We start from the raw sequence: 126,236 nt of genomic DNA, 5'->3' as shown, positions 1-126,236 counted from the left end.
CAAGTTGTTAAAGCTCTGATTTCTCTTCCTCGTCCTGGGATCCCAGCTGTTTCTGGCAGACCACGTGGAGAGGATGGCTGCGCATGACGGTCCCTGCCAGAGACAATCCACGCAGACTTATGGGGCATAAGTAGCAAGAGCACCATCGATGCTCACATTCAGCCGTGGAACCGTATGCCAGTATGTCGACTTTCCCAAAGGGTCCTGCTCCACAAGGTCACTTGGCTTTCCTTCCCCACTGTTAGACTTATCAGCTGAATTCAGGTGCTTGTTCTCCCTTGGGGAACTTGGACCAAGAAGTCAACCTTGCCTTGAATCAATAACTGCAGTCTCAGCCACCAACCAGCAGCAAGGTTGGGGCTAGCCTGGGCAAACAGCAAAGGCAGGGTTGTTGACCTTTATCCCCTGACTCTCCCCTCAGGATCGGTGCCCACGGATGTCCTGCAGGTGCTCCCAGTATCAGCAGGGACTCAGGCAAAGGACCCCTCTCCTTTTGCCCCTCCACGAGCCATCAGGCTCAGCTCCAGTCCTCAACAGTGTGGTCAGCCCTGTGACCAGCTGTGGGGCTGGTCCAAATCAGGCTGAGGCAGGGGCCAGGAGCTAGGGGGGTGGGCTCTGCACTGAAGTGTCCAGTCTATGCAAAGACTCCACCAAGCAGCAAGATCCTCATTCTTTTTATTTTTAAAAAATGTCAGTTCACATTTCATATTTAAGCAACATTAATTTCCAGTAGACAAATTCACTAGCCATTAAACATTCCACAAAAATATTACAGGTAAGGTGTTAACCAGATGTACATGAGACTTTCTTTTTTTAAAGCAAGAGTTAAAAAAAAAAATAGTAGTTGATTGTCCACAGGTTCTCTAGAAGTGGTATCCAACTTCTTGCATGGTAAGATGCATTTGGGCTTTTCTTTCAGACATACCCATCATTCCCCAGATGTCTTCCTATAAGTCCATTCATTAACCAACAAATACTTACTGAGTGCATATTTTTAACATAAACTGTTCTAGGTGCTGCTGATTAGAGGTAAGCATACAAAGCAGACCAGGTTCTCGTTGCCCTGGGCTTACGGCTTCATCACATAAATACAGCCCCGTACACACTAACAATACCTGGCCACTGCCCAAGAGTGCAGACACTTTCAGAAGGGAAATACTTAGTCAAAGATTCGGGTCTTTAAAAACGCATCCCAGACACTAACTTCAGAACTAGACTGCCATTCGTGTCACAGGTTTTGCTGTTTGGAGGATGAGTGGTCCAGAAAGAAGTACAACTCTCTGATTTTAAAACAGAATGTTTGATCGGATATAAAAACCTTAGAAGGGCGGGGGTTGTAGCTCAGTGGCAGAGCACTTGCTGAGCGCACGTGAGGCACTGGGTTTGATCCTCAGCACCACAAAAAATAAATAAAGGTATTACATCCATCTGCAGCTAAAAAAAAAACTTAGAAGGGATATATTTTTGAAAAGCTTGGAGAATGAAAAGAAATATGTTTTATAATACACAATAGCACTGTCAAAGCACCTGCACCCTCCATAAAAATAGAGCCAGGGGTGGTGGCGCAGGCCTGTGATCCCAGCAGCTCAGGAGGCTGAGGCAGGAGGATCACGGGTTTGAAGCCAGCCTCAGCAACTTAGCAAGGCCCTAAGCAATGTTCTGAGACCCTGTCTCAATTTTTAAAAAAGCTGCTCAGTGGATAAGCACCTTTGGGTTCCATTCCTGCTTTAAAAAAAAAAAAAAAAAAAAAAAAAAAAAAATCGTAGAAAATAACTGAGTACACCAGCGCCTTCTCTGCTTGCCTGGCTTCTTCAGGAATTTCTCAGGGTCGGTTTCCTCTTTGCATGCCCTGGTTTCCTTGTATTTGTTCTCAGACCCTTTGTTATTTCTTTGCTCTCTTCCTTCTCTTCCGGTGGCCCGGACCCAGTAGGGCGTGACAGCGGACTACAGGGACATAGGTCTGTGGTTTTTCTTTCCCCTTTTGCTTGAAGGAGGATTGGGCTTTTTCAGATGTTGCATCCACCCCCCTCAGTCACTCTCACTTCTTTGCCAGCAAAATCAAACACCTGGGTGATTTAAAAGACTTTTTTTTTTTTTTTTTTTTTTTTTTTTTTTTGGTTGTAGATGGACATAACACCTTTGTTTTTTATTTATTTATTTTCGTGTGGTGCTGAGGATGGAACCCAGTGCCTCAGGAGTAGGCGCGCTCTGCGCCCCTCCCCCGCCCCCCGGGGGATTCTAACTTGGGTTTCTCTGACTTCTCTGTTTTGGCCAAGTTCCTTGGGCTTGTCTCTCCCGCCTCCCCGCCTGCCTTCACCCGAGCGCTCCAGGCAATTCCGACTGCTCCCTGGTCCTCCAGGACGCTGGGCCAGCGCTCGTCCTCCTCCTCTTCCCTGCATCCTCTGACCCTTCTTCCATCTCTTCCTAAAGTTCCTTCCTCCAGATTTGGGCTTGGCCTCGGCTCCTTCCTCCTCCAACAAGAGGCCACTTGGTGTTCCCTTCCTGGCCTAATGCCGAGCCTTGCTTTTCCCCTTGCGTTTTCCGCGCCTGCCCATTGCCTTCCACCTCGCTTTCCAGGTTCGTCTACCTCACCTTCCCCCACACTCTCCCCAAGGCGAAGGGGGTCTCCGTCCTCCACTGAGGTGGAGAGGTCTTCCTGGTCCAGTTCTTCCTCGGCGCTGCCACCCAGTGTTGGATATGGGAAATCAGAAAGCCCCAGTGGTGTGGCCTGGGAAGAGGGAGTGAGAGGAGAGCAGCAACCTGATGGCTTCTCCGTCCCCAGTGCACTCTTTTCCAGTGACAGAACAATCCCCAGCAAGGAAGCCAAAGCATTGATCCTTTCCCAGGGACAGTACGATGGGACCCTGAAGGGAAAGATATAAATGCTGAACGTGGACCCCAGACCCTCCGTGCTTCTCCAAGTAAAAACAATGCCCAGTTAAAACAGATTTACAAATTCTCACAACCCATTTCCTGAGCATCCAAACTGATGGCTGACCCTAGACTCCCCCATCTCGCCCAATGAAACAGACCCAAACTGACAAGCTCATTAATTAAGTCACCTCTCTGTATAACCTAAATAAGCATTGGCTCCCCCTTGGGCCGATGGCTCATTTCCACCAGGAAAGTGGGTCCATCATAGGTATGATTCCCAATCCTGAATAAAGGCTTTGGCTGGTCCGTGAAGTTTGCATCCAGCCGGGTCCTTTTGTGCTAACACTCTGGGTCAGCAGCCCACAGGATGCCAGCAGCTGCCCCCATAGGAAGAGCTCCAGGGAGTGATTCAGAGAGCTGCAGTGGTGGCCTGGGCAGCCTCCGCCAGGTCCTCACTTCCAAAGCCACTTATTTCAGCTTTAGAGACCCTGGTCTCAGCATCCACAGCCATGCTGCCCTCTGACCGGGCCTGTGGGGCTAGCTGCCGCCTTTTGGTGACAATTCTCCCCCCAGCTGCCTGGGCAGTGAGCAGCAGCCCAGGCCCAATTGGATCAGCTTGTTTCAATCTTCCTTCCCTTCCCTCCCCCTCCTCTCCCTCTCTCTCCTTCCTGGATGCCAGGAGCTGAACAGCTTTCCTCTGCCACACCCTCCTTCAGCCATGATGTTCCGTCTCACCTCAGGCTCAAAGAGCCAGAGCCGGCCAACCACAGACTCAAAACTGCTTTCAAGATTGGGAAGCACTGCCGAAGAGCGAGGGAGAGGGCAGCTGTAGAGGGTCTTGCTGAATTGGCCAGGTTGGCCTCTAACTTGAGATCCTCCCACCATGCCTGGCCGTCCAGAATCAAGTTTACATAGATCCTGAACAGTGTTATGAGAGTCCAATCAGTATTTGTCACCTTTATTTTAAAACTAGCATTTGCAAGCACCAAAGTTATCAACATGGATTGGTTTGACCAAAAACCAATGATACTTACAACCAAATTTTGCAACCAAAAAAAAAAATCCTACTTTGGGTTCCATTTAAAGATAGGACTGTGAAGACCTTCATAACTGGTCAACCCCCTGGATGACAAAAGTCTCTGCTGGATCCCAGAGAGTCTTCTCATATCCTGGGACCAAGTCCACCGAGTCCTTTTCCTTCCTATTCTGGGAAGTCATGCCGTCGTCATAATGGCACCCTCTCTGCCGCTGCTGCCAGGCCTGGTGTGTCACTATGCCCCACTCAGCTGTTAACCCACTGCTGCCTCGTGGGCGTTGCCAGCCTCCCCAGTCAGAGACAGCAGACTCAGCAGGCAGCATGAGCATCAGCACATTTGCTTGGTTCCTCTGGACTTCCAAGTCCCGTGGGGGCTTCTCCAGACATCTGTGGGGTCTGGAGAGGATGAGGAGTTCCAGAATCATCTGAAGGATTCTGGCAAGAAGGACTCCCACTCAGACTTGGCCTGGACACTTGCTAGAGTGGCTTTAGTGAAATTGCTGCAGGTGGGAGATGTTGTCTCCAAGAACCAAAAGGGCTGGAGGCTGCAGAGCCAGCACGCCGGCCTAGCTACGCACCAAAATGTCTTCTTGAACCACAGCCCAGATAGTCCTCAAGATGCTGATGTGGATGACAGGGCCTTTATGTCTTCGTTCAGGCCCATCTGCCCTTAGTTAGCCAAGACTGGGTGGCAGGCAGTGCATATAACCAGGGGAGGTCATTCACAAAAAGTCATTCTTTCCAAAGACAATACACAAATGGCTAAAAACACATGAAATTATGCTCAACATCACTAGCCATTAGGGAAAGGCAAATCAAAAAGTACACTGAGGTTGTACAGGTGCATGTCTGCAATCTCAGCAGCTCGGGAGGCTGAGGCAGGAGGATCACAAGTTCAAAACCAGCCTCAGACCCTAAGCAACCTAGTGAGACCCTGTCTCTAAATAAGAAATTTATAAAGGGCTGTGGATCTGGCTCAGTGGTTAAGCACTCCTGGGTTCAATCCCTGGACCCAAAAAAAGGTACACTGAGATGCCATTTCACATCTTCTGGGATAGCTACGATTTTCTTTTAAAAAATTAAAAATAACAAGTGATTGGCAGGGATGTAAAGAAATATGAACCCTCACATATTGCTAGTGAGAATGTAAAACGGTCCAGTGTCTGTGTTAAGAAAGATTGGAAGTTCCTCAAAAAAGTGAAACCTAGACTTGCCATATATCTGATCCAGTAATTCCACTTCCAGGTATCTACCTGAAGCACTGAAAACAGGTGTTCAATCAAAAACTTGTACCCAAATGTTCACAGCATTAATCACAGTGATCAAAAGATGGGCACCCAAAAGTCCATCAATGGGTGAATGGATAAACTGGCACATCGACACAATAGAGCATTATTCAGTCACAAAGCTGACTGAAGTTTTGATACATACTGAAATGTGTGTAAATCTTGAAAACATTATACTAATGAAATAAGATGCTGAGGCCATATATTTTTATTCTATTTAGATGAAATGTCCAAGTAGGCAAGGTTGGGTGCAGTGGTGCATGCCTATAATTCCTATGACTGGAGGTTGAGGCAGGTGGATTGCAAGTTTGAGACCAGCCTCAGCAACTTAGTGAGGCTGTAAGCAACTTAATGAGACTCTGTCTCAATAAAATATAAAAAGAACTGGATGTGGCTCAGTGCTAATTGCCCCGGGTTTAATCCCTAGTACCGCCCGCAAAAAAAGTGTCAAAGCAGTAAATGTTATATTTTGTGTATTTTGCAAAAATAAAAAATAGAATCTAGAGAGAAAAATTGCCTCTATTTATAGACAGCACGATCATGTACACAGAAAAGCCCAAAGAATATGCAAAAATAATACTAGAATTAAGTGAATTTAGAAAAAATATAGGACAAAAGGTCAATATAAAATATCAGCAGCATTTTTGTATACTAACAATAGGAAATTAGGAATTAAAAATTTGCAATCAGTACCATGTACAATAACATTGTATAGGGATAAATCTAACAAAATATGCACAAGATTTACATGCTGAAAACCAGAAACATTCATAACAAAAGTCAAAGTCAACTGAATTGAGATATACAATGTTCCTTAATCAGATGATTCAATTCTAGTAAACTGTCAATCTCCCCAAATTGATTTTTAGATTCACCCAATTCCAAGCAAAGTTCCATGAGGTTTTTGGAAAAAATGACAATAGTGTTCCAAAATTTATCTAAAAAAATCAAAGAAGTAGAACAGCTAAAAGCAAAAAACTTTGAAAAACAAGAACAAAGTTGGAGAACACACTCTACCTGATTTTAAGATTTGGCATAAGCTATAGCAATCAAAACAGTATGGTAATGATAAACAGACACACACAAGTATTGCACTAAATGGAGTATACAGAAATAAACTCAGGCATACACAATTACCTTTTGACAAAGATGCCACAATAATTCAATGGAAGAAAAAAATAATCTTTTCAGCCATTGGTCCTAGAATAATTGGACTATCTTTATGAAAAAGAAAAGAGAAAAAGAAGGAGAAGGAGAGGGGGGAGGAGGAAGAGGAGCAGGATGAGAAGGAGGAAGGAAGGAAGAAGGAAGGAAGGAAGGAAGGAAGGAAGGAAGGAAGGAAGGAAGGAAGGAAGGAAGGAAGGAAGGAAGGAAGGAAGGAAGGAAGGAAGGAAGGAAGGAAGGAAGGAAGGAAGGAAGGAAGGAAGGAAGGAAGGAAGGAAGGAAGGAAGGAAGGAAGGAAGGAAGGAAGGAAGGAAGGAAGGAAGGAAGGAAGGAAGGAAGGAAGGAAGGAAGGAAGGAAGGAAGGAAGGAAGGAAGGAAGGAAGGAAGGAAGGAAGGAAGGAAGGAAGGAAGGAAGGAAGGAAGGAAGGAAGGAAGGAAGGAAGGAAGGAAGGAAGGAAGGAAGGAAGGAAGGAAGGAAGGAAGGAACCTTGACCCCTATATTGCTTCATAAAGAAAAATCAACTCAAAATAAATTGCAGGCCTAAATGTAAAGCCTAAAACTCTAAAACTTCCAGGAGAAAATCTTTGTCATCTTGGGTTAGTCAAAGATTCTCAGATAGATCACCAAATGGCTTGTACTTGATCCTTTTCCACCTGTATGTCCCCTCAATGAGTTGATTTCATCTGTACCCTTAGCCCTAGTGCTACATATCCTGACCCCTTTGCATGACAGTGGTGACCTCAAAGCAAAATTACTAGGTACTGTGCTTGTAGAAGCAAGATGGAGTTTAACTGGACCATTATGGAGGTGAAACCAATGGTTCCCTCCTAGTGGGCTGATGGTGACAAGAAAGGCCAGCAAGTACTGAGTTCTAGGAACCGGGTGGGCAACATAACCATGGTCTGCTCATTTAGGGTACTCTGGAAAGGTCAGTGAGAGGGTGGGACAGCTGTGATGTCCACTAACCTGGAATCTAGCAAGATTCCCCCCAACCAAGGTGCTCTAGATCTTGGACGTGGGGAATCACAGGTGGACATCAACAGAATATGTGAGCCCCAAATCCCCCAAGCAAGTAAGTCATTTGAAAAAGAGGTGCATTTTACACACAAAGGAAAGCAGGTAGTGAGGCTGCAAATCATCATGGAGGCAAGGAGGCAGGAGGATGGCAGGAAGGTCAAGATTGCATATGCTTTTGGACTGAAGACTGAGGGACTGATAATATTAAAAGCGTAAGTGCAGCTGGAGGAGATGAGGTCACAAGAATGGCTCAAAAGAACACCCAAGCAAGGGGGCTACAGCTCAAATCCCGAATGAACCACCTCAGAAAAGAAACTACAGAGAGTTTTTCAAGATGGCAGAATAGAGGAGGTCAAGTTCCTGGCTGCTCCATAGTGTGAAACCAAGAAAGCAGACAGGCACCTTCTCTGCAAGGTGGGTCAACAACGACAACAACAAAAAGTGCGAGACTTTACTGGAATTTAAAACTGGACATTCAAAGTAGACCAGGGACACAGGAGGAGGTTGGATATAATAAAATAAGGAAAATATCCCCAGAGGTATAGCCACTGCTGTTACTGGGCCAGAAGCACCAGCCAGAGTGGTCCCTCTGTGAGCACAGTACAGGGATAAGGGAATCAAAGGAAGCTGCATTTGGGGAGGAACGAGGTAGTCTGTGTACAGTGTTCAGAGATTAAGGACTTTGCCTGGCAGACCTGAAAGATGCACTGCATGACATCCATGTGCAGAGAAAGAAGCCACCATCCCTCCAGGTGGCTGCAAGGACAAAGGGAGGAACCACTTAGCAGCTGCTGCGTGGGGACTGGCACCTGAAGGTGCCAGGACCCAAGTCCTGGCAAACCTGAGTTTGGCCTGAAATACAGCCCAGTAAACACACACTGCATGACACAGTGTGCTTGAGTGACCAGGAGAAAATCAAACATGGAGAGAGGGTCACACAGGGGACAACTGGTCATGGAAACCCACCCAACTTCACCTTTGCACCTCCAATCTGAATGCTTGCAGGACCTGCTGGGAGAGATGCATTGGTCGGAACTTGGAAGGGACAGTTTTGGAGAGATCGGAGACTGAAACCAAGACCAGGAATTGTGGGGTCTGCAGGTGATGTAGGGGACTAAGAATTGGCTCCTCCTCCACATGAGTGGAACCCAAGGGAGATCTCTGGGGTCCAGTCTTCCAGCAAGGAGCAGCAAGTACTGGGCCCTCGAGGTGTGCTGAGTTAGACTCTCCAGACCAAATGGCATTCAGCAAAGAGCCTGGAGCCCACCCAAGCCTAACTCCACCTCTAGGAATTCTGCCTTGGGAATTGCCTCTCTCACTCCAGCAATCCAGAGGGCAGAGCATCGCGCTCTAGAGAACCCACCTAACACTGCTGAGAAGAGAAGCTGAGAACATTTTGAACTCCAACAAAAAGAATTCTTTAACATTTCATCAGGATTTTTTTTTCTATTCTTTTCCCTTTTTTAAAAAATTATTTTTCTCTATTTAATTGTGACCTTGATGGTACACGGACATTTATATATTTTCATATTTGTTTTTTTCTCACTTCTAGAGTTTTTGAAGCCAGTCATTTTTCATGGATTAGTTTTTTGTAAAATATTTTTAATTTTTAAAAAAATCTTTATATTTTTTCTCCTGTTTTATTGATTCTCTCTTTTCTTCTGCTAACAACCAATCTCTATTGTACTCTTTTACTCTTCCTTTAATCTTTTACTTCTGTCTTCTCTCCTCTTCATAATCATCACATCCTATAACACTTCTGTTCTCTCCCTGTCCACCATTTGAAATTGTAAACTCTTTTGCAAATGTACTGTTTTTATTATAGGCATAACTGATTATATCATTTCTGCCTATTGCAATAATTAGCATTGAAGACATCATAGTAGGAACTATTTGGTTTAATGCTGTATATTGTTTGCATTGGTTGTTGTTGTTATTTGTCTCCCCCTAAGCAGTGAGGTACTGGAAACCTTCAGGGACACTACAAGTCTACAGGGTAGAAACTCTGTTGCCTCAGATCCATACTGTTAGATGGGTAGACACACAAACAACATGAAAAAGCAAGGGAAAAAATCACACTAAAGAAACCAAGATACTTCAATAACAATCCATCGACACCACAGTGGAAGAAATATCAGAGAAGTAGTTTAGAATGTACATAGTTAAACTGATCTGTGAAGTAAAGGATGGTATAAGAAATGAAATCAGAGAGAAAACACAAGAAGTGAAAGATCACTTCAATAAAGAGGCAGAGATCCTGAAAAAAGTCAAGCAGAAATCCTCGAAAGGAAGGAAACAATAAACCAAATTAAAAATTCAATAGAAAGCATCACCAACAGACTAGACCACTTGGAATACAGAACCGCAGGCAATGATGACAAAATATATAATCTTGAAAACAGAGTTGACCACAGAGAGATGGTAAGAAACCATGAACAGAACCTCCAAGAATTATGGGATAACATGAAAAAAACAAATTTAAGATTTATCAGGATAGATGAAGGCACAGAGATACAAAGGAATACACAATCTTTCCAATGAAATAATACCAGAAAATTTCCCAAATTTAAATAATGAAATGAAAAATCAAATGCAAGGGGCTTCAGGACCCCAAATGTACAAAATTACAACTGACCCACACCAAGGCACATTATAATGAAAATCCCTAGCATACAGAATAAGCATAGAATTTCAAAGGCTGCAAGAGAAAAATATCAGATTACATGTAAGGGGAAACCAATTCCAATCTCCACTGACTTCTCAACCCAGCCCCTCAAAGCTAGACGGTCCTGGAATAATATATACCAAGCTCTAAAAGAAAACAGATGCCAACCCAAGAATTCTATGTCCAGCAAAATTAAGCTTCAGATTTGAAGATGAAAAAAATCTTCCATGGTAAACAAGAGTTAAAAGAATTCACAACTAGAAAGCCTGCACTACAGAATATTCTCAACAAAATATTCCACGAAGATGAAATTTTAAAAACCACGTGAAAATCAGCAAAGGGAGGAACTACACTAAAGCAATAGTCAACAAAAGGAGAAACTAATTCAAATTAAAAACTAGAAATAGGGCTGGGGAGATAGCTCAGCTGGTAGAGTGTTTGCCTTGCAAGCACAAGGCCCTGAGTTCGATCCCCAGTACCACAAAAAAAAAAAAAAAAAAAAACTAGAAATAAACCAAAATGACCAGGAATACAAATCCTATCTCAATAATAACCTTGAACACTAATGGCCTAAAAGCATCAATCAAAAGACATAGATGGCAGATTGGATTAAAAAAAACAAGACCCAACAATCTGCTTTCTCCAAGGGACTCACCTCATAGGCAAAGATATCCACAGACTGGAGGTGAAAGGATGGGAAAGAACATATCACTTATGGATCGTGTAAACAAACAGGGGTTTCCATCCTTGTATCAGATAAAGTGGGCTTCAAGCCAAAGTTAATCAGAAAGGACAAAGAAGGACATTTCCTACTGCTTACGGGAATACACATCAACAAGACATAACAATCATAGATATTTATGCCTCAAACAATGGAGCATCTACTTATATCAAACAAACCCTTCTCAGTTTCAAGAATCAAATAGACCACAACACAATAATACTGGGTGACTTTAGCACTGTCATCGCTGGATAGCTCCTCCAAAAACTAAAGAAGCTAGAGAAGTAAAAAATACAATTGATCACTTAGACTTTATAGACATATAGAATATTCCATCCATCAATGACTGAATACACTTTCTCCTCAGCAGCACAAGGATCCTTCTCTAGTACAGACCATGTTATATAAGCTGTCACATATGTTGACATGAAATCATATTATTACCTTGACATACTTTTAGTAGCTTTAGTTATTTTGGTAGCTCTCTTTCCACTGATATTAATTTTTGTATTCTTGCTTTTTTCTTGATTAGATTTGTTTGATTTTATCAACTTTTAGCTGTATCATTTCTTCTCTATTTCATATATGTCTGCTCCTACTCTTATTTTTCCTTCCTATTACCTAATTTGAAAATAATTTGAAGATTAATCTTGCTTATTCTGTTACATGTACTTTAAGTTATAAATGTTCATCTGAGTATTGTTTCATCCCGGAGATTCTGATATTCTAAGTTTTATTATCACTTATTTCAAAGCACTTTTTCTTTACTTTTCTTTTTCTTTCTTCCTTGACCTGTGAGATATTTATAAGTGTGCCATTTAATTTTGAAGTAGTTGCCACTTGGGAGTGGGTTCTACATAACTTAAGGTGATTGTTTTCTTTTTCTTTTCTTTTCTTTTTTCTTTTTCTTTCTTTCTTTCTTTTTTTTTTTTTTTTTTTTTTTTTTTTTTTTTTTTTGGTATTGGGAATTGAATGCAGGGGCACTCGACCACTGAGTCACATCCCCAGCCCTATTTTGTATTTTATTTAGAGACAGGGTCTCACTGAGTTGCTTAGTGTCTTGCTTTTGCTGAGACTGGCTTTGAACTCTTCATCCTCCTGCCTCAGCCTCCCAAGCCACTGGGATCACAGGTGTGCACCACCGCATCTGGCTAAGGTGATTGAATTTTAATGTAATAAATCATGTGAGAAACACAGTCTGCAGATTTCAAATTTTAAAAAAAGTAATGGTAATGCTTTTTATATTGATTGCATTGGTTACATACATGTCAAAACTGATCAAACTGCATACTTCAAACATGTGCATTTTATTGTACTTCAATTTTACTTCAATAAAGCTATAAAGAAAAAAGAGAAGGAAAGCAACTACAGCTGGGAACCAAGGGCACTTGCCTGTAATGCCAGTGAGTAAAGAGGCTGAGGCAGGAGCATTGCAAGTTCAGGGTCAGCCTCAGCAATTTAGCAAGACCCTGTCTCAAAACAAAAAAACAAAAAGGGCTGGGGATGTAGCACCCTGGGTTCAAGCCCCAGTACCAACCCCCGGCCAAAAGAAAAAAAAGAAAAGAAAGGAAACCAACCACCTGACTCTTTCCGGTGCCGACAGTCCTTCCCCAAGACCTGCAAGTTCTTGCAGGACACACAGTGGACTGGATTAAGATGTGACACCTGTCCACTCCTGCAGCTTTCCTGTGTATTTCTCGCTGGTAGAGAAGGAAAGTTCCAGGGGCTTTCCCTTGGTCCTTACTATCATAATACCCCTCACTCAACAGGCAAAGAGAAAAATGAGGGATTTTTCCAGTTGCCAAGAATACCTCCAGGAATCTCCATACTGCTTTCTATAGTGGTTGCACCCATCTGTAGTCCTACAATTAATTGCAAACCCAGAAAATAAATTATGGGGTGGGTTTTGGATTTGTGGAACTCATTAGGCCCAAATACGAGGGCCCACATCTTTTAAATGTTTTTATTTGTTCTAATTAGTTATACATGACAGTAGAATTTATTTTTAAATAATTTTTAGATGTTGATGGACCTTTATTTTATTCATTTATTTATATGTGGTGCTGAGAATCAAAACCAGTGTCTCACACAAGCTAGGCAAGCGCTCTACCACTGAGCTACAACCCCAGTCACAGTAGAATGCATTTTGACACATCATACATAAATGGAGCATAACTTCTCATTCATCTGGTTGTACATGATGTAGTTACACAGGTCATATAATCACATAGGCACATAGAGTAATAATGTCTGATTCATTCTACTACCATTCCTACCGCAGGCTCCCTCCCCTAACTCCCCTCTGTTTAGTCCAAAATACCTCTATTCTTATTGTGAATTAGCATCCACATATCAGAGAAAACATTTGGCCTTTGGTTCTTCGGGATTGGTTTATTTTGCTTAGTATAATATTTTCCAGTTCCATTCATTTACCTGCAAATGCCTTAATTTCATTCTTCTTTAAGGCTGAGTAATATTCCATTGTGTATAGGTACCATATATTCTTTATCCATTCATTTGTTGAAGAGCATCTAGGTTGGTTCCATAGCTTACCTATTGTGAATTGAGCTGCTATAAACATTGAAGTGGCTGTGTCACTGTAGTATGCTGATTTTAAGTGCTAGGGTATAAACCTAGGAGAGGAATGACTGGGTCAAATGGTGGTTCCATTTCAAGTTTTCAGAGGAATCTCCATACTGCTTTCCATAGTGGTTGCACCAATTTGCAGTCCTACCAGCAATGTACGAGTGTGCCTTTTTCCCCACATCCTCGTCAACATTTATTATTGCTTGTTATTCTTGATGACTGTCATTCTGAGTGGAGTGAGATGGAATTTCAGTGTAGGTTTGATTTGCATTTCTCTAATTGCTAGAGACATTGAACATTTTTTCATATATTTGTTGACTAATTTTATTTCTTCTTCTGTGAAGTGTCTGTTCAGTTCCTTTATTAGGGCCCAAATTTTACTTATCACCTGATGACCCACCAAAATATCTCACTTTATAAGTTACAATGGCATTTGGGCCCAAATGGAATTGTCAATTCAAAGCAAATTCAGACTCTACTAATTCCTGAAAAATCTGAGCATTGGGCCTTCCCCAATACAGTTACTTTGTAAATGGAAAAAAGTCCCACTTGAAGGAAGATTCAAAATATAAACTTATAGAAGTATTTAATATCTTAACAGACTCCTTTTCAATTTAGGGACTTTTGGTCTCCAAATTGGTTTATGTGTGGAATTTGTGCAAGAGGTTGCGAGTCTACATTTTGATGACTCGTATCAGAGTTATCCCCACGAGACTGGAGTTTTTCTGTTATACAGATATTCCAACAGAGATAAATGAATACAAGGGTCTCAGATCAATTAAATGGGTCTCAGAAAACTATGGAAGGAGTGAAAAGGAACAGTTACCCAGGACTGCAGGCAGAATCAGGCAGCCGTGTAGAGCAGAAACCCACCTAGAGAAGGGCTGGCCGGCTGGGGCTGCTGTGGCCAAAGGCAGACAAAGAAACTGGAAATGACAAAAAATAGAAGTTGACACCTGGAAGTGACTAATGTGGTCTAATGTTGTGGGGCAACATTCAGGAACCAGAATTAATAGGAAAGAGCAAATCCCTTCTTCCTCAGGGGCCAGCCCACCTCTTTTCTCTCTCTCCCTCTCCAGCATCCCTTTGGGGAAAGCCTAGTAGGAGCCCAGTGGCAAAGAAGAGGGTGGCCTGCAGTCTCAGCCCCAGAGTCACACAGCCTTGTAGACGAAGGTGGATTTGGACTTCAGAGGGTAGTTTAAACCTCACGAGGACCGAATTCCAGTGACTTTGCAGCATTTGACATTCCTAAACACAAAGTGCATCACAAAGGCTTTGGATCCAGGTTGCCCACGTTTCTAGTCCAACTCAGGAACATTCGAGTTGTGTGATTTCATGGGAGCCACTTACCTTGTGTGCCTGTTTCCTGTGCAAAGTGGAGATGACACCTTCTGTGGCTACCATGAGGCTTCTCTGGTTTAGTGCACGTGAAGCGCTCTCGATGCCAGACAGACAGCACTGTGTCGACCAGCATTGCTGCTGTTGCTGCTATTCCCGCCGTCCTCATTACCATGATTACTACTACTTGGGTTGGTGAGAACTGATTCAGCATTTTCCAGAGAAGTCTGATTGTCACGCAACACTTGGCAACATTTCAAAGCTACGCTGTACCCAAAGAGGCAGAGAGTTGGACTCCCTCCAATTTGGAGGAAGGATGTTTTGGTTTTGATTTTTGCATGTTGGTTGTTGATGGCTTTCTTGCTATTTAACTAATAATTGCTGTCACCTCAGCCTTGTCATTACCAGTTTAGTTTGTTTTGGGTCATTTAGTAAAATTGCATGTATAATGATGCATATTTGCCTCAACCCCATGCGTGCGTGGCCTGCAATTTCCCACTAATTAGACTTTTTAAAGACACATATGCATTTATCTACTCAAATTTGCATCATCTGTTCGCCTATTGCCAAAGCAGATGTACACAGCACCCACTCACCCCTCCAGAGAATATAATTCACTTATTACCACTGAGTTATTTTTCCACTAGAAAGTAGAAACTAGGAGCGGCCCAGATGGGTTCTCATCCTCTGCAGTGAGGGCCATCAAAATAGCATAGACAAAAGGTGCTGGGCCTGAGTCAGGCACGAATAGTGGTGCTAACAGAGGGAGAGACTCTCAGATATTTGAAACACAGCAGTAAATCCACCGAGGACCACACACCCACCAGCCTAGTTCCAGGCACCACCTCAGAAAGGTCTTGACACCCACCAGTTTCTCCAAGTCAAAAATCCACATACTATTCATCTCAAATGGCTTTATTTCCCCAGTATGGGGAAGCTGTGAATAGGGGCTGTGGTCCCTGTAGTTCCAGGGGTCCTCCAGCCTCCCCCTGCTGAGGCAGGCCCTCAGAAAGTCTGGTCCTAGTTTGATCCTCCCAGAGCGGGACTGGTCCTGGGAGGAGCCTGGCCTGCTGTGGTTTGTATAGATGACGCTCCAGAAGGTGGTCCCAACAGCTGCCCAGGTGTAGTTCAGGAGCACGGGGCCCACCTCAAAGACAAGGCCGTTAGGTGCACAAGTTGAGGCCAGCTGGGCCTCACTCTAGGAGCAAAACTCCCTGTGGGGCTACTCACTGAAGTCCACCAGCAGCACTCAATCTGGAGGGAAGAGAGAAGAGCAGGTGATACAAACCCTGCAGAAGTACAGGAACAGAGGCCAAAAATGCACTGACAGGTCCTACACACCAACCTTTGGGCCCAGGCAGGGTTGGGGGCGGTGGCCCCCCTGGTGGCAGCAAGGCAGACCGGCTCAGGGCCTCAGCCACCCAATCCAGTACACGACTACAGTGTTGGACCTGGGGAACAGGAAAGGATCAAGATAGGAGAGGGGAGCTCGGGTGCCCCAACCCGGCCACAGTCCCCCAGCTAGGCCCCAGGTCCTCACCTCCTGCTCCAGTCCTTTCAGACGTCGCTCATACTCCCGGATCTGTCCCAGTTGCTTCAAAGCTGTGTCCACTCTAGGAAGGGAGGCCTTTGGGCAGGTGGCAACCAAACCCAGAGACCCCGCCCTCATGCTCCACCTCTGTCGAGGCTCTTCGCAGGCCCCGCCCTGTCTCCACCCAGATATGAGACCCGCCCCAGGCTAGAAGCCCCGCCCCACTCAGCCCCGCCCTCACTTCTGTGAAGTGCGCTTTAGACGCTCGGAATCGCTATCCCGCTTGTCCCGAGCTCGTGCCAGAAGGAAATTTTCCTTGTGCACAGACTCCCACGTCAGCAGCCTCCGCTCGGCTTCCTTGGAGAGGTAGACACCTGGAGGGCGGAGTACGGATGAGGCAAGGGGCCACACCCCTCCCCACCCCCCACACCCCCGGCCCCTCAGCCAGTTCCCTAGAACCCGCCCCTGGGTGTCCCTGGAGCACGCCCCGCCCTCACACCTGAGCCACGCCCACAAACCCTAAGCATCCCCCGCCTTTCCATGTTGAACTTTCCCTAAATCCCGCCCCCGTAAGACAAGCGCTGTTCTCACGGAAATGCTCGAGGACTGGGGACGAGGGCAAGTTGGCCCCACGACGCCTGCACAGTCGGCTGATGAGGAGGCGCACGTGGGAGATGACGATAAGGGGCGGGGCCAGTGCAGGCCTAGAGTGGAATTCCCGGATGAGGCTATATCGCTGCGCCTTCCAGTAGAGGTCGCTGTTGCCCTGTACTTTGCCAAATGTGTAGCTGCAGAGGCCAGAGGTTAAGGGTTACTGGGGTCATGGTCCAGTCAGGGACAAGGGATCAAGATTAGATGTCAGGCAATATCAGTTCAACATCCAAGGCAGCAGGTAGATGTCAAGGTCAATAAAGTCCGACTACTACAAGATGTGATTAGAAAAGTCAAGTTAGAAGGGTCAGATGTCAAAATTCAAGTTGGAGACGTCATAAATTAGGGGAGATGTTGGAGAAAGGACTGGAACCGGACTCAGAAGTCAGCCTGGATAAAAGTAACTAAAATTAGAAACAAAGTGTGAACAGCACTATCCACATTGAAGAAATAAAAAGCAATGCAAGAGAATGTACGTTAAATTATATAATTTCAATGAAATGTACAAATTCCTAGACACATACAAGTTACCTAAACTGACTCAAAAAGAAGCAGAAAATCTCAAAAGTAAAGAGATTGAATTACTAATCAAAATTTGCTGTTGGGCACAGTGGCCCATGCCCATAATCCCAGCAGTTCAGGAGGCTGAGGCAGGAGAATTGCAGGTTTAAAGTCAGCCTCAGTAATTTAGTGAGGCTCTAAGCAATTTAGTGAAACCCTATCATAATATAAAAAAATTAAAAGGGTTGGGGATGTTGCTCCGTGGTTAAGCACTTCTGGGTTCAATCCCCAGTATCAAAAAAGAAAAAAGAAAAAAATTTTCCAGTAAGGCATAGTGATGCTCACCTGAAATTCCAGCCGACTCTGGAGGCTGCAGAAGAAACTCAAATTCAAAGCCAATATAAGGGATTAAGCAACACCATTTAAAAAAAATTTTTTTTAAAGCAATTGTATCACCTTGTGATATTATAGCCATTTAGTTTATGAAAGTACACTCCACGCTTTGACACTCACACAATGGAGAAATCACCTAACAACACATTTCTCAGAACATATCCCCACTATTAAGTGACACACGATGAATCCTGAGAAAGCTCCTAGAGCTAATAAATGAATCAAGTCAAGTTTCAAGGTACAAGAATGCACAAAAATCAGTTATGTTTATTATACCTGCAATGAATAATCTCAAATGAATATTAAGAAAGCAATTCCATTTATAATAGCAGCTAAAAAAATAAAGCACCTAACAAGAAAGTTAAAAGGTGAAAGACCTGCATACCAAAATTACAAAATATTGCTGAAAAAAAATTTTAAGAGACCTAAATAAATGGGAAGGCACCCTGCATTCATGAGTAGGAATACTTGATACTGTTAATGTATCAGTGCTACCCAAAGCAATCTGCAGATTCAGTGCAATCACTATGCAAATTCCAACTTTTGCTGGTGAGATGGCGCACACCTGCAATCCCAGCAGCTTGGGAGGCTGAGGCAGGAGGATGAAGAGTTCAAAGCCAGCCTCAGCAAAAGCAAGGCACTAAGCAACTCAGTGAGATCCTGTCTCTAAATAAAATACAAAATGGGGCTGGGAATGTAGCTCAGTGGTCAAGTGTCCCTGAGTTCAATGGTTGAAAAAAAAAGAAAAAAGAAAAAGAAAAAGAAAAGAAAGAAAGAAAATTCCAACTTTTTTGTAGACCCAGAAAAATCCAATCCTCAAGGTCATTTGGATAGCCAAAATAATCTTACAAAAAAATAAAATCAGAATATTCACCTTCTCAATTTCAAAATATGCCATGAAGCTACAGTAATCCTAACTGTGTGATATTGGCATAAAGACAGTCATAGAGATCAGGGGACTAAAAGTCCATAAATAAACCCACAAATCAATGATTGTTATAGGTGAATGTAGTTCTCTAAAAAAGATATGGTCAAGTCCTAACCCCTACTACCTCAGAATATGACTTTATTTGGAAATAGGGTCTTTGCAGAGGTGATCAAGTTACAATGAGGTCATTAGGTGGTACCTAATCTAATACAATTGTCATTATAAAATGGGGAAATCTGGACTCAGACTCATGGAGAAAATGAAGCAGAGGTTTCGATGATGCATCTACAAGCCAAACACAGCCAACAAACCACCAAAAGCCAGGGGAGAGGTGTGGCATGGATTCTTCCTCCCAGTGCTCAGAAGGAGCCAACTCTGCCCACACCTTCTTATTTTGGACTCCTAGCTTCAAGAACTCTGAGACAATAAATTTCCATTATTTAAAGATACCTAGGTCTTTACCTCAACATTGTAAAAGCTGTCTATGCTAAGCCCAAGGCCAACGTCATTCTAAATGGATGAAATTGAAAGCATTCCCTCTAAAAACTGGAAAAATACAGGGATGCCCACTTTCACCACTTCTATTCAACATCATCCTTCAAACTCTAGCCAGAGCAATCAGACAGAAGAAAGAAATTAAAGGGATACAAATAGGAAAAGAAGAACTCAAACTCTATTTGCCAACAAAATGATTCTATATTTAGAAGATCCAAAAATTCTACCAGAAAACTTCTGAAACTCACAAATGAATTCAGTAAAGTAGTAGGATATAAAATCAATACCCATAAATCCAATGCACTTCTGTACATCAGTGATGAATCCACTCTAAGAGAAGTTAGGAAAACTACCCCAATCACAATAGCCTCAAAAAAATAAAATACTTGGGAATCAATCTAACAAAAGAGGTGAAAGACTTCTATGATGAAAACTACTGAACACTAAAGAAAGAAAAAAAAAATTTTTTTTGGGTGCTGGGGATCGAACCCAGGGCTTTGTGGTTGCAAAGCAAGCACTCTACCAACTGAGCTATCTCCCCAGCCCCTAAAGAAAGAAATTGAAGGAGATCTTAGAGGATAGAAAGATCTCCCATACTCTTGAATAGGCAGAATTAATATTGTCAAAATGACCATGCTACCAAAAGTGTTCTAGAGAGTTAATGCAATTCCTAGTAAAATCCCAATGACATTCTTCATAGAATTAGAAAAAGCAATCGTGAAATTTATTTGGAAAAATAAGAGACCCAGAATAGTCAAAGCAATCCTTAGCAAGAAGAGTGAAGAAGGAGGTATCACAATACCAGACCTTAAACTATACCACAGAATGACAGTAATAAAAACAGCATGGTATTGGTACCAAAACAGACATGTTTACCAGTGGTACAGAATAGAAGACACAGAGGTAAACCCACATAAATATGGTTATCTCATACTAGACAAAGGTGCCAAAAACATTCACTGGAGAAAAGATAGCCTATTCCACAAATGGTGCTGGGAAAACTGGAAATCCATATGTAACAAAATGAAAGTAAACCTCTATCTCTCATGCTGCACAAAAATCAACTCAAAGTAGATTAAAGACAGGCACTAAAATAGAGATCCTGGGCTGGGGAGATAGCTCAGTTGGTAGAGTGCTTGCCTCGCAAGCATAAGGCCATGGGTTCAATCCCCAGTACCAAAATAAATAAATAAATAAATAAAAATAAAAAATAAAATAGAGATCCTGTGCCTAATAGAAGAAAAATTGGGCCCAAATCTTCATCATGTCAGCTTAGGATCTGACTTCCTTAACAAGATTCCTAAAGCACAAGAAGTAAAATTAAGAATCAATAAATGGATGGATTCAAACTAAAAAGCTTCTTCTCAGCAAAGGAAACAATAGTGTGAAGAGAGAGTCTAGAGATAGGAGAAAATCTTTACCACATGCACCTCAGATAGAGCACTAATCTCCAGGATATATAAAGAACTCAAAAAACATAACCAAAAAAACAAATAATCCAATCAATAAATGGGCTAAGGAATGGAACAGACACTTCACAGAAGAAATATAATCAATCAACAAATATATGAAAAAATGTTCAACATCTCTAGCAATTAGAGAAATGCAAATCAAAACTAAGATTTCATCTCACTCTAGTCAGAATGGCAATTATCAAGAATACAAGCAATAATAAGTGTCAGTGAGGATGTGGGGAAACGGGTACACTCATACATTGCTGGCGGGACTGCAGACTGGTGCAACCACTTTGGAAAGCAATATGGAGATTCCTAAGTAAACTTGGAATGGAACCACCATTTGACCCAGCTATCCCACTCCTCAGTTTATACACAAAGGACTTAAAACCAGCATACTACAGCAGCACAGCCACAACAATGTTTACAGCTGCTCAATTCACATTAGCAAAACTATGGAACCAACCTAGGTGCCCTTCAACAGATGAATGGATAAAGAAATTGTGGTACATATACACAATGGAATATTACTCAGCCTCAAAAAAGAATGAAATTATGGCATTTGCAGGTAAATGGATGGAACTCAAGAAGATTATGCTAAGTAAAATAAGCCAATCCCAAGAAAAACAAAGGCCAAATGTTTTCTCTGGTCTACAGTGGCAGGGGGTACAGAGGGTTGGGGAAGAATGAAGGCACTTTGAATTATGTGGAGGAGAGTGAGGGGAGGGTTGGGATGGTGAGGAGGGGAAGGACAGTAGACTCTATATACATGTATGATTACACTACTGGTATGACTCAGCACCATGTACAGCCAGAGTAATGAGAATTTATGCTCCATTTCTGTACAATGTGTGAAAATGCATTCTATTGTCATGTATAACTAATTAGAACAAATAAAAAATTATGAAAATTTTCCAAATAAAGAAATTTATGATTCCTCTCTCAAAAAAATTTTAAAAAAGATACCTGGGTCTGGTTATTTTATTATAACTGCCCAAGGAAACAAATATAATGGCTGACTGATTTTTAACAAGGATGCTAAGTCTAGTCAATGGGGAAGAACAGTCTCTTCAACAAATTGCCCTGGGATGAATAGATTTCCACATGCACAAAGTATGAAGTTGGGCCCTTACCTCACACCAAACACAAAAATTGACTCAAAATGGACCAACACCTTAAATATAAGGGCTAAAACCATAAAACTCTTATAAGAAAACACAGAAGTAAACCTTGCTGACTTTGAACTTGGCAATAGATATGATACCAAAACTACAAGCAACAACAACAAAAAAAAAAAACTGATAAATCAGACTTCATCAAAATTAGCAGATTTTGTGTTTCATAAGATATTATCAGGAAAATGAAAAGACTACAGAATGGGAGAAATTGTTCCCAACTCATAAATAGGAAATAACTTTAATATCTAGAATGTATGATGACCAGCTACAATGCAACAACAGAAGGCAACCAATTTAAAGATGGGCAAATGGGGCCAGGGCTGTGGCTCAGTGGTAGAGTGCTTGCCTGGCATGTGTGAGGCACTGAGTTCGATTCTCAGCACCACATATAAATAAGTAAATAAAATAAAGGTCCACCAACAACTAAAAAAAATTTTGAAAAAATAAAAATGGGCAAATGATGTGAATATACTTTCTTCCCAAAGATGTACAAGTGGCCAACAAAGATGTGGAACGATGCAGCGACCATTAAGGAAATGAAAGTCAAGATCACAATGAGACATCCCTTTACAACCACTGGGACAACTATAGTTTTTTAAAAAAGAAAATAACAAGTGTTGACAAGGATATAAAGAAATTAGAAGCCTCATAGCTGCCAGCAGGAATGTGAAATGGTGCTACTACTATGGAAAGTGGCTGAACAGAATTACAGAGTGATCCAGCAATTCCAACTCTAGATATACACGCAAAAGAAACAAAAACAAGGACTCAAACTGATAGCTGCATGCCAGTGTTTGTTGGAGCATCATTCACAATAGCTGAAAGATGGAAACAACACAAGTTTCCATCACAGATGAATAGGTAAACAAAATGTGCATGTGTGTACAAGGGAATACTCTTCCGCCATGAAAAGGAAGAAACTCTGATGCATGCTACAGCACGTTTCCAAGTTACACCTGGAAAACATTATGCAAAGAGAAATGAGCCAGAACAACAGGATAAATACTGTATAATTCCACTTATATGAAACACCCAGAATAGGTCAGTCCATTCAAAAATTAATTTGAGGTTACCAAGGCTAGGAGGATGGGGAAACACACACTTTCTGCTTGGATGACGAAAATATTTTGGACAGTGGTGATGATTGTAGAACACTGTGAATGTAATTACTATCACTGAATTGTACACTTACAAACGGTAAAAATGTAATTTTATGTATGTTTAACCACAATTTTAAAAATTCACCCCGGGCTCAAGGTGAGAATCAGTCCAAAGTCATGTCGGGGACAGAGTCTGGCTGGGTTTAGAGACAAGCCAGCATCAGATTTGAGGCGGATTATAAAACTAATTAGAGAATCATGAATCAAGACAGGGTCAAGAGTCAGCTGGGTGAGGTCGGGTCAGGGAGCAAGGGGCCTCACCTGAACATGGCGATGAGCAAATTGAGCAGCAGGATGTTAGCCACGAGCAGGAAGATGATGAGGAGCAGCACCACCAGCCAGTTGGCGTAGAGCGAGACGCAGGAGCCGGCCTGGGTGCCGGGCGGGCGCGCCCAGGCGCCCTGCTCCGACGTGCAGTTGATGTGCTCCATGAGGGTCACTGTGAACGGGACGCGCGGATGGGCCAAGGGGAAGGAAGAAGCCGGCGCTCGGGAAGGGAAGGTGGGCGGAGGCCCGGGGCAGCGCGGGGAAGACTCGGAGCGAGGGGGACCGAGACCCTACCGTCCATTTCCTCCTGGGGTATCTGCCCGAAGATCTGCAGGTAGGGTCGGTAGAAGACGCGGCGCAGGATATTCGGGAGGTCACGGTCCCGGGGCCTCAGGAGCCCCTCCGTGGCCACGCCGTAGGCGACCAGCCACACGCCGAGGAAGAAGAGGAAGAAGAAGACGTCCTTCACCTGCGGGCACAAGAGGTACCACCGAGTCTGGCCCCGCCCTTCTCTCTCCTGACTCCGCTCCACCTTTCAGGCCACGCCCCCTCCCCAAAGCCCGCCCTTCCTTCTGAAGCCCGGGCCTCGCCCTCCCTGACCCTCCCCTGGCCCCACCCCTTTTCATCCGGCCACGCCCACCAGACCACGTCCCTCCGTGGCGCTGCCCTCACCATCTTGCTCACGATGACGATCTTGGGGCCCAGCTGTTTGTTCACCGTGAAGATGTGCAACAGGCGCAGCGTGAAGACCATGAAGTCCAGGCACAGGACAGTGCGGCCCAAGTCGTACAGGCCTGGAGTCAGCCTGGGGTGTGGGGAGACGTGTCAGTGGTCACTCGAGGGTCACAGTGTGCCAAGGAAAATGACAGTCTTCCCAACACCCTGCTTCAGACGAAACCGAGGCCTTAACAGGGCAGGACCAGCATCCTCTGTTTCACCAGGAGTTTACTCGAATTTACTCTGTGGCAAGTTGGACCACACGCAAGGCACTGGCACCACTAAAAGGCTGAATGAACAGCTGCTTTAGCAAAAGCCCAACAGTCCCTGTAAGAATCAAGTTGGGAAGACCACTGAAATATCTGTCCAACTCATAAAAGGCAAAATATAGAGAGATCCTGCAAACCAGCAAGCAAAAGACAAGCAACCTAACAGGAAATCAGAAAAAGGGTAACCACATACACTTAATTCACAGAGGTAGTTTAAAACAAACACCAAGGTTTTCTATGGGGAAAATAAAAACTACATCCCTAGTTTGCATCATCATGCACTTAAACTTCGGATAGATTAAACCCACAGTAAAAGGAAAAATTAAAGATTTCAGAAGAAAATATAGAATTGTTACATGAGTTGGGTAGGATAGGGTGTCATACAAAGAAAGTCTTACAGAAAAATCACAATAAGGAGCTGAGTACGGTGGCTCACACCTGTAATCCCACCTACTTGGGAGGCTAAGGCAGAGGACAGTAAGTTTGAGGCCAGCCTAGGCAAAATTTATTGAGGCCCTAACCAACTTAGCAAGATGGCCCTTTCTCAAAATAAAAATTTAAAAGGGTTGGGGATGTGGCTCAGTGGTAAAACGCCCTAAATTCAATCCCCAATACCCCCCACCTAAAGAAAATGTTACAGGTGTAAAGTATCAAGTATTGCCAAGCATGTTCTCAAGGGGCACTCTCCTACCCTGATGGTAGGTGTGTGAATGGGTGAAGCAATTTAGAAGGAAATCGATCCATGTGAAGAATATACTTGGGCTGGGGGTGTAGCTCAGTGGTAAAGCACTTGCCTAGCATGTGTGAGGCAATGGGTTCAATTCTCATTACCAAATATAAATAAACAAAATAAAGATCTATCGACAACTACAAACATATTTTTAAAAAAGAATATCCGTGAACTTTACATCTAGGATGTAAGTTTTTATTATTTTGGAGTAACAAAAAGTAGAAATAACTGAAATGGTCCAGCCAGGGGGAACTGGAAAAATAAAGGATGATTTGTTCATTCAATCCTAGAAGTGACTGGACAATTCTCCTTTGCAAACTGAAATCTTTCCATTTTCCCATGGAATAATTCTCTGGTCACCAGGGAATTGACAGCTTGAAAAAAATGTCAAAAATACCACTGGCATTCCTAGATCATGGTAGCACATGGCCTTAGTTCTTTTTCCTTAGTTCTTTAGTCTCAAAAGACACTTTATATAAAATGCACCTCTTGCTCTCTGTTTGAATAACTTATTCATGTCCGATTGCTTGGCATGGTTCTAACACAGAGGAAGCCTGTGCCTCTCAGCCTGCTGAGGATCTCAAAAGGGAGTGCTGCTTCCCTTGTAAATAACTAGCTACCAGGTTGCCTCAATGCTTTTTGTCTGCTCCCCTCAAAAGGAGGGGGTTCTCTAACAGTTCAGACTCAAGGAAGGAAAGAAAGAGAGAGGGAGGGTGGGAGGGAAGGAGGAAGATGAGGAAGGAGAGGTGGAGGATTAGAGCTAAAGCAGTTAATATCTAATGATAACTTTACACTGTCAAGAATAGAAAATGAGGGGTTGGGGATATAGCTCAGTTGGTAGAGTGCTTGCCTCACAAGCACAAGGCCCTGGGTTCAATCCCTAGCACTACTTAAAAAAAAAAAAAAGTAGAAAATGAGTCTTTGTTGAGAAGCTCTCCAGATGATTTTTAATCTCTTTTTAAAAAAAATTTTTTAGTTGTAAATAGACACAATACCTTTATTTTATTTATTTTTATGTGGTGCTGAGGATTGAACCCAGTGCCTCACATGTGCCAGACAAGCGCTCTACTACTGAGCCACAACCCCAGCCCCTGATTTTTGTCTCTTCAACTTCAACACTTTCATCTTATTGTCTTATAAAAAGAACTAATTTATTCATTAAGTTCTGGCAAAGAGCATCCAGTCTTGTCTGACCTTTAGCCAAAGATGGCTAAAATCCTTTCTTCTGGAATTTGATGTAGATTTACAGAGAATGAGGTATATTTGCAAATACTGACAGAGAAGGAATTTCAGGACATATTGTAGAGAAAAAGAAAAAAAATTGCCAGAAGAATACATTAAATATCATGTCATTTTTACAAAAGATGTTATGTGGGGCTGGGGTTGTGGCTCAGTGGACGAGTGCTTGCCTAGCATGTGTGAGGCACTGCGTTTGATCCTTGGCACCACATATAAATAAATAAAATAAAGGTCCATCAACCACTAAAAAAAATAAATAAAAATTTAAAAAGATGTTATGGATATGGATCATCCATGGAAATGAATAGAAAAAGAACAGGCAGGGCATGCCCCAAACTGTTAACGGAAGTCACCACTGGGAAAGGGCAGAATGCTTCCACCATATGAGGAAAATCTTGTTTCTGTTCTATGTTCCTCTTCATGTGTATAATCTCGTTCAGTGAGGATGTATCTTCCTATTTCTTTGGTAACAGGCTACATTAAAAAGATGGTTTAAGTTGCTGGAAGATGAGACAGAAGTCATGTAAGGAGTTTATAATCTAGTGTGAGGACAGATAGCACAAGCCATGGTCAGAGCACCACTTGGGGGGAGCTTGGGGAAAGACGCAGGGGGGGCCCAGAGGAAAGGAAGCCTTCAGAGACAGGAAGAGCCAGCTGAGGTCTAAAGGAGGTGTAGGAGTTGGCCTGGCAGAGGAGAGGGGGATTTTCAGAGGAGGAACAGCATAGACCAAGACCCAAATGCACCAGGAGTTGTTTTCAAGGACACTTTGACCTGCCCTTGGGGCAGCACAGACTGTGATCTGGATCTATAGAAGAAAGGAACCAACCCTCCACAGCCCCGTCCAAGCCACCGAAGATACTGAGAGTGAACGCCTCGCCATTTGTGGGGGTGTTTGCTTTCCTAGCATATGCCCGCGCTGGATTCCAAGCCCAGCACGCAAAGATAAAAGTTGGGGAGACAGCCCTGCAGAAAGGGGCAGCCACCATGCCGGGCGGGGCCAGTGGGTGACAGCAGGCCCACTGTGCTTTGACTGACCGGGACTGGGTTCATTTTTGAACTCGGAGACACTATCGTGAACTGCTGCCCACCGCGGAGAATCAAAGGGCAGCGCCCTGGAGGGGAGGGTCAGAGGTCGCCCCAGGCCTGGTCACTCACCTGCAGCCCACGCCCAGGAGAAAGCAGGTGAGCGCCACCAGGTCGCACTGGTTCCAGGCGTCGGCGAGGTAGAGGCGCAGGCGGCGGCGCAGAGGGGTCTGGCCGGGCCGGGGGCCCCCGCTGGCCAGGCTGCCCCAGCCGCCGCCCAGGCCCTGGCGCAGCTCCTCGCAGAGCAGCGTGAAGGCCCAGAAGTAGAGCAGCAGCTCGGCGGGTCCTGGCGCCGCCGGCTGGAAGTCGAGCAGCAGCACGTGGGCGAAGAGCAGCAGGAAGAGCAGGTAGCTGACCACGTTACCCAGGAAGGCGGTCACCGGCGCCCCCCAGAAGTGGGACCAGCGGCGCAGGCACCCGTGCCGGGCACAGCCCCCGCCGCAGCCCGAGGGCCTCCGCTGCCGCCGCCCGCCAAGGGGCACCTTCTCAGGGGCGTCCTTCGGCCTGGCCCGGGAGAGAAGAGCAAGGAAGCTCCCACCAGACCTGAGCCCTGGCCTTCCCCCATCCGGGCCCCTCCCCTTGCACACCTGCCCTCCTTCACCTGCTCGCTTGGGATCCTGCATGACCTGAAACTAAATCTGGCCAATGCCACCTTCTTGACCTATGACCCCCCTGTCTAACCTCTGACCTCTGAAATCTCCCTTGATCAAGTCTGAGGCCCTCCCATCTCTGACTTCCTCCACCTTCGAATTCTGACTGCTGACCCCTGTGTGGCTTTGGACTCTGGTCTCCCACTTCACAACCTCTGGTCTTGGATCATCTACCTGACTCCAAAATGACCTGTGACCTCCTGGCCCCCAGACTTTCTGTGATTGGACCCCCAGGTTTAACCACCCATGTCCCTAAATATTAACCCCTGGTCTGCAAATTCCCATAGCAGATTATCTTTCCTATATCTGATGAGCAACCACACAACCATACTAGACCCCTGCATTCTGGCCTTTGGGGTCTGCTCTAATCTCTGACTCTTCTCACCTGAGCTCTGATCCTATATCCCAATTTCATTCTGACTCTTACTCCTGACCCCAAATCAGAAACACCAAAATGAGCAGTACTACTAACAAGCAATTCAAAAGCTAAAAGGAAAACAAATGGAATTGGAGAAATGTCTTTTCTTTAAAAGTTGAGCAGAGGACTGGGGGTGTAGATCAGTGGTAGAGTGCTCCTAGCATGCAGGAAGCCCTGGGTTCCATCTCCAGCACAATGAAGTAATAATAATAATAGTTATTATTAAATATATAATACTTATTATTAAATGTAATAATGATTATTATTTTAAAATAATAGTTATTATTTTTTAAAAATACTGAGCAAAAAGATAATAGTCTAAAAGTGGGCACAACCAAATGTCATTAACTGTTGAATGGATAAATAAAATGAAGTCTGTCCATACAGGGGACTATTATACAACAATAAAAAAGAATAAAGCACTGAAACATGCTATCACATGAAGAAATCTCAAAAACCAGTCATATAGCATATGACTCCACCTCTACCCAACCTTATTCAGTGGTCCAAATGTTTGTCCTAGTTTTCCTCTTCCATCATGATGAACAGTGTGTATTCATTGTATACTGTCTCAGAAAACTATACACACATAGTCACATGTCACTTAACAACAGGGGCACATTCCAAGCAATGCATTATTAGGTTATTTCATCACTGTGCAAGTATCAGAGTGCATGTACACAAACTAAGACAACTCAGGGCTGCCCACACAGTAGGCAAGCACTCTACCACTGAGCTACACCTCCAGACACACAGGGCCTGACTTTAAGTGCCTTCCTGGGTACCACAACACAGTGACTAAGAGCAAGGGTCCTGGTGCTAAAAAAAGTAGGTGGAATTCCTAAATGAACCGATTCTAGGTGATTCCACTTGATATTGAGGAATGGAAGCACCTGTGGCAAGGGGTAAATGACCTCTAGTGATGACTTCCTTGGTGGCAGAGCCAAATCCTGAACTTGGCATTTGAGAAACTTCCTCAGGGTCTTCAGTGGCTCGCTGAATCCTTTATCTACCAAATTCCAGTTGGCACCTATGCCCTTGCTCTTGCCCCCAGCCCCTAGTGGGTCATGAAAGCTATGCGCTTGTGCCCTGAGACTTCCCCGGGTACCCCCACCTCCCACGGTGTTGAATGTCACTCACCCAACAGGCCCTTCCCCGTTAATGCCCCCATCCATGTCTAAGTCTGGGGCCTTCTGTGTGGACTCCTCTTCTGATTTCCTGGCACGAAGAGAAGGACAGGGTAAGAAATGGAGGGCGAGAGGTCTCCAGAAAGACTCCAACTTCTTCACCCAGAAGCGCTGCAGGGAGACAGAGAGTTGGCCTGCTGTAGTCACCCCAGAGGGGCCTTCCCCAGGAACCACAGCCAGAAAAGCAAAGGAATTGCCCCTAGAAAGACTGCACAGAGCACCCCAAAAAGCTCACCTCCAAGAATATTCCCTCCAGGGGAGGAGGGTCCCTTGCCCAGCAAAGGGACACACTGGGTGGACCAAGTAAGAAGGTGGGCAGAAGTGAGCAGGAAGGAGCAGCTGAGCACCCCCATGCCAACCTCCCCCCCGGGGGACTGACCTGAAGGTGAGGAGGTTGGTGTAGATGAGTGGGGGGCAGAAGAAGGCGAGAACCAGGGCCCAGATGGGTGTGGTGCTGTCCATCTCCCCCCACCACTTCTGTGTCAGCAGAGACTGTGGGGCGTGGGGAGGGTTAGGAGCCCGAATCTCCCCACAGGCCCTTCCCTAAGACGCCCCCCAGGGCCTGGGTCACAGCTCCACAGCACACAGCAGGTTCCCAATGTGAGGGTCATAACTGTCCAAGGAGGTGGACATGGGTCCTAGTGGAGATGCCTCGGGTTTTGGCTAGTAGAGATAAGCAGCCAACATTCCCTGAACTAAGCGCTTTACCTAGATGAACTCATCTCACCAGGGCCACCCCAAGAGGATGGTACTAGTATTTGCTCCTTTTCACAAAGGAGGGAAAGAGGTTAAGGAAATGGCCTAAGGAAACTTAATGGGCACATGGTAGACCTGGAACCCAGGCATTTGTTTCACCACCACCCAAAGGATGGGCTCTGGGTCATTACTTGAAAGACCAGTCAAATTACCCAATAGGTGAGGATGGAACTTCCTGTTGGGTGGGTGCAAATTTCCACACCAGGGATGAGAACTTTTGAGCTCCTGTTCGATTTAATTTAAGGATGCTGAGAAAGTTTTCAAAATGTCTGATTGTCAGGGCTGGAGAGACTGTGGGGGGCAGGCAGGGCTTCCCAACGGGGAGAATTTCCTCTAGCAAGGGTGGGATTTCTGAAACCAAGGTTGGTCTAGAGCCCAAACACCAGGTAACTATCCAGCGAGGTCATTCTAATGGCTGTGAACCAGAACTAGGGACCTCACAAGCAAGTGGGAAGAAATTTCTGTCGATGAGCAGGACCGCCTTTGAGGTTACAGGGATTTCCTATGGGAGTGGACAGAGCTGCCTGTGAGAGCAGGAGCTTGTCCCTGGAGCCAAGGGCCTTCCTGTGCTCGCAGTGGGGACGCTGGCTTTCTGTGGTAGCACAGGACTCACCGGAGGCGAGAAGAGCAAGGCTTTCTCAGGGAGGACCTGCTCCCAAGGGCAGGGGCACAACCCTGTAGTCCCCAGAGTCACGCTCACCTGCACCCCATCCTGGGCAAAGAAGGCACGGGCATCAGCCTGCATGGCAAGCTGGAGGCAGGTGGCATCCCCCCACAGGGGACAGCGGCGGAGCAGGAGGCGCGCGGCCCTTTCTTCGCTGCTGCGGTAGCACGCGCCAAAGAGGTCTGGAGGGGGCCCAGGGAGGAGAAAGCCAGACGAGAGGAGTGGGGAGATGCACATCCCCTTCCCACAGCAGCCCGGTCCCAGCTCCCAGGCGCGGTGCCCACTCACCGACGGCCATGCCCTCAAACTTGACCGCCAGGTCCTTTCGCCGCGCAGCCTCCTCCGCCTCAGGTTCCAAGCGAGCCATTACCCGGAGCAGCAAACAGGCCCCCAGGGCTGAGGCCACAGAGTTGCTTCCCTGGAGAGACAGAGAAAGGGGGCAGGGATGGGGTCAAATATGGAGTGAGGTTCAGGAGAGGGGGCAGAGAAAGCCTGTCGTCCAGGGCAGGGACAGAGCCAGAGGTCAGAAATTGACTGGGGTCATCAGGGTCCAAGGATCGCGTAACCCTTCATCTAGACAAACACAGCATGATTTCACTTAGATGGGGCCCTGGAGTGACTGGCCACACTCAGAGACAGACAGCAGAACGGGGGTTGCCAGGACCTAGAGGAATGGGGAGTTTTTAATTCACAGGTACAGAGTTTAATTGGGGAAAGGGAAAAAGTTCTTGAAATAGATCATGGCGGATGGGTACACAATAATGTGAATGCTGCTTATCTATATACTTAAAAACATTAAAACAGGGTTGGGGATATAGCTCAGTTGGTAGAGTGCTTGCCTAGCCAGCAGTAAGGCCCTGGATTCAATCCCCAGCACCACCCAAAAAAAAAAAAAAAAAGAAAGTTAAAACAGTAAAATTTCATGATATATACATATATTTATCATATATATATATATATTTTTGTTTTGTTTTGTTTTTTTGGTTCGTGGTAGTGGGAGTTGAACTAAAGCCCTCTCACACATACTAGGCAAGCACTAGACCCCTGAGCTATATCCCCAGCCCTTTGTAAATTTTATTTTGAGACAGGTTCTTGCTTAAATTGCCCATGCTGGTCTACAGCTTGCAATGTTCCTGTCTCAGCTTCCTGGGTAGCTGGGATGACAGGTGTGCACCACTGCATCTGGCTATATTTTTTTAAAACAGAAAATAACAAGCATTGACAAGGATTAGAGAAAACAGAAGCCCCTGTACATTGCTGGTCTGAACATACAACCATGGAGGAAAAGTCTGGCAGTTCCTCAAAAAGTTAAACACAGTCACTCTGTGCCCCAGCAATGACACTTCTGGCTGTAGACTCCGAAGAGCTGAAAACACGCATTGAAACAAAACTTGTGCATGCATATTCATAGCGACGTTATTCTCAATAACCAAAAAGCAGGATAACCTGAATGGATGTGAGATAGGGATTTAGGGTGAAGAGAGAGATGTTCTGAATTTTAAAGGAAAGGCCCACAAGCCATTAAGATGCAGAAAGCACAGTCGGAGCTCTTAAGCATGTGCCTTGTAAAATGAGGGAAATGCACAAGCAAAGGAAAAACATGCCCCAAATTGTGGAGCCCCACCCTAATGCCACCTCTGGTCCAGCCCCTAGCACTGGCCCTCATAAACATGAACACCCACAAACTGCCCTTTCTCCCCTGGATATGACCCCCATTCTCCCTTCAATGCTTATTCCTTGCTTTCGCCCAAAGGCATCTCTCTTTTGGGATTATCCTCCTTCCCCCTTGAATGTTTATCTACTTCTTTTTTTTTTTTTTTTTCTACTTCTTAAATAACCCTCTGGCTGTGCCTTTGACTGTGCATGCTGAGATTCTTTTCTGTCACATGTGCCAAGAACCCCACTGGTCCTGAGTTGAGTTCCCACTTCTCTCCGGGAACTTCACAGACCCTTCTTCAGAGACATCTCTTCTCCCACAACAGAAGGATGGACAAATAAACATGGTTTATCCACATAAAGAATATTATTTAGCCATAAAAAGTAACAAAGCACTGATAACTGTTATAATGTTGATGAACTTTGAAAAGACTATACTGAGTTGGGTGTGGTGGCACATGCCTATAATCCCAGTGACTTGGAAGGCTGAGTTCAAGGCCTGTCTCAGCAACTTAGCAAGACCCTGTCTCAAAATAAAAATATAAAAAAAGGCCAGGGATGTGGTTCGGTGGTTAAGCAACCCTGGGTTCAATCCCCAGTACCTCCCCAAGGGAAAAAAAGAAAGAAAGAAAGAAAATATTATGCTGAATGAAAGGAGCCAGTCACAAAAGGTCACATAATATATGACTCCATTTATATGAAACAGTCAAAAGAGTCAAATCCACAGAGACAGAAAGCATATCTACAATTGCCAGGGGGTGGGGGAGGAAGGGATGGGAATGTGGAGAGACCCATGAGGGAGTAGGAGGCTTCTATTTGAGGTGTTAAAAAGGTGCAGATCTAGGTAGTGGTGGATGCATAACTTTGTGAGTATACCAAATGTCACTAAATTGCACACTTTTAAATGGCTTAAGTGGTCAATTTTATGTTATGTGAATTTTTATCTCAATGAAAGAAAATTAATTTGAATTTAAGAATTTGTGCCAATGACCTGATGGGTTCAAACAGCCCACTACTGAAAAGGCCACTATCAGGATGTTTCTATGACATAAATTGTCTTTGAACTCCTTGAGCGTCACTGAAATGTCCCAGCGACTCTAGCCCACTGCCCTAGTCAGACCTTCACCACAGCTGCCTGGAGAACACCCCTGCCTTCCTTGCCTCTAGTTTGTCCCCTTCCACTGGCAGCTACAATGACACAGCTACACCACAGGTGGAACTCTGTCTGAATGACTCCCTGTCGCCCACGGGATCAGGTCTGGTCTTCTATAGGCAACAATTTGGAAAGAACAAGATTGAGTTACCAGTGTGAACATGAAAAATTCCCAATATATGTTGTTAATGGAAAAAACAAGTTATGAAGAGTGCATGAGAAAAAGCAGACGAAGCCGTCGGAGTCACGGACCTGAGGCTGAGCACAGAATGTGGGCCGGCGATGTCAGAGGTCAGGGCATCGCACAGGGGTCCTTGGTGTCCCCAAAGCATAAGACAGAGATGTAGGAGAGCAGGATCCCAGATGGGAGCCGACACTTACCTTCTCCCAGAAGTACAAGGCCATCTGGGCTCTGTTTAGCAGCAGCGCCCACAGAAGCAGGTCACTCCAGGGGGGCTGCCCAAAGGCAGTGTCCATCGAGGGTTCCAAGGTGGCCCAGTCCGAGAGCAGACAAAACTGTAATCAAAAGTAGGTGTGGCAAGAACGAACCCTCCAGGACCAAACCACTGGCTCCCTCCTGGGCCCCGCCCCCTGGGGTCGGTTGCCCCGCCTTTTCTCAGGCCACACCCCCTCCCTGATGTAGCCCTGCCCTCCTCGCACCCTCAGCCTCTCCGGGTCCTTACGCTCTCACTGCAGCCCTGGACGGTGTGGAGGTCCCGGACGTCCCTGGCGGGGTACCTCGGTGCGCACGTCTCCCCCAGCAGCGTCCTCAGCAAGTGCCCCACGTTGGGCGGCCGGAGCTCCGCGGTCCCCCCTTTTAGAGCCTGGGCTTTGGTGCCTGACCAGTGGGACGCCTGGTCCAGAAGACTGCGGATGAGGGAGTTGGGGGGCACTGCGCTGTACAGCTGTGTCAGGCGTACCGGGGTCAGGAAGTGGCCCAGGCTAAGGCCGTGGGAGATGAGCAAGCGCACAAACTCAGGCCGGTCATTCAGGAGAGCGTCCATGAGGGACGCCTCCAGGTGGAAGGACTGTGGGGTGGAGTGAATGGGGGAAGAGATTAGCCAGGTGAGCTCAGAGGTTAAGGGCAAGAGATGGGGGTGCCGTGCAGTGAGTGACGGATGGATGGGAACAGAAGAATAACCCCAAAAAGTTGGACAACTAGGGGAAGACAGGACCAGGTGACCAAGAAGTCAGGGAGGGAAACAGTGCACCCCTGCTGCCAGAATCCCTAGCCCTGACCCCTCACCCGCCATTGGATGTCCCCCCGGAAGAGTTCACTCTGGGCAATGTCCACGCGATTCCAAGCCACAGCCAAACGCAGCTCGTCAAGGTAAGCTGAGGCCTCAGAGGTCCCACAGGCTGGAAAGATGAGAGGGAGAGGGGGCAGAAGTGAGGGGAGGGTGGGAACATCAGACCAATGTGCAGTTGGCTGTGTGAGATGCCTGGCAGGAGCTGCTGGACAGACCAGGGCTTTAAGCAGGCTAATAGCGGATGAGGTCCTTGGGCTCAGAGCCAGAGCACAGACCACAGGTTCAGAACCACCAGGAAGAAGGAAAGGGAATTCGTTAAGGTAGGTTATGGACCAGGCAAATGGAGCGACAGAGAGAAATCAGACCATACCAGCCCTTAAAGCTCTACTGGGGAGATACCGCAACACACAGCCATACCAACATGCTCTGGGCCCTGGGTAATGGGCATAGAAAATGCCCAGGGCCCACAGGAGGCCACTGTCTGAGACATGGAGTGGCCTGAGAGCTACCCCTGAAACTGGGTGCCAAGACAGGAATTGTGAGAGACCGCTAGGATTTGGAGGTATGCTTCTACACTGGGGAAGGGACACTCTAGGCTTCCAGAGCAGCTTGGGCAGTGGCCTGGGTGCAGGAAAACAGGATCCGATTACACATGGGAGGCTTCTGATTTCTGAAACTTGCAGTGTCTTGGGAAAGGACAGAAACAATAAAAGCAGACAATGAAGCTGGGAAAAAAAAAATCTGAACAACAGACTGACTCTAGTTTCCTCAGTTTCAAGAAAAGAAAATACGATATTTTACAAGATGTTGCTTTAGAGTCTGCCTTAACCTGGCATCATGTGTCACACGATCCTCCCTGGTTCCTTCGAGCTCATCAAGTCTCATACTGAACTCAGCATCTATCCTCAAATCCATGCTCCCCTGGGCCTACCTAGGCAGTGAGGCCCACTCCCAGGAAATGTGCCTGCCCCTCCCTCCCCCAAATCCCACAGCCCATCAGTCCCCAGGAACATCTTCCACTCCCAGCTCTGTCTTCTCTGCCTCCATGGCCCCCGCTACAGCCCAGGCTTCACCTCCCCTGGCCCACTGCAGGCTCTTGCCTTGATCATGGTCATGTCTCTCCTTTCCAAGTTTGTCCCGCCCCCTCCCTGAGGGTCCTTCTGCACACAGAACTGACTCTAGTTCTCCGTGACCTATCAGGACAAAGTCGTAGCCCCTCAGCCTGGAATCTGCAGTCCCAGGTGGTTGTGACCCCCACCTCCCTGGCCTTGCTCCCAACCTCCTTTCCTGCTACATTCCATCCAGGTGAGCCTCTGCCTCTCCCCAGACATGCCCCACGCTAGGGACCCAGAGTCTGACAGACCTGAGTCTTGAATCATACAAATCCTGACCACTGTCACTAGCTGGATGACCTCGAGCAAGTCACTTCTCTCTCTGAGCCTCAATCCCTTCACCTGAAAATTGGGGGGGACTCTCCTTGGGGCAGGAATGGAGGATAAAGGGCAAGAGTGGATGCCAACTGCTCTCACGCCGCTCCTGGACCATCCAGGACTAAAAGGAACACGGGTTCCCTCCCCCTCCCTTCTCCATGAAACCCCATCCTTTCAACTCCACCACCCGCAGCAGCCTCTTCAGTTTCCCCAGGGGACAGCGATCACTTCTACCTCTGCAGGCCGCAGACACAACCCTGCCCCCTCCACCCACATCTTACAGAGCGGCTGTTTTTTTCCCCCAGGAGACTGCTAAGTTAACTTCTGAAAAGCGAATCCAATTTGTTCACTGACATCCCACATTTAAGGATGTGTCCCCACAAGAAACAGAATCATATTAAGAGTCCCCACTGGGGACCTGACACTGCTCATATGTTGCCTCTGGGGCTCACAATTGCCTGCAAGATATTGTCTCCATTTTTCATAGAGAGAAACTGAGGCTCAGCAAGGGGAAGTCTGTCTGGCTGTCTCTTTCTCTCTCACCACCTTCCACCTCTTCTTCTCCTCTTTTTTTTTTTTTTTTTTTGATACTGGGGACTGAACCCAGGGGTGCTTTGTCACTGAGCCACATCCCCAGCCCTTTTCATTTTTTATTTTGAGACAGAGCCTCACTAAGTGTAGGGTGCCAAGCTAGCTCAGGCATGGGTAAGAGCCGAAGGAGTCATAACCCAGACCCCGGGAGTTGGGTAAAAGCAGGCTTGTGGCGAGCAACCTGCAAACTCGTTTACTGCAGGGGAAACCATACATTTTATAGACTTTTAACCCAATCACAATGTGCCATGGGGGATCAGACCACCAGGCCCCTATACAGGTTCCCTTGGTAACACTAGGTAAATTTGGAGACAGTTGTTTACTTTCCTAAGTGACCAGAGCGGAATGCTTCTCTCCATAGGTATTCCTGATGGGTGTGAATGTGTGAAGGTTTTCCTTACACACTTGAGACATTCACACCTGCTAGCCAAGACTTAGGATTTCTCCCAACAACTAAGTTGCTGAGGCTGGCCTCAAACTTGCAGTCCTCCTGTCTCAGCCTCCCAAGTTGCTGGGATTACAGGCAAGTACCACTGGACCTGGTGGGAAGTCTCTTTATTAAGGTAACATAGCAAGGAAGGGCCAACTGGTACTTAACTGATTCCAAAGTCAAAAGCAACTGCTCTTTCTGCCACACCGTGGTGGACACAACTGAACTGGGGACCTGTGCTGCTGGGGAATTTTTATCTAAGAGAGTATTTTCCCTATAAAATTCTTCTGGAATTAAAAATGTCCCTCCCTACCACATCCCCACAGAGTCCTTTGTATCCTCTTACTAACTTTTCTATCCCACCTCTGCTACTAAGTCCAAACTCTACTGACTCTTCAAGGTCCAGTTTAAATACCACCTCTCCTTGAGATTTCTCTCCTGCTGACAGTGATTCTTCCCTGTTTGGATCTTAAATTTTGCTTAAAGATGTGTCCAGGGCTGGGGATGTGGCGCAGTGACAGTGCGCTTGCCTAGCATGTGAGTGGCCCTGGGTTCTGTCCCTAGCACCACCACCAAAAAAAAAAAAAAAAAAAATGTGCTCAGACAACCCTACTAGGAGAGGATCTGAACTCCTCGAGAGCAGAAGCTGGACCTGCTTTCATCTCGGGAGCCTGGGACGATGTCTGTTGAATGAATAAACGAGCCCCATCCATTATGTTCCCTGCCCTGGTGTTCATGCAGTCTGCTAAGCTGCCACCTCTGGTGAAATACCACGAGTTTCTCACTGAGAAAAAAAAGGGTTCGGCTCACGTCTAGCAAAGCGCTTAACACACACTGGAGGCATGTGGGAAAGGAAGAAGCAGGGGGTGGACGGAGGACAGAAAAATGGCTAGATGGATGGAAAGATGGACGGAGAGAAGAATGAGTGGATGGAACTGTCAATGGACATGTGGACACACAGGTAAAAGGGTGAGAGCATGGATGGATGGATGGGAGGAAGAAAAAGAAGAATGAGGACGAATGGAATGTTGGCTAGATGAACAAATTAAAAGGTCAATATACATATGGCTGGATTGATGGGAAGATGAAAGACCAGATGGGTGGATCCAGCAGAGGAAAGCAGACACTGAAACACAATGAAAGTCCCTGAGGAAACCGTCCAAATAGCACCAGGCAAAGCCCAAAGAAACTGCAGCTATCTGATGTAGTGACCACGCCTGTAATCCCAGCCACTCAGGAGGCTGAGGCAGGAGGTTCGCAAGTTCAAAGCCAGCCTCAGCAACTTAGTGAGGCTCTAAGCAACTCAGCAAGACCCTGACTCAAAATAAAATATAAAAAGGGACTAGAGATGAGGCTCAGTGGTTAAGTGCCCCTGGGTTCAATTTCTGGTTGTCCAGGAAGGAAGGAAGGAAGGGAGGAAGGAAGAGGAGGGGAGAAAAGGAAAAGAAAAGAAGAAACTCTGCAGAGGGAAGGGACATGAGAAGGGGCAAAGGCCTTAGATCAGAGATGATGATAGTGTCCAGGCCAAGAAAGGTGCCCAAGGTTGAGATGAGAGAGGGAGAATCTGGGAGTCCAGGTCTTACCTTTCACAAGGGCCTTCAAAACAATGGTCTCGAATTCTTCAGAGCCATCCTCTGATGAATAGACTGTTAGCAGCTCCTTCCGTGTCATGATCCGCTCCACCTGCATGACACCAGACTCTACATCCCCAGCCCAACCCCTCTTGGGCCCTGTCCACAGAGACACAGGAGCTCATTCCCCTCCAGGACCTAGTAATCCAGTCATACCTGAGCCTGCAGGACCTCAGGGTCCCCTTTGGGGAAGAAACGCTTAATCCGATCATGGGCTTCACCTCTCCTGGCTCCCCCACTCCCTGGAGCCAGGGTGTCTTCCAGGGTCTCTGCCAGGCAGTCTGCAGCACCCCCAGAGCCAGCCACCAAGAGGCAGGGGAGCTGAGCCTGGGTGGCATCCTCTATCCGCTATAGGTCAGAGGGGAGAGAGGGTCAGGGAAGGTAGGATATTCACCCCACCTGGGTTCAGACCTAAGTCCCCCCTTACCTAAGACTCAGGCCCAGGAGCCCCAACTCCACTGCCCCTTCAACACTGCAACTATACCTTCAGCATCTTCTCATCACCATCGATCAGGAGGAGGAGGACAGGGATGTCGATTCCAGTCCCTGGGAGAGGAGAGCCAGGAACTTGGTCAGCTCCCATCAGCCTTTACTGGGGATGGGGGAGAACCCCATTTCCCAGGATTGCCTGAGGCAAACATTAGCTTCTTCCCAACCTTGTGTTCTGAGGTTCATGGGAATTGACAACTCTTTTTGCACTTTGGGAAGGGGCCAGATTTTGAAGACAGTAATGCTTAATTTCCCAAGGAAGGAGAGGCTCGGGAACTGGACTCCTGAGCCCCTGAATGACCTAGGTATTTCTTGTATAGTCAATCTTATAATTGATTGACCACTCGGAAACTAGCTGAGGTGAGAGTTCAAGTAGAAAATGAAGGAAATACAAATACAGAGAACTATTAAAATGCAATATTTATTGAAGTCCAGTAGCAATTTCATGAGGTGGTTTTAACTCTCTCCCCATTAAAATAATAAACTAGACTGCATAAAACTAACTCTCTTCCCATTAAAATAAACTAGACTGCATTACTGCCAATCACACTCCCTCATCCTGGAGTTCTGAGCTAATGTAATGACGTAATAAAGTGAAATAACTAGCCAGGAGCGGAGGTGCACACCCATAATCCCAGCAACTCAGGAGGTTGAAGCAGGAGGCTCCCAAGCAGGATGGTGGTGGCAGGTGGGCGGGTGCCTTGAAGAGGGATAGGACTTTCTAAGACACAAACCACAGGGCAGTGAAAGAGACAAGACACCAAATGACAGAAAAAGGATATAACCGGGGGCCAGGGGGTGAGCTCCTGCCTCCTGTGCTCCTTCCCCAGGATCATGCGCCACAAAAGAAAAGCTCTAACCACATAAAAAGGATAGAATTATTTTTAAATATTTTGTTTTAATTGTGGGTGGGACACAAGACCTTTATTTTATTTTTATGTGGTGCTGAGAATTGAACCCACAGCCTCACGCGTGCTAGGCGAGCGCTCTACCACTGAGCCACAACCCCAGCCTCAGGATAGAATTTTTATAGCACTACACACCCATGTTAAAGTATCTGTGTGTGTGTGTGTGTGTGTGTGTGTGTGTGGTGCTGCAGGCTGAACCTCAGCGTGCTACACAAGCACTCCATCGCTGAAATACAATCCCAGCCCATCTTTTTAAATGTTTACAATATGTATCACAAAGATTCATATAACACAAAGAATTCCCATAAAAAGGATAAGAAAGAACCCAATTTTAAAACATGCAAAGGATGTGAAGAGATAATTCATAATGGAGGAAATCTGTTTGAGTAACAAAATATATATTTTTTAATAGTGGTTAGTGAAATTACAAGATGGAATTAAATACAGGGTACCATTTTTTTTGCCCATCAAACTGGCGAAACTAAAAAGTAAAAAACAACCGGGTGTGGTGACACACTCCTGTTATCCCAGGGACTCAGGAGGCTGGGGCAGGAAGATCACAGGGCCCAGACCAACCTCGGCAACTTAGAGAGATTCTGTCTCAAAAACAGTGGGGGGGCTGGGGGTGGGGCAGGGGGAGTAACTCGGTGGTAGAGTGCCCTGGGTTTAATTCCCAGTACCTCAAGAAAAAGAAAAGTAACAAATAAATAAAAATTAAAGCAAAAATATCCAGAGCCAGTTGAGGCTGGATGGCAAAGGGACACTCATGCTGGGGTTTTTTTGGTGCCTGCTGTGGAATCCAGGGCCTCATGAATGCCAGCGAGTACTCTACCACTGAGCCACACCCCTGACCTCACTCATGCATTCTGGATGAAAGTGAAAATTGCTACAAATTTTTAGTCCCCCAGTCCTATCTGTTAAAATCCACTCCCAGCAATCCCATGCGAATAGAAGTGGGATTGTACAGAAGCTAAAACACCCTTATATAAGGAAGCCCATACAAAGATCTGTCCAGCACTGTTTGTACTGCCAAACACTAGTAAAACCTTAAGTATATGTCAATTGGAAATTTTCTTAAAAATAAGGAATACCATCAATTATTAGAAGCAGCAGCAAGATGGAGAAGTTTGAACCTAAAGAATGTTCATGAAAGGCTGGGTGCAGAACATGCCCATAGTCCTAGTGACTCAGGAGGCTGAGGCAGAACCCAGAGGCGCTTAACACTGAGCCACATCCCCAGCCCTTTTTATTTGTTATTTTGAGACAGGGTCTCTCTAAGTTGCTTAGGGTCTCACTAAGTTGTAGACGCTGGTTTCAAACTTGTGATCCTTCTGTGTCAGCCTCCAGAGACACTGGGATTACAGGCATGCACCACCATGCCCAGCAGGAGGATTGTTAATTGCCAAGCCAGCCTCAGCAATTTAGCGAGACTCTGTCTAAAAATTTTAAAAATAAAAATAAAAGTTGTGGGGTGTAGCTCAGGGGTAAAGTACCCCTGGGTTCAATCCTGCGCACAAAGAACAAGAAATACCATATAGATAGAAATATAATAGCAAAGAATTTATAACAGAGAAAGGTATGAAAGGATTAACTCCAAACTATACAACACTGATCACACCAGTGGAGGAGGAGGGGAACTGGAAAAGGAAGATAATTAACTTTTTATTCATATGCCTTTTTATGATTTGATTTGTTTCAATGAGCACATTAAAGTTGCCATAATACCTTTTGTTGAGTAAAGAAAGCCAATATCAAAAGGTTACCTATATACCTTTTTATGATTTGATTTGTTTTCCCAGACTCATATTAAGGTTTCCATAATACCTTATCTTGAGTAAAGACAACCAGTACCAAAAGGTCACATATCATGGTACAGGTTGAGTTCCCGAATGCAAAATCCAGAAACTAAAATGTCCCAAAATCTGAAACATTGTGAGGGCCTCCATGATGCTCAAAAGGCTTAAATTATGGGGCTGGGGTTGTAGCTCAGTGGTAGAGCACTTGCCTAGCACACGTGAGGCCCTGGGTTCTATCCTGAGCACCGTAAAAAGATAAATAAATAAAATGAAGGTACTGTGTCCATCTACAACTACAAAAAATATATATATTTAAAAAAAAAAAAGGTTTTAGGCTAGGGCTGTGGCTCAGTGGTAGAGCGCTTGCCTAGCATGTGTGAGGCACTGGGTTCAATTCTCAGCTCCACATAAAAATAAACAAATATAATAAAGGTTTGTCAACATCTAAAAAAATACATTTTAAGAAAAAGTTTGAATTATGAATCATTTTGGATTTCAAAATTTTCTGATTGGGGATGTTCCACCAGTAAAATCTATGTGAATATTCAAAAAAAAAAATCTGAAAACCTCCAAAACTGGAAGCATTTCAAGTCCCAAGCATTTCCAATAAGGATTACTAAACCTATCTTCCATTTCTATGACCTTCTCACAAAGACAAGACCGTAGTGATGGAGAACAGATCATGGTTGCCTAGGTTAGACACACAAAGAGAATTCCTTTCCGGTAAGGGAACCGGTCTATGTTCCTTTCGTGGTCATGGGTACACAGATCCATACATGTGCTAACATTCACAAAATTCCACCCAACAGTCACTTTTATTACTGTATGGTAATGGTAATTTTAAAAAATAAGAGTAACACTGAGTACAGAGAGAGAAGTTTTAAGTTAATTTGGGGCTGGGGGTGCAGCTAAGCGGTAGAGCACTGGCCTACCACGTGGGAGGCCGGGGTCCCAGCCCAGTACCACATGCACACACCAAAAAAGTTTACCAAGGTTTGCTGTTTCATTCACTTTGTTGATTTTTCTCCACCATACGTGTGTTCCTATTGTATTGATTTCCGCCCTCCAGTTTATTCTTTCCTAGCCTCCCTCCATTGGAGCTGCTATTCTGGTTCTGGGGGAGAGGAAGTTTATGTTTGTTTTTCTAATTTGGAAGCTGAAATAACTGATTTCCAGCCTTTCCTCTTTCCAGTACCTGCATTTAAAGCTATGAATTTCACTCTCAGGGCTGCTCTTCCTGCATCCTGTCAGTATGCGTATGGCATGCAATCGTTATCGCCCACTTCAAAAAAAAACACATTCCCTGGGCCTGGAAGTGCAACTCAGGGCTAAAGCACTCGCCCAGCATGCACAAGGGCCTGCACTAGTATGGGGATGGTGATGACCTTGAGGGAGACAAGAAAAATTAGGGACTGGTAATATTCTTTTTCTCTTTCTTTCCTTCCTCTCCTGCCCCTTACTGGGGATTGAACCCAGGGGCCTCTCCCACTGATCCACACCTCCAGCCCCTTTTATTTTTTATTTTGAGCAAGGTCCTACTAAATTGCTGAAGCTGGCCTCGAACTTTCCATCCTCCTTCCTCAGCCTCCTGAGTCACTGGGATTACATGTGTGCCACCACACCCAGCAAGATACTTCTAAAACAGAAAAGGAGGGGGGAATGTTGAACCACAGGAAACTTCCCCATTTTTTTAATAAGTTGTAGATGGACACAATGCCTTTATTTTATTTATTTATTTGTATGTGATGCTGAGGATGGAACCCAGTGCCTCACACGTGCCAGGCAAGCGCTCCACCACTGAGCTACAGCCCCAGCCCTCCCCAAACTTTTATCACTGGGATCCTGAGCGTTGGTCATGGGGTCACAGGTCCAAAAAGTCACTCACCTCCCACGCCGGTCTTCTGCTGCGACACATAGGACTCAAAACGCAGGCGGAAGCGGTCCTCGCCGCCCATGCGACCGTGCGTCCCATCGTCCACTAGAAAGAAGGCCGAGTAGTTGTAGTCCAGGGGAAACTCGATCCCGTCCTCAGGGTCGCCGCGCCACCGGTACCTGGCTGGGAACGAGCCCTGGCGGACAAATAGCCAGACCAGTGAACCTTGGGGTGCGGGGCGGGGCGGCGCTGCCCCTCCCCCACCATCCAGGGCGCAGCCCCCCAGCCCTCCTCCATCAGCATCAGGGGTTCAGGCCCCCAGCCTCCAGCCTTTTCAAGACCCGGGGCTGTACCTTGGGGTTGGTGAGGGTGTCTCTATTTCGAACCACACCCCAGGGGGCCACTCCCATGGCCACCACCTTGGTGCCCCCAGTGCTGGCCATCTGGTGGTCCCGCACAGCCACACCAACATGCCGGCCAATGCCTGTGTGCAGCCCCCCAGTGACGATCCAGGCCCCTACACACAGAAAGACACGTAGAGACAGGGAGAAAAACAGAATGTGACACCGTTGCATAAAAATTGGAGGTGGGCAGAATCCAGAGAGGCCAGGAGATGGCAGTGCGCCCACGCCCCGGAGACCGCCACCCCCTTGATCACCTGTGCTCTGGGCAGCCCGCACCAGCCCGCGTCGCAGCAGGTCCTGCAGCCAGGTCTGGAGGACAGGGCCACCTGACCCCCCCAGCACTGACACCACCAGGTTCGGGGCTCGAAAGCCCCATGCACGCGTGACCAGACTATAAACTGTGGCCGGATCTGTACGGTCAGAGAGCCGGAGGAACTGTGGACACACGGGGGAAGGAACATGGGGAGGGGAACAGAGACCCAGAGACAGGAGGACAGAGGCCCAGAAAGACAAGGACAGAGACCAAAAAGAGAGGGACACAAACCCAGACAGTGTAGGACAGATAGACCCAAAGAGAGAAGGACAGAGACCCAGAGACAGAGGACAGAGACTCCATGCCAGGGGACAGAGATGGAGAGAGAGCCAGGGATGGGCAAATGAAGAGTCACAGCCTTCAGCTCGGGCAGCCCCAGACCACAGCTCTGAGAGCCCCCAGTCATGCTCAGAGCCCCTGCCCTGTCCAGGCATGCAGGCAGGCCTCACATTGCTAGGCTTGCGACCGGCACCCACGAAGTCCAGGTCCCCGTAGGCATCAGTGGGCTTCTCTGTGGTGTGCACGTCACTGTCCCACTCAGTCACCACGGCTGCCCCAAATGCATCCTCCACAGCCACTGATGGATGGGCACTCCGAGGACGCCCACACTGGCATAAGTTCCCTCTGGGGGTGTGAAGGTGAGCATGAACCCAGAAGGATCCTGACGGACCCCCGCATCCTGCAGAGGGGGCTGTCTATATTGACCTGTGTCCCCAGAGGCAGTCAGAGCCCACACTGACCCTGACATGGGCTCCAACTGCCTGAGTGAGAGACTCAGGGACAGTGACCTTTTCCCACCAGAAGGAAGTCACAAGTAAACTCAAGTAGGGAGGTTGACAGGGCCCCCCTCTCGCTGTGACCTGAAGGGCCAAAGGGAAAAGCAAAGACAGTCATCAGTGGATGTGCTCATGGCCCCCAGTCCAAATGAATGATGGTCACCATGAAAAGGAAAATTTGAAAAAGGAGAATTTTTTTTTTTTTTAAATAGAAAAATCCAGAGAGTAATTCAGAAACAGCTCATGTGCTCGAGGTTGAGACAGCTGTGTGACTTTGGGCAAGTGGCTGCACTGCTCTGAGCCTAAATTTCCTCCTCAAATGAAAAGACAATAATTGCACAGCCTACTCCATAGAACTATAAGGAGCCAACGAAATAACGCAATGTTTCCTGAAATGAGAATTGCCTCCAGGTCCCAGTTGGAGACGAGGCTGCGTGAACTTCACACAGAGCTTTAAATAACCTTGAATAACAGAGTGAGAAAGTCATTCCTTTTTCTGACTACAGTCAAGGAGAGGGGCTCAGCTGGGGGCCTGAATATCTTTCATTCCTAAACCTTTGGTATTCCTTGTTTTTAATGAGAAAAGCAGGCCTTAGGCCCAGAAAATGGGACTGGCGACAGCGCCCAGTCAGAAGGTAAATACCTTTAATAAGCTGTTCTGTGTCTAGTTTCTGTAGCTTCTTTCCTTCTCTTTGTGACAAATGGAACTGAATTTCCATGTATGGTTACCATATATAAATTTTTTTTCTCCCTAAATAAATGCACAAACTTCCTTTGCTGCTGTGATTGGCACCCGAGTTTCAAAGAGTGAGCAGCCGAGATTTGGGGAATGAGGATTCAACTGAAAACGTTTCTAAATTTCCTTGCTTCAGAAGGTGTTCAGATAGCCTGGGAGACCTTTTTTTGTGTGAACCCAGTGAGTCAATTTGAGGACCAAGTTTACAAAAATGCTAATTCAAATGGTGTGTGAATTTGGCAAAAGCAGTGGAGACACTAAAAAGAAAGGACCAGGGATCCACGCGCAGGACACAGGAACAGACACCCCAGGCCAGTTGCTGACACGGAGAACTCTGTCTCCACTCCTCTGAGTCTAAGTCCAGCAGCCTGCCAGGCCTCATTTACCCACTTCATCCTTTCACTTATTTGAACCCCATCCTAGGCACCCCTTGTTCCTCTGCGGCTGCTGCTTATGAGCTCTTTTTAGCACAACTTGTGTAGGGAATGTTCCAAAACACACGCTGTCTAATGCAGTACCCCTAGCCACATGGGGTTCCTTCCGTGCTTGGGACTCCTTACATTCTAATAAATTAAAATGAGATCAAAGCAAAACTTCAGTGCCCCAGCCAAATTTCAAGTGCTCCTTTGTGGTCAGGGGTTGCCATATTGGAACATTTCTGTAACAGGAAATTAGAGGCTGCTTTTGCCAAAGGCACTAACTCTTCACTTGAGCCTGCAGATGTCCGATGCACAGCTAAAATCAGGATGAAGCTTGGCATCTCTGCTTTCATCTTGTATTTGTCTCCTTAATTGCCTTAAACTTTGGGTCGGATTCCTGCTTAGCTCTGCATGTAGGCGGGTTAACCATTTAAGGATTGTCTGGCAATACAAGGTTTATTAGTCCTAAATTTACCTAACCTGTCTCATTCCCCTTCAAGACAGAGGACTCCAAGATAAGAGTAATTAAGGTATTTAAAAGATTTGCAGGGACAATCAACTGCCATATTTTACAAAGTCCTATTCCAGACCAGAGGAACACCTAGAAGTCTCCAGTTATTGCCCTAAACCTACATTCGCCTTGGATTCCAGGAATAATAGAGACTCCCAGACAAATCATTCCGTGATGAGATCACCCTCCTAAGTGGGAGCAATTACCTCCTGACAGGGCTGAGGCTGCCCTTCTTAAGCAGGAGCAATAATTTCATGGGAACCAGATTGCCCCTAATCATCAAGCTGATAAGGACTTCTCTGGAGTTACCTCGCAGAACCAGAACTGAGATAATGATCAACCAGACCACAGTTTGATCAAGACTGCTTAATTATGCTCACTTCCTCCACGTCCACCCCAGTTCTTCCTCTGTTTAAACCTAAAGCTCACATCAGTGCCCCCAAAACATGACTGAGACTCTGGACCTCACCTGCCTCCCCCATATGGCCAGCCATATTGATTAAAGTTCCTTTCCTGCTTTTCACCATTACTTTTTCTGTTTGATTTTTGTGCAAGTGGCCAGACCTGATTTGTTGGGAACCCAGACTCAGGTCTGTGTCCTAGAACCCCATTAATATTTCTGCCACTGCAGAAAGTTCTGGTGGACGGCGCTAGTAGATATCCCCCATGCCAGCCTTGCTCCTGCCCTCATGACTCAGGATGGCCATGAGACACAATGGCCCCTATTCAGGTCTCATCTGACTGTAATGTAAGTGGCTCTGGCCACAGTTGAAAGACTCTAGTTCTGGAAAACCTTTACTTTGGCAGTAAAGTACGCCCAGCCTCCCCTCTGCTGCTCTGTCCCTGCCACATTCGTGGCCTCTCTTTATCCCCCTGAGTGCAGGTGTCCCCCAGTGCAAGGGCCACACTGGTCTCCCTTCACAGTTCTCAAATTTGATGCTCACAGGATCCAGGCAGGTAAGTCAATAGAAAGACGTTTGGTAGAAAATAGATGGATGTGTTAGAAGCTGTGGTCACTTGAAGCGGCAATGTCTTGAACATTCAGAGAGAGATTGTTGGTTTGGGGGTGCTTTCTGTTTGTTTGCTTTTGGGGTTTTGTTCTTTGTTTGTTTGCTTTTTGGTGCTGGGGAAGGAACTCAGGGGCCTCATGGAAGCTAAGCACACACTCTACTACTGAGCTATATACTCCCAACCCAGACACAGGTTTCTAAACTCTTCCATGCAAAAGAAAAAAGAGAGAGAAAAAATGGCTATAGAATCACCAGTTTGCAACCCCCCTGACTTTATACAATTTATTTATTTATTTTGGGTCCTGGGGATTGAACTCAGGACCTCACACATGCTAGGCCACTGAGCGATGCCCCAGCCCTTTTACACATTTTTTTTTTTTAACCCTGTAACATCTCACCTATTTCCATGGTGTCAATTACCATTGATAGCCAGGACTTCTCAGATCCTTCCGTAGGTCCAAACCTTCTCCTGAGTTCCAGCCCTGGGTCTCTGCACCCCACTCCCCCACAGGAGCAACACTTCCCAAACCTGCTCATCCTCCTGGGTTCCCCATCCTGAGGATGACCCCACTGCGTCCCAGTCACCAGATGGCATGTCCAGGAATGAGCCATCCATCCTCCCCACATCCATTGGCCCCCAGGCTCCATCTCCTGCCCAATCCCCTCCTCTCTGTGTCCTGCACAGCAACCTGGTTTAGGCCTCTCCCTTTCCTCCTCTCAGCCTCCTCCTGCTCATCCTCACATAGTCCCCATGCCAGAGTGGACCCCACCCCTGTGCTTGCTCCCTGATACAAAGGACAAGGTCCCAGCCACTCAGGGTGGCTTCTAAGGCCTGTTGAGGTCTAGTGCCACCCTTCTCTGCAGTCTCCTCTCTGGCGACTCTGGCACTCTGACCTTTGTTTCATTTTGAAGCCACACAACATCAACACTGGGGAGACTTTTCACTCACTGTTCCTACTTTCAGAATGCCTTTCCACGAGGCTTTCTCAAGCCTATCCTCCCCTGTCAAACACCAATTCATCCTTGATGTCCCTTCAGGGGCCCCTCCTCCTCCAGAAATCTTTAGTGATAATCTGTGTCCCCTCCCTACTAGCCAGACCCCTCCTTTAGGCTCCCACAGATCCAGGGACCCATCCTCAGCAACTGTCAACTCCTGGCCTTACAAGAATCACCTTCTATGTCTTTCCACCTGCTGTCAGATTCAAGGTTCCTGAATTTTCTCCAGTCCTCCCTTCAGTAAAACGTTTTTGAGCACTCACACCCAATGAGCATGTATTCTTTTATTTATAATCTGCAAGCTATACCACACGAAGATAATCAGTTCATAACAAAGCACACAGTAATTCGAGAACATGGAAGTTTCCAGTGCCCCAAGACTGTCCTGAGGACAACTAGAAAGTGTGGACCCACTGAGGGACCATCACGGGAGACCAGGAGCTCCTCCAGGACATCAAACACCCTGTCTAGCTCAGGCAGTGTCACCAGCACCCAGCACAGAACCTACACACTATGGTAATTGCTACTTTCAAGTGGGAATTGCAGAGATTTTCCAGTGCTTATTAGGTGCTGGGCACTGTTCCAGAAATATCACAGCATTAACTTGTTTAATTCTCACAATTATCCCAAGAGGCAGGGTAGCTTTTATGCCCATATGACAAACAAGGCCCAGAGAGGTGAAATGATTTGCCCAAAGCCACAGAGCATAAGTCTCAAGTGAAATTTGAAGCTGGCAGGGCCGCCGTTGAATTTTGCGGAATGCACCGCCTCCCTTGGGAACGCTGAGTGCGGTTTACTGGACGGATGAGTGAATGAATGAACGCATGAACGAAACGAGAGATAGTCAAAATAGACGAAGCGACACAGAGACAGTCACACAGAAGAAACATAGGGAAAGAAACAGGAGCGAGCCCTGGAGCGTACACGGACCCTGAGCGGGAGAGCGCAGACTTGGGGTGTCTTCACAGACTCCCAAAACTCCCCAGGGGAGCGCGGGCCGGGAATGCCCTTGGGAGGGTCCGCGGGGCCTCGGACAGGGGAGGGGCGGGGCCTGTCTGCGGTGGGCGGGGCCAGTGCACCCGGTGCTCCCGGGTGGGTCCCCGCGCGCTCCTCACCCGGGATCTGAGAGGTCAACTATGAACGTCGTGCAGATCTTCTTCCTGAAGATCTTAGGGATCCAGCTCTGGAGACCGGAACAAGGAGTGGGACCAGGGACCCAGTTCAGTCTCGAGACACCGAGGCTCTTCCCGGCGCCCCACCGCCGACACCGGAGGCCGGGACCCCAGCGCCACCTCCCCCAGGCTCGCGGGGCTCCCCGCCCGGGTCCTGCCGGTCCCCGGAATCCCGGCTCCCCGCCCTCCCGTCTGACCCCGTAGCCGGGTCTCCAGAGCCTGGTCTCTGGGCACCAGGAGCCCCAGCTCCGCTCCGCGCTCCCCCGCACGCGGCCCGCGCTGTACCTGCTCCTTCTCCGGACCCACCATGCTGCCGCAGCCACGCAACCTCGAAGCCCTCCGGGCTCCCTACATTCCCTCCACGCCCTTCCAGTCCCGCCCTGTACAAACCGGATCCGCCACTTCCCTGCCCAGCCTGGGGCGGGAGTCCCGGAGATACGTCAGCGGGAGGCGGGGAAAGGGAGGCCGGAGGCTGCGATAAAGAGATAGAGGGGGGACAGCGACCCACGGGTGCAGAGGCCCGGGATAGAGGGCGTGGGGTGCGAGACAGGGTATAGATCTGAGCTTCAGGACCAAAGGTGCATGGGAAGGAGGAGGCTCAGAAAGAGGGATGCCAGAGAGGAGGGAGGGGACACATTGATCAGAGAGAGACAGAAGGGAAATAAAGACCAAGAGAGAGGTGGATTGAGACTCACAGAGAGGGCTTCAGACTCAAAGAGAAGGAAAAGGAAAGAGAGAGAGAGAGAGAGAGAGAGAGAGAGAGAGAGAGAGAGAGAGAGAGAGAGAGAGAGAGAGATGTGTGTCAGAGACCCAAAGAGGAGACAGAAAGATAAGGAGAGGGGACAGATTGATGGTGGCATGAGACACAAACACTAGGGTGGTGGGCAGATATCATAAAGGAGGGGGAATAAGGAATTGGGGCAGGGGGCTCATTGACCCAGAAAGAAAGACAAAGTCTTGGGTGGGGGGCAGGCGTTCAGAGTAAGGGGGGACAGCCAAGGGTGAGGGGAAACAGAATCCTGTGTAGGAGGAGCTGGGACCCTGAGAGAACAGGAGACAGAAATGAAGGAGGGGAACCCAAAAAGAGAGATGGAGACCCAAAGAGTTAGGGTAATCATGGCAGGTAAGGAGTGGGAGATACTGGCACACAGAGACAGGCAGGGCTACATATCTGCTGCCAGCTCTTTCTGATGGAGACAGCTGGGGCCTTTGTAACCTGACCCCTAGCACCCTCCTCCCAGCTGTATTTATAGCCCTGGCCTGGTGATGTCCCCTACCCCCAGATCTGAGTTCCAGGGACAGGAGGTCATGGGTATGTGTGCTGGGGACAGGGTTCCTTCACCCCATCCTAAGGCCTTTGTAGTGGCATCCACCTTCTTAACAAAGCAGTCCCTTCCAGCTGGAAATTCACCATAATTACACCCTAACCCTTCCACTGAGAGGTGTCTCCCCTGACATGTCCCTCCTGCCCTCCCCCTGTGGATCTAGGCTTCCCTAACTTGGCCCACTGAAAGTCCAGCCTTTATCCTTGCAGCACCAAGCAAGAACTTGTGGCAGTCTAAGGTCGAGTCCCTTGGTCTCCTATCATCGTCAAGGGAGAGACCCCCTCCACTCACCCCCGACCCAGCAGGTTGGAGGAACAAGAGAGGAGGGGCAGGCAGGGAGTGACCCAGAATAACTCAGGGCTGAGAGTAAATTTAGCCACAGAGAGGGGAGGGGAGAGACCCTATTGGCTGGGCAGTGGGGAGGGAGGACCCAAGAGGGGGGTCCGGGACTCCAGAGACAGCCTCAGAGGGGTGTCCAGGGCCAGAGAAAGGCAGACAGGCAGAGATCAAGAGAGACAAAGTGAAGGAGAGACACAGAGAGAGAGTTAGACCCAGAAGGGGACAGGACCCCTACATTGATCACGTAGCCTCAGAGGCAGCTGGAGCCAGCCCTGAGAGAAAGCCTGCTGCCTAAACGTCCCCATGGGCCACCTTCGGCCATGGTTGCACACTTCTCTCCTCTGGGCCACAGTGGTCAGCCTGCTCCTCCCTCCTGCCATGACCCAGCAGCTGAGAGGGGCTGGGCTGGGCCCCAGCAACTGGAACAACAATGCAAATGTCGCTGGGCCCTCAGAGGACATATCGACTGAGGTTAGCCACCAGATCTACAACCACGGAGGCCATCGAGATGAGAATGAGGATGTTTCCACAGAAAATGGGCATCATCTCCAGAGTCACAGAGCCCATGGAGAGGAGGAGGATGATATCTCCCAGGAATATGGCCTTCCACACAGAGACCACAGTTACCAAGGCCATGAGATAGCAGATGGGCACATCTCTGAGGAGGTCTTCACAGAGCGTGTTGAGCAAGCCTATGGGCACAGAGGTCAGGGCAAGGAAGACGCCCGGGACTCAGCTGAGCATGAGAACCACTTCCCCAGCCACAGGAGCCACAGTCAGGAAGATGAGGATGAGGAGGACATTGTTTCCAGTGAGTATCACCATCGCAGCCCCAGGCACGTGCACCAGGGTCCTGGAGGGGGAGATGACGATGAAGGAGAAGAGAAAGAGGAGGAGGAAGGGGAGGAGGAGGTCTCTTCTGAGTACAGGCATCAGGGCCACAGGCATCAAGACCACGGGAATGAAGAGGAGGAGGACATCTCAGATGAATACCACCATCATATCCCTCACCATGGGCACCAAGGCCACAAAGAGGAAGATGATGACGATGATGAAGATGATGTCTCCACTGAGTATGGACACCAGACACACAGGCACCAAGGCCACGGGAATGAAGAGGAGGAGGACATCTCAGATGAGCATCACCTTCATGTTCCCAGCCATGGACATGGAGACCACAAAGAAGATGATGATATTTCTACTGAGTATGGGCACCAGACCCATAGGTATCATGGACACAGGAATGAAGAAGAGGACATCTCAGGTGAACACCACCATCATGTCACTGGCCATGGGCACCAAGGCCATAGTGACAAGGAAGATGAAGATGAGGATGTGTCCACTGAGCATTGGCACCAAGTTCCCAGACATGACCACCATGGCCGTGGGGATGAGGAGGAGGTCATAGTCAAGTTCAGCCAGCATGTTACAAGGCACCAACCCCAAGGCCACAAGAGTGATGAAGAGGAGGACTTCCCAGAGGAGTATAAAACAGAAGTCCCTGGCCATCACCACCATGGAGTCTCTAAGGAGGAAGATGAGGATATCTCTGCTGAACTTGGCCACCAGGCCCCCAGCCACAGGGAACAAAACCACCAAGATGAAGGGACTGATCGGGGTCACAGAGGGTCTATTCAAAAGGACATTAGTCATCAGTCCCCAGAGCACATGAGGGTCGGGAGGGAAAGTGATTCAGGAGAGGAAGAGGAGAAGGAAGAGGATGACGGCTCCCATGAGGGAGATGACGAAGGCCCAGAGCAGGGAGAGGAAGGAGCCCAACACCACCGCCTGGCCCAGGACGATGAGCAGGATGAGGAGGAAGGTCATGGCCTAAGCCTGAGCCAGGAGGAGGAGGAGGAAGAGGAGGAGGAGCAAGAAGAGGAAGAGAGGAGGGAAGAGAGGGCTGAGGCTCTAGTTCCCCTGAGCCAAGATCACAGAGAAGAGGAGGAAGAGGAGGAGGAGGAGGGCCTGGAGGAAGATGAGCTCCCCTTTACCATCATCCCTAACCCCCTGGCCGGGAGGGAGGCGGCTGAGGATGGCTCTAGTGAGGAGGAGAGCGGCGAGGACACAGGTAAGTGGCCTCTGGGTGGGGGTGGGGAGGAGTGGATAAGTTTGAGTCACAGCTGCCTTTCTGTTCCCACAGGTCAGCAGGACACCCAGGAATATGGGAATTATCAACCAGGGTCTCTGTGTGGCTACTGCTCCTTCTGTAATGTATGTCCCCTACCCAGATCTACACACCAACCTGTCCATGGAATTTGTCCCAGGGGTCCTGGGGTGCCAAGAGAGGGCTCTGAGCAAGGGCGGGTCCAGGTGAAAAAAAAGATCTTTCTAGGATAAACTGGAGGCCAGGAGGCTGGGGAGGAGATGGGGAAATGTTCCAGAAAGGAGATGGTGAGAGCTGAACTGCACCTGAGGGTGTAGGACACAGACCAGGGTCCATGGCAAAGAGTCATGTCAGGAGAGTCAGGCTGGAGGACTGACAGCCTGTGGGGAGAACAGGGAGGGAGAGATGATGAAGAAGCACTTACAGGACCAGCCCACAGTGACTCCCTGAGACTGGGGAACCAGGGGCAGGCTGGGAGCAATCTGGGGGAAGATACTGAGCTCAGGGTCAGAGGTAATGAGGAGGAGTCTGGGAAATGTGCAAGGGGCAGGAGTGGATGACTAGTGTCTCCTAAGTGGGGTTAGGGTTTCCATCTAACCAGGCTCCTCTGGTCCTCAGAGATGCACTGAATGTGAAAACTGTCACTGTGATGAGGAGAACATGGGAGAACACTGTGACCAGTGCCAGGTGAGACCTCTCCCCAGACTTGAAACTCCACCAGGTCTCAGGTACCATCTGAGTATACCTAGGACTAAATCCTGCCCTCTGACCCCAGACCAACACCTGGTGCATCCATGACGCCATACCCTATACCTATACCTACTGCAAACTTAACCTTCACCTATCCCAGGCCCTTGTCCGCGCGCCTTTCCTGACTGTGTTCTCTCCCGGTCTCCTTCCCTCCCCCAGCACTGCCAGTTCTGCTATCTCTGCCCTCTAGTCTGCGAAACTTTGTGCACTCCAGGTGAGCACCGGCGGGGCGGAGAAAACCTTGTGGAAGGGGCCAGGCCCATCAAGGTGAACCCTGGTCGGGGCGGAGCCAACCTGAGAGATTGGCCTGGAAGGCTAATGGGGCTGAGCTAGGCTTGGAGATGCGGCCAAGGCTCTGAGCAAGTGGGCGGTGCAGGGTCTGACGCCAAGAATGAGTAGCGGTTCAGGGGCGGGTCAAGACGTGAGCGGGCGGGGCCAGAGCTAGTAGAATTGGAGGGGAGGGGCTACTGGAGAATCAGCCTGTCCGGAGCAAGGAGGGGCGTGGCCTTCAAAGGAATCCCAGTAGGGGTTCAATTTGAGGCAGAAATTAGAGAAAAGGGATGGGAGAACTATCCCTAATCCAGCACTTACACCGAGTATTCCCCTAATGTCACTCGTGGAGTACCTTCTAGCCTCCTCTCTCTGCCCTCCCACAGGAAGCTACGTCGACTACTTCTCCTCCTCCCTGTATCAGTAAGTGGGTGTGTGAGGGTGGATGGCAGTTTAAGGGCCCAGTCTAGAGAAGCACTATCCACTATATGACCCTGGGACTCCATTTCCTCGTCCGTGAAGTTCACAGGGTGGTAATGATCTCTAAGCGTCCTGGGGTAAGCTCTGGACACTGGCTATCTAACCTCTGCGTCCTCCTTTCCAGAGCCCTGGCAGACATGCTGGAAACTCCGGAACCCTGACTTGGCCCCGTGGCTGTATCGCAATTTTACCTCCCCCTGCCTTCCACCCCCTTACCATGAGCCATATTTATTTCTCTGAATAAACGTGTTCCCCGAAACCATTTTCAGACGTGGGGTCGATTCTCAGAGCATCAGGAAATGTGGGTGGGGGCTGGGGACCTGATCGTAGTCTGCGGGAGAAAGGGGTTGGACTCTGGCCAAGGCATGAGGGACCTGGACTTCTGGGTCGTCCGACATAGTGTTTGTTTTCTTAATGTCCTGACCCCCTTACCCACCACCCCCTCAAAAAAAAAAAAAAAAAATCAACACGAGCTTTTTGAAATAGCTCTCTTTACCCGTGATCACTGAGTGACGCCTGGGGCCGGGAGGCCGACCGAGAGTCGGGGGCGAGGGCTCCCGTACCGTCCGCACTCCCCCAACGCCACATCGCCCAGTGGCATCGTGGAAAGAGGATTCTCCCATGCAAACCCCGGAGCCGGCGGGGAACCGGGAGCACAATTCTGCGCTCCCGACCCCTGGGGCACGGACACGGCCACAGCACGGGGGACGGGGAGGCCCCGGGGACACGAGACACGGGGGGAGGGAGAGGGGACCCCGCCCGCAGATGACCCTGGGACTGGCGACCGTATGCGGCGGGGAGGGGCTGAGTGGCACAGGGGGCGAGGCTTGTAGCAGCGAGTCCCCCTCCCCTCCTTTCGGACGAAGAAGGAAGACTTGGGCCCCGCGACTGGGCAGGAAAAAGGAGAGGGGGCAGCCTCTTCCCGCATGCGGCTCCGGAGGGAAGCCCCGCCCCTTTCCCGCGGGTGAAGGGCTCCCGTCTCCCACCGGAAAGTGATCAATAAATTACAAAGTAGAGAAAAGGGAGGCAGAAGTTTGGGGCGGGATTTCTTCCTGCTCTCTTCTTCCCCCTCTCAGTCCTGTTCATGTGGTTTGGTCCTGGCCCAGTCCATTTTGAGGCGGGGACACGCACTCCCGGTTTGTCTGTACAGATGGTCCGGTCCGCGGCGCGAGCTCCCCAGACCGCTTTCCCCGGACAGACCATACTCTGGGCGGGAGGGGGAGCGGTCCAGCCTCTGGACGATTCTTCCATCCGAGTGAGATCACCTGCATTGACGCCGGACAGTGCACAAGGTAGTGAGGATCCACTGTGCTGACCCACACCCGCAAGCTCGCCCAGTACAGTCCTCACCTGAAAGCCTACACTAGCAGGAATAGGTCCGGACCGAAACACCATCTGTCCGGGAACTCCCAGAAGTCTGGCCTGGAGGGAGAGAGCAGCGGTTCAGAGGGAGCACACACAACCCCACCCTCCAGTTTCCCCCTCCGGTTTCTGCGAACTCGGGCCTCAATTCCGGGAATGCTCCCTTGGACTTCCCCTCCCGATGTCACAACCATTGCTTGGTTCCACGTGGGTTCTCTTCTCTTCCCACAACTTGAGACTAAAATAAGGTACCCAGATGGCTCTGAGAGAGTTCATTTCCCATTCTGGAAAGGGCACTGGGTGTGGGATTAATACATTCCAAGGACAGTATGGAATGCTGGAGGGGTCCTTTTGCGAGGTGAACCTGGAAGGCTGAGTTAGTCCATTTCCCACCCTGGAGAAGGTCCCCACCTTCTGGCTGCAACTTGCGGAGAGGGAGTCCCGGTGAGCCCAGGGCTCCTGCTGCAGCCGAACGAAAGTTGGGGGGCAACATCTCTGCCGAGTCGGGGGTTACGCCTCGGAGGTCCTTCTCTCGGAACATTTTCCTCCAGGATGGGGAGCGGCTGAAGGACTTGGCGCTGTCCTAGGGATAAGCAGGTGAGGAACAAACGCCCCGTTTCGACCCCGCCCTTCGTTTGGCCCCACCCCTCTCAGGGTCTCTCCTCCCCCTTAACCCAGCCCCTCCCTGAAGCAGCCTCCAGTTACGATAGGTTGGCAGAGCCAAGCTCCACCCTTTCATTGCCTATAGTGGAGGCGCTGCTAGCAGCCGGGTCTCCAGAGCTGCTGCCGCGCCCACCTCGTCCAGCCGGCGGTCTGTGCCCAAGGAGATGAGGTTGCTGAATTCCTTCTCCAGGAGTTGTCTGGCCTGGAAGTAAAAGAGAGGTTAGAACATGCAAACTGCGAGGTAGGGATGCCCAGCAAGCTCCAGGCCCAGCCGCAGCTCACCTGTGCATTTTGCGTGGGAATCTGCAGGAGCAAGGCCAGGTCGGAGTAGTCGAAGGTTTCGTCCAGGGCGAGCAGAGCCCCGTGCACTCCGCTCTCCGTGAGGTTAGTGGCGAATTCCTTCAGGCCCAGCCCGGACACCCAACCCATGACACGCTCATTGGACCACACCATCACGTCTGAGGATGGATGGGACCTTCAGTCGTGAACCCTGCCAGTAGTTAGGCCTGTCCAGTTTAGCCCATGCCTCCTCCCCCATTTGCTCTTAACTGGCCACGCCCTCAGACTGGCTCCACACTTCGTTTACGGTAATGATCTTTTTCTTTAGGCTCTCTCCTCATCACCCCTATCTCAACCCTGCTCCGTACCCTACACCTGGCTTCCAGAGGGACTTAGTCTCTTCCACTCACCTCGGATCTGGGTCTGGCTCTCTTCTCGCCTCCGCTCGAGGTCCTTCCGGTCATAGTTGAGTCGTTTCAGGCACATGATCCCATAATGCAAACTCACCCTGAGCAGCAGGGGAAGAGGAGTCACAGAGGAGCCTTCGCAGCCCCACTGACTACTGCTTCTATTAGGCCCTCTCCATTGGCTGTGGTCTTCTGGGAGAGGTTGGGGAGTTCCATTGATTGACTGTATTGATTGTTGGCCCTCCAAGGAGGTGGGTTATTTTCAACATACAATTCCTATTGGCTAACCTGGACCGAGTGCGGAAATAACTAGGCAAATTGTCTCGGGCCCTGAACTTTCAACTTTTCCTGTGGACCGTCATCTTGGTGGATGGGGCACAGAGTCAGGATTCCTGAAAACCCAGACTACAGAGCCGAAGATAATATCAGGAACTTCCCATCGCCAGTTCCATAGGTCAAAGACTAGGGGTGGGGCTTCCCTTTGGACCGTCCCCATTGGCCAGGCAGTCCCCACCTGTGGAAGCTGTCCACCATCTTGAGTTGGCCCCGGAGCTCCTTCTTGTTAAGGTGATCTAACATTCGGGCATCCACCAGCGACTCCATGAAGTAGCTGCGGTACTGGGGTAGCCCCAGGCTGGGCAGCCAGTCGTTCCCCACCCACTCGTGGTTCATGTCGCCATATGCCAGGATCTGGGGCCATGGGCAGGTGAGGGAGAGGTCAGACTCTCTGGACTAATCCCATGTGTGTAGGAAAGGGGTTCAGTCCAATCCCTCAACCCAAGGCTATCCTTTCCCCACCCCAGAGCAGACAATGATCAATTTCTGCTTGGGCCAATGGACCAGTCCAAAGTTGTCTCCTAAGCCTACAAAGTGTGGCCCGTGGTCCCTGAGGATCACCATCACCTGTGTCCTTGCTGGAACTGCAGAACCTCAGACCCCACCGCAGGCCTACTGGAATCATATCTGTGCTTTCACAAGATCCCCAACTATACATTAACTTTTAAGAAGCAGTTTGGGGCCCAACATCACTTGCCTTCCAAGCCAAGCCAATGAATTATGTCAATGCAGAACAAAGAACTGTCCATGTTTTGAAAACACTAGTCTACTGCTATGTCTGGTCAGGACAATGTTCTGGATCAGATCAAAGTCATTCACCCTCTTTTGCATAAGGAGACAATCTCTCTGCTGGAAGCAAAGACCAAGTCTACACAGTTCACTGCCACCCCCAACTTGAGACCAAAATGCAGCTTGTCTTCCCCAGCTTCTCATTCAATCTGGCCTGCCTCACCACTAAAATCCCCAGCGATTCCCGCTGCCCAAGTGAAGTGGGAATGATGCAGCATGGCCTCCCACTTCCTCTGAAGGATAAACAGGCTGCTCTGGGTCTCCTTCTAATACAGCAATGGAACATCCCCTAGAGCTCCTGCGACTCAGGACAACAGAATGGCTGGTGCACCAGGCTGATCAGGGAACAGTGTGGGCTTCCACATTGCCCCCCACAGTGCCACAGTGAACCAGTCCAGAGCTGAGCTCCAGCTGCAACCCCCTTCAGGGATGATAGAATGTTCTGGAGGGGGTAGGGACTGGGCTCAGAGAAGGAGGGGCATCCATGCAGCGTGCACAGCCTTTTCATGCACCCACGCCCGCCCCACGCCCCTACCTGCTCCCAGCTGATCTCCTTGGTCTCCTGACCCGTTAGTGGGAAGAGGGGAGAGAAGGGGTGGGTTACGGGGCAGGCAGAGGAGGAAAGAAGGGACAGACAGCCACAGACTCAGTCCCTGCCCCCACCCCCAAAGAGAGTTAGTGTCACCCACAAGGCCTGTAGTTGGGGGGGCACTCACAGGCTTCGTGGCAGCTGTAAGGGACTCCATCTCCTCATGTGTCATCCATACATTTCCTGTGGGCTGAGTGAGAAGGAGATATTGTGATAATGAAAGCGGACTTTGGATAGGGGAGGAGAATGGGGTCACGTTTCAAAGGCCACTGGGCCATATGTTTCTGGACATTCCGCTTTCTGACTCTGGACCCAGCAGTGGGAGAGGAAAAAAGTGATCCTTTCTCCAGCATCTATCATGTTGCAGGCAAAGAGTTAAAACTGAGGCTCAACTAAGCATTTTGATGTGTGGCCCTGTGCAAAAGATATCACCTCTGTGACTTGGCACAGACTTACAGAGTGAGGATCGAGAAGGAGGCTGCAAATTCAGTAATGCGGCAACTGTTTGGCAGTGGAAGTGGGATTCACTCACATTTGTTGAGTTATTGCTTCAACAACCCCATGCATTAGGAACACATACATGCATTCAAATGTTTATGAACTCCTGGTGAGTGACAGTCACTGTTGTGAGATCTGGGATATGGTAAAGAACGCAACAGACAAGGTCCTTTTCATGGTAGGGGAGATACGATCAATATAAACATGTTGGGAAATATTAATATAGACTGACTAATAGATGAAATTAACAATATCGACACTCGGGTGCAATAGGGCGTGGCTAAAGGATGTCTGCAGAAGTAATTTTGGAGGCTAACAGTAATGATGTCCTCAAACTACATCCAAGTACCACAGAGACAGACAGACACACAAGTAAACAGCAACTATGACGGAAGGTTAACAATTGCGGCGTTAGATACAGGTACACTTAATTTTCTGGATGTTTGAAACTTCCATGAACAAAAAGTTGGAAGGAAAGGATAAATTTTAGAAGGTAGTAAATTCTATGGGAAAAATTTAGAAGGAAGTGCTGTCTTGGGGGTCCAGGGGTGACTGGTTCAATTGTGGAGCTTGGGGAAGGTCTGTTGGAGGTGGTGACATCTGAACTGAGACCTTAAGGATGAGAAAGAGCCATTCTTGGGGAAGACAAGCTAAGGCAGCAGCAAGTGCCAAGGAGCGAAGTGAGTCAGAGAAGAAGGTGGCAGGAGCCGCTCAGAAAAAACCTGGTGCAATACACACCGGACTGGGGCGGAGGCGAGGCCGAGAGACTGGAGCTAGCACAGCTGGAGTGAGCACGAGGGCGGGGGGATTGGCTAGTCTCAGGAAAAGGGGTGGGGCCAGAGGCAGCGAGGGTTGCGATTGGCCGCCGGACACTCACCGTGCGGGAGGAGGCAGGAGCTGAGGGGGAGGTGAGCGAGACCATCTCCTGGATGGCGAGGCGCAGTTTGAGCCGGTGCAGAGGGTTGCTGATGCCAATCTCGCGCTGGATCTCTGTATCCGACAAGTTGGCCATGATGGCACCACTCTTGACATTGGCCCGGCAGGCAGCCACATACCATGCAGGCATACCTACCCACAGCTGAAGCACAGAAAGAGAGGGACAGGGGGAAGGGACAGAGAGGACATGGCAGGAGAGATGGGGGAGACACAGAAAGAAAGGGAGAAAGGGAGACAGATGGGCGAGGCAAGTGGGGGCGAAACAGAGACATGGGAAAGTTCGCAGGAGGAGAAACAGGACAAGGCGCATAGACGTGGGAGAGGCAGAGGGAGACAGAGAAGTGCCAGAGTTGAAGGGAAAAGAAGGAGTGGAGAGACAGTAGGGGAGAGAGAAAGACACACAGGGACATGGAAGAGAGATCCAGAGGCAAGGGGAATAACAGACATACAGTCAGAGATGGGGAGAGAAGCAGAAAGAGAGACAGAGAATCCCACACATGGGGAGACACAACAAGACCAGAACCCAGGTGGGCAGGACCAGAGGGGCAGGGGTGGAAGGAGGAGAGAGAAGCTGTTTCCATTGACAAGAAGCCTATCCCCCTCCAGGTCCTAACCTCCCCACCTCGCCCCATCCTGGCTTGGAGTAGGAAGGTGCTGGGTTCCCTGCCAGCCCTTCACGGTGGGGCTGTCAGAGGTTAGTGATCAATAGGTCATTTCTGTGCCCCAGTACCTCCAGCCAAGAGACCACAGTGGGCCCGTCCCAGGCAGCAAAAGGCAGACCCTGGCGGCAGGCCTCTTCCAGCAGTTCATGCCTGGTGGGGAAGGGCAGGGAAGGAGTTATCAGGGGTGGAAGTCCCCAGTCCTTTGGATAGACCCCTTCACCACACACACACAAGTATGATTATATTTTATGAATGTAGAAAACATGGCAGAAGGTCAAAAATTACATGTAAATCTTTGTAAATCCATATTCCCCACCCCCATCAAGAGAAAGAAACAGGGTGCAGTGGTGACCAGGGAGGCTGAGGCAGGAGGATCACAAGTTGGAGGGCAGCCTTAACAACTTAATGAAACCCTTTCTCAAAATAAAAAAATAAGGGGTTGGGGTTGTGGCTCAGTGGTAGAGCACTTGCCTAGCACTTGTGAGGTGCTGGGTTGGATCCTCAGCACCACATAAAAAGATTTAAAAAATAAAATAAAATAAAGGTATTGTGCCTATCTACAACTAAATTTTTTTAAATAAATAAAAAATAAAAAGGACTGGGGTCTTGTATTCAATCCTGAGTACCAGAATAAAAAATAAAAAAAATTAAAGGGGGGAGAGATAAAGAAAAAGTTTAAGAGTTCCCAGATTCCTAAGCAAGCAAGTTCAGGACCATGGACATCTGCTTCCAGCATTTCAGTCTCATATCTATGGGCTACCACCACCCCTACACACACAGTACACGGTCACACACTCACTTCCTCTTGTTTCTTCGGTCCTTGTCTCCTGGGCCTGTCAGCTTAGCTAGCCCCAGAGGGTCAGTGGCCAATGTCTCATCTGAGGGTGTTCCAGCTAGAGGCAGGGAAGGGTCAAAATTTGGAAAGTCAAGGGGAGGCAGAATCTCTCATGCTGGGGATGGTAAGCACACCAGGATGGCACAGGCCCTGAGGGAGTTGTGAGGCCACATTGAGGGAGTGATAAAGCCAGACAGGGACCAATGTCACCTCCCAGGTGATGAACTGGAGACATACCCAAAGAAGGACTGGATTCACTAGACTGGCCTTGGTAAGGTAGCAATGGTGTGCTGGGAAATGGCTAACAACTGGCTTCCTGGGAAGGGAGGATCCCCTGATTGGTAGTGTTTGCCAGTTTCTGTGACCAATTTTGAGCTATCCAGGTGATGTCAAGCAGCTCACAGACTTCCTGAAACAACAGTGCTCACAAACCTACACGAGTAAGTTCCAGCACACCACTGGAAGTTGCCCAGCCTTTAGGAGTCTATACCCTCCTTCTGTTTAAAAAGTAATCAAGTAAATTCATTTACCCACCCAGTCACCCAGGTAGGTGACAAAGGGCCCTTTCTTTTTCCCTCCTCCTCTGTCTACCTCTGCAAGTCAGTCTAAGTAAATTACCAAACAAATGAAGACATGAATGAATGTCACATCAAAATGAAAAGAAGGAATTAAAGGGAAGGGGGAGGGGAACAAAGGAGAAAGGGGTTGGAATTAGAGCACTCACCCAGAGAAGAGCTGTCCCGACCTGGGGGTCCCATTCGCCCCTTCTCTTTCTTGCCAAAAAGTCGGCCTATGGATGACTTGATGCTCTTCTTTTTGGGAGCTTTGTGAAGGGAATCTGGGGTGCCCTCACTGGTAAGCAGAAGAGAGTAAGGGCAGACTCCTTCTGGGATGGCCCTCTTCTTTCAAGTTCTTGTCTACCCCCCATCTCATCCTTCCAAGCAAGCTCCTCCCTATTCCCATCCTTTGTCCCTGCTGACCTTCCCCGTGAGGGTCCCCCATCTTCTAGGGCCCCCGCCTGCAGTGCCAAGGCCTGGGTCATTCTCTCAAGACGGGCAGATCGGGGTGTGGGTGGCGGGGTATCTCCTGGGATGGCTGGTACCTCCCCTCGTGGAGCACCAGCTTCCTCCTTGGGAACATGATTCTGGGGAGAGAAAAGCATATATTCTGAATGAAGTTGGAGGGATCATATTGGAAGCTCCCCATTAATTGGGATGTCTACTAGGGGACTTGTGGGGATGGCCCTGGTTTGGAGTACTCTATCTGAAGGTAGCCTACATTAAGTGGGGGAAATGAAGGCAATGATGGATGCTCCCGTGGAGCTTGACAAGCTCACATTTATGGTATCTTTGCTTTTAGTGTCAAGAGTGAGATATGCTTGACCTCAAAGAAAGCAAATGAGTTATAAGTCCTGAAAATATGAAGCCTGGGTTTAAGGCAATAGAATAAGGCTAGTATCTCTTTACCTTCCTCAAAGGTCAATTCTGAGGATCAACTGTAATTCTCAAGTGTATGTTTAGTCACAGTTATAGTGTTTTTTTAAACACTATGTAGCAAGCACAATGACATATGCCTGAAGTCCCAGGTACTTAGGAGGTTGGGGCAGGGTAATCACTTGAGTTTGAGTTTGACATCAGCCTGGGCAACATATTGAGATCCCATCTCAAAAAAAAAAAAAAAAGAAAAAAAAAAAAAGAAAAAAGCTGGGGATATGGCTCAGTGACAGGATGCTTGCCTAGTATATATGAGGTCCTGGGTTTGATCCTCAGCACTGCAAAAATAATAAATGCTCTTATTTGTAAAAAATCCTATGCAGAAATTTGAGGTATAAGACAAGTAGACTGGATCTGAGTAAAGTAAAAGTTAATTTCAAGAATCATTGACTGGGTCTACCCTTTGTTGGAAATTTTAGGGAAAGCTAAGGATGTTTTTGAAAACCACTAATGTACTGAGCTATTACTGCTGTTTTTGGGGAAGCCCTGTTTCTGACCTGTCCTCATCCTCCCCCAGGCTGGGGAGACTCCAGAACACTCACAGCCTTGTCAGTGCTCTCACGGGCAGGGCTAGGGGGTGCCAGGCGAGGTGTTGAATGGCCAGAGCTGGGAGGGGAGGGGCTGGCAAGAGTAGAGGTGGTGAGGGAGGGGGGTAGTGAGCAGCTGCTGCGGTAGCGGCCCAGCGAGTCCAGGCCAGAGCTGGACACTCGGCTCTCTAGCTCTTCTGCCCTCTGTTCTGTTGTCTCCTTCTCCTCTTGGATCAACCTGGGGAGGCAAACAGGAGAGATTGGGTGATAAAGCTGAGAAGGAGAGGGAGTCTGGGGACCACAATGGGCCAGAAAGGTTTGGGGGGACAAGGAGAATTCTGGAGAATGGGCCATGAAGTCAAAAGCGTGGGTGGATTTGGGATGGACTCGTTAGTTCAACAGCAGTCAAGGAGTCATAGTAGTCTAAGGAAGTCATAGAAGAATTAGTTTGATCAGGGAGATCAGGATCTGTATCAGTTTGGCTTTGCTGATAATCAAATGGTTCTGCAAAATCATTAAAAGATTATTATGGGCAAGAGATAACATTCCAAGAAGGACTGTAAGAGCAAGGTCATAACAAAATCATGATAAGATCAGAGACAGGTCAATCCAGCAGCTGGGAAGGTCATGGAGGCATTCAGTATGTGAGAGCTAATAAATCAAGGCAGAGTTTGAGTGGAAAGTGCTGGTCATGTTGTTCTACTTGCTGGGGGATAATGGAGAATATGTATTATAAGAGAATTGCCAAATAAAGGCAATTTCTGGGAAATCAGGGTAGACATCAATGGGGGCTTTTTAATAAATTATGGGCTTTTCTTCTATTAGCTAAAAATTTTTTGTGTATAGAATTGAGGTTTTTGTTTCTGTTTTTGGTACCAGGGATTGAACCCAGCCGTGTTAAACCATCGAGTCATATCCCCAGCCCTTTTTTTTGGAGACAGGGTCTCACTAAGTTGCTGAGGCTGGCTTTGAACTTGAGATCCTCCTGCCTCAGTCTCCCAAGCTCCTGGGGTTATAGGAGTGAAATACCATGCCTGGCAAGTTGAGGTTCTTGACTAATGTGTTACAGTAAAATCCTTGGTGTTTCAGGTTGGGTACCTTGTGTTGACACTTTTGGTGTACTGGGAGAATCTGGGTATAGATTATATGAAGCCATGAAATCCATAGTGTGCTGGAAGATTCTTGATGAACTGAGTTGAAATTTTCGGTATTTTGGAGTGCAGTCTTTGATATGTCTGGAAATTGTGAGTTACTGGCTGAGGGACAGATATTTGTAATTTGCACACATGGAAGACTTGGGTGCATCCTAGAGGATTAATAGACACTACAGAGAATGCTGAACTGAAAGAATCCCTTATGGATGGTGGGAAACGGAATGGACTCAGGTCTTCAGCAAAGTTTCTGGAAACTAGAGGGGCTGTGTGGTCAGCTCAGGCAGGACAGAGCAGAACTAGGCCAGTACTCACTTGATCTCCTTATTGATCGCCTCCAGCTGCTCCTGAAGCATGATGGCCAGGGTCTGCACATCAGCCTGCCCACTGGGGGACAGCAGCTCAGCCCCAAACATCCCCTCCGCCTCTTCCTCATCAGAGCCATCCAGTTCCCCAGGGAATGGGGGTGGCATGGACCCTGCTGGAGCAGACCGCTCCCAGTCCTGTCTCTGTGGGAACAGAAGGACATCTAGTGGGTGGAGGCCAAGGATGGCATTGGGTCTTCACTCGCCAATTCTGACCTTACCCTCTGAGGGCATCCATCCTGCCCACATGCCCTGATTCTGTTCCACAAGCCCAGCTCACTGTATCCACAGGCCCTGTTCTTAACCCCTCCCCCAACTCTCCAAGCCACGCCCATGCCCATGATTCCACCCCTCTCCCCTGACTCCCATTGCCCTGAATCCAGCCCACTTCTCCTCTTGGTCTGGATCACCCACTCTGGAATTCTACACCCTTCCCCCCATCTGTCATTACTCTCAGGTGCTCACCAGGTAGCAGGACAGCCACATGAAGAGGTTCACAGGGAAGTCAAGATGACAGAATTTGGTGGGAGGAGGAAAGAAGACAGGTGAGTCCAGAAGACCCTACCTCTCAACCATGCCTCCCTCTCCCTGAGCCCCATGGATTGGGCTCCATTCCCCACCACGCCCTGCTCAGTCCAGGCCCCAGAGGTGGCTGCTGACCTTGGATGGCTCGTCTTTGACCCCTGACCATCGGCCCCTCTTGCTTGCCCGGCCACTGCCAGCCCCATAAGGGTCCAGGGGGGTGCCAGAAGGTAACGTGGGTGCCTGGGAGTAACGGAGTTCCAAGGCACTGCCAGGGAGAGACCTGTGGGCATGGGGAGGGCAGTCATGGGTTTGTGGATCAGGAAAAGGTGAAAGAGATCAAGGGTCACAGGGATAGGCCTGAACTCAGGGGTCCTGAATTCAAGGTCAAAATAAGAGGTATGAGTGATTGCCTCAGGAGAATAGGGAGTGGTGATCAGAAGGGATGAGCTTGACCAGAGTGGATCCCTGGACAGAGGAGGGGCAAGAGGGCGTCTGTCACCTGGAGTAGGAGGATGGTGGCCTCCCCCGCAGCTGGTCGATCTCCATCTGCATTCGCTCCATTTCAGCCAAGAGCTGCTCCTGGGGGGAGGGCATTGGAGGTGTCAGGTCACCCTGAGTCATGGGCATGGGCATGGCTTAGAGCCGGGAAGGGTTTAAGAAAGTGAGTTGTCAAGAGAGTAAGATGAACTGGGGAAAGTGTCAAGTGCCTGCCCCCTCCTCTTTCTGAGGCCAATTCCAACCTCAGTACCCCCTGCCCCACTTCCCTCCTTCCTTCCCCAGAACCCTCACCTTGTTAAGCAGCAGCTCATCCTGCAGTTTCTTCATGTTGGCGATCTCCTCACTCAGTGAGTTCTAGGGGAATAGGGGTGAAGTGAGAGGGAGGGGCCCAAACCCAGCATGCCCAGCCACCAGCGCACAGACAGGCCTGGGGGACCCAGAGGAATGTGGGGGGAGACAAATGGTGAGCTGAGAGGAAGGGAAGGTGGGTTGTGGGGCCTAAAATGTACCCAGGTAGAGCAGTCCTGGAAGCCTGGGATTGGAAGTCTTGTGCTATCTCGGAGGACTCAGGGATTGAGGGACCATATGGTTGGGAAAAGACAAGGAGTCAGGGTCTGGATGCCCTCAGAATTCAGCTCTTGGAATGTTTAGATGAAGTGAAAAAGTGGTCTTAACAACAGATCAGAGAAGACTTCGAATTCAGGATGCTCGGGTTTAGGGACATCTCAGATAACAGATCTGGGGGAAATGTCTGGGGCCACAGGATTCCTGGTGATCGGAGTTCTGGGTTAAGATGCACCTTCTCCTCCAGCGCTCCCATGCGCTCTTTGAGGTGAAGCTGTAACCGCTCATTGGACTCGCTCAACAGCTTGTCCACTGTCTCGGACAGCCGCTTATTATGGTCATCGTTCATCTTCTCTCTCTGTCGTGCCTGCGCATGGAAAAGCAGGACAATGGTGTTCAATTTGGTCCTGCGCAGAATTCCGCCCTTTTCTAAGCCCCGCCCCAGCCACACCCCCTTATCTAAACCCCACCCTAGCCCCAAAGCTCAGCATTCTGCAGTCCTCAAACCCCTCACCCGCTGCAGCTCCTGGTTCTTCTCCTCCAACTGGGCCTCCAGCTGCCGAAGCCGCTCTTCAAAATTCCCATGACGCTCCTCAGCCTAGTGGACAGAACCCACGGTATCTAACGTTACCCCAGCAGGATCTAGTCAGGTCCCTGGCCCTGCTGTCTTCAAGGCCAGTTACAAGGTCCCACCCCACAAGTTCCAGGTTCCTCTCCAGCCCCTGTGATTCAGGTCCTGCTCCTGTGTCCAGTCTACATTCGCAGGACCTGTTCCAGTCCCTTCCGGTTCCAGGTTACCCATCCTTTTAGTCCAGACTAGAAAACACGGTCCACCCACACCAAACTTCCAAGTTCTGCTCCATCAAAGTCCTTACCCTCACTTTACCAGCAACCCCCGCCCCCATCTTTTCCCAGAAGCCATCCGGATGTTCTGCCTACTACCTTTTCAGATGGGGCCTTGCCCCATCTCCTCAGTGAGGTCTCTCCTCACCTTGTTGAGCGCCGCCACGCGCTGGGCTAGCTGCGCCTCTATCTCGGGCAAGGTCTCGGCCTTCTGCAGTGTCTGCTGCAGCTTCTGTTTAGCATCGTCCAGCCACTCCGCCAGCTGACGACTCTTCTCTTCACTCTGGAGCAGGGAGAGGCAGGGGGAGCGGAAGCGCTAGGTTACAGGGGCCACAGTCCTTTTCCCTTTGCCCCCTCAGGGTTCGCCCCCACCTGCCGGTACAGCGACTCCTTGCTAGCCAACTCATTCTCCAGCTTGTCATTGGCATCGTGAAGAGACGTGGCCTCACGCTGGGCGCTCAGGTAGCGCTTCTCCAGAGTAGTGATCCGCTCTTCCATATCCTCCCGCTGAGCCAGCGCCTGCAGAGGGCCAAGGCCATGTGGACTACAGCTCCCAGAAGCACTCAGGGAAGCCTAGGCTTAGAATCCAGGGCAAGGTACCCTAGGGTATCCAGGGAAATGAAGTCCCCTTGGCTTCAGACTGTGGGGGCCACACCTCCCAGTTTTTTCTGTTCGTTTTTCCCTCCCTCCCTCCCTTCCGACCCTTCTTCCTTCCTTCCTCTCTTTCTCTGGTACCAGGGATTGAACGCAGGGGCACTTAACCATTGAATCACATCTCCAGCCCTTTTTTATTTTTTATTTTGAGACAGGACCTCCCTAAGTTGCTCAGAGCCTCAATAAGTTGTTGAGGCTGGCTTTGAACTCACAATCCTCCTGCCTCAGCCTCTCAAGCCACTGGGAATACAGGCAAAAAGCACCATGTCCACACCTCACAGTTACTAAGATAGTTCTGGCTCAGGCCCTCTGGTAAAGATGACTGAAAGCCCAAGCAATGTGAAGTCTTGAATCAAGCCACCTTCTCAAAATCTAAGTCTCAGTTTTCTCAGCAACTTCTGACACAGAACAGTCTTAGAATCACACAGGAAGTTTCATGGGAAACATGAAACAAAGTTCCTTGTATATGGAAAGCAACACATCCCAAGAGCCACCATGATGCACAAACATAAAAGATAAGCTACAGATTCTGGTGGGAGATGAACTCTTCTCTGGGAGCCCTTGTGGTGGGATCACACTTCCTAACAGCCTCCACCCCACCCCTTTCCTGCAGTTGTCTAGGCTTACAGTCCCAGATGAAGACCCTAGTGGATGATGAGAAATAAAGTGCTCACTCTACCTTCTCATTCACTGCCTTTGAGAATCCAGGCCCCACATTTCCCAACAGATCCCCAGGCATGAGAATTAGGGTCAAGGAGTCTAAGCCAGGAAGGGCAAAATGCCAACAAAAAATTAAGAGACACAAGAGAATGTCACCATTGTAATATAATAATGAGGATCAGTTATTGAGTGCCTACTCTGTGCCACATACTAACCTTCTGATAAGGGTCATAAGTCCCATTTTACAGGTGAGGTAACTGAAGCTCACAGAGGTGGAGAGACCACACAGGCTGGGGACTGAATCCAGGTGCCACCATTCATGAGCCCAGGGACTTTGGACAAAGGGGGAAGGAGAAGAGTAGGGACACAGAGGCCCCTCACTAGGGGCTCCCACCTTACCTCCTTAAGGTCCCGCTGCAGCTTGGAGTTGGCTTCCTCTGCCTTACCCAGCTCCCGGTGAGCGGTGCCCAGCTCCTCCTCCAGCTGGCTCATTTGACGACACAATACCGCCAGGCGCTCCCGCAGCTGGCACACCTCTGCTCGCTGCCGCTCCAGGGCTTCCTCCAGCTCTGCTGTGCGGCGGTTGGCATCCCCACCAGGACCCAGGCCATTGGCAAGGGTCTGGAGTGAGAGAGGAAGGGACAGATCCCAGAGCGGGAAATGCAAAGACACAGAGGGAATGCAAAGAGATAATTGATCAGCTGAGGTGTGTGTGAGGGGCAATCAAAGATCAGTTAGGATCATGCAGTTCAGAGTCCACAGGGGTCACAGAAGTTAGCTAGGTGAGGTCAAAAGCTAGTAAAAGTCTTAGAGGTTCAACTGTCCCAGGGTAAGTGAGGATCATAACAACCATCAATATGACCATAACAATGTCAGGGAGTTGAGTGGAGGTCACAGAGAGGGGACTTCCTCCTCTCACCTGCCCATCTCCATCCTTGCCTGGCTCTTCCAGGCCCGACCGCCGCCTGGACAGCTGCTCTCGAAGGCTCAGAGTCTGGAAGAGTGAAAGGGGAATCAGGACAAAGGGGATCTTGGAACACTAGCTTTACTTCCCGCTATAAGGTTGTTTCCTCTTCAGCTCCATCTTTCCCTATCCAACTATTTTCTCCTAACTCCCAGCCAAAGCCCCAGCTCTTGTTTCTCATCTTAGTCTCACTCACTGGGAGGTTCTCACCTTAGCCCTGCCTAATGAGTTCCTTCTTAGGAACTCCACTGGTTTCTTTTTCATTGTCCAACCCCTTTGGAACCCGCCCTATTAGCCCCACCCATTGATACTTCCTTAGTTCCAGTCAACCTCCTTTTCTTGGCCTCGCCCCCACCTCCTGATTGCTCAGCTCCAGCTCCTCCTCTAGCACTGCCACTCGCTCCAGCGCCATCCGCAGTCGCTCCCGGACCTGGGGATGGAAGCAGGACAGGAATGAGAGGAAGACCTGTCAACTGCCCCAGTCCGGGACAGTTGGCCTTGGCCGAAAACACCCCGCAACAGGTCTGATAAGGTAACATAAGGATCATCTCTCTATAATGGGTGTGTGGCTCCTCCAACCAGGTACCAGGCAGCCTTTTCCAGTCATAGCCCCCCGCCTCAGTTCATTTTTATATGCTCGACGGACAAGTTGGGTCCCCCACCCCACCCCCCGCATAGCCTGTCTCGATCAATGACAGTAAAAATTCTTCCCACTTGGGACATCCCTAATCAATCAGAGCAAGAATCTCTCCCACTCAGGACAACTCCTGTCAACTACGGTTTTCTGTTCTTCATCCTGACTCTTCCAATTCTCATACCTTCTCATCTAGGGCCTTGTGGTGCTCGAAGAGGGATTTTAGAGCTTTCAGCACCTCCACCTCAGAGGAGACCCCACCCGGGGACTGGGCCTGGCGCTTCACCACAGTCATGCGCAGTGACCTCTCGTGCCTGGACACCAGGCACTCCAGGTGTTCCAGGAGGAGCTAGAGGGGGTAGAATAAGGAGTCAAGGAAAAAAGTCCAGGGAAAAGGGATAGGATCAAGAAAGGAGGTGACAATGTAAAAGACATATGGAGGAAGAGATGGAGCCAAGGAGAACCTTGAGAGACAGGTCAGGAAAAGAGAAGAATAGCAGAAGTAGAGTCAAGAAAAGGATGGTGCAAGAGAAGAGAAAGGTATGGAGATCAGAGAGCAGACAGGAGGAAGGAGTGAGACCAGAGTAGGAGACCAGCCAGAAAGTGGGAGTAAAGAAGAGAAGAGAAGAAAATGAGATGCAGAAAAAACATGGGTCAGGCAGAAACACCAAGAGGGGTCATCTGCCCAACTCCAGTCCAGCCCTTAACACCCCTCACCCGCGTGTTGTTCCGCTCCGCCTTCAGTTCTGCAATCTCTTCTTCCCTCTCTAGCAGCTGCTCCCGACATAAGTTCAGCTCCTTGGTCAGAGCTGCAAACTCCTGTCCAGGCGTGGGCAGAATTGGGGACAAAGGATCATCCTTTTCTATCTCCCTCCTTTCCTTAGAGTTTGAAGGCCCCGCCCCACCCGAATAAGTCCGGCCCCTTCTTGCTGCTCAGGCCCCGCCCACCAAAGGAAGCCTCTCCCAGCTCCTTTCTAACCACCAAACCACGCCCCTTCCGGGCCTCCCTCTCCTCGCAGGTCCCGCCCCGGCCCCGCCCAGACCTGGGGAAGCGCGATGCTGAGTTGGCGTTGCAGCGAGTCCTTCTCGTGGCCGAGCTCGCGCAGCCGCAGCTGTGCTGTAGCCAGTCCGTCCTGCGCCTCGCGCAATGTCTCCAGCAGGCGCTCGCGCTCCGTGAGCATCGTGACCATGAGGCGCTCCAGCTCGCCGCCTGCCTCGTCTGGGCCCAGGGCCGAGCCCCGCCGGCCATCCTCGCTGATGGTGGGCATCACCTCGCACATCATGGCGGCGGTGCGGGCCTACGGTGCCGGGAGGGGTCAGGGAACAGAAACCAGCCTTGTCAAGGCACCGGCAGAGAACTGAGGCACAGCTGCTCCGATACTACATGAGGGAAACAGGTGGAGCCATCCAGGCACTGCACAGGAGAGACTAAGGCCTAGAAACTCTGATCATGTCACGAGGAAACTAAGGCACCGCCACGGGACAATCCACCGGGAAACTTAAGGATTGACCACCAGGTGCTGCCAGAGGAAACTGAGGCTGACCCGTGGTAATCAGGGCACAGGATAAACTGAAACCCATTTCTTTTAGGAAAACGACCCTGGCTGCTTAGGTGAGAAGCTTTTAGGGAAACAGGTCAGACTCCACCACCAGGCACTGGCAACAAACCTAGGCCTGGCCCACTCAGAACAGAAGTTTGGTGACCCAGGCATTGCCTTAATTAATGTGGAAAAATCAGTTTCTACCTATTCTGACTGCTGAGAATACTCAACCCACTGCATAGGCAGGGAAACTGAGACCAAGCCAAAACCATGCCTTCAGAAAGCCACAGAAATGGAGGCACAGAACTAGGTCACTAGGATGTGATTACCTGTATACTGTCTCAGAGATGGTCTTCAACTACTGTCCAGCCTAACTCCTGCCCTCCTTCAATTTCCCAGGTATCTAAGACCCCTGCTCAGAAAAATCTACTTGAAAAAAAAATTATTTTTGTACCAGAAATTGAACCTGGGGGCGGTTAACTACTGAGCCACATCCCCAGTCTTTTGTTGTTGTTGCTATTTTAAATTTTATTTAGAGACAAGGATCTGGCTAAGTTGCTCAGGGCCTCACTAAGTAGTGGAGGCTGGATTAGAACTCACAATCCTGCCTCAGCCTCCTGAGCCACTGGGATTACAACCTTGCACCACAGCGCCGGGGCAAAAAAAAAAAAAAAAAAAAAAAAAAAAAATTTAAGCATGGGGCCAGGGGTGTAACTCTCAATGGTAGGGCGCTTGCTTAGCATGTGTGAGGCCCTGGGTTCCATTCTGAGCACTGAAAAAAAAAAAAAAAAAAAAAAAAGTTTTAAAAGTAATCAACTAAAATGAAATGAAAATGAAAAGCAGAGGGGTGCAGCGGTCGCAAAGGTACTTGCTCGCCTGTAATCCTAGTGACTTGGGGGGCTAAGTCAAGAGGATCGCAAGTTTGAAGACAGCCTCAGCAATTTAACAAGAACTTGCCTCAAAATAAAGGAGGAGGGGGCTATGGGCGTAGCTTAGGGTAGAGCGCCCCTGGATTCAATCCCCGGTACAGGAAAAATGGAATACAGAAGAAAAGAAAAGAAAAGAAATAGAGAGAGAGAGAGAGAGAGAGAGAGAGAGAGAGAGAGAGAGAGAGAAAGAGAGAGAGAGAGAGAGAAAGAGAAAGAAAAGGATTGGGATTGGAAGGAAAGAAAAGGAAAGGAAGGGAGGGAGGGGGAGAGAGAAAGAAAAGAAAGAGAAGGAAAGGGCAAAGCAAAGCATGGCGGGACTAAGACTGTGCTAGTCATCTCCCTCTTCACGACCTGAGAATCCAAGATCGAACCCCCTGCTGCTTCAGGTCACAGGATCCTAGGAACCACCAGGCCCTTTCCTTTCCTAGACCAAAGAGTCTGCGCCTCCACCTGCCTCCTCCCCAGTCCTCCGAGTTAGAGACCACACCTCCCTTCTTTCCCAGAGATTTTCAGCCTCCTCCCTTAGAATCAGAAATCCCAGCCTTCAGATCCCTCCTCTCCAAGACTCTAGAAGTCCAAGTGCACCGCTCCTTCATCAGAATCCACCCACCCGTCTGGGACTGTCCTGCAGCCGCCAGTCCGGCCCTCGTGGGGCGTTAACCAAGGCTGGCGGGGAAGGAAGGGCGGAGTTTCTGAGACGGGAAGGTGGGGCTCGGGTTACAGGGCAGGTGTAGAGGCGGAGATGAAGCGAGGCCCCACCGAGCCCGCTTCAGCCGCTCCCGTGCACGCTTCAGGTCCGACAGGTCCGGCTGGCCGAGCCGAAAGCAGGAGGGACTTTCATTCGATTCCCTCCTTTCCTTCTACCCTACGGGCAGCGGCACAACCGGTTCTGAGAGTGGATAATTCTCAACCCCGCCCAATATGCAGACTGTGCCCAGTCTAGAACTGGGGCCTCCTCCCCTGAGGAAAGGAGGGGGTCTAGAAGCTCTGGAACCTGGAAGTGGAGACTGCTGGATGCCTGCACCCTTGGATCTTTGAAGTGGCACATCCCAGAATCCAGAACTGAATCCCATCCCCTGAATGCCAGCACTCAGAGGCCAGATATAGGAAAACGTTTAGAAGACGTGAAGCCAGCCTTAGGCCAAAAAAACCCAATATCAAACCCACAACCTACTCAGAAGATGAGAATGAGGATGTTTTAGAGAGACTACTCTAGTACCTCACATTTACTGAGGAGACAAAACACAGCAGGGTTGGAGTAGGGTCTAGAAAGTCAATGGCATGAAAACAATACAGAGTGCAGAAAGGACACATGCTTCCACGCTTACCACATTGAGGGACTGGGGTTTTCACTCAGGAGTAGAACATTGTGCAAGGCCAGTGGATTCCATTCCCAGCACCAAAAAGAATAAAATAAAAATAAAAAATGCATGCATTGGGCTAAGTAGAGGGATATATTCTAGAACTGAGGTCTAGAACCAAGAATTAACCAAAAGCAGCTCAGTAACTTAGAGTGTCTTGGTTATCCCAGAACCTCAAACACAGAAGGAGCATAAGGATACCCAGGAATATACCTAATGTAATACAGTAGATGTGATCTAGAATTCAGAATCTACTAGGGATGAAGGTATCAAAATGGAATACAGCAGCAGTTGCATTTTTGGTTTGATCATATTCTAGATAATGCAAAAATCAGAAGACAAAAGCTGTGCTGTAGAATGCAGAACATGAACTGCAGATGAAGAAAAACATGGAAAGTTGCAAGGAGTTTGCCTGAAACTTGGAAGTGTCTTAGGGAAAATGCAGAAGGATAGATGCTGAGAATTAAGAATTTCCTGAGAGTTGGGCATGATGGTGCATGCCTGTAAGGCTAGCTACTCAGGAGACTGAAGCAAGAGGATCACAAATTCCAGGCCAAACTCAGCAACTTAGAAAGGCCCTCAGGAACTTAGTAAGATCCTGTTTCAAAATAAAAAATAAAAAGAGCTGGGGATGGGATGTAACTCCAGTGATAAAGTGACCCTGAGTTCAATCCCCGGTACCAAAAATAAATAAATATTTTTTTTTCTTGAAATGAAGACTGAACAGGGGCTTGGGTTGTGCCTCAATGGTAGAGCACTTGCCTAGCATGTATGAGGCACTGGGTTCAATTCTCAGCACCACATATAAATAAATAAATAAAATTATTTATTTTAATTGTCACTGACAATTTAAAAATATTTTTTAAAAAGACTGAACTGGCAAAGGAGGGGGATGTTCTGGAAATTAGAACATTTCTAAGCTGAAGACTCCAGAAGAAGAGACAGCCTAGAACATGCTCAGAATGCCAACATGGCAGATGGAGGAGAAAGTCAACAATCCACTATGGAACAAGTTCTACCCTAAGGTCACACTAGGGGAAAAGATAGAGAAGGTAGAAATGAATGGACCTAGAAACTAGAACCTGAGGAAAGAAAATGAAATACAGAACACTTCATTGGGAATCTTCTATATTTAAGATTGTGAAATTAAATGGAACCTAAAACAGAAAAATGCATTCTAGAATTGAGAGCACAAATTGGAGGAAGGCCAGAGCAGGTAATTGAACTACACATATTCTAGAATTTGGAATGGTCATGGGAAGAGAATGGAATCTAGAACAATGCCAAGGATGGGGCTAGAACCTAGAACACACCTAAAATGAAAATTTAGCAGACTCTAAGTAAGGACTGGTTGCCAGAAATCCAGAATATGTCTGAGGAGATGGCAAGGTCATAATTTACTTTGTGGACATTATCTAAATGTTTGAAAAGACAAATGAAAAAAAAATAAAAGACATGCCCAGAATTTAGCATCTGGCCTAGAACTTAGATCATCCCTTGGATGAAGATAGAACAGAGATATTAACTGGAAATGTTCTAGTATTGAGAAGGAATCTAGAACACAGAACAATGCAAGGACACATGTGTAATTAGAAATATGGAAGATGGCAAGTTCTAGGTTGACTAATGAGCCTGGACACAGAACACATCTGGGGGAAGGGATCTATGTTTGGCTCATTGTCCTGCGAGTGTGTACTTACTTAGACAATGGTGCATCATGATATGGGGCTAAGAAGGAAATATAGTACTGGAAACATCTCAAGAATCCAGGACTTAGGGCATAGAGGACAGAGGAGATTCCAAAAACCTAGCACTGAGATGATATGGGGATGAGGCAGGGGTTTGTCAAGGCCACAGGAGAAGTGAAGTTGATGGGACTCATGAGACTATGAGTACCTGGACCTCTAAAAGTGAGAGCTAAGAAACTAGACACCATGGTGGAGCTGAGCTGGGGGCCTGGACTCCTGAATCCATGAAGATATAAAGATCAGGGTGTTAGAAACTTGAAGCCTAATTCCTTGTTGGAAGGGAGGGCTGGGGAAGGTGGCCTGAGTAAAAGCTGATGGGCAGTACTGAAGCTGAGGTTTGAATTCTGGATCTTGAGGGGACACAGGACCCAGGACAAGACACCTAGTTCTATAAGGGGACAGGTGAATAGAAGCCAAGGAATCACATTAGAGATTGCATTCCAGATCCCTGAAAGCAAGAGAGTCATGGCGCCTGAGTTCCTGAGGGAACAGATGCTGAGGTACCAGAAGGCTCAGTATGTTTTCTGAGGGGCACGGGGGCTGTTAAACTAGGTGCTAAGGGACATGGGTGGGCAAAGGCTAGAAAACTGGATTCCTAGGTCCTGACGGGGTGAGGGTTATCAGCTGGATCCGGTAGAGGAATGAGTGCTGACAGCTTCCAGAACCAGGTGGGAGCTGGATGCCCAGGTGCTAAGGTCTCTAAGGTGAACAGAGCAGGAGCATTCAGAAGCCCTGGTTCCTTGGAGAGCAGCTGGAGTCCCAGAACTCTGGGGCGCTGAGGATGCGGCCTGAAAGCCTGACCAGCGGAATCCTGCGGCCCAGGTCTGGGAAGGCCTGGGTATCCCCGGGTCAAAGGCACAGCCGGGGGTATCCCCGCGCCGCCTTGCGCCCCCTCCCTGGCAGCGGCGGCATGAGGTGGGGGAAGCAAGGCTGCCAAGCGCGCTGACCATGGACAGCTCCAGAGCGGGCCTGTGTCCAGGGCGGCGGACGAGTCGGCCTGGACCGAGAGTCGTGGCCGGCTGTTCAAGCCTGAGGCTAGAGACCGGCACACTGGTGCGCAAATGGGGGACTAAGCGGACGCGACAGGGGATGGCCGGCCGAAACTGGGGGAGTCTGAAACAGCCGCGGCCGGTGTCTGGAGCTCCCGGGACTGGGCCAAGGTTAGCGACCTAGGTTCAGAAGGGGTACCGGGGCTGAAGTGGCAAATTCAGGCTCCTGGGCCCTGGAAGAGGCGCGAGGAGGCAGTACGCCTGGGAGTCTAGGGTTCCGTTGGGGACTCCGGGCGCCAGTAAGGGGCACGCCTGTGTCTTCAGTGTTGGGTTGTGAAATCTGGGTTCTGGGGTCCCCTGGGACCAGGAAGGAAATCCAGGATCTCTGGGAAGCGGGGGAGTCTCGCCGAAGGGTCCCCAGGGTGGGCGCTGCCAGGCGGGCTGGGCCGGGCTCTTACCTACCTGGTCCGCGGCGGCTGCGGGCGGAGCTGGGCTGCAGGAGGGACGTGGGGTGGGGTGGGGGGACCGGGCGGGGCCCCTGGCGGCGGCCGGGGCCCAGATCTGTAGCTCCGGAGCCCTGTCTCCGCGGCTCGCGCGGGCTCAGCGTCTCTTGCTCGGGCTTGGGCGCTGGGGACCCCCCTCCCTCTCAGTCTCACAGTCCTCTACCCCTTAAAATAGCCCCCTGTCCCTGTCACCGTTCAGCCTCCCCCCGTGAGGCCGCAGCTGCCAGATCCAGGGGTGCCTACCAGCGCCCCCCAAATACCACCTTCCCCCCCAAAAATTCCTCCTCCCTCCCCCTCCCCCCCTACAGCTCCCTGGCGGTCTTGGCCCCTTTAACAGGAGACTGACAGACGGCGCTGAGTGACCAATGAGAGGCAGCGTCGGCGCCGGCCGGCGACTAGACCCCGCCTCTGCACGGGCAGGGAGGGGTGGCGCGGGCGGAGAGTAAGAGGCGGGGCTTAAGGTGACTCGGCCAATAGGAGTTCGGCGTGCGGCGGCTGGGGCGGGAGGCGGAGCCCGACTGGGGGATGATGTCACCTGGAGCGAGTAGCGCGCGGCGTGGAACGCGAGTCGCGACCCCGGATCCTGGCGGTGGCGCGCGTCGGCTCTCGCGCCGCACGGGACACAAGGGCCGGGCGGGCAGTGGGATGGGGATAAAGGCTGAATTTTAGGGCAAGGGCGGTTTCCGGAAAGACGTGCTTTGGTTGGAAGGTAGGTTGAATGCTCGACGGATGAGTGGACCTTATTCTGCGCCCCTGTGCCCACCTCGGGAAACTACACTAGGCACCCCCATCTCCCACGCAGACGATAGTGCGGCCTGCGGGCTCCCCCGGCGGATGAGGCTAATGGTTCGCACTGCCCCGCCTACACAGAGGCCGCCACTGCCTCCGGCTGCGTTTCAGGACTTCTCGGTCAGACCAGTTACGGAGAAAGGCGCTTGGCTCTTGCCCTGCGACCCTCTTAGGGGTTAGGGCGCATCGTCTTCAGTTCGGCCCCCTCATTCAGACTCCGCCTCCGCCCTCCGACTTGTCCCTAGAAAGCCGGCCTTTGCTTCCGCCATCAGACCTGGAGAGAGGTCTCTACCACTGCTCTCAGACCAGAGTCTGGGCTTCTTTAGGTCTTAGTCTCCATCTCAGCCCTTCTCCCTCCCCCACACCTCAAGACAGATACACGGACACTCAGTGAGGGTCAAAGATCTTTAAATAAGGAACCAGTGACAATAAATACTGTACAGGGGGACAGGGTGAAGGTGAAGGTCCAGATCTGTGATTTCAGCCTCGTGACTCTAAGGACCTGCAAGGGGGTGAAGAGAGGGGAGCCAGGCTCAGGGAAGGGACCCTGGGGAGCATGAGAAAGTTAGAACTGGGATTCCTGAGGTAAGGGCCCAGGTAAGGGTCGAGGAATTCTAGGAGTAGATTCCGGATGTGGGGATGAGAGGGAACTAAAGAGTTCCAGGGAATTAAGCCACAATGGGCCCAGGAGGGAGCCTGAGCCAGGAGTTAAGGGTGAGAATGCCCAAGGAGAGGAGCCAGGGTTGGGGGTGGCCATCAAGGTCCCAGGAATCACTGGCTTGGTTTGAGAGTCTGGGGTTAAGATAAGGCAATAGAAGTCCCAGGGGCATGGCGACCAGGGGCTCACGAGTAGCTCTGGTGCTGCTGGCGCCTGCGCGCAGAGCGCATCTTCTCAAAGCGGGCCTCCATCTCCTCCAGCACACGAGGTGTGTAACGCACCACCAGCTTCACCGAGCCCTGGGCCGCCTTCAGCAACTCCACCGCCTTCTCATGCTGCTCACCCTCAACACTCTGCAGGGCAGGGCCACACAAGACCGCTGGGCCTGGGCCTGCTGCCCTTGCCCAGCCCTGGCCCAGGAAATGGGACAAATGTTGGTGAGGTGGTGCCTGGCCTAGATGCCAAGGGTTCCTGTCTTGCTTGTGGGAGGGTCATTGACTTTTGGCTCAGCATCCTCTCTAAAACATCCAGATTCCCCATGCCAGGGACAATCCCATGCCCCAGTCACTGAGCCAGACTATCTTGTCATTGCCCTCCCAGAAGCCCACTAATACCCTCCTTCCTTGACTTCCTCTTCTTGATACTCACAGCCTTGGTCGAAGCTCAGGTCTTGTCTTCTCCCCTGGCCTCCCCTCTCCATCCATCTCCCACAGATTCCCAGAGGGGTCTTTCTGTACATCCAGGCTAAGCCTCTCCCTCAGGTACTCTCAGCCTTCCCATGACTCCACAGCACCCCTAGGGCAAAGTCCTAGCCTTGCAGGCCCCATCACCTAGTAGCCTTCTACTTTAATCACCTGGTTTTAATTAGCTGCATGCCTCAGACCTCCATCAGACCAAGCCCTTTCTCTTCATCTCAGAGGAGTGTAGAGTTACAGCCCCTGCCTATAACACTCTCAGCCAGGAATACCTTTCACTTTGTCTGGAAAACTCCAACTCATCCTTCAACACCCAAATCAAATATTCCTTCTTCTGCAAAAACTTCCCTCATCTACACTGGACTGGTGCCACATCTGGACTTTCACTATGCTTTGGACTACCTCATGATTACGTCTGTGGATTAGGACTATTTCAGTCAGGGTCTATGTCTGTCACTAGAGAGGGACTCCTTGAGTATTGGAGGCACTTCCAGCTTCTCACAGGGTCGGTACAGCGTAGGGCTGGCCACAGAGGCAGTGCTAAGCCAGTGCATTGAATGAATGTCAACCAGGGACTGCTACAGATGGTGTCCCAGTCCTGCTTCAGCCCTCCACTCACCACACCATTCACTGACAGCAGTTGGTCCCCACGTTTGAGGCCTCCATGGCGATCGGCCACTCCTCCAGGGATGACACGGGAAATGTAGATGGGCGAGTTCTGCTCTTTGCCACCCATGATGTTGAAGCCCAGGCCCTCATCTGTCTTGGGCAGCTCCACTACCCTGGGATGTGCATGGCCCTCACTGGCTGTGAAAGCAGCCACGGTGGCCTGGGAGAAAGTGTCCATAGGTGAGCACCCCCTCCATGGTGGGCAGGTGCACTAGGGTGGGGGATCTGGGCGGGGGACAGCAATTTGAGCCAGATTTTTTTCCCAGAGCATGAGGGAACCTGCCATCATTCTACACAAAATCACGGGTTGATGATGGCATGTCCTTTTGAGTTCAATTGCATGCTTCTGGCATGTCAGGGAAGTAAGTCTACAAGTGGTGTTTAATTGAATACTCTGCACTTGACAATCTTGCTTTTAACAGGTGAAAACTGGCCTGAAGGGAACGGAGAACCTCCAGGGAGCAATGAGAAGCATCATCTAACTACAGTTTAATCAGATTTCCGTGTTCTAATGGCATTCCACTGTATAGATGTTTAGGGTTATCTTCTAGGCAGCCATGTGATACTGCTTCTATTTGTAGTTGCTAAATACACCTTTGTATGATATTTAAGTTAAAATGTGCGGTTGTTTAAAGGAAATTATAAATAAATAGCCATAAGGATGGTGTATAGATTTGGCAAAAATCATGAAAGAGGAAATGGGAACGATTGGCCTTAAGAAGGCACTAAGCTAGAGGTGCGGGTCTGGGGATGCCAAGAGCAACCGGGCGGGGGCGCCTACCTTGGCTGTGGCATGAGCCCGTATCTCAGCACTGCCAGTGATGTCCAGCGTGTCGTAGAGCTGCTCATACACCTGGGCAGGGACGCAGCAGTGTCAGGGAGCCGCCAGTTCCCTCCTCCCTCACAGTAGTCCAGACCCTGGAACCCCTCTTCTCTCCCACCCAAGGATTCACCCCGCAACCGGAGCCTGAGGAAACTACAACTCCCAAAGAACCCCGGAGCTGCAGCGCGGCACCCCACGGCGGGTCGCCTCGGGAGCTGCCGGGAGGCGTAGTCCCCAGGCTTGGGACGATCGCGAGGAGGACGGCGGCGGCCGCAAGCTGTGTCCTGCCCTGGCGGCTCACCTCACGGATGGCGGAGCAGAAGCGGCTCTGCAGGACTCGCTGGAGGGCCTGCAGCTTCTGCGGGGGCAGCTCCCCGCTGCGCTGGAGGCGCTCGAGGAGCTCCACGGCCCGGGACACGTCTGCAGGCGGGGGCGGGGCGTAGAGACACACGGAGAGTCAGAGACACCAAGACTCGGAGCCACCGAGAGATGCTGGGAGAGGTGGAATAAGGGCGAGCGAAGACAGCGCAGGGAAGGGCAGCCAAAGCCCAGTCGGACATCCCGCAGAGTCAAGGGTGGCGGAGTGAGTGACTGCGCCAGCCCGGTACCCTGTCAGGTGTCCAGGACGCCCCTCCAACACACACATAGAGGTGCGGGTGTACCGTGGGCGCCCCTGCCCAAGCCGCTCGCCCAGTGACCCTCCCACGCCCACGGACGGCCGGGCTTTAAGCGCCCCGCCCCGCCCACCCCGCCAGGTCCGCCCGCCCATCGCGAGGGCTTGGCCGGGGCGGGCGGGGCCAGGATCTGGGGCGCAGGCGGCGGTCGGGTGGGCAGGGCCCCCTGGCGCGCTTACCCCGCTCCAGCCCCAGCGGCTCCACCAGCGCGGCCATGTCGGCGCCACAGCCGCCAGCCGCCCGCCTGCCCCGTCGCCGGCGAGGAGGCGGGACTCCGCGGGGCCACGCCCCGGGCGACGGGCGCCCCCTGCGGAGGGACCTCCCGCGTGCGCTCGGCTCCCGGCGCTGAGACGTTGGCCCGCCGCGGGGTTGGTCTGTTCTTTTTCTGATCCGTCGTATTGCAGCTTCGGTCGGTCTGCCGAATCCCGGTCCACATCTCCAGCTTCCTGCCCATCACACCTTTCCCCTCCCTATCTTTTCCCCATATTCCCACGCTCAACAAACGCGTGTTCAGCATCTTCTGGACCCACCGCTATAGACATGATAGTGAACAGTACAGACAAGCCCATTGTTATAACTGGGCGCCCATTCTATAGAGTGGTCGACAACTAAGTACGCCTGTGATTAAGAGTTGAGAGTGGGAGTCCCATGGAGTCCTGGGACTCTGTCAACAAGATCAACAAGAGGTGACCACGTGGCTGCAGAGCTGTTATGATTAAGGTGAAATAGCTAGCAAGGTATGGTTTAGGGCCGTTGCAAATGAAGGATTTGGGACTTCATGCAAACTTATAAAAGTAAAATGGGATACTTGATTTTGTATTTTAAGGTCTCTGACACCGTGGAGAATGAATTGGATGGAAGGTCTGAGATGTCCTGGCAAGCTGCACAGTGGTTAGTACCAGGCGGAAGCATAGAAGTGGAGACATAGAAGGTGTCCACACCAGCCTCGAAGCTGAACTCTAGGTGGGGGTCGGGATGTGGAGGAGAAAGGAGTGTTAGGTGGTTTGGTGCCATTTGCCTGGAGGAGGAATAGTAGATATTTTGATTTTGCACAGCCTGTGGTGTGCCAAGGGAATCACAGATAATCCAGGACTAGAGCTCAGAAGGTCTGGCCTGCAGGTAGTTTTGGGGATTTGGACACAGGTGGTAAATAAAACCAGAGGAATGTATGAGAATGCCAGGTGCAAGAGAATATAGAATAAAGATGACCTACGACTATTTCTCCAGACTCCTAACATGTAAAAGTCAGGACAGCAAAGGATGACAGGGAAGATAGGAGAAAATCCAGGTGAGAAGAACCAGTAGCAGAGAATGTTTTTAAAAAGAGGAGTGGTGGGGTGTGGTGGTGAACGTCTGTAATCCCCGATGCTCAGAAGGCTGAGGTAGGAGGATGGAAAGTTCAAGGCCAAACTCAGCAATTTAGTGAGTAATTTAGCAAGATCCTGTCCCAAAATAAATATAAAAAGGGCGGGAGATGTGGTTTAGTGGTAAAGCACCCTGGGTTCAATCCCCAGTACCAAAATTAAATAAATAATAGGAGTGGTCAGTGGTATTACATATTACATGCTCTAGAGAGGATGAGATAGGAAATGTGGACAAGGCTTCTGACAAATCTATTGTGCCAGTCTCCTGGTTTAGTTACACTGGAATGTAGGGTCCAGAAAAGGGTTTTTCATGTTGGCAGGAAAACAGCAATCTTGTCCAGCTAGCCCTCCCACTTATTTAACAAAAAATAATGTAATTTACAGAGTTAAAAACAAAGTCAGATAGCAGAGAAGGGATAATAATGAAAGGCACCAGTCCCTGCACCCCTCATAACTACCCCTTTCCAAAAGTAACAACTTACAGGTGTATCCAAATACATGGTACTTCTTGATTTACAGATTAGGTGTTGGTAATATATTACATACAGATTTTCTGTTCTCATCACCTTTCCCATCTCTTTCTACGTCTTTTTAATGGTGACAGCTTTGGGTTCCATCTGTAAAGTGCCTGCACCATTTCTGTTTACAGTATTGCTACTACTGTAGGGTCCAAGTCATGTTCTGGGTTTACATGTCCTTCCAAGAACAATAGCTCCTTGCTTTTTTGGTGATTTCTATACACCTTTCTTTCTTTTCCCACATTCTCAGTTTCTCCCCAAGTCTCCCACACAACAGAGATTTTTATTTATTTTTATCCCAAAACTCCTTGGAAGCATCTTGCTTCAATCTGCTCTTCATGAACTGTCATTCTGGGGCATTATCTTTCCTGAATTGAAGCATCCTGCCGCTGCCCCGGAAATGGGAATTGAACCCAGGACCTCCTGCATGCTAGGCAAGCACTCTACCACACTCTCAGCTCTTTTTTTGACAGGGTCTCCCTGAGATGTCCAGGATTGCCTTGAATTTGTGACCCTTCTGCCTCAGCCTTCCGAGTATCAGGGATTACAGGTGTGCACCACCATACCTGCTAAATCATTTAAACCCATTTTAGTATAGTATGTCATATGTCTTCAATTATGTGGTTTTTTTTTTGTTTGTTTGTTTGAATTTTCTTTTTTGGTACTGACGATTGAGACCAGGGCTCTTTACTGCTGAACTGCTACATCCCCTGAACTTTTTTTTGAGACAGGGCCTCACTAAGTTGTTTAGGACCTCACTAAATTCTGAGACTGACCTTGAACTTGTGATCCTCCAGCCTCAGCCTTCCAAGTTACTACATACTGCTGTAATTCCAAGGACTACAGGAGCATGCCACCATGAGATTTTTTTAAGTGCCAGGAATTGAACCCAGGGGCACTTAACCAGTGAGTCACATCTGCAACCCTTTTTCATTTTAACTTAGGGTCTCACTAAGTTGCTGAGGTTGTAATCCCCAGTACCACAAAAAAAAAAAAAAAAAAAAAAAAAAGTTGCTGAGGTTGGTCTATGTTTCCTAGGATTTGTAGTGTTTATACCAGGAAGATTTCAGGTTAACTAGTGTCTAATCAACAAAGCCCACCTACTAAATTCCTATCGTTTCAGAATTTCACTGACTTTGAGATCCCAGATCTTTCCCTATTTTGTGAAAATATTGTTTTGACTCAAACATCTGAATCACCCTGGATTTGTTTCTTTTTCCTTTTGGCTTCTTGAAACTTAAGCATGCCTGGCAATTTCTGAGTGGATGCTGATCATTTTAACTATAAGTAATAGTATACATAGCAGTTATGTCTTCCTCCAAAGAGGAAGGCAGGTCAACTGTCTAAATCCTGTCGAGGTCTCATTTTAGGTGTTCTTTCAGTTGCAGTCTTACTCTGATATTGTGGCACTCTGCACCTCTCAAGAAGGGCCATTCCCTGGGTGGGGGTGGGGTGGGACATTTATTCCCCAGTCTGGACTCCCCAGAACAGCATGGTTGCTCAAGTTTCTTTCTCTCTTTAGCCTCCTAGTTATGCTGCACTCCGAAGTTCCAGGGGTCTTGCAATGGCTGAGCAGCTTGGGTTGAAATGCAAGGGTAAGCTGTATGAGCTCAATGTCCTCCGTCTGGGAATTTTGCCCTGAACCTCTGGAACTCAGTACCTGGAAAACTGTTGCTTTTGGATGATCTAATTCCCAATGCTAAATTGCTGAACACCCTTATGCAAGATGCAAAGGTTAATAGGAAGTGCAAAAGGGATCATATTCTCAAGTCTTGTCTACATTGGGTTGTTCCAATGCCTTTCACATCTTGATATGTCTGGGTGACCCATCTGTGCAACATTAACATTAGCCCAAAATTGCTATTCTTTACCAGAAGTCTACCTGCAACATGTGAGATGTCTATTAGGAATGTACCAATGAAAGGTGTTGTGTGTGCACGCATCCACACTTCTGGGGCTGAACCCAGAGCCTTGCTTGCACATGCTAGGCAAGTGCTCTAGCACTGAACTGCATCCCTTGCCTTTTTGAGATGGTCTAGCTAAGTTGCTCAGGTTGGCCCAAACTTGCTATCCTCTTGCCTCAATCTCCTGAGTAGAGGGCATGACAGGTGTGTGCCACTACACCTAGTCCAATACAAGGCATTGAGTTCTTCCTAAATCATTTGTTTTTCTTTCATATTTTTTGATGCAGTTTTTTCTCAAATGCTGGGTATCTTTGTATGCTTAAAGACCAAGCACCTTAAAAAACAGTCAAGTCTTGCATATCAGATTTAACTGACACACGGGTCAAGTTTGCCTTTGGGCTGAGAGTTCCAAGACAAAAGTAGGTCTTGACTTTTATCAGCCAAGACGCACATGCCCAGCTTGGGGCATTTTGAGTCCTGCCAGGAGGTTGGTGTGCTATACACAGGCTCTGCCTCTAGTCCTACCCTATTCTTGTTCTCCTGGAGTTGCAGTCTTGACCTTCTCCAGGATTCGGCAAGGCCCAGTGCTTGTTTTTCAATGCCACAATGAGTCTTCTCAGCACTGTCTCAATTTCATCCAGAAACTTTTTTTTTTTGGTGCTGGGGATCGAACCCAGGGCCTTGTGCTTACAAGGGCAAGCACTCTACTGACTGAGCTATCTCCCCAGCCCCTCATCCAGAAACTTCTGCAGAAAACCTCAATTGCTGATCAAACTTGTTTCTGTTCATCATTCCTCATTACTATTAAGTACAAACGCTCATTCTGAACTCTCTGTTCTGGCTGGGGCTGGGCCTTTCTCTCTCCCATATCTTATATCCACCTTCCTTGCAGTCATTTTTCATTTTTTTCACCCCTTTTCCTTCTCTCAGATCCACACGACTTACTTTCAGCTTCAGTGGGACATGCTGCAGACCTATAATCCCAGCTAATCAGGAGGGTAAGGCAGGAGGATCACAAGTACAAGGCCAGCCTTGACAACTTAAGTGAGATCATGTCTTAAAATCTAAAAACGTTTAAAAGCCTGGGATGTATCTCAGTGGTGGAGCAAACCTGGTTTAACAGCCAGCACATGGGGTGGTGGGATGGCAGACTGCAGCTCCTGGTGCACAACCTCATCCCCTCCTGTAACTCACCCCCCAAGATAGGATTAGAACAGCCCCATGAGGAACATATGTGCCAAGAATGGTGGAATGGGGGGGAGACCTGGTATCCTGGGGGTAGCCTCAGCTTCAGGTCACAAAGCCCAAGATCCAGGCATGCCTTGAAAACCAGACACCAAAGCGTGGTCACCAAAAGCCAGTTGATAACCTTCCAGAAAGATGTTAAGGTCAGTTAGGAAGAAACCGAGGTGTCTACCATCAACAGGAAATTAATTTTATTTTTAAATCCAAGGAGCCAGAACAAATGAAATTCCTACCCTTGGAGGGCAAACAGGTGACCAAGATTGAGAGAGAAAATGACAGTAGGGGCCGGGTAGGGACACGTCCAAACAAAACAGATGAAGAGAACTTCACTCAGGTGCGGCCTCCATCAAATACCCGTTCTCTGGAGCAAGGTACCCGTCACCACCCTCAGACTCCATGTACATGTCTCGGCTGTCATTGCCCAGACCCTCCAGCCCGTTGTCCTGGCCGCCACCCCCTCCTCCTCGAGCTTCATCCCTGCCCCGCTCCCCACCCCGCTCCCCCCGCTTGTGTTCGCGATCCCGGTCACGGTCCCTGTCCCTGCGCCGCTCCCGCTCACTACGGTGGCTCCGACGTCTTTCCCGGTCACGATCACGGCCTTTCTCCTCTGGACCATCAGGGCCATCAGGACCAAGCTCTCCAGGAGGCCCATCATCAGGAGGTGCATCACCAGCCTCAGAGGGCTCAGCCATGTCGCCGCCGCCGCCGCCACCACCGCCACCACCACTGCCGCCGCCACCTCCACTGCCACCGCCGCCGCCGCTGCTACCACCACCACCACCGCCGCCACCACCACCACCACCACCGCGCAGCTCCTCCTTGCGCTCGCGTTCCCGACGTGCCCGCTCCCGGCTCCGGCTGCTTCGCCGCTTTCGATCCCGGTCCTTGTCCTTGCTCCGCTCCCTGGAGCGCCGCCGCTCATCCTTGTCTCGACTCCGTGAGCGCCTCCGCCGGTCCCGAGAGCGGGAGCGTCGCCGTTCCCGTTCCTTGTCTCTCTCCCGACTCCGCTCTCTGCGCTCCCGCTCGCGGTCCCGGTCCCGGTCCCTGTGGGGAAGCGGGGAGGGGCCGGGCCTGGATGAGGTGGGTAGCGGTGTGTGGCAGGGCTCCCCAGGTGACCAACCCCCATCCCAGGAAACTAGTCGCCCAATCTTACCTCTCATCATAGCGGGATGTATCATCGCGGCCTGAATGCCGGATATTCACATCAGCCCCACCTCTGCGGGTACCACCAAGGCCACCACCTGCAGGCAGGGCAGAGGATCACAGGGTCAGTCTGGACAGGGGCAGGACACAAAAGGAAAAGAGCAAAGGGCAGGAAACTAAGAACCTCTGCTGGCGGCCCTGGGACCAAGGTCCACATTGCTCCTCTCCATGTGCTCTTGTCACAGGACAGCCACATTTTACTTCCACAAAGTGCTAGGTGGAAACCCCCAAAGGCTGAGAGTGTCGCTCAGTGGTACAGTACCTGCCTACCATGTGTGAGACCCTGAGTTCCAGTCCCAACCCCCTCCCACAACAAAGAGGGTGGATGTGAGAACATCCTAAACAAAAACCTGATCCAAAGCTTCTAACCTTGCCCACTGCATACTACATGGCCTCTCAAAACCCCACACTTAAGCCCTCCTCATAGACCTGATGCCAATGGGCTTTCTAGGCGAAAATGTGACCTGTTTAGAAGCCTGCAACAGCTTCCAATGCTTTAAATCCAAACTTATCAACCGGCTGGAATGTTCTGGGAGAGCTGCCCCTTCAGGTTCCACTAAGAGCTGGGAACTTTCTATCGCAGGAGTTTCAGGTCTCCGGCGCCTCCCCGCTTCCTCTGGCTGCAGTTCTCACGCATGTGCATCTCTTTCCCTGGAATGACATCACCCTCCTCATCTCCTAAATCCTACTTACGCCTCAGGTCAACTCAAACATCACTTCCTCACAGAGCTACCCAGCCCTACAGACTAAGAGGTTCTCCACAGTCCACCAACAAGTCCTTCGACCAGGGTTTCAAAGTTGCTGATTCGGCAAGGTAATAACTGCCTGCACTCCATCTTGAGAGTAGGGACTGTGCCTGGTGTGCTCAGTGACCAGCACTTGGTCTAGAAGAATGATGTGTATCTACAGAGTGGATAAATGAACCCTAAGGAGATTGACAGTCTCATCTTTCAGATGGGGAAACATTGTTACATCAAGTCACTTATACCCAGTGACAAGGCAAGAAAGGGGCAGGGCTGGGGCAATACTCCTGTTTTCCTGCACAGCCTGCCTTACCAAGTGCTGTTCTGTATCACCATGCCTAGAAAACAGCTTGAGGCAGGGCTGAGGTCCAAAGAACAAGTTTTAATGAAGATAACAGAGGCTTGGCATGGTGCCACATGCCTGTAATCCCAGTGGCTCTGGAGGCTGAGGCAGGAGGATCAAGTTCAAAGAAAGGCTCAGCAAGGCCCTAAGCAACTCAGTGAGATCCTGTTTCTAAATAAAATACAAAAAAGGGTTGGGGGGCTGTGGTTGTGGCTCAATGGTAGAGCATTTGCCTAGCATGTGTGAGGTACTGGGTTTGATTCTTAGCACCACATATAAATAAATAAAAAAAATAAATAATAATCAACATCTAAAAACCTTGCAAAAAAAGGAGGGGGGGGGGGCAGCCTGGGGATGTGGCTCAGTGATCTGAGTGCCCCCAAGCTCAATCCTCAGATCCTCGGTACAAAAAAAAAAAGGGAAAAGAAGTGGCTGGGGTTGTGGCTCAGTGGTAGAGCACTTGCCTGGCATGTGTGAGGCTGGGTTCAATTCTCAGCACTGCATATAAATAAAGGTCCACTGACAACTAAAAAAAAAAAAAAGAAAGAAAAAGAAAAAAGAAAAAGGAAGAGGCTGACTGATGCCAGCAGATAATTCAGAGGTTCAACAAGGAAGCAGGCAGTTGACCAGGTTACTGGAGTGTCACAGAACACAGTGCAGCTTCATGAGTGCGTTCAATTTTCAGGTCACAACCCAGCAATGGGTCACACTATCAAACTAAGGGGATACAAACAACATCTTAAAAAAATAAATAAAAAAATCCCAGAATTTGGGAATCTGAGGCAGGAGGATCAAAAGTTCAAAGCCAGCCTCAGCAACTTAGCCAGACCCTGTCTCAAAATAAAAAAAAAAAAAGGTTGGAGATGTCACTTAGTGATTAGGCACCCCTGGGTTCAATCCTTGGCACCAAAAACAAAAACAACAAAACACACACACACACACAAAAACAGAACTGGGAATGTATGTGGCTCAGCAGTGCTGCACACACAAGACCCTGGGTTCAATCCACTGCCCCCCGCCCCCCCAAAAAACAGCAACAACAAAACAAAAAACCCTAGCAGAATATAAAGTACTACTGTGCACTGCATGTAGAGAACATTATTATTTCACAGAACTTTTGTTTGGGTTCTATTTCTACACACATTTGAGTCAAGATGCATGGCTAATGCCATCAAGAAGTTTGAATGCCAACTGAACTGGAAGATTCTGAGATTCTGGAAACATTTTGAGATTCCAAGACTCTCCCACAACAGGAAGTAGAGCTTAAGCACCCACCCCCATTGAGAACTAAAGAGTAAGGTGAGAACAAGTTCAGAGGCCCAGCTGACAAGTGTGTGTAGTCTACTCGGCACAGGTGCATCAAGCAACAGCAGAGCTGAAGAAACGAGTGGGGGCAGGTAACACTGCCTGGGACAGCTGCACAAAATGCCTTTTCCTTTTTTTTTTTTGGGGGGGGGTGCTAGGGATCGAACCCAGGGCCTTGTGCTTACAAGGCAAGCACTCTGCCAACTGAGCTATCTCCCCAGCCCCCAAAATGCCTTTTTCTAACAATTGCCACCAGGCAGTGTGATGACAGGACCTCCACCTTAGGCGGAGGCCTACCACACAGAGAACACAGAACAGAGACTCATCCACAGCTAGTATCCAGCAGGGAGCTGTTACATGCATGCTACACCAGGACACAGCACTGACACACACAGACCAGCATGCAGACAGCTAGCACGCCATAGCAAACTGCAAGGTGTGAGGGCTTGGCTGCCTGAGTCCCTTATGTCTGAAGGTCCAGTTTCTAGGTCCTCTGGAGGTTCACTAGCACTTCAGGACTCTGGGTCCAAGAGACACCTAAAATCCTGCATCAACAGGACCCTTTATGTATCGGGGAGCTCAACTCTAAGACTTACCACCAAACTGACTCTGAGATGGTGAATGACAATGGGGGAGGGACTGAGCGCACAAGGCTTGTGGGCAGAGACTGTGGATGTCCTGCTCTCGACTAGAAGCCTGGTGCACAGCTGAGGACCCAGGAGGTACTTGCTGAGTCAATGAATGAATGATCAAATGAGTGAGAACAAGAGCAAAATATAAGCAGATGAGCAAATGACATCCACAATCCCACCACGTGAAAACTGCCATGCTGGGCAGCAGATGCACCCAACTTGGTGAAATCCAAGATTACTCCCACTGTCCAAGATGAGGAAAGCAAAGCAGAAATCCACTGGCCAGAAGCTGAGGCCAGGAAGGCTTGTGGGCCAGTCCTTTAGGACAAGGAAGCAGGCACAGAACCACAAAGGTGATGAGAGATGAGCTAGAAATGGAGGGAAGAGTGGGCAGACAAGCAGGTGAGTGAGCAGGAGACAAAAATAATCACGGGAATGGGGGTGAGGGGAGAGGGAGCATGAGGCTACCTTGTGCAAGGCCAGAATATGCTCACCTAGCCGCCGGGGCCTCCAGCCCTTCACAGTTCGGCCCCTCTCCACGTCCACAAGGACTCTCCTGCCATCAATCTTCTTGCCATCTGCGTGTTTGTAAGCGGCTGCAACAGATGTGGGGAGGGGGGAGGGGAGAGGAGTCCCCAGAGGGTCCTCTAGTCAGGACAGGGCCTAGCACTGCAGCATCCCCACCCTTAAGAGACCCCCATCCTCTCTCACACACACACACTCATACACACACATACACACACACACACACACACACACACACAACCAGCCAGCCAGGCAACTGACAGCCAGACCAACTCTCTCCCAACCCGGTGAAGGGCCTGCTCCATCTTAGTGCTTCCTTTCTTCTTAATAGCCCCCCACTGCTACTTGCGGGGTGGGCAAGATGTCCTTCCCCAACTGCCCTCCCTAGACTCCCAGGCCCTTCCCAATCCCACATGATGGAACAGCCCCCTCCTGCCAGGATGGCCAAAGTTGCTGCAAAGAAACTGGAGGTTAACTTAATGCTGGACTCTGCTGTGGGGGAGGGGCTCCTCCACAACCCCAGGCATGCACCCTAGAACATCATGCTGGGGCAGGAGGCCCGACTGGGCAGCTCCACACCCCAGTTCACACCGGTTTTTCTGTAATGCTTTTTTTGGGGGTGAGGAGGTGTGTGTGGGGAAACAGACATCAGAACAGAAAATGAACCAGAAGGGGATGGGAGAAATCTTCAGGAAATGGCAGGGAGCAGAAAGGCGGGTTATGCACTCCCAGGGGGCCTGGAGGGGCCCCCCCAGCAGGGGACATGGAGGGAGGCATGGGGAGACGTGCGGTGCTACTGAAAATTCCTGCCTTACCTGAGACGACTGACCCTGATGCCACCCAGCCCTGCCCCATCTCTCCTCTCCACACCCCAGCTCAACACATGCTGGGAATCCAGCTCAAGCCTGAGTCTACCAGGGAAGGGTGAGGAGTAGAGAGGAGACGAGGCCCATCACTGCTCTGGGCAGGGCACAACACAGGGCAGGCCCAATGCCCAGGTCTGTAATCACACGGGGCGACTGGGAAGGCCAGAAAGACCCTGTCCCCCTCCCCAGCCCTGGCCTAGGGGAACTATCCTCAACCAACCACAATACCCTGCCCCGCCCCAGCCCGTTCCCCCCCAAATAACAACCAGAGGAAGAGAAAAATGTGCCATTTACCGATGCCGGCCTTGCGGGTGTCCAAACCGAGCGGGATGGGGGGGGCTCGGCAACTCCTGGGGGCCTGGCGAGGAGGCGGGCTTCCCGGGGGGGGGACACGGGACCGCTTACCTGGAGCCCCCAAGCTTACCTGAGCACGCGCACAGACCCCACACCCACCACCATGGGGTCAGCTAAAGCTACAGGGAGGGGAAACTGAGGGTCTCAGGAGCCCCCAGTGGGAGAAACCACATCTCCTGCACCACCTGGAGACAGGCCGAGGAAGAAAGTGGTGGACCCCACAGAAACCTCATGGACAAATAATTAACATAAAATCTGGGGACTGGAAAGCCCTGGGTCTATTCTACTTGAATTAAAAAAAAGAAGGCTGGGAAGACTTAGAACATGTCACCCTCGCCAATTCCCGAAACAGTCACACTCAACTAGACACAGACCCTCCCTTCTCAGAACAGGGAATGACTCTTCCACCTCCAACTCCACATGCCCTCCCACCAGCAGCTACAGCTCTAAGGCTGGCGCTCAGGGGACATATTCTGGGGTCCAGGAGATGGAGTGCTACCCGTGCTCCAAGGAGGGGCCACTTGGCCCCTGAACCCAGAGGAGGGTAGTAGGGAAGAGAACTAAAGGACCCGGGTCATAGTCAAACAAAGGAATCCTGCTTGGGTTCAGCATCCCAAACCCCAGGAGAGGCCCAACCCGGGAGAATAGCAAAGAAAACGTGTGATTGTGTCCGTCTAGGCTTTTCTCTCTTTCCCTCTCTTGTCTCCAGACAGTGGCAGGTCTTGAATAAAATCCTACCATACCTTCAGCCCTCGCAGCCTGCTTCTTGATCCCTCCCACACCCCAAGCCCCAATTCCATGCACTTCGGGGAGTGCCTGACCACCCCCTGGAGGGGAGCTGGGCACCACAGCCAGCCCTCTAGGGAGGCCTCAACCATGTTAAGGAAGATAGGAAGCGGGCAGAGCACCTGAAACTAGCAGCCAAAAACTCTCCAGGGCCACCACAGTGAGAGCCCCACAGAAGTCATTTTTTTTTTTTTTTTTTTTTTTTTTTGGGAAGGGGGGAAGAGAAGGGCTGAAGGGTTCCATGTAGAGCCCGGCCCTACCACAGCCCAGCTTCAGTATTCCCGCCACCTTGCCGCTCATGTCATGACACCAGGTAAGCTGGGGGTTGGGTGGAGTCTGAATGGAAAGGCCAGTTGTCTTTCCCATCAAGGTCCACCCATCCCCTCCTGGGATCAGCAAGATAATCAGAGAGCATATGGATGGGGGCCAGGAGGGGCAAAGGGCACCCAAGTAAGGAAAGGGCTGGGTGCAGGGAGGCTGAGGGGGTGACCGGGGTGGGAAGAGGGATGCCTCGCTGTTCCTGTGCTGCCTGGCTAAGCTGGACTGGTGTGCGGTGCTGAGTGATCTTACCCATGATACAAACCCTTATACCAACCATACACTGAGGTGTTGTAAGGGGAGCGTAAGCATCAGCTGCAAGCCAGCTGCGTGGTGGCTGCAGTGACAATAAGAACAGTCAATTAATACGGCGGCCCCTGGACACGCCGCAGCCCTGCCCGCCCCCACCCAACCATCCCTGCCCATGTGGACGCCGCGCAGCCTCAAGGGGGCTTTGGAGCTGTGGGGGCAGACGCTGAACACGACCACCAGCCCACTGCCCACAGAGGAACAGGGTCGGAGGCAGGGGTGGGGAGGTGGAGGGTCGGGTGGCCCAGCCCCAGCTCTACTGGGGGGAAGAGAGGGCAGGTTCAAAGGCCAGTCCTCACTTCAACCTGGTGGTCCCCAACTCCAGTGGGGGAATAATGGGGAGATGCTCCCCGAAAGTCCGACCCCTCCCCCCACCTCCAGCTGGCCCCAGCCCCCACCCAGGTCCCTCCTTGCCCCTGAGGTTCAACGTGTGACACTTACCTCCCCGAGCTCACACACACACACGTTGTGGGGGATTTGGTTTTTGTTTTTTAAAAAACACGTATATATAAAAAAAAAAAAGATATATCAGAAACAGAGGGAGGAGGAGAAAAGACATTGCTCATGTCAGGTGTGGAAGGGAAAGGGGGACAGACGACGGGGAAGGGGCTAGGGCAGCAGAGAAGTGAGAGAGGGTCAGAGGGACAGGCTGAAGTGGGAGGTACTCACAATGCATGTCTCGCTCATGCTCATACTCGATGAAGGCATAGCCTCTGGGCTTTCCTGACCGCTTACTGTAGACCATGTGTATCTGTGAGGTAGATGGGATGCAGGTTAGTCCTTCTGCTCGACAGCCCACCCATTGTATAACCTGTGTGCCCAGGCTGAAGGATGCCAGAGACAGATCCTCAGATTTTCTCTCTGTACTTCAAATTTCTTTTATTTTTTGCGGGGGTGGGGGGGAGATGGGGGGGATCCCAGGGATGAGACCCAGGGGAGTTTTACCAATGAGTTATGTGCCCAGCCCTTTTTATTTTGAGACAGTCTTGCTAAGTTGCTGAAGCTGGTCTTGAGGCTTCAAACTTGTGATCCTCCTGCTACAGTCTCCCAAGTTGCTGGGATTATAGGCATGTGCCAATGCATCTGGCTCTCTGTCCTTCAAGATGCCCCTGTGACTTATGCTCTGAAGTTGAGAACAAAGGACATAATGGAAACCTGAGGGGCACAGAGGCAGTTTCCTGGAGTCAAGTGGAACAGCGGTAAATCCAAAGACCAAGAGCTTGGGAGAAGCAGGATGATACGGAAGGAACTGGGGATGTAGTACAGTGAGGATGAATGAAACTTTTTTTTAAGTGGTACTAGGGCTTAAACTCAGGAGCACTCTACCAGTGAGCCACATCTCCAGTCTACTTTTAGTTTTTGAGACAGTCTTGCTAAGTTGCTGAAGCTGCTCTTAAACTGGAAATCCACCTGTCTCAGTCTCCCAGCAGCTGGGATTACAGGCAATGCCTCCACAACTGGCTCATTATAACTACTTTTAAGTGTACAATTCAGTGTCATTCACAAAGTTGTACAAACATCATGGTTATTTCCAGAATATTTTCGAACAGAAACCATGTCCCCAGAATAACTGGGAGTATAGGTGTGCACCATGATCCCTGGAGAGAATGGAATTTATTTTGATGATAAGGGTCCTCAGGAGATTAGGCAAGCACAGGTCAAGTACCCCCAATGTAGCCTGGCTACTAGGAAGCTGAGACAGAAGGCTGCAAGTATGAGAAGAGTCTAGGCAACTTACCAAACCCTGTCTCAAAATAAGAAGGGTGGGGGATATAGATAGTCCAGACAGTCCATGTGGAGTTAGAGAGACAGAAGAATTCTGAATGCCAAGAGGGAAAGAGAGTTCTAGGGTTAAGAGCAGGGCATATACAAGCTTCATCTAAGCTGAGTGGTAGAGTGCTTGCCTAGCATGCATGAGGCCCTGGACTTGATACCCATCATCTCTTATGACATGAGGTGGGGAGAGAAGAGCAAATGCAGTCACGAAACTCAGTATGTGCAAAGCAAGGGAGAACTGAGTGTGGAGCATTGCAGGAAGAGCCCGACCTCAGAGATGGAGATAGGACAGAGGTACATAAGCCATATAGATAGCGAAGGGACACAGGTTAATGGCCCTGAGATCAGGATGTAGCTTCCAGACCTCTGTCCTAATATGCTAGAGAGCCACAGGAGGATGTGAGCTGAGAAGTTGGGGTCATCTCTGGACATTAGAAAGACCCTTTTAGGACCACATGTGGGATGGATTAGATAAGAGAACAATGGCCCAACAGGGTTGGTCAGACAGAGGGGGCCAAGATCCATCCAAGATGACTTCTACGAAACGACAGCATTTGAGCTGGTCACCAAAAGATGGCTAGTTCTTCACTTATATCACTACCACTCAGTGACCTGCCCCTATCACAAATGGTTCTAGTTCTAGGACTTGAACCTTAGGATAGCACAGTCTCCAAAATCCAACTGAGTCAGGCACAGTGGTGCACACTTGTAATTCCAGCAACTCTGGAGACGATGGTAGGAGGACTGCAATTTGAAGCCAGTCTCAGCAACTTAGTGAAGCCCTAAGCAATTTAGCAAGATCCTATCTCAAAACAAAAAGAGCTGGGGAGGTAGCTCAGTGGCAAGCACCCTTGGGTTCAATCCCCAGTACCCCAAAAAAAAAAAAAAATCCATCTGAGATTAAAAAATGACTCAGGGCTGGGCATCGTTCTGGCTACCACCCTCCTCCTCCATGCACTCCCGATTCAAATACACGTACCACCCCAATTCACTTACTCTTTTGATGGGTCCATACACCTCAAACTCTCTTCGAAGCTTGGATTCTGTTGTGTCATAGTTCTACAGAGAGAGAAAGAGATGGAGTTAAATGAGATGAGATCTGTCACAAAGCCCTTGAACAGACCTACAGATTAGTCTTCTGTCCTCTGTCCAGACCCAGACTCTTAGTAGCTTGGGGTCAAAGGTTTAGGAGCTGCAGACTCACCACTCTAGCCACGAAGAGAGTCTTGAAGGCATCACCCTGAGCATTGGGATCATTGTGAGGGTCCCCTGTGCAGGAAGGAGAGAAACTGTAAGTAGAAAGTATCTATAATCTCAGGTAACAAGACCGATAGAGACAAATGGGCAGAGGCCAAGGAGATAAAAATGAAATGGGGGCAGGGGATGTGGAGGGGGAGATGAAATTGGGAAGCACCCAACCAGTGGAAAATAGTTGGTGATCTGGCAACCTTAGGAACATCCTTCTCAAGTGTTGATTTTTCTGAAACATAGTGGCCTTTACCAGAATGACTGATAAATGATTTAGGCTGATATAGAAGACTGACTTTAAGCAGAGAGGGTGTGACATGCTTAAGTGCCACCTCAGATCTACATACCCTACATTCCTCATCTCCCCCATATCAAAGTGATCTAAACAATCACTAAGTCCAGTAAGGGCTCTCTGGAGTCGCAGCCTGATCTCAAGAACTGAACTTGCTCGGCTCCCTCCTTCCCTTATCCATAGCTGCACTGCCATCCACTGGACAAAGACTGAAACTACAACCCACAGAAAACCAGAAAGCAAGGATCCTAAGGCTCAGAATAAGAGCCAGAAAGGTCTAAGACCTGCTTCTAAACCCTGCTGTAGACTGGTGAGGCAAATGAGAAGGGCCCCTGGCATCAGGTCAGATTCCTACTCCAGCCTTGCAAAGCAAGTAAGTCTCATACCTAGCCCTGAGGAATAACACTCTCCAGAGATGGACTAGGAATCTCATTAAAAAACCAATTCCAGCCAGGAGCTATAGTACGTACACACCTGTAATCCCAGTGGTTCAGGAAGCTGGAGCAGGAGGATCACAAGTTCAAAGTCAGCCTCAGCAATTTAGCTGAGGCTCTAAAGTAACTTAGCAAGACACTATCTCTAAATTTTTTTTTTTTTTTTTTTTTTTTTTTGCGGTGCTGGGGATCGAACCCAGGGCCTTAGTGCATGCAAAGTAAGCACTCTACCAACTGAGCTATCTCCCCAGCCCTAAAATATTTTTTAAAAGGGCTGGGGATGTGGTTTAGTGGTTAAGCGCCCCTGGGTTCAATCCAGTACCCAAAAAAAAAAAAATTCCATGAATGATTCTGCTATGTCAGGCCCAGAAATAAGTCCTTTTCACCAAATGTGGTGGACCCAGCACACACAATGGTCCCTGACCCCTGCCAGGATCCCAAAGCACTCCACTCATCATTGCACAGTGGAGGTGTTTCTCTCATGGTATAGTACTACCCTCAGAAGGCCTGTCACGTTCTGAAGAATATGAAAAAAGGAATACTGATAATTTACTAAGCACAAACCATGGCCCAGATAGTGATGGATTCTGATTTTACTGTTTTACCAATGGAAGCAAAATAAAATAAACCCAAGATGTGGAAAACGTGAAGTGTCAAAAAGGAAAAGGAGTGCAGAAGGCTTTATATTCCATCCTGATGTCAACAGCTCAAACATTCCAACTACCGGGCCCACATCCTAAACCCTGGGATGTTAGCTTCTCGGAAGATAATTTGGATGTTGTAAGAAGCCAGAGACATATTCTCAGATCTGTTTCCCATAAGAGGGTTCGGCTACAAGCATAAACTAAGGAATTTTTTAAAAGCCAGAAACCTGAGCCCAGAATTACAGAAGTAAGTCTCTGGGGACCAATGGAAACTCTTAGAGACAACTCTTAACTGTGTGTTGTGTATTCTGCTCCTAGTAAGTCTCTTGCCACACCTAATCCTTCTGTGTTGTACTTTTCTGTGCCCAGGTCTCTCGAACTGTACTGGCTCTCTCCTTCTTTCAATAGGTAATTATTAAGTACCCAATATGTAGGGATTTAGCAGTAAACAAGACAAAAAAGACCCCTAACCTCAGGGAATTTATGTACTAATGGAGAGAGTAAACAAGGTAAATGTGAAGATCATATAATCTTATAAGATGAGAACAAAAATTGGGAGAACAGATTTTAAGAGCAAACTTAGGAAAGGCCTCAAGGAGATAATGACATGTAACAGAAAACCTGAAAGTGTCATGACTGCAATAGGGCATGTACCTCCAAACATGAGGCACTTGTGGTGTTAACAGGTACCATCCAGTGAACGTTGGGAGTGGCAGTGGGCAGGAGGAAGTCAAGGAAGAGTTTAGCACCCTGAAGGGCAGCCAGGAAGTGCCCAGCAGACAAAAGGGGAAAACAACCCAAACACACTGCATGAACTGCCTGTAGTTCTTGCTTACCCAAGGGACCCTGGAGTATGACTAAAGGCAAAAAGCACATGCCACCAACTCAAATGTATCCAAGTATATGAAGGAACACATCACTCGGAATAAAGGTGGCAAAGAACTAATGATCACTGGTCCATCAGTCTGCGTTCATGTGTATCTGCATAGTTGCACCCCATCCTGCCAACTACGCTACCCTTAGGAACTTCTTGTTAAATGGCTTACGCAGGAACCATTCCAGAGCAGGGGCTCAAAAAACTGAACTATGAAGTTTGAAAATCTCACTGTGCTTTTAGACAATTAACACCTCAGAATTCTCGCTCTTTATGAGGTATTCTGTCCGGACAAATCTTCATTTTTCATCTTTAAAAAAAAAAAAAAAAAATGGAAGTGACGCCCAGACATGGTGGTGCACGCCTGTAACCTCAGAGGCTCAGGAGGCTGAGGCAGGAGGATTACAAGTGTGAGGCTCTAAGCAACTTAACAAGACCCCGTCTCAAGATAAAAATTTAAAAATAAAAAAATAAAAAGAGGCCAGCCTGAGCCACCCTGTGAGACCTTGTCTCAAAATTTTAAACAAAGGGGGGATGGGCACTTAGAGATGTATCTCAGAGGAAGAATGGAGAATGTTCCTGGGTTCAACAAGAGCAGAGAGTGGCAGGGTGCCATTGAATGGAGGATGTTAATTTTGACAAGAAACAGCAAGCTTCTACAGTCAGGGAAGGAGTATCTCAGGGCAGAGAAATCCTACAGTATTTAATCCATTCTTTTCTTTTTCTGTTATGGAGAAATTCAAACACTGGAAGTATAGAAATGTATAATGAACTCCTATGAACCAGCTTCAATTATCAACATGTGCCCACACTTGGGTTTCTATAAAGGCTTCTAAAGAAATCGTAACCCCAGGACCATTATTACATCTTAAAAAGTTAACATTAGAAAAAAAAAAAAAAAAAAAAAAGTTAACATTAGGATGGTGTAGTGGAGCACACCTGTAATCCCAGTAGCTCGGAAGACAGGAGGATCACAAGTTGGAGGCCAGCCTCAACAACTTAGCAAGGCCCTAAGCAACTTATTAGTGACTGCACACAGTAGTGCATGCCTGTAATTCCACTGACTCCAAAGTTTGAGGCTGGAGAATCACAAGTTTGAGGCTAGACATGAAAACTTGGTTAGACCCTGTCTCAAAATAAAAAATAAAAAGGGCTGGGGATGTGGCTCCCCATGGTTAAGTGTTCCCAGATTCAATCCCCAATACCAAATAATAATAATAATATTACTAATTCCTTAACCTCATCTAACACCCATCTTTAACTAGAACTGTTTCAAAAACATATTTTAAGGAAAACCCCTATCAAGTCCTCTCACCCTGCAAGAGTTGTCTCTTTTCTTCTCACTTCAATAAATCCCACTCTTAAAAAAAAAAAAATTAGTTACCTCATTTAAATTGGGATCCATCCAAGCTCCAAATATCATTTGGTGGCATATCTTCTGACCTTTTAATCCATATGGTCCCCTCGCTGACCTACCTTTTCCTTATCATTTACGAAATGGTCACAACTCTGTCCTGCACAATATCCCACATTCTCAATTTGGTGCAAAGCAAGTATGGGTAGGCAGGGAAGGAATTATGTCTTATGCAGAGGACAAAAGGAAGCTGTTAGTTGAGAGACTGACACTATACTTCAGAAAGCCCAGAAGTGGACTTGGGCTGGGGAAGAGACCAAGGAAAACCAGGTAGTCTCTGTTGTCCAGGCAAGGGGAGCCCTGGGTGATGGTGGCAATGGCGGTAGACATGGAGAAAGGGTCAGAAGTGTAAAATTTAGAGAGTTAACAGGAATCAATCTTGGTGATTAAAAAAAAAAAAAAAAAGAAAGAAAGAGAACAAACTAGTGGGCTGGGACATAGCTTAGTTGGTAGGGTGCCTGTCTTGCACACACAAGACCCTGGGTTCAATCTCTAGCACCACAAAAAAAAAAAAAAAGAAAGAAAGAAAATTAGTGACTGCACACAGTAGTGCATGCCTGTAATTCCACTGACTCCAAAGTTTGAGGCTGGAGGATCACAAGTTTGAGGCTAGACATAAAAACCTGGTTAGACCCTGTCTCAAAATAATATTAAGGGATGGGGACGTAGCTCAGTGGTAGAGTGCCCCTGGGTTCAATCCTCAGTACCAGTGGGAAACAAAACCAAACTGGGGCTAGGGAAGTAGCTCAATGGTAGAAACGCTTGCCTAGAATATTCAAGGTCCTGGGTTCCAGCCCCAGCACCACAAAAAGCAAACCGGTGGCATCAAGAAAGCTCATGACTTAGAGAGCTGAATAACCATGTCTCAGAAACTAGGGAAACTAGGTTGTTAGGGAGAGGAAATCCCTGTCGTGGTTTGGACACTGAGTCTTAGTTGTCTTGGAAGCATCTGAGAAAGGACATTCAGACAGCCATGAAAGTGCCCAGAGCTCCCAGCTGGACTGTTATTGTGCACCTGAAGACACTGGCCACTCCAAGGAATAAAGTTCAGAGAGAAGTAATTCACTAAAACCTCACAGGTCAAGAAAACTCACATGGTCTGACCACAAAATCTTCACTCTTAACAAGTTGATATTTGATCCTCTTGTGAGTTTGGTTAATGGTCCTAAGGTACCTCATCTCTACTCTAATTCCTCCTTAACTGGAAGGGATGGAATATACCAGTCCAAGGGTTAGGGAGGTAGGGATGGAGCCAGGACCTACGCACCACTTCACACCTCACTGTCTCAGCTTGTGAGACTCCCTTGGGTAATGGTAGCCCTTCCAGTGTACTACCCAGCAGGAGGGGTCAAGGTACCAGGTGTCTCCCTTCCTGCTAACCTTTGTCCTGGGCTCTCCTGCTTAAAAGCCTAGACCAAATGTACTGCTTGGCAAGTGGGGAGAAGGCGATCTAAATAAGGAAACCAACTCCTTTCTCTAAAATAGGCCCTTGGGTGTGACCTGGGAAGAGGAAAATTAAGGGGATCTGAGGGAGAAGAAAGGAGGAAAGAGAGACTTACACATTTTTAGCTCTGTCTCCACTTCCTGCTGTCGCCGCTCAATCTTTTCCCTTCTCTGTGAGAAGAAAGAGGAGGTTGAGAAGTGAGTGCACATAGAAGTGCCTTGATGTCAAGGACCATCTGGAGAAAGTGGCTAAAAAGACACGGGGTTAAGAGACAAAATTCACATACCTTCCTCTCCATGCGTTCCTCCCGGGTTTCTGCACGAGTTGGAGGAGGGGCATCTCTAGGGTCCTGGGGAAAAAGAAGAGAGGTGACAAAGGGAGGACTGGAAGAAATGGTAAGAGGCATTCATCAAAGCAATTGTGACTCTCAGTCACCTCCAATACACACCCCACTTTTCTACACAAACGCCAACAGTTCCTGTATCACAGGGGAGTCGGGAGTGGCATGGCCCATGGATCCACACGGCTCACAAACCATTGCTGGTCTGTGACAAGTACAGAAATGGGAAGTACTTAAAAACTTCTATAGCAGCTCATCGCAGTGGCGTACACCTGTAATCTCCAGTGGCTTGGGAGGCTGAGGCAGGAGGATCATAAGTTCAAGACCTTCCTCAGCAACTTAGTGAGACCCTGTCTCTAAATAAGATAACCAACCCCTTTCTCCAAAGAAGGGACTGAGTATGTGGCTCAGTGGTTAAGTACTCCTAAGCTCAATCCCTGGTACAACAAAACAAAACAAAACAAAACAAAACCTGTAATCCTAACTACTCAGGAAGTTGAAGCAGCAGGATCCCAAGTTCAAGGCCAGCCTGGGCAACTTAGTAAAACCCTGTCTCAAAATATAAAATTTTAAAAAGCTGGGAATGTAGCTATGATAGAGCAGACTTTGGTTCAATGGGTTCAATCCCCAGAACCACCAATTAAAAAAAAGTACCAAAGGTTTTTGTATCCCATACTGGGGGAACATGCTGTTTCTCACAGTTTCAAGAGAACAAAGTGCCTGAGGAAGTGATGCAGTAGGAATGAGAGGTCCTTGCTTACAAGTGCCAAGGGAACAGGACCAGGTCTGAAACAACAGGAGATGATAGAACAAGGCTCTGAAGCAGACAGATGGACACCCTCTGAGGGCAGGTCTTAAAGGTCTCATCAGACATTTGCCAAATAGTAAATGGCACATGACCTGCAACATCAAAGGATGCCTCTGGTCTGTATGTACCCATTAAATTCATTTAATTGGCTAATAACATTTCCCAAGTGTGGGTTCACCAAGGGTGGCATTCCACTAAACATCCACCTTTCTGTTATCTACTAAATTCTGTTTTTCAACTCCAATTCTCTTCACCTCCAGCTGCCTTTCCTATCCAAGGCCAGAATGGTCCTCTTATGACTTCCGGCTGTGTGCCAGCATTTCTCAGGTGTGCTAATGGTAGATGTGGATATCCCAATTTTTCAAATCAAAGAACTAAGATCCAGGACCTTAAACTGTTTATTCATGTATGCCTCACAGGTACAGAGCTGAAATGCCCAAACACATGGTCTTAAGTTTCCAGTACAGTGTACTGGAGACTCTTTATGAACACTGTCTTATTAATGAAAAAAGTAATAAATACAGTAACAAATACAGAAATTTACTAACTGCTTGGTGCCAAGCCCTTTCACATAAATTTTGCCATGTAATTCTCCATGGATATTATGAATATATTACTGTTACCCTCCTGCTAAAAACAAAGAAACCAATGTATCAAGAGGATACATTTGCCCAAGGTCACACAGCCTACAAATGCTATGGGTCAAGAACTAAAAGACTCCAGAGCCTGAATCCTTAATCACTACCTAGTGGATTTCCACAAAAAACACTAAAATGGATGTATTATTAAACCCATTTAAGACAGAAACTGAATATCAGAAAATGCAAGTCACCTACCTAAATTCAAAATTGTACAGTTAGAATGGCCAAAAGCTGGACTCCCAATCTAGTCCCCTGCCCCCCAGAACACAAACCACTCCAGTCTGTTCAGTGAACTCACCTCAAACTCTCGGATGTATGGTGCAATGCCACAGTAAGGCTGATTGTGGTGTTTCTCATGTGGTAGCTTCTCCAGGGGTGGCAGATATGGGATGGGGTCACGGGGGGCAAAGAGGGCCAGAAGGTTGGGCGGCAGGAACTGGGTCATCTTGCCAAATCTGAGAGCAGAAGGAAGACTGACTTAATTCAAGGTAGACTGGTTAGGATGGCTCCCCTATTACCCCTTGACTCTCTTAAAAAAAAGAAAAAAAAAAAAAAAAGAAAAAGAAAACTGGAAAGAAGTCTTAGCACTAAAATAGGGTCCACAAGGGCAGAGAGCAATCCAACCTAGACGTGGGGAGGTAAATCTAGATGGGAATGCAAGTCCTTGCGGGGAGCGGGAAACGAAGGCTAATAACAGAAAGAATGGAAAAGGTTTCTGAATAGTTTAGTCTTTTCAGTCAGTAACTGTAGGGCTCATAGTCCTTGGAGGCTTGTGGGGATTCAGGGATCTTGAGGAGACAGATGCAGAGCAGTGCGGCCGATGGTCCCCTACCTTGCATTACAAATTTTGGGACACAGGGCTCAGGGAGCTGGGGTTGGAAGTCTCCGAGCAAGTGGAGTCATCAGAAGAAATCCCCCAAGCCAGGGGTTGTGGGTAATAATCTGGGCTCCCAACAGCGAAAAGAATTATGGGTAAGGGTCCAGGACGCTACAGAAAGGCAAGAAAGAAAAAAAGGCAACACACCGCAAGGGCCTATGGGTACGGGACCGTGGCGGGGGCGGGGGGAAGCTCTGAGGTAAGGGGGCTCGAGTACCCAGAGAACTCTGGATAAGCGGTGCAGAGAAGTGCTGAAGCGGCGACGCGGGAAAAGGGCCTGGCCGCGGGGAAGGAGACTGGGGTCCACCGCAAGGGCTTGTGGGTAGCGGCCCCGCACCCCTAAGGCCACTCACTCACACTCACCCGCCGCGCGGCGCCCGCCTCGACCTGGCGTTGGTCCTGGGGCTCGCGGCAACTGCGGCGGCCCTTCAGCAACAAGGACTCCTGCTCCGGCTTCGACTCCAGCGGCGTCCGCGTCAGTCTCCCTCGGTCGCCCGCCCAGCGCGCGAACCAGGCCGCTGCTCACGAACCCGCGCGGCCTCAGCTCGCGACGGGAGCAGGGGGGTGGGTCTCGGTCTCAAATCCCTCCGCCGCCCTACTGCGCACGCGCTGCTCCAGAAGCGCGCAACCCACCCACCAGGACCTGACTCTGCCGCGGAAACAGCGCACGCGCGAGGTCACTACCCTGCCTTCCGGAGCATTAAAGCTACTTGCCGCGGCTGACCAGCGGCCGCAATGCGCACGCGCACTCTGCACCAAGCGACTGCCGCACCTGGAACTCTTGGCTCCAAACCGTCTGTATCCGCGAGACTCTCCCGATGCTCCGCCCCGTTCTTCTAACACTTCCCGGATCTTTCGCGCATGCGTGCGTGTCATGGTCCGTGCTATACCCCTCCGCCACCCGGTAAAGAGTCCCTTAGAGTATACAGCGATTGCTTTGACGTCTGTTTAATAGGTAATTGTTTGTCTTCCGCCTTGCTTGTGCTAGGCACTGTGGGTCTTGCAGACACGCCACGTGATAAAACAAAAATCTTCCTCCTTGAAACTTACTTTGTACTGGGGCAGACAATAAACGCATTTAAATTAAAAAATATAATTTCAGATAGTTGCCAGCATAACGAAGAAAAATAGAGCAGAGTTAAGGAAATGGGGAGTGGGAGCGAGGCTATTTTAGAAAAAGGGATCATGGAAAATTCTTCTGAAGAGGTAACGTTTGAACAAAGACTGGATAGCAGGAAAATCCAGGTGGCTTTAACAGCAAAGTATAAATGCTCTGAGGATTTGGGATCAGATGGCTGTGATCGTACAGGAGTGAGTTTGCAGCCATGTAGGTCTGTAAATAATTAGGTATGGTAGTTTAAGTTTCTTGGATTCCGTTATCTGTTTAACCACAGAAATTATTGCAAAATTCAAATTACTAATTTCATGTCTGCAGAAACATGAAAGAAACCATAATATGAAAGCCCTATGTGAACCCCTGTTTATAGCAGCACAATTCACAATAGTCGAACTATAGAACCAATCTACGCGTCCATCAGTGAAAAAATGGATTTTAAAAAATGTGATGTATTAATGGGGGGTGGGAGAGGGGCAAGAATGGAGGAAGGAGGGACTGTATAGAGGGAAAAGAGGGGTGGGGGGAAGGAAAAAATAACAGAATGAATCAAACATCATTACCCTATGTAAATGTATGATTACGCAAATGGTATGCTGTTACTCCATGTACAAACAGAAACAACATGTATCCCATTTGTTTACAATAAAAATAAATTTTAAAAAATGTGATGTATGTACACAATGCAGTTTTGTTCAATCATAAAAAAGAATGAAATTAAGTCATTGCAAAAACATGGATGGAACATTGTGAAACTTGATAAACCAAACTCAGAAGGTCAAGGGTCATATGTTTTCTCTCATAGGTGGAATTAGAAAAAAGGGGGATTTTAAGACAATTGAAGGGCAATCAGTGGAGGAAGGAAAGGGGAAATACTGGGGAATGATTGTGGCCAAATGGTGGTGTTGTGTCATTTGCATATATAAATATGTAACAATGAATCCCACCATTATGTACAATTAAAATGCACCAATAATAAAATATGGGAAAATTAAATATTTTGAAAAAAGCCCAAAATGTGCATTAAAACATTTTGACAGACTTTGCTTGTGTGTGTATATGTGAACTCTATTTCTCCAACTTTTTCAGAAGTCCAAAATTGTTTCAAAGTAAGTTTAATGAAAATAAGCAAACTAATCCTGTCTTAGCAGTTTTTCCTATACCATATGAAGGTATATTCCAGAGGCATTTCATCCCCAAGCATTTAAGCATGTATTTACTAAGAATGAGGACATTCCCCTACATAAACCTCAGTTTTCTCTGCTAGGAAAGTTTACCCAGACCTTATTCAGATTTTCCCAACTGACCCAAGAATATCTTGTTTTAATCTGAACCAGGATCCAGTCAGGGTCCACACAGCTGGACATGATCAAAAGTTTGAGGTAAACTTAGGCAACAGCCAGACCCTGCTTAAAAAGGAAAAAGCAAAAACAAAAGTTCACACATGGTGTTGGTTGTCCTGTATCTTTACTATAAAAGAGAATAGGCACACACTTTTTTTCATGACTTTTTTTCCCCCTCAAGTTCAGACCAGTTTCCTGTTAAATGTCGCACGTTCTGGATTTGTCTGATTGTTTCCTTGTGGTGTTTAGTTTTTCCCACTACTCCTGTTTTCCCTATAAAATGTAAATTGAGTCTGAAGGCTTGAACAGATTGAAGTAAAGCATTTTGGGCAAGACCATCCTGCTAGTTATATTCTGGATTAAAATTGGGTCATGTTTGGAGATGCATAACTCAAATAATTCCACTGTCACCTGCCCAGCATCTCCTTGTAAAGGTACATTTTCCCCTTGGTAATCTGAGCAGTGAGACTTTGACTTGTGTAAATACTCTGTTCCCCAGTTCTCTCTTATCTAAGGATTGTGCCAATCACTGCTGGTTCTTGCCTGAATCATGCAGTATGTTGGGGAGGGGCACATTTTATTTGCAATGAAAGAAACAAAGGGTTTTGGCCAGAGGATGGATATAACTTGGTTCACATTTTAAAAGATCACTTCAATGACTAAATTTAGTATCAGTATTAGTAGTAGTAGTAGTAGTAGTAGTAGTAGTAATATCAGGGATTGAACCCAGTGGTGTTTAACCACTGAGCCATATCCCCAGCCCTTTTTACTTTTTGAGATAGGGTCTCAGTAAGTTGCTTAGGGACTCGCTAAGTTGCTGAGGCTGGCTTTGAATTTGTGATCATGCTGCCTCTGGAGTCACTGGGATCACAGGCGTGCACCACCATGCCAGGCTTCAATGGCTTTATTTCTTAAAAAATGCGGCAGGTACAGTGGTACATGCCTGTAATCCCAAAGACTAGGGAGGCTGAGGCAGGAGGAATGCAAGTTCAAAGGTAGCCTCTTCTAAACTTAGAGAGGCTCTATGCAACTTAGCAAGACCCTGTCTCAAAATAAAAATGACTGGGGATGTGACTCTGGTAGAGCCCTTCAGTTCAATTCCCAGTACTGATGGGGGGGAAAAAAAAAAAAAAAACGGTAGCAGAGGGTGTGGGAAGGAGTGATCAAATTAGGTATATATTTTGAAGGTGAGGCTCCTTATTCAGTGTGTGTATGGATGGAATTAGAGTGTTTAAAAAAGGTGGGACTGTCCCACCAATATACACAACTGTAATACACCCTAAAAAATGTGGAAAAAAATAAAATGAAATAAAAAGGAGGGGCTGGAGGTGTAGCACAATGTCAGAGTGGTTGCTTGTATGTGCCATGCCCTGGGTTGGATCCCAACCACCTCTCCTGCCTAAGAAAGGGGAAGTTAAACTCCTAGAGGAGACTAAGGAGATACTAAACACGATGTAGGATTCTGGGTTGAATTCTGAATCAGAAAAACAGAATGCTAATGGAAAACTGGTGAAATTTAACTAAAGTACATGGTTTAGTTAATACACATTAGTCCCGGCTTAAATAATTGTACTATGGTTAAAAGTACTGGAAACTGGGTGAAGGGTATATGAGAACTGCACTATTCTTGCAAGCCTGCTATAAGTCTTAAACGATTTCAAAGTAACAAACTTAAAGAAAAAATTTAAAAGAAGCTCATCTTCCCTTAGTGGAAATAACCCATATTCCTAGATTTGTACATTGAGCAACTGGGTGATTGTTGGAACCATTGGTTTAGAGAGGGAAGACTTGGAGAAGAGTGGAATTAGGTATTGGAAAGGGTTCCTGGTTTGGACATGTCAACGACAACTGTTAAATACACAAATGTGGAGTTGAAAACTGAAATATTTGAGTCTGGGGGTCACAGAGGAGTATAGAGCAGGAAATCTAAATGTCAAAGTCACTGGGGTACAGATGGTATTTGAAGCTGTGTGGTTGAATGAAGTCACATAGGAGATGAAAGAAGATAAAGAAGGGATCCACAGGCTGAGTTCCAAGACCCTCCAACATTTGGAGCCAGAAGAACCAGCAAAGGACACTGATGGTGAATTGTAGAAGGAAAGGCAGGAGAGGAGGAGGTCAAGAAAGGCAAGGAAGGACATTTCCCCCAGAAGGAGGCAGTGCTGCTGAGAGATGCAATAGGACCAGGCTGCGGGTAGCTCAGTGGTAGAGCACTGGCCTAGCATGCACGAGGTCCTGAGTTTGATCTCCAGGGTCGCACACGAACACACCCACAATCAGACAAATACAAACTGAGGGACAGTCTACAAAATAACTGATCAGGATTCTTCAAAAGTATTGAGGTCATTGAAAGTCAATAAAAAAGTAAATTATCAGATTGCAGAAGGTCAAGGAGGCGTGGCACCTAAGTGCAATGAGGCATCACAGATCCCACTGTGGAATGGGGAGAGGATGGGAATGGAAAAGATGGAAATGTGAATGGAACCTGCCACTCGGATTAGTGTTGCAATACTGTGAATGTCTTAGTTTGAACAAATATAGCATCTCAACATAAGATGCTGTTTTTAGGGGAAGCTGGATGAAGGACATGCAAGAACAACTACTTCAAAATGAAAAGAAAAAAGATGCTATTAAAACATGAGAATGGGGGCTGGGGAGATAGCTCAGCTGGTAGAGTGCTTGCCTTGCAAGCACAAGGCCCTGAGTTCGATCCCCAGTACCACCAAAAAAAAAAAAAAAAAAAAAAAAAAAAAAAAAAAAAAAACATGAGAATGGGGCTGGGTTTGTAGCTCAATGTTGGAGCACTTGCCTTACACGTGTGAGGCTCTGGGTTTGATCCTTAGCACCACACATAAATAAATTAAAAAAATATATCCTGTCCATTTACAACTAAAAAAAATTTTTTTTAAAACATGAGAATGATACTGAGGAATGGGAGACTCTCACTCTAATGGCTTCCCATTAGCTGCTGTTACAAACTTAGTGGCTTAAAACAAAATTTATTAGCACACAGTTCTGGAAGTTAGAAGTCTAAATGGATGCCCCAGCACAGATTCCTTCCGGGGCCTCCAGAGGATAATCTTTGCACCTACATTCCTTGGCTGGTGGCACCTCCACCATTTTCAAAACCAGCAGTGGCATCTTCTCCTCTCTGCATCCCTCCTCAAATCTCCTATGAATCAGACCTTCCTGCTTTTCTCATGAAGATTCTTAACCATTCAGATAACCTGGGATCATCTCTCCAACTCTCCAACCTTAATTTAATCACATTAGAAGGGTATCAGGGATTGAATCCAGGGGTACTTAACCACCAAGCCACATCCCCAGCCCTTTTTATTTTTTATTTTGAGACAGGGTCTCACTAAGTTTCTTAGGATTCCTCCAAGTTGCCAAGTTTGGCTTTGAACTTGTGATTCTCCTGCTTCAGCCTCCTGAGATGCTGGGATTACAGGCATGTGCCACTGCACCCGGAAAAAATTTTTAAAACCATTTTTTAGTTGCCGATGGACCTTTATTTTATTTATTTATATGTGGTGCCAAGAATCAAACCCAGTGCGCCTCACGTGCCAGGCAAGCACTCTACAACTGAGCCACAACCCCAGCCCACGCCCAGCTAAATTTTTTAAAAATTTTTGAGACATGGTCTCACTATGATGTAAAGGCTGGCATCAAACTTGTGATCCTCCAGTCTCAGCCTCCTGAGCCACTGGGATTAAGGGGGGCAGGTATATGCCACCATGCCCAGTTTAATCGTGTCTTTAAAGTCTCTTTTGCCATAAGAAATAATATAGTCAAAGGTTCCAGGGACTAGGATGTGGCCATCTTTGGAGGGCCGTTATTCTGCTTCTATGCTGTAGACCGGAAAGAATTAGAAGCAATGACAACAGCAGAATGTGCAGCTGGAACAGGAAGATGGGATCCACATGCTGGGCAGGACATTGGTCTTAGATTGTGGGGGGACCAGATGATCCACTCCAACTGATTAAAGACAGGGAATCTGGTAGCACAGGCTGAAGGACAATGATGCGTTCTGGTAATTTCAATGCTTTCAAAGGACAGAGGCCTTCTGGGTGCTGCAGGAGGACTGTAGAGAACAGAGCTGAGTAAGTTATCTTGGAGATGCAGAGTGCATGGATTAGGGACATGTAACATTATCAGGCTTGGATTTGGGATCACAAATACAAAGGGATGAGTATGTCACTTTGGTTCAGTCTTCCTCAGTGCCCCCCCAGAAATGGGAATTCACTAGGGTTAGGTTTGACCCACAGTGTCCAGATGGTGGTCACAGGTAAGAAAGCTAAAGACAGATGGAAAGGAATGCCTTTTTCTTTTTCCAAGACACTGAGGATGGAACCCAGGGCCTTGCACATAATAGGCAAGTGCTCTACCACTAGGACACATCCTCATCCCACATTTTTTAGGGCTGGGGTATACTTCAGTGGTATAATATTTCCTTAGCATGTGTGAGGACCTGGGTTCAATCCTGAGTACCACAAAAAAAATTATTTTTATTTTTTCTTTTGAAATAAAGATGCTCAGGCAGTGAGGAAGGAAAAATAGTTGGAATGGGAACACCCAGAGGCCACATTCTGGATATCTACTACTTGTGGTGGTTGTAGCAGTCCACCGCAAAACTGCACAGCTGAAAACAATAAAGAACGTTTCTTTTGCTCAAAGGTCTGTTATCTGGGCAGGGCTTGATGTGGAGGGCTTATCTCTGGTCTAGAAACATCAGCAGGGGTAGCTGGATGAGCTGGGAGACCTGCTTCCAGGTGCTGCCTGTGGGCCTTAAATTCCACCAGGGCCAAGGGCCAGTAGTCTATGGTCCTCTCCATCTAGCCTGGACTACTGTCTCAAGAAAGACTGAGATGGAACACTATATTGCCTTTTATGGACCAACCTCAGAAATCCCATGGTATTTCCTCAGTGGTCTGTCACCAAAAGCTGGAGACATGGAATCCATATGATGGGATGTGGCAAAGATTCAGATAATCAAGTGGGAAAGGAAATACAGGAGAAGCCCTGTTTGGAAAATACAATCTAGTCCAGGCCAGGTTATCAAAGGATCATCTACGAAGATACTGAAATACTTAGGACAGTAGTTTTGAAGTGATGGACAGGTAGTCAGGATCTAAAATTGTCCATGAATGAGCAGGAATGGCCATGGCCAGAAGGTAAGGGGATGACTTATCAAAGGATGGGATGGAGACTGGAGATGTAGCTCAGTGGTACAGTACTTGTCTAGCATGCACGAGGCTCTGGGTTCCATCCATAGCAACACACACACACACACACATACACACACACACAAAAAAAAAAGAAAGAAAGAAAGAAAGAAAAGAAAGGAAAGAAAGAAAAGATGGGATAGTTAGCTTCACCTCCAAAAGAAGTTGAAGTTTCCAAAAGACAGGTACTGTTGACTAAAAGTGCAAGAAGGATGATACCTTCCCTAGCTCCAGGCCCAGCAGCAAAAGGGCCTAAGAGAGAGGGAGGTGGGGTCTATGGGGAGGAGTAGGGTAAGTTAGAGCAAGGTGAGAGAGGTGTTCAGGGGTTACTGGAGATGCTGCTGTTGATAGGCCATGACTTTCTGTCCCCCCAAAGGTGTGGAAGTTGCCAAGGATAGGGGAGATTAGGCTGAGGGTGTTGCAAAGCTGGATGAGAGTGAAGGAGCTGCGGGAAGAGAAGCCACTCAGAATCACCAGGCCCCACCATGATGCCCCCTTGACTCATGGAAGAGACCTGGAGCCACTGAAGGAGCTCTGAGTTGATTTATGGAAGGTTCAGTCCCACAACCCAACACAGAAACACAGAGCTCAGAGACCCACAAAAGGCAGGTAGAGGATAGAAGAAAAAAGGAGACAAAGGAAAGAGGGAGACAAATCAGACAGCTATGGGGCCGGCAGAGACCATGAAAGAGCCAGTCAGCTACTGGGGAGCTACTGGAGATGCTATGGCAAGACGACCACGTGAGCCCGGGGGTTCAGGGCCAACCGGGCAATCAATACATGAAAACAAAAACAAACCATGAAAGAAATCCACATAGACACACAGAGGAGGAAGACAGACAAGTAAAGAGGAGACATAACATCCCAGAAAGAAACCAAAAGGAACAATGCCTTAAGAATTGGCAGGAAACGGGGATGGTGACGCATGCTTGTAATCCCAGAGGCTCCGGAAGCTAACGTAGAAGGATCCCAAGTTCGTGGCCAGCAACTTATTGAGGCCTTAAGCAACTCAGCTAGCTCTTGTTTCAAAATAAAAAGTAAAAAAGCGGGTTGTGGATAGGTCTCAGCCCTGGGTTCAATCTCTGGTACTTAAAAAAAAAAAATCCGCAGGGAGTTACAACTCTTGGTGCGTCTCTCCATGCCCCCAGCAGAGGGCGCCCGGAACCCCGTTCCCCGTGGAGGTGGGAAACCGATGTCCACCACCACCACCCTCCCCAAGCCCATCTGATGGGTTATTTTTACTCAGTGTCACAGGATACCGATGACCGGAAGACCATCTTCAGTCTGCCCTTCCGTTCCTAAGAGTGACCCTATAGCATCTCCCGCATCGTCTTCTGGCAGGCCCTGCCTCCTTTTGCACCATTCAGAGCTACATACAGCTTAGGTCCCGCTGGGTCTTAGAAAGTCTTGCAGAGAATCCAAGTGGAGACCCCTGGGTAGACTCTGGTTTGCAGCTGCCAAAGGGGTCCCCGGATGGGGCAACCATCAGGACAGTTCTACCAGGACATCACCAAGAGTGATGATGGTCAGCGATTCAAGGAAATGACCCCAAGTTCAACGGAGGCACTAAGACAGACACGCGTCGTTGTTGAGAGATACAGGGAAAGGGAAAAAACTAAAAAAGAAAGGGGAAAACCAGAGACACTCAGGGACAGAGACGCGGAGGCCTAAGGGATAACCAGTGAGAAGAGACCCAGAGAAAGAACAGAGACAAAGGAAGGCAAAACATAAAGACCTCTTGAGAAACAAGGATCAAAATAAAGTCGGAGATCCAGAAAGACAGAGATCCCCAGACACAGAGATCCTCAGAGGGACAGGCCTCAGAGATAACCTGTAAGGAGATACTCAAGAGATACATCCCCTACAGAGACTCAAAGCGATGACACAAGCAGACACAGAGACTATGAAGACAGAAAGAGGGAGAGGGAAATATGTGACTCCAAGAGAGAAAGAGAGAGAAGACACACCCAGAGACTCGGGAGACTCAGAGCACAGCTCCCCAGTGAGAGGCAGACAGGGTGTAGAGAAAGGCCCGGGACGCCGAGCCGCGGACAGCGCAGTGCAGTGGGGCTGGGGGAAGGCGGGCGCCCCGGCAGAGGGCGCCGGGCCGCCCTCCGCCCCGCAGGGGTCACGGCGACCCCTCCCCCGCGCCCTGGCGGGATGGCCGGGCTATTTTTACGCGCGGACACCGGACACCGGGCTGGGGAGGCGGCGGCGGCGGCGCCCGAGGAAGGGCCGCGCCGGGCCGGGCATCGGGGCCACACGTCCGTCCGCGGGTCGCCGGGGCTACGCACGCCATGGAGCCGCGGTGCCCGCCGCCGTGCGGCTGCTGCGAGCGGGTGGTGCTCAACGTGGCCGGGCTGCGCTTCGAGACGCGGGCGCGCACTCTGGGCCGCTTCCCGGACACGCTGCTCGGGGACCCGGTGCGCCGCAGCCGCTTCTACGACGGTGCGCGCCGCGAGTACTTCTTCGACCGGCATCGGCCCAGCTTCGACGCCGTACTCTACTACTACCAGTCGGGTGGGCGGCTGAGGAGGCCGGCGCACGTGCCGCTCGACGTCTTCCTGGAGGAGGTGGCCTTCTACGGGCTGGGCGCGGCGGCGCTGGCGCGCCTGCGCGAGGACGAGGGCTGCCCGGTGCCGCCCGAGCGCCCCCTGCCCCGCCGTGCCTTCGCGCGCCAGCTCTGGCTGCTCTTCGAGTTCCCCGAGAGCTCACAGGCCGCGCGCGTCCTCGCCGTCGTGTCCGTGCTCGTCATCCTCGTCTCCATCGTAGTCTTCTGCCTCGAGACACTACCCGATTTCCGCGACGACCGCGACAACCCGGGACTCGCTTCGGTGGCCGCAGCTGGTCCGGTGAGGGGCGGGGCCTGGCGGCTGGAGAGGCGGGGCTCTGGGGGAGATGGGCGGGCCTCAGAAGGACCTGGCCAATCAAAAGGCGGGGCAAGGGTCTACGCGCAAAGACAGGGTCTGACTTGTACTCCCACTAAAAGCAGGGTAGGGGGACCCTGCCCTGTCAGAAGGCGGGATTGCTCTAGTGAGAAATCCGCCCGCAGAGCACAGGACTCTTGGAGCAGGGGCCGGAGGGCAGGAACATTAAAAATCGAAGCTCTAGGATGGAAAGCATGAAAAATCCGGGATCTATTCCGAGACCAATGGGAATGATGGACTGGAGGGGTTCGAGCCAGGGCCTGAAGAGAGAACTGGAGCGGGCTCGGGACTGAGGACTGGGGACTAGGGGAGGAGGAATCAATCACAGAGAAGATCAGACTGAGGGCGGTGAGCAGAGGGTCTAACAGAAATCTTGAGCCCTTATTTTCTGAGCTGGGGTTGGGGAGGGCAAGGAAAGTCAGGGTATGAAGGGGCCAAACACAGGGACCCTTCCCTGCTCTAGAAAATCAATACTGGGAGGTGGAACTTTGGGACGGAATGGGTTGTATCCTATTCAAGCATCATGTCAGGAGTTCCCATCCGGGACTGGCAGGGATTACCTTTCCAGCCACCCATGCTTCAGGAGATCAGAAAATTAGCTCTGGGTGGATGTTCCCTGGAGTCCTGGGAGGGAGTGTGGGGCCTTGGAAGAGTGACCACTGACCAATCTGTAGACAGTATTTGAATATTTATTCAATGGATAAGACCGTTTCCATGTCCCAGCCCTGGCCTGGCCCTTCCTGAACCCTTTCTTTCCTGCAGTTCCCCGCTCGACTGAATGGCTCCAGCCCCGTGCCTGGAACTGCATCCCGCTTACCCTTCAACGACCCATTCTTTGTGGTGGAGACACTGTGCATCTGTTGGTTCTCCTTTGAGCTGCTGGTACGCTTGGTGGCCTGTCCGAGCAAGGCAGTCTTCTTCAAGAACGTGATGAACCTCATCGATTTTGTGGCCATCCTGCCCTACTTTGTGGCACTGGGCACTGAGCTGGCCCGACAGCGGGGTGTGGGTCAACCAGCCATGTCACTGGCCATCCTGCGGGTCATCCGATTGGTGCGTGTCTTCCGCATCTTCAAGCTGTCCCGGCACTCGAAGGGCCTTCAGATCTTGGGCCAGACACTTCGGGCCTCCATGCGTGAGCTGGGCCTCCTCATCTTCTTCCTCTTCATTGGGGTGGTTCTCTTTTCCAGTGCAGTCTACTTTGCTGAAGTTGACCGAGTAGACTCCCATTTCACCAGCATCCCCGAGTCTTTCTGGTGGGCAGTGGTCACCATGACCACGGTTGGCTATGGCGACATGGCACCTGTCACTGTGGGTGGCAAGATAGTGGGCTCTCTGTGTGCCATTGCTGGTGTGCTGACCATTTCCTTGCCTGTACCAGTCATTGTCTCCAACTTCAGCTACTTTTACCACCGGGAGACAGAGGGTGAAGAGGCCGGGATGTACAGCCATGTGGACACACAGCCCTGCGGCACGCTTGAGGGCAAGGCCAACGGGGGCTTGATGGATGGAGAAGTGCCTGAGCTGCCACCTCCACTCTGGGCGCCCCCTGGGAAACACCTGGTCACTGAAGTGTAAGGGATAGTTGAGGTCTGCAGGACCTCACACCTCCTCCAAGGGAGGCAGGGAAGGTCGAGGGAAAATAGCGGGAGGGGATTGGGTTTAGGAAGAACTAGGTTAAGAGGTAACAAGTGGGGAACACTGAGTCTTGTTGGGTCTTGAGTTGTGTGATTTGGTAGCTCCTGTGGGTACTCTGGTAGCAAAGAATGGCAAGTGTGGGTGTTGAGCTGAGGGGGAGTGCCATTGGTTCATATTGCATTGAGTAGTGCACAGTTCCTGGGGCCTTTCGGGGCAGTGTTGAGATAGGTTTGGTCCTGTCATGCAGTGAGTTTCCTAGGTCCATGTTGGGTTGGGTGGGATTGGGTGCTATGAGTAAGTCTTGTCCAACTGCATTATGCAGATTCATGTGCTCCCTGGGGTCATGTTGGGTCAAGTCAGGTAGTCCCCTGTGGCACTGTTGAGGTCAATTGTGTGGTCATGCATGGTGTTGTTGAATTGTGTTGAGACATGTTGAGAATTGTGTGGTGTTGTATTTCTTCTAGGACCATGTTTTTTTAGGTTCTGTGAACTTGTGAGTCATGTGAAAATACGGAGTCAAGTAATAGAATATGAGCTTTCTAGGTCATGGTGTGTTAAGTTGGGCTGGAACCTAGGACTGAATGCATCTTTCAAGGGTTTTGTTAAGTTGTTGTAAAGCTATGTGGCTGGAAGATTCTGGTCCTGAGTTGAGCTGCACAGAGATGTATAACCAAGTGCATCAATAAGGCTGGTTCAATTGGGTCTTAGGACTGTTGGAATCTCACAGGGCCATGCTGAGTTTTGTCATTGTTGAGTCCTATTGGATTGGGGCAGACTATATGTATAGAATCCATAGGGCAATGTTAGGTTGTTTTGCATTTAGTGGGAGCACCAGGACCTAAGGATAACAGCACTTGGCAAGAGTCATGTATCCAGGAGGAAGCATGGTGTTGTGGGTCCGGACAATGGACTGAAACACTTGCCCAGTGTTACTCCCTGGAGGCAGGGACTGGATCCTGCATCCCTGGATTCAGGCATTCCTCCAAAGAGCCTCCAGGTAAATTAGGAAAATGGAAATGCTCCTTCCGCTTACCCCATATCTAGTTCATCTTGCTATTCAAGCCCTAGCTCTGTCTGTCCTCTCTTGTGGTTTAGCATGGAGACATGGAAGTCATAGCCATGAGGGAAGAGAGAGACAGGGAGAAAGTTGTTTGCACTCTGTTCAGGCGTGATGGCGGAACAAAAAGAAGGGGAAGACAGACACCCACAGTGATAGGGGACAGAGACCCAGAGAGAGGGAGACAGAGACCCACAGAGAAGGCTCCTTGGTGAAATAGAGACCCAGAGGAAAGGGGACAGGGACCCAGAAAGAAGTACAGAGACCAAGAGTAGGGCATGGAGATCTAGAGGGGGATGTTAGGCACCCAGAGAGAGGGGGAAGACACCAGAAATGGAGACAAACCACAGAGCATCTGAGAAAGCAAGCCCCTCCTCCCCCCACCCAAAAGGCAGAAAAATGGGGTACTCCTGACCCTAAAGAGATGCCCAGTTTCTGTTCTCAGAATCATAAGAAGTCGCCTATCATCTGGCAGCTCAGGAAGGCTGTCAGACAGCCTGGAGGTCTCTGTTTTCCAGGATAGGAACCTGAGTCAGAAGGGCAGGAACTTCCCAAGGTCACACAGCACAGCAGGATGCAGGGGCTTATGGCTGGGTGCGGGACTCCACATGCTCCCATAGTGTTCAGGGACTTCCTGAGGTCAGTAGCCTCATGGCCTATAGATGAGGAAACTAAGACTCAGAAGGGATGCTGTTACCCAAGGTGGCAAAGCCAAACATTTTCAAAAGTCAGAATGTAGGGCATTTAGAGGAGGAGGAGGAGGAGGATGGTTACAATCACTAACGCATATAGGGCTTCCTATGTGCCAGGCATCGTTCAAGGTACTTTACTCATATTAATTTATTAAAACCTATCCAGTGGTTTACAGAGTGTTGCTGTTATTATTTTTAGCTCTTCATTATGGCTCCCTTTTCCAGTCAATAAACTCTTCCTTAGAGGCACCAGAGGGAAATTGGTTTAAGGACCCACCTCCCAGTGAACCCATCTAAGCAATTCAGAATGTAGCAAAGAAATTCAGTTTGGAAACCCCAGACTTAATTAAACTACTTTTTCATACAATGAGCGAGAAGGTACAGATGGCAGGAGGAGTTTGATAATGGTTGAATAAAAATACAAACTTTAGGCAGTGATTTGTCTCTGAAATGGAGAAAAAGTCACATTCAGAGACAAATGGAGACAGACCCTCCCCCCATGGGGCAAGACAAAGCAGAGTAATGGGGTGCAGACCCCAGCACAGAGACAGAGGAGACATGTGCAGAGAGGAACAGGGTCCTGGAAAGAGGACCAATCCCAGCAGAAGAGAGAAATCCAAGGGCAAGAAAGAGGAGGGCAGAGGGCTGTGAAGGGTAAGAGACCAGTAGAGGAGAGACCCAGAGAAGGGTGACAGATTGTTTTCCTCCTCTTTGAACACTCATCCTTGTTACCCTTCAGGGACTGGTAATTACACAGTGTGCCCTTCTTAGGGAGTGGGTTGTGCCTGGATTGGGGAAATGTGAAGAGGTCAGAGAGGTGACAGGATGGTGACATCTTTCAGACTGGGAAGTGGCCTTTCCCCACCTCCAGTAAACAACTGGAGCTGCGCTCTGTGTTGCCTTGGCTGGGATGGGGCAGAGAGGGGAACACCCTAATCCGGGGACACCCTTCCTACCACCTTGCCATGCTATATTTAGACTGAGGGAGGGGTGCCCGATGATCCCTCCCAAGGTGGGTGTCGGCTTTCTTTCTAAAAATAGCTCAGAGGAAGGGAGCAGAGTCCCAGGATGGAGGTGTGGTAGGGTGAAGAGCCCTGCCCCCCACATAGGACTGTCCCAGGACTCTTCAGCTCTTATCTCTCTCCGAGGCCCTGTCCCTCTCGGGGTTCCCTCCCCTTCTCTTGAGATGTCTGCCCCCACTTCTGTTTTTTTCTATCTGGGTCTCTGTTCCCCATTCCTCCCCCTGGGTCTTGGTCCGTCTTTCCCTTGGTTTCTGCCCTCTCCCTCCATATCTCTGTCTTCTCCCCTCTGCATCTGTCATTATTCACTGTTTCTCTAGGCAGGTCACTCTGTTCTTAAAACATGTCTTTGTCCCCGAGTCCTTTAATACCTTGAATTTTTCTTATCTGAACTCAGGAGAAGACCCTCTCCCTAGTCCCCACCCAGGAAATTCCAGGACACAGGACTGTGTAGGAGAGCCTTCCACGTCCACTGTCTCCGAGTCGAGTCGTCGAGCCTTATCACTGCCCAAGCCCAGCTGGTTAATGTCTGGCGGGAAGCTCCTGGGAAAGTGGGGATGAGAGCAGAGGGTGGGAATCCGCCCCCAGATTGACACTGAATTGGCAAAAGACTGCATAGGAATCTCAGGCCCATCTCCTGGGTGTGAGGGAGGAGGACTACAGCCTGGACCACTGGATCTGAGGGAGGAGGGCTGGGATCCAGGACCCCTGGATCTGAGGGAGGAGGGCTGGGATCCAGGACCCCTGGGTCTGAGGGAGGAGGGCCAGGGTTGGTACCCCAGGGTCTTGGGGCAGCCGGGGGCCTGGTCTCCTGGGTCTGAGGGAGGAGGGGCTGGGCCCCGACTCCTGAGGCTGCGATGCGGGGGCTGCGCGAGCCAGGCCGGGCTTCCGAGGTCCCGGCACGCGTGTGCAAGGCTGGATCCCCCGCCCCTCCTCCGCCGTCGGGCGCCGCCCCGCCCCCGCCCCCGACCCAGGCCCTCCCGAGCGCGAGCAGCGCGGAGCCGGCGGGCCAGCGGGCGTCCCTGCAGCCAGCGAGCGGGAGGAGGAGCCGCAGCCGCGCCAGGGGCAGCCGGGGAGCAGAGGAGGGCGCCCCAGGTAAGAGCCTCGCGCCTCCTCCCCCGGGATTCCGGCGTCCCGGTCGCCCTGCCCTCGGGTAGGGAGGGACGGGGGCGGGGCCGGCGGGGGCGGGGCTTGGCGGAGGAAACTGAGGCAGGAGGAAAGCGTCCTAGATATGGAGCCAGTTGCCCCAGCCGCGAGTCAGGAGTCCGCGTCCCCAGCCCTAATCTCCTGGGGGAAGAGACAGGGAATTCGCATTTTTTTGTACCTGGGAGTTCTAAACTCTAGAACTTCGGGGTCGGAGGGAGGTGGCAGACTGGGGCTTAGGAGGCGCCTGAACTCCTGGGTCCGAAGGAGGCAGCTGGGGACCAGGACGCTTAGTCTGAGGGAGGAAACAGCTGGGGACACACTCCCCGTCCTGGTTGGATCAACCTGCGCTCCTTTTCACACCCCAAACTTCCCATTTCTCCGTCTCCCAGCCAGCGCAGGCAGCCACTCTAGGTATGTACAGTAGAAGTCTTGGGCGGGCCCTGGCCTGTCCTGTGAGGAGGGAACATTCCAGGAAGCAGCCTCGGGGACCCAGGCTTGAAGAGTGTGGGCCCTCAGGACCTGGGTGTCCAGGCCAGGCCAGCCCCGCCCCCGCCCTGTCTGGGAGATGAATGGGAGGAGGGGAGATGTAATCTTTTCCAGTCTCCTTCATCTGCAGCCTCTCCCCTCCCCTCTTCTCCCCCATCTGCTTCCCATCCCGCCAGAAGCCATCACCTGGGCAGGGAGGGGGGCTCTGGGAAGGGGCCAGGCCTTCACTCTCTGGGAAGGGGGTGCTCAGGGGCTCAAGCCCCTCCCCCACCTGCCTATATAATCTGTCTGTTCCCTTCTTCCCCCAGGTGGTTGCCCCCTCCCTCTCCTGAGATGTCAGGAAGGAGGGGGCCACCTGTGTCCTCCACAGGGCCCCCCAGCCCCGAAGCTCCAAGGTGGAGGAGGTGTTGACAGGTCTGGCAAACACCTGCTGCTTCCCAGTTCTCTCCAGTCTTCCAGAATGTTGTAGAGAAACAGCTATATCCACACCCCACCAGCCTCTCCCAGCCCAGGGTCAGTTTCATACTCAGGGAAAATGAGGACGGACATGAGAGGGGAAGTTGTGGTAGTCTTGAGCCAAAAATGGGACCCCTTAGGATTCCAGGTTCCAGTTTTCAAACTTTTGGACTGTCCTCCAAGCTGCAGGACTTAGGGTTCCTGGAGGTTGTAGAGGCAGGAGGGCAGAGTGGAGTTGCTCACAGTTCAAATCCCACCTCTGCCATTGCTGGCTATGTGACCTGGTACAACTCATTAACTTCTCTGAGCCTGCGTTTCCCCATTTGCTTGGCTATGAAGTAATAGTAGTTGAATAATTATTATGAATTTACAAGTTGGGTGTTACCCAAGTCCAAGAATATAGGGTCCCCCTAGGGCTTCCCCAGTTCTGGCATGCAATGCCCTCTGTAGTTCCCAATTCAGCTCCCTGGAAGTCTCTACCTCTTCTCTAACATCCACCTCCCTCTCTCTATCCTCAGGTGTCCGAGAGATGCTCCCCCACCCCTCCAGTTCCCTCCCCATCCTCCTGCTCTTCTTCCTCCCCAGTGTCCCAGTGGAGCTCCACCCCCCACCCTCAACACTGCCCCCATTTCTGGCCCCCGAGTGGGACCTTCTATCCCCCCGAGTAGCCCTGTCCAGGGTTGCCCCTGCTGGACCCCCTCTGCTCTTCCTACTGGAGGCTGGGGCCTTTGGGGAGCCAGCGGGTGCCCCAGCCAACCGCAGTCGGCGTGGGGTGAGCGAGAAGGCACCAGCAAGTCGCCGGGGTGAGCTGGCTGTTTGTGATGCAGTAAGCGGCTGGGTGACAGACCGTCGGACGGCTGTGGACTTGCGTGGGCGAGAGGTGGAGGTGCTGGGCGAGGTGCCTGCAGCTGGTGGCAGCCCCCTCCGGCAGTATTTCTTCGAGACACGTTGCAAGGCTGAGAGTGCTGGGGAAGATGGTCCTGGTGCGGGTGGAGGAAGCTGCCGAGGCGTGGACCGGAAGCACTGGGTGTCTGAGTGCAAGGCCAAGCAGTCTTATGTTCGGGCATTGACTTCTGATGCCCAGGGCCGTGTGGGCTGGCGATGGATACGAATTGACACTGCCTGCGTCTGCACACTACTCAGCCGGAATGGCCGGGCATAAGACCCATGCCCAGGAACTGGTCAGGCAGAGAAAAGAAGAGAGCTGAATGCTCAGGGACTTCAAGGCTGACCTGGCTGACTCTAAGGGCCTCAGTTTGGGAACTTAAGTGATCACTGAATCAAAGCTCTCTAATTTTGAGAGCTCAATTCATGCAGGATGTATGAAAGCAAATGTGGTTGCAAAGGATGAACAGGAGTTCTCCTGGAGGAACTTGAGGGTAACCATGGAAATAACAATAATAATAGCCAATATTCACTGAGTGCTTACTGTTTATCAGCCCCAATACATTACTGCTTAGATCAGTTCTCATGGATTTGATCATCAGAGGCCCTGCTATTTTGTTTTGTTTTAATAACTTTTAATTTTATTTACTTATTTTTATGTGGTGCTCAGGATCAAACCCAGTGGCTCACACGTGCTAGACAAATGCTCTACACTGAGCCACAAACCCAGCCTGAGGCCCTTGGTTTTAAGTTGCTGACCACTCAAGCTCAGAGCGGGACAAGGAAGGGATATATCAAGAAGTGGTTGGGGGCTGACTAGAAACTGGAACATGCAAGCAATTAGCCAAAGGACCTTGAGAACACGATCTATGGACGGCTTTTAATTAGTAGACATTCAAATGAGAACTCCTGCTTGCTCAGGGGACAAATGTTGACTTAGATCATTGTTTTAGGTAGTGAGCCAGCTGTCTGTCACAGTGGGAGCACACACAGGGTTGTATTATAAGAGGAACTATCAGGATGCTGGATAGTTCAACCTTGGCTGGGGAGTTGGAATTAGGTTTCTAGCCCCTCTCCCCATCCCCAACCTCTACCCCACATTGGGAATGAAATCTATCTTAAAATTGTCTAACTTGAGTAGGCTCTGACAGTTGACCTGCCCTCACCTGGGATAAGAGGTCAGTGGACACTGACAAGCTTTGAGTAGGACCAGGAAAATCCAACAAACAGCATCCCAGAGTCTGGATGGTGGGTGGGTGGGGGTAATGGACGCTGGGCCAAGCTGTAGAAGGCAGCGTCAGTTTTCCCTGTCTGAAGATGGAACTAGTGGATGAAATGATGAGGGCTGAGGAGGCAGAGGCCTTGACCAAAAGCTCTTCATAGTGAGAAGGTGACAAGGAAATCCCCACACTCTCAAAAGCTTCCTTCATGTATTACCACTCCATTGTTCCACACCTGGTGTGCATGTGTGGACACAGACACAGACACACACACACACACAATTTTATGTTTTTGTTGTTGTTGTTGTTGTTTTGTTTTTGTTTTTTTTTTGGTACTGGGGATTGAACCCAGGGCCTTATGCTTGCAAGGTGAGCACTCTACCAACTGAGCTATCTCCCCAGCCCTCTACACACACAATTTTAGGTCCAGCTT

At 49.1% G+C, this 126,236-nt stretch overlaps 7 protein-coding genes across 23 annotated transcripts; 3 read left to right on the top strand and 4 right to left on the bottom strand.

Annotated features, from left to right (window-relative positions):
* Nucleotides 1–13,613: 13,613 nt before the first annotated feature.
* Trpm4 (transient receptor potential cation channel subfamily M member 4) lies at nt 13,614–50,934 on the bottom strand. Of its 8 annotated transcripts, none has more exons than XM_047528972.1 (26): nt 50,790–50,934; nt 50,448–50,515; nt 45,334–45,508; nt 44,826–45,006; nt 44,521–44,684; nt 44,180–44,363; nt 39,586–39,647; nt 39,258–39,449; nt 39,054–39,153; nt 35,016–35,128; nt 34,453–34,797; nt 34,151–34,285; nt 31,249–31,378; nt 30,997–31,142; nt 29,920–30,032; nt 29,494–29,571; nt 27,358–27,789; nt 23,919–24,051; nt 23,541–23,715; nt 23,241–23,418; nt 16,811–17,007; nt 16,461–16,593; nt 16,229–16,301; nt 16,034–16,139; nt 15,919–15,942; nt 13,614–15,835 (listed from the first exon to the last, which is right to left on the bottom strand). In XM_047528972.1, the coding sequence occupies exons 1-25, from the start codon at nt 50,811–50,813 to the stop codon at nt 15,938–15,940; spliced, it is 3,642 nt and encodes a 1,213-aa protein (XP_047384928.1). In that variant the 5' UTR covers nt 50,814–50,934; the 3' UTR covers nt 13,614–15,835; nt 15,919–15,937. The 8 variants fall into 8 exon arrangements, 7 of the variants coding, with proteins under 7 accessions (XP_047384928.1, XP_047384933.1, XP_047384927.1 ...); XR_007105450.1 differs by having other exon boundaries at nt 13,617–14,598; nt 14,701–15,942; XM_047528971.1 differs by having other exon boundaries at nt 13,616–15,942.
* Nucleotides 50,935–52,276: 1,342 nt separating this feature from the next.
* Hrc (histidine rich calcium binding protein) lies at nt 52,277–56,037 on the top strand. The gene is made up of 6 exons (XM_047527126.1): nt 52,277–54,239; nt 54,312–54,382; nt 54,894–54,962; nt 55,185–55,239; nt 55,682–55,718; nt 55,900–56,037. The coding sequence occupies exons 1-6, from the start codon at nt 52,472–52,474 to the stop codon at nt 55,934–55,936; spliced, it is 2,037 nt and encodes a 678-aa protein (XP_047383082.1). The 5' UTR covers nt 52,277–52,471; the 3' UTR covers nt 55,937–56,037.
* Nucleotides 56,038–56,256: 219 nt separating this feature from the next.
* Ppfia3 (PTPRF interacting protein alpha 3) lies at nt 56,257–79,312 on the bottom strand. 3 transcript variants are annotated; one of them, XM_047528260.1, is made up of 30 exons: nt 79,036–79,312; nt 73,053–73,307; nt 72,727–72,828; nt 72,194–72,358; nt 71,731–71,805; nt 71,331–71,405; nt 70,811–71,032; nt 69,470–69,616; nt 69,246–69,380; nt 68,769–68,852; nt 68,490–68,621; nt 67,982–68,044; nt 67,692–67,771; nt 67,328–67,472; nt 66,618–66,805; nt 65,167–65,389; nt 64,112–64,275; nt 63,856–63,983; nt 63,096–63,189; nt 62,365–62,446; nt 61,576–61,776; nt 60,328–60,390; nt 60,147–60,173; nt 59,001–59,176; nt 58,490–58,587; nt 58,083–58,258; nt 57,934–58,002; nt 57,549–57,720; nt 57,126–57,197; nt 56,257–57,040 (listed from the first exon to the last, which is right to left on the bottom strand). In XM_047528260.1, the coding sequence occupies exons 2-29, from the start codon at nt 73,290–73,292 to the stop codon at nt 57,139–57,141; spliced, it is 3,585 nt and encodes a 1,194-aa protein (XP_047384216.1). In that variant the 5' UTR covers nt 73,293–73,307; nt 79,036–79,312; the 3' UTR covers nt 56,257–57,040; nt 57,126–57,138. The 3 variants fall into 3 exon arrangements, with proteins under 3 accessions (XP_047384216.1, XP_047384215.1, XP_047384217.1); XM_047528259.1 differs by having other exon boundaries at nt 79,040–79,311; XM_047528261.1 differs by lacking the exon at nt 60,147–60,173 and having other exon boundaries at nt 79,040–79,311.
* A 948-nt stretch (nt 79,313–80,260) lies between these two features.
* Lin7b (lin-7 homolog B, crumbs cell polarity complex component) lies at nt 80,261–83,651 on the bottom strand. 2 transcript variants are annotated; one of them, XM_047529025.1, is made up of 6 exons: nt 83,568–83,651; nt 83,016–83,134; nt 82,673–82,744; nt 81,842–82,051; nt 80,717–80,937; nt 80,261–80,371 (listed from the first exon to the last, which is right to left on the bottom strand). In XM_047529025.1, the coding sequence occupies exons 1-6, from the start codon at nt 83,602–83,604 to the stop codon at nt 80,350–80,352; spliced, it is 681 nt and encodes a 226-aa protein (XP_047384981.1). In that variant the 5' UTR covers nt 83,605–83,651; the 3' UTR covers nt 80,261–80,349. The 2 variants fall into 2 exon arrangements, with proteins under 2 accessions (XP_047384981.1, XP_047384982.1); XM_047529026.1 differs by having other exon boundaries at nt 80,717–80,880.
* Nucleotides 83,652–88,588: 4,937 nt separating this feature from the next.
* On the bottom strand, nt 88,589–107,383 carry Snrnp70 (small nuclear ribonucleoprotein U1 subunit 70). Of its 3 annotated transcripts, none has more exons than XM_047529225.1 (10): nt 106,959–107,383; nt 106,017–106,173; nt 104,216–104,278; nt 104,045–104,099; nt 98,784–98,848; nt 98,576–98,638; nt 96,473–96,554; nt 93,140–93,241; nt 89,573–89,660; nt 88,589–89,463 (listed from the first exon to the last, which is right to left on the bottom strand). In XM_047529225.1, the coding sequence occupies exons 2-10, from the start codon at nt 106,161–106,163 to the stop codon at nt 88,746–88,748; spliced, it is 1,383 nt and encodes a 460-aa protein (XP_047385181.1). In that variant the 5' UTR covers nt 106,164–106,173; nt 106,959–107,383; the 3' UTR covers nt 88,589–88,745. The 3 variants fall into 3 exon arrangements, with proteins under 3 accessions (XP_047385181.1, XP_047385180.1, XP_047385178.1); XM_047529224.1 differs by having other exon boundaries at nt 88,589–89,490; nt 106,953–107,380; XM_047529222.1 differs by having other exon boundaries at nt 88,589–89,490; nt 106,959–107,375.
* Nucleotides 107,384–115,894: 8,511 nt separating this feature from the next.
* Nucleotides 115,895–120,766, top strand: Kcna7 (potassium voltage-gated channel subfamily A member 7). Its single transcript, XM_047529701.1, has 2 exons — nt 115,895–117,129; nt 117,967–120,766. The coding sequence occupies exons 1-2, from the start codon at nt 116,575–116,577 to the stop codon at nt 118,780–118,782; spliced, it is 1,371 nt and encodes a 456-aa protein (XP_047385657.1). The 5' UTR covers nt 115,895–116,574; the 3' UTR covers nt 118,783–120,766.
* A 132-nt stretch (nt 120,767–120,898) lies between these two features.
* Nucleotides 120,899–125,136, top strand: Ntf4 (neurotrophin 4). Of its 5 annotated transcripts, none has more exons than XM_047529705.1 (3): nt 120,899–122,705; nt 123,551–123,656; nt 124,217–125,136. In XM_047529705.1, the coding sequence occupies exon 3, from the start codon at nt 124,228–124,230 to the stop codon at nt 124,858–124,860; it is 633 nt and encodes a 210-aa protein (XP_047385661.1). In that variant the 5' UTR covers nt 120,899–122,705; nt 123,551–123,656; nt 124,217–124,227; the 3' UTR covers nt 124,861–125,136. The 5 variants fall into 5 exon arrangements, with proteins under 5 accessions (XP_047385661.1, XP_047385658.1, XP_047385662.1 ...); XM_047529702.1 differs by having other exon boundaries at nt 123,551–123,755; XM_047529703.1 differs by lacking the exon at nt 120,899–122,705 and adding an exon at nt 122,819–123,167 and having other exon boundaries at nt 123,551–123,755.
* Nucleotides 125,137–126,236: the final 1,100 nt, after the last annotated feature.

The sequence above is a fragment of the Sciurus carolinensis genome, chromosome 16 (assembly GCF_902686445.1).
Source record: "Sciurus carolinensis chromosome 16, mSciCar1.2, whole genome shotgun sequence".
NCBI lineage: Eukaryota > Metazoa > Chordata > Mammalia > Rodentia > Sciuridae > Sciurus > Sciurus carolinensis.
Note: the sequence above shows the minus strand (reverse complement) of the source record. Positions and strands in the feature narration are given on the sequence as shown.

Coding starts and splice junctions, on each gene's coding strand:
- Trpm4 (XM_047528972.1), bottom strand. CDS start 50,813: ATGGTGGGTCCGGAGAAGGAGCAG. Junction 34,286..34,452: donor TCCAGGGCTGCAGTGAGAGC/GTAAGGACCCGG, acceptor TTTTGATTACAG/TTTTGTCTGCTCTCGGACTG. Junction 16,302..16,460: donor CTAAAGCGCACTTCACAGAA/GTGAGGGCGGGG, acceptor CTCCCTTCCTAG/AGTGGACACAGCTTTGAAGC.
- Hrc (XM_047527126.1), top strand. CDS start 52,472: ATGGGCCACCTTCGGCCATGGTTGCACACTTCTCTCCTCTGGGCCACA. Junction 54,963..55,184: donor AACACTGTGACCAGTGCCAG/GTGAGACCTCTC, acceptor TCCCTCCCCCAG/CACTGCCAGTTCTGCTATCT. Junction 55,240..55,681: donor CGAAACTTTGTGCACTCCAG/GTGAGCACCGGC, acceptor GCCCTCCCACAG/GAAGCTACGTCGACTACTTC.
- Ppfia3 (XM_047528260.1), bottom strand. CDS start 73,292: ATGATGTGCGAGGTGATGCCCACCATCAGCGAGGATGGCCGGCGGGGC. Junction 71,033..71,330: donor GCAAGGATGGAGATGGGCAG/GTGAGAGGAGGA, acceptor CTCTCACTCCAG/ACCCTTGCCAATGGCCTGGG. Junction 68,853..69,245: donor GCGTGGCGGCGCTCAACAAG/GTGAGGAGAGAC, acceptor TCTGTCCACTAG/GCTGAGGAGCGTCATGGGAA.
- Lin7b (XM_047529025.1), bottom strand. CDS start 83,604: ATGGCCGCGCTGGTGGAGCCGCTGGGGCTGGAGCGGG. Junction 82,745..83,015: donor TCTGCTCCGCCATCCGTGAG/GTGAGCCGCCAG, acceptor GTCCCTGCCCAG/GTGTATGAGCAGCTCTACGA. Junction 82,052..82,672: donor GGGCTCATGCCACAGCCAAG/GTAGGCGCCCCC, acceptor ACTTTCTCCCAG/GCCACCGTGGCTGCTTTCAC.
- Snrnp70 (XM_047529224.1), bottom strand. CDS start 106,163: ATGACCCAGTTCCTGCCGCCCAACCTTCTGGCCCTCTTTGCCCCCCGT. Junction 89,661..93,139: donor CTGGAGGCCCCGGCGGCTAG/GTGAGCATATTC, acceptor CCCTGCCTGCAG/GTGGTGGCCTTGGTGGTACC. Junction 89,491..89,572: donor ACATCCCGCTATGATGAGAG/GTAAGATTGGGC, acceptor CACCTCATCCAG/GCCCGGCCCCTCCCCGCTTC.
- Kcna7 (XM_047529701.1), top strand. CDS start 116,575: ATGGAGCCGCGGTGCCCGCCGCCGTGCGGCTGCTGCGAGCGGGTGGTG. Junction 117,130..117,966: donor CGGTGGCCGCAGCTGGTCCG/GTGAGGGGCGGG, acceptor TCTTTCCTGCAG/TTCCCCGCTCGACTGAATGG.
- Ntf4 (XM_047529705.1), top strand. CDS start 124,228: ATGCTCCCCCACCCCTCCAGTTCCCTCCCCATCCTCCTGCTCTTCTTC.